The 136151-nt window shown below is 36.1% G+C and overlaps 2 protein-coding genes across 3 annotated transcripts; one reads left to right on the forward strand and one right to left on the reverse strand.

Annotated features, from left to right (window-relative positions):
* The first annotated feature begins 1730 nt into the window (after window positions 1-1730).
* LOC145694776 (uncharacterized) lies at window positions 1731-87024 on the forward strand. 2 transcript variants are annotated; one of them, XM_081771407.1, is made up of 16 exons: window positions 1731-1882; window positions 4389-4499; window positions 11284-11481; window positions 19393-19573; window positions 20427-20577; window positions 24974-25179; window positions 32632-32786; window positions 36027-36202; window positions 38234-38368; window positions 48937-49077; window positions 49177-49257; window positions 53582-53699; window positions 57508-57616; window positions 73328-73529; window positions 76077-76155; window positions 86265-87024. In XM_081771407.1, the coding sequence occupies exons 1-16, from the start codon at window positions 1871-1873 to the stop codon at window positions 86283-86285; spliced, it is 2076 nt and encodes a 691-aa protein (XP_081627533.1). In that variant the 5' UTR covers window positions 1731-1870; the 3' UTR covers window positions 86286-87024. The 2 variants fall into 2 exon arrangements, with proteins under 2 accessions (XP_081627533.1, XP_081627532.1); XM_081771406.1 differs by having other exon boundaries at window positions 48937-49257.
* A 31671-nt stretch (window positions 87025-118695) lies between these two features.
* On the reverse strand, window positions 118696-121312 carry LOC145694777 (IQ motif and ubiquitin-like domain-containing protein). The gene has a single exon (XM_081771409.1). It carries the CDS (start codon window positions 120970-120972, stop codon window positions 118825-118827), a length of 2148 nt encoding a protein of 715 aa, XP_081627535.1. The 5' UTR covers window positions 120973-121312; the 3' UTR covers window positions 118696-118824.
* Window positions 121313-136151: the final 14839 nt, after the last annotated feature.

Below are 136151 nucleotides of genomic sequence, written 5' to 3' on the forward strand. Positions count from 1 at the left end.
AAATGAGTTGGAGTAAGGATGCTCTTTGCCCACATACTTCTTTGTGGTTTTCGTTTTTTAATATAACCGGCGAGTACTGTTGTTACAAAACCACTATAGCTTTAGCTACCTTACGCTTTAGTTTCGGAGCCATAAGTGCACTCTTCTCCAGTGATTTGCTTGCTACGTCAGACAAGATGCTTATCAAAATGCTACCATGTAAAAGCGCCATATACTTTTGATGCCTTAGAATATTATACGAGATTTTTGGCAGCACATCTGCTACGATAAATGCTTCCGTCTAAAACTAGCCTAACACAATGTAAACACACAGTGCCATATCTACGGGGGGGGGGATATTTGGGGCAGTTGTCCCGGAGCGAAGCTGGTTGAGAGCACGTAGGGGGCGTCATTTTGAGGCAAGATTAGGTCGTGAATTTTAGATCGTGAATCGCAGCCATACTTCAGTCCCGTCTGAGACAGGCTTAACACTGACAAGTTTGGAAGGCCGTATGGACGATGATGAAATGGTTCGTGGAATGAAGAATTGGCAGACTTAATATTCGGAAGGGCACATATTATTTTCACACGGTACTATTCTATTTTTATTATATTATAGACGTATTATTTTGTTCTTCCCGCCCTAGAAACATGTCTGGAGAAACCTGAGAATAAAATCCAAATAAGGTCAACAGAAAATTTCAACCTGAACTAAGGGCAAATTACTTCTCATACGATCGTTAAGTAAGGTTGTGAGTTTTAGAACGTGAAATGCAGACTTATTTCAGTCTCGTCTGAGACAGGCTTAAACCTTCTTCTTCTTTTTTTTAAATACCTTTTTTTTATTTGAAACAATTACTTCTTATTTTAGAGATACTAGCCTGTACTCTTTAGATTCCAGGGGAGTCGGTCGACCCGTTCGACCCCCCTGCGGACGCCCATGTTTATATACCATTATGGGGCGTTTACACTTAGTCGATTTGCGTTCGATTCAGTTGAATTGACGTCACTTTCAACTTTATCGACCGTGTAAACGGGACTTCAACTTAATCGCTTGTTGATCGAATGCGACTAATCGACTGGCAACTGAATTGAAAGGCGTTCTATTTTCTGTGGTTGAAATAATTGAACACATCTATCGATTTGATTCGGCCTAGTTGCTTCGATTTAGTGGCAAATGCAGCGAGTCGTTTTAGTCGTGCGACTAAATCGACCAAGTGTAAACGCCCCATTAGAGTATTTTGTGCTTTCATTGTTTATGTGTATACCCATCGTTGCGGATGCGCCTGCTCCCTACGGACACATCCCCGCAGGGGCTCCCTGTTGTATTTCTGCTCTCGTGTTTTTTAGTGATTACCTTGTCGAAGTTGGTTATTGCTTTTTGCACAATTGTTTTTACGGTATACGTACACTGAAGCCCTTCTAATGAGAATGGGTAACAAGGAATGAAAGTCCACGCCCCAAAAATTATTATTTAAGTTCCAGAGAGTAAATTTACCTAAAAAGGATCATCTATAAGATAAATTTATGGCGGGATCCATGTAATAAAACTGCACCGTTATAAGTACTACTATTCCGACTACTGTAAGCTAAGATGCATATTGTGAGTTGCTTTGGCGCACAGGGCTACCAATGAGGCTCTCGTTTCAATAATTATGTATAAATTTGAATAAACGACTTATGATTCAATAAAACTCTTTTTAAAACCTTACTTGAGGATTGGAAAGATAGAACAAAGGAAATACGAGAAGTATCGTGTGAAAAACTAATCGACAAATTTGATTGGTTGCGTTGGGTGTGATTATTATTTTGAAACGTGTTTGTGCTTGTCAATTTAGCCGGAAAAGAATTGATACGAATACATTTTAATTTTTATGACCTGTAAATAGATATGGAAACGAAGGTAAGAATTTGAAATATATTTATGTTTCAGATCGAAAACAATCATACTTCCCCTGTGACGTGAGGACTATAAAGAGAGCTTGATACGGTTAGGAATAGTGCGTTATAAAAATAATGATTTTACGATTAAAATAGTTAGTGCATATGAAAGATGATTGTAAATGATATTAAATTCCACTGTCGGAAAAATTTTTCGCGATGTAGCCCTAGGAAACTAGTATTTTATGTTCACAAGTGTAAACTCATTACAAGGGCTATTTTTTTCTTTCGTTTCAGTGATTTTATTTTTCGGTTCCGGTTTTGAGAACTTAACTATTAGACTGTAGCCTATATATAGGTTAGTAGCTAGTTTGGTTTCTTTCTGTACGAAAGTTAATATTTAGTTCACATAGTACTGCCAAGCGAGATTAACGAGTGAAAGCGGGATAGAGCCCCGGGCTTGTGTATAGCCCGCTCCCCCCAGTTCTTTGTCACCGGAACTGGAAGAGACTACTACTACTAATACTACTATAGGTACTACTACTAATACTTCTACTACTGCTACTACTATTACTACTACTACTACTACTTATATCGAGAACAGAACCCAGCTAACCCCAGCGGGGCTTCTAACCCGTTCCTACAACTACTACTACTACTTATACTAAAGCTTCCTTACCGCAAGATTTACATCTTAAAACTTTATAACATGCGATTCCGATTCATTATGAACTAATATGAATCGTTAGAATCACTATGATTCGTTAAAAATCACTGGGGGAGCGGGCTATACTCAATCCGAGCCCCGGAAGGCACGTTGTTTTCTGTCTTCGTTATTAATAGATTCATTGAATGAAATGACCGAAGTAAAAACTTGCCATAATTTCCACCAGCGAAGTATTTCTGCACGAAGTAGCAAACCTTTTATGTAGCCTATATAGCCTAAATACAGAGTTACAGGTGTGAAACAATGACAAGCGTTCTAAATTATGTGGTCTTTTGCGATGTGTGTGTGTTTTTTTTTTTTTTTTTGGACTATCCTTGTTTGTGTACCGTACATATACTTTGTCGCTGAAGCTCCTGCCCTGCTCGGTTAGATAAAATTATCTTTTAATGGCCAGCTGGCACAAGTTAGTTTCTAATTTCGGGTTAAGCGCCGGAGAGTAGATTCAGAAGTTTGAAAAATACGTAAAATTTACAGGACAAATGGCGAATTTCATGGTAACAAAACTGCAATATCGTATTTAGTAGTACCAGAAGCTGCGAATTGTAGGTACTATATTGAGTGGAGGCATGCTGACATCATACATTACTATGCAATGAGGAAATAAATTCCGAGTATTCAAAGATAGTAGTTGCATGTAATGGATGTGACATTTGAATTATGAGTTTTATAACAACCTATTTTTGGTGAAGACAAAGAGCTATTACGTTATGTAGATCGGTACGGATTATTGAAATTGGCAATACGTACTCGAGCAGAGGGTTCTACCAAATTTTGACACATTTCTTACATGTGCAGGTTAGGTTTGAGCTTTGTATTTCTTTTAGGGCTGTTCGTTCTCCCCTTCTGCGTTCCTGCCCTGACTCTGTTACATAGCATTCGTGCTTTTTAGTGGTGTTGCTTGTTTAATTGTTGCTAGTTGTTCACCCCGAACCTAAGCTTGTCTATTAAATATCTAGATAGTTCGCATGGATGTTTATGGAACCTGTAACTATTAAGTGTTTTGCAGTGTGTATACATTTTAGGAATTGGTGTGACAGACCGACGGAATAAAATGCTGCAAAAGTGTCATAATATGTTTAAAAAGTGCAAAAATGTTATGACATTGAGAAAAGATGCAACGGAAATACACTTTAACAGTTTATTTATTTATATATTTTTGTAAGACAAGCTAATTTGGGTATATTAATTTAAAAAAGGTGCAGCACCTAAAATTCCTAGCACTAGTGACTTAACATTTCTTCAAAAAGTGTTTTAATCTTTCTCTTTCCCTGCCTCTCTATCAGTAACCTGTAAATAGATTGCACAAGAAAAAAATGCACAGTTTATTTATTGGAATTGTTAGAAATGAAATCTTTCAGTTTAACGTCTAACAGTTATGACTGTTAGGCTAATGGGGCCGGATGATTAAGGCAAGTGAATGATGGTGGAATGAGAATGTGAGAGGGAACAGGAGTACCCTGAGACAATCCCACGGACATGTTGGTCACCACAAACTTCATTGGCCGGGATAGAGGTGTTTAAATAATTCTATAGTTGACACTTAGTATTGTAAAAATAGAAAGCCTGATCTAAACCTGTTTAAATAGAGCTCGGGCTATGTGCAATAAGATTGAAGAAAAAAATATGTACAATATAAGTTGTTGAATAAGCGTTGACTCTAAAGTCGACAAGTTATAACATGTTTCCATTACAAGATGCATTTTCTTAAGAAGTGTGTGTAATTTTAATGGAAGTTTATTAGTTAGTTCATGTACATACAATTTTAAAAAGTTTGCTTTATTTTTGTTTTTTTTTTTTTAAGGTGCCTTCGGAGAGCTATGATCCTCAGCCTTTGCGGGTTGTTGTCAGAGCTCGACCTCTCGAAGAAAATGATGGTTTAAGTATTTTCGATTATACACCTAATGAGCCACAGGTAAGAAAAATCCTTATTTAACCTCAATCCGTCCAAGATTGTTGTCAGATTTAGATTCTTCAGAAGTTACAGCAGGGTGTCTACTACACGGAAAAAGTCACGAAAGTTTCCAAAAAGACTCGAATTGGAAAATTGTTCACAAAAATCTCCAAAATGTCTCGAAATTGAGTTGCTGGTCACGGAAAAATACTACTGAATAGTGCTTAACAACTTATTTCTAAAGTTTTGTTGATTAATGTGAGTGCTCTTTTACCCAGTGCTTTGAAGGCTCTCACTTTGTTGAATTTTAGTGAATAACAAAGACGATGAAGAGTATCAAGAATGTTGAGTGAGGTATCTAGTGTTTACGAAAGACTATTAAATTAACAAATAATTGTTTCCAAACCTTTTCTTATAGAGCAGAAATTTGGGTGCGCGGTTTATGACGTCATAATTGTGGACACCCATATTCGCACACTTATATAGTATACGATTAGGTCTTTAAAACAATGGAGAACAATGTCGTGTGCATGCTTTGTGTAAATTTTATAAAAACTCAAGATGTTTTTTTTTTGATATATTAATTTTTGAATATTTGATTTTTTTTATGCTAAATTATCACTAGTAGTATACAGATATTTAGGAAATAATATTTTTACTATAATGTCACGTTTCTATAGTATTTATTCCTAGCATAAAACAAATCTTATCTATTTTCGTTTAGGCACAGGAAATATCCGAAATATGTGCACAACGAAGTTTTTTCGAAGTTCAACAATTTTATTACAGTTAGTGTTACACCTCTTATGTCTCTGTATCTTAGGTTTGGAAGAGTTGAAAACATAGTATAAAATAAACAACAAGAAAGGTTTCTAGCATGTTTTGTTCTTTCTTAATACCTTCAAAACGCCAATTCCTCACTGCTGCAAAAGTAACTATCTGTGGTGATTTTTCAAAGAGGTTGCAACACTGTTGCAAATCATCAGAGACCAAGACTATTTTGTTTCTGTATTCTGGTCATGTCCATCTTTAATATATATATTTTTTTTCATAAGAATTCAAAATGGTCGATGGGCACCCGTTGTGTGATTTGAAATAAAAATGCCCAATGTTTTGACATTCGGAATAAGAGTGGTATATGGTTCGGATCTTGAAACCTTAGGTGAACGAATAGTTTAGTATAATGCTTGCAATAATCAGTTTGATGTTTTATAGCGGTTTGTATTAGGCATTCTTATTATGTAAGATCTATTTGTCATCTCGTCGATTTGAAGGGACGCATCTCATTCTCAGTTTCGGGACATTTCTCTCTCTCTTTCTCTTTGTATATATATATATATATATATATACAAACTTTCGAACTGAGAGTGGTTTTCGTCTCAGAGGGTGATGATCGGCAAAGTGCACAGAAATTTTGCGGCATTTCTGACGTCATGGTCTCTAGAATAGGCACATTTATCAAGAAATTTGCGTATTGTAGAGACACATGTGCGAAATTCGGGAAAATTTCATTTTTTCGATCACCACCCTTTGATACATATCCCTGATTAGATACATCTGCTTCCTTGTTTTCATTGTTTCATTTCTCTAGTATATGTCACTGGAATTTTCACTTAACTTATTAAACGGGTAATACGTTCTCTTTTGCAACCTCTCATGTTCTGTTTGCATTATTAACAAATATTAAAATATACTCCTAGGAGTGGATTCGAATTGACGTCCTTTGGATTTATGGTCTAACGTCTTAACCACTACCAAGATCGCTGTTTGGTATGTGCTTAGTTGTTGGAATATTTGTTCGCATTTGTATTTTATGTTCTCACTTCGACAATTTTTACTCTTTTTTTCTTCGTTTACCTGTTGTTTCTGGATTTCTCTTTCGGTGTCGTCCTTTATTTACACCATGCACTATTCGTGTTCACAGTTTGTTCCCCTCTTCAATGTCTTATTCAGATTAGACTTTTCTCCTTACCCTTCACTACACTTTTGATTGATTTAATTCTCATATTCTCCACGGTTAGAGCGCAGGAATGCCAGACTCAAAAAAGAGATGTACAGAGCGCGAGAAATAGGATGAGCTATGAGAAGCGGGAGGTAGGAAGAACGTTAATCGCTGCGAGGGTGATAGTGGAGAGAGAGGGAAGATATTTTGGTAGTGTTTCTAATCCATGCCGATACAAACCTACAACAATAGATAATAACTACTTAACGTAACTTACATATATTATGATAGGCTTACCTGTAGCTTCAGGTATTTATAAAGGCTCAATACCGTCCATAAAATCCATCTTATCGTCTTCCGTCTCGTCGTCACTTTCTTCTGAGGAGTTACTATTATTACTTTCACTGTCCTTGGCCAAGTTTATTGTAATGTTTTCAGTAAGAACGTCTAATAGCTTCCATTTGCAAATATGCTTGTTCACATCTTCGTACTTTATCATACCTAGCCTTCGACTCTTCCGCTGTTATCATTGTAAATTTCTCTTCGGCGAGTTTCATCGCATCGTTAATGGAAAAAGTTTTATTTCTTGCTGGTACATATTCTTTGACTGCAGCCAAATCAACTCTATCGAGTGTAGATCAGGATGATAAGGGAACAAACGAAGAACTGTATGTTCATATTCAGCAAGGAGAGAATCTACTTTAAATGTCCGAAAACGAGCTTTATTGGCTTTGATTAAATTATAAAGTTCTGGTTTGTACATATTTTGTTTGAAACAGAGTGGAAAAAATCATGATTTTTTAAAAAAAAAAAATCATTTTTGTTGATTTTTTTTATTTAAATCGATTTTTTTGATTTAAATCAAATCTTTCTCCTCGTATAATGCAAGTCGCGAACTGAAGAAAAAGCATTAGGAATTAGTATTAAATGCTAATTATGCCATTTAAGTGAAAGTATTGGGGTTGAATTTTGAATTATCCCCAATCGTTAACCTATATCAATCCCAAACAGTTTCTTAACCCTTTTAAATTATGGCTCTTTTTAAAGGTAAATTATAGACTTTCAGTCAAGCAGCTACAGCATCATCCCTATTTATCCTAGAATAATGGTAAATACATCACTCTCTTTAGAATAGAACAGCTTTTGAAACGGTAACATTCACATTTCCCTATCATGTCCCTGAAGCGGGAAATTTTGAGAGTAATCGGCTTCTCCTCCTCCTTCTTCTTCTTTTTAAACTTTTTTTTAAACATTTTGATCCCCTCTGGATTTCTGGATTCCCCTGTGTTAATGCACAGATCTCAAAATCAACTGGGAAATACTAAGGGGTGTACTAAATTTCAAGCTTCTATCTTGAGTAGTAAGGGAACAATGAGCTAAGAACATTCCCACGATGACCCGGATGTAATATAAAAATTTCCTCACATATCCCTATTTATCCTAGGATCATGATTTGTACGTTATTCTCTTCAGAATAAAACAAATTTTCAAACGGGTCCCTTTAAATGTCTCCATCATGTATCTGGGGCGGGTAAATCACGAAAAAAAGGATTTTTCTGTTAAAAATATCTTTTTTTTAAAATTACCTCTGTGGACCCCTCCCCCTGTTTTAAGGCAGAGATCTGAAACCAATCTGAAAAATACTGAGGGGTGCACTGAGTAAATGTGCAAAATTTCAATCTTGTAGGTGCAAAAGTAAGCCCGCGAAAAATAATATTCCCCAAGTACCCCAGATTCCCGTATAAAACAGGATCTCAGATAACAGTTTCCTGAGACATTCCTATTTGTCCTAGGAGCATAGTACGTACATCATTTTCTTCAGAATAGCCTTTGAAACGGTAACATTAATGTGTCTCCATCTGAGGCGGGAAAACCACGAAAAAAACTATGTTTTTGTTAGAAATATTCTTTTTTAAAACATTTTTGTCCCTCTGGACCTCGCTGTTTCCACATAGAGATCTGAAAACATCTGAAAATTATGCACTGAACGAGTGTGCAAAATTTCAGTCTTCTGAATGCAAAATATAACCCGCCAAATAATAATAATAATACGCATAACAAAAAATATCGTCTCCTTAAATTTATGACGTCATCACACACTATGCCTCAACGCAGAAAGGAGTGAAAGCATATGTAACGTGTTCTAGAATGCCTCCAGTCTTGAAGAAAACGAAGTAAAAAGCCTTATTGGTACTTTTTTAATCGAATAATGAAGATTCTACCCTATCACCTAAAAATATAATTTAAATATAATAATTTAATTATATAATTTAAAAGGTTAAGCATTAAGGAAAAAGTACAGCAACGTTTATCAAAATGACACTTTTTTTTCACAAAAGGTACTTATATTTGGCAAGGGCCTATTTTTAAAAATTTAAAACAAAAAACAAAAATGGAGAGGGGATAGGACCCCTCTAAATACACCCTATTATCTAGGAACAAACAGACACGCACAAAAAAGAATTTTCGTCTTAAATGTCGATAGTGATTTCCCCGTTGGAATAGTTAACGACCTTAAAACCCAAACCCAAAGTTACGAAAAGAATAAAGCAGGATTGCTCCGTTACCTGTTCAAAACGGGATTTTCCCTAATCATCCTCTGCATGACATTTGTTTTCATACTATACTGTACATTTGAGTCTCATTGTATTATGATTATTAATTTCCATAATCGAAATAACAAAACAGAAACGGGATTTTACTTATTTTCACTTTAAATTAATTTATTTCGGAATTCGATTTAAATCAACGATTTTTATTTAAAAAATCAAGTGATTTAAATCGTGATTTAAATCAATCCACCCTGGTTTGAAAGGAATATTGTGCCTTACAAGCCAATCGATCATTACAGCTTTACATGATGATGATGTCAGTGAAGGATCTAAACAGACATTGTGATATGGTGCATAAACTGAATTACTTGGCAAGTTAGGAATTAGCCGCGACTTCAACCACTTTTCATAGTTTTCATAATTCATGTCGTCGTGATAATCGTCAGATTTTATTCCAGATTTGAACATGACTAACGCGTCTGGAATGAAACTGTTTTCTCCGTCAGCATGCATGATTATTACGCGTTGTCCTTGAGAAATTGGTGTGAATATACTTGTATTCTTCTTATCGCTCCACCTGTATTGTTTTGTGTGTGATGAATGCAAGTACGTCTCATCCATGTAAATTATGGGGCGGTTCTGCCTTCTGTAATGATCTATAACTCGCAAATAAGCCAATCTCTTTGACCGAAATTCATCTTTTTCTATATGTAGTCGTCTATTGTTTTCAGCCTTAATCCATCTAAATCCTAAGGAACGGATTATTTTCCGTAAAGACCAAGTGCTTTCATTAAAATTAATCTTTTCTCGAAGTACTCGCAACAGTGATTTTACAGAAGGTCGTTGACCTTGAACAATATAAAATTAATTAATTGTTCGACGAATAACGCATTTGTGAAAATCATCCACTGAGATTTTTGTTTTATGTTGTGCTCGTTTCTTATTCGGAGTAGAAAATTCGTTCCCATGATTTTGTGTTTTTCCTGCTCACTCAAAACAGTTTTAGTGTACTTACAGAAACACTGGTTTCTTCAGATACTCGATTTTACACTTGTTTTACATTAATTGGATTTCCACTGTCAGCCTCTCTCTTTATAAAATCATAAACATTAACCAAAATCTCTCTGCTTTGGCTGTGAATCACTTTCGATCTTCCAAGTTTTCCGCTCTTCTTACTCTCCATTATGATAAAAAAAAAAAAAAAGGAACAAACCAGCACACAACGCAGACTAAAACAGCATAGAACTTTACACAAAGAACCACACTTCACTGAACACAAGAACACAGGTCCAGTTCGGCTCCTTCATGTGTCTTTCAAGACGCCCCCATCTGTGTCATAAATAAACCACCCCGAGAGGGAGGGTACCAATAGGACCACTTTGTTTTACCAGCGAAAATGACAAACTTTCCTGTATGAGAGGGGAAGGAGTTGACAGGTCTGTAGCCACGATTTCCCTAAGTCTAGGACATGAGTCGTGGTCCCCAGAATGAATGGATTACAAATATAGGTGGTGTTATGTGATGTAATTTTTACTTACTTTAGCTTACTTTACAATCATCATTTATTAAAAAAATGAATAAACGAGTAAGGAAACCTTTAACGCACCGAGTGCACTTTTACATCTTATTAAATAAATAGGCTACTTTATTGTTCAGATTTTTTTCTAAATGAAGATGAGAAATGAAGGCTGCAGATTGATTCAAAGTGTCTTTGTCATCCCTTCCCAGAAATGCTTCAAATTGCCAAATTCTAGTTCATCGTTGTGGCAATTAGCAACACTATTAGGTTTGCCTGTTCCTTTCAAGTGTGTTAGTTGCGGATTTCAAGGTCATAGCTCATGCTGTCCCTCGCGCCCTGTACATTTACTTATCTGACAGAGTACATGTGAGTACTTTTGTTAAACTATTGTTGAAAGTTTGAATAAGGTTATTCCCAACAGTGACAAGATCGATGGAGGAGTGTATTCAAGGATAATTTGCAGGCAGTAAGGTTTTGTAAAGTTTGACTGTGTCTCGTATGACATGATGTGACAAGTTTTTGAAGTCACTCACTGCTGAACATGTTTTAACTATTAACCGATTATGTACAATGGCAAATAGGTTCTCAGCAAAATGTAATGCCACTAGGACTACATCGAACTACTAGGAATGAGAACTAAACATTTAATAAGAACTATTCTATTAGTTTAGAGATAAGCTTTTTTAAATATAAAATTTTTATCTTAACAAACGTATGAAGAATAAGTAGAAGATTATTTAGTGTAAATATTTTTTGTCGTACTCTGAAAATATCTGCATTACTTCGTTTTAGGTTATCGTCGCATTAACCAGAGCATTCAAATTCGACCACATATTTAATGAATTGACAACGCAGGATGCTGTTTATGAAGAGACTGTAAGACCTTTACTGTCGAAAGTCATCAATGGTTATAACGCCGTGGTTATGGCTTACGGCCCTACAGGCACAGGAAAATCGTACACTATGGGAACTGGCATAGAAGGGTTCAAGGTAAGATATTGTTAAAAGTGTAAGGGTATGTTGATTTTCTTTCGTGATCAAAAGATAAAGTAGGACTAACATATAAATAAGGATTTACAATAATCATCGTGAAGTGCGAATATTTAGTAAATAACAAATGCTTCTACATGTTACTGTGGGCAATATTTTGCGTTCTTTATCTTGCATCTTACGTATAGAATTAGTCTGAACTAGGGATGGCCAAAAATATCCGGATATCCCGGATCCAATGAGATCTGGATCTGAAATCCGAATCTCAGATCTTGATTCGTATCCAAACCTACATCTGAAATTGTGGTGATAACAAGTTTGAATATCTAAAATTCATCAAAACTATTTTCGGATTATGTAATATAGTAGGATGCTGTGCTTCTAAATGCTTCCGTAACACATCTGTGCTACCTTTGTTCTTTATTTTATTTTAGCCTTCAATATTTACATGTTGCACATTCTATGGAAGTTTCTTTAGTAAAATGCTTCCAGGTTTGACTTCTTCCCATTTCAGGGTAGTGAACTTTATCGTCTGAAAGAACTGATGTAAATGGTAACAAATTCTTCTATTCAGCTCCTCTTCAAATCTCAATATGTCAATAAAGAAGTTTGAAAATTATTATTTTATTCTTAGAAATAAACTTCACTATTTTCTCATATAAATGAAAATCTTTTAGATAAGGCCGTTCCAATCGCAGGAATATAAGACAAAACAAACTCTTTATTTTTTGTAGTTTCTGACTTACTAGAGTCCAACCATCAACAAATTTAATAATGGATATCTTTCACTTCGAAGGTACAACAAAAAGTATAGGAGCATGTACCATCACCATCTCAGATATTGTTGAAAATTTTTTTTATAGCAACTAGACATGTTTTTAAAAGACCCATATTTTTTTGTTTTGTCGAAAAAAATTTTCCCGCCAAGTAATGGGCCATCAAAGACGGGGAGTACAATTTATGAATTGTAGAAGACATGGAAAATGATCAACTTCGGAGGAGACAGGTAGAGTTATAATTCTTGTTGTAGGCTAGTATGTACATAAGGATATAAATAAATTATATTTTATTATAGTTTGGTTTGCGCATGCGTATCTTTTTGTACATAAATTAACAAATGAACGTGAGTTTATCTGAAAAGTCGAAGTTTGCGAATTTTTTTCGAGCACTTCCGGTTCGAATTTTAAAATTCTGTTTTCACGGTTAGTATGACCTAGTTACCCGCTTTCCGAAGAAAAAAAAAAGTGTATCGCTTCTGTGTGCAACCGTTTCGTCGCAAAAAATTAGAGAAATTGTAAAATTTTCAAAAATCGACATTTTGGGGCGTCATTTTCTCGAAAACACCATAATTTAATGTAATTCAATGTAATTGTAATTCATGACTACATCAAGAAAATCCAAAGAGAAATAATCGCTAACGAAAGGCATCGTATAAAATTTCAAGATACAAATTATATTTTAGTTCATGTGGACTTCGCTGAAATTCAGTTATATCACCGGGAAAACGAGCAAATTTCCATCTTTACGGCAGTGGTATATTATTATGAAACAACTGACGTTTTGTTGCAATAAACGTCGACAAAACACATGATTCGACTCATGTACTCATAGCCATAGGCAAGATTGTAAAAATACTCGAAGAAAAGCGAAAATATTAGTTATAGAAAAAGGTTCGAATATGTTAAAATAAGTGTCTACAATTTCCCAAACCGTGTTCGTGATTTCTGATGGTGCTGTATCCCACTTTAAAAATCGTTTTCAGATGTTCGAGATACAGACAGGTCCGATAAAGCTGTCCTTTTTCAGTGAAACCGCCCATACAAGAGTCTCTGCGACGGTATTCGAGGGGTTGTAAAGAATGTGGCAACGCGGCATAATCTTAGGTAAAAACAGATACACATTATTAAAACTGCAGAAGAATTCGTGAGTATAGTGTAAGTACAAACTCTGGGTATTACTCCCGTTTTGTTGCCTGGAACTAAATTCGACAATTTCCGAAAAAAAAAAAAATGCATGAATGAGAAAGTGTGCGAGCGGTAAGTGGTATTCAACGAAGTCACCTTTGGCTTTCGGAAAATGGCGAAGTTTTTGTGGCAGTAATGGCTCGCCATGAGCTAACTTCATGCTTCCCCCAAAATTGAGCTTCTGCAATTCAAAGAGTAGATTTAATAAGTCTATTAAAAGGAACTTTTGTTATATGCATATTTGATAACCAGTGGTGGGTAGCAGAAATATCATGAATAAATCGTGAATTACGTGAAGTTGAAGTGCTGTTTATGCTTCCACATGGACCTTCAGCAGAGTACAGGTTTCCAGAAGAGCATAAGAGAAGTGAAAATAAGTGTTTTGTGACTATCGGCAATGTGCTACGAGTTGTGAGTGCACCAATACCTATTGGAGCATCTGCACGGTTACATGCTTTTAGCGAAGAAGACACCAAGCAAGTAAATGATTGGTTCATGTAAAATGAAAAAAAAAAAAGTCAAATTTTGTTTCCGAAGACTATTTTAAGTAAGTGAACTTAAAATTTGTGTTTTGTAATCGTAATTTCCACCTCAGATTACATCGGTCCAATTAATGTAAAACAAGTGCAAAAGCGAGTATCTGAAGCACCGGTGTTTCTGTAAGTACACTAAAACTGTTTTGAGTGAGCGAGAATGGGAACCTAGAGTGAATTACGTACCTGGAGAATGCAACGTCAAATACGCTCCTTTGGTAGATCCTAATAAGATATTACTACCACCACTTCATATCAAGTTAGGACTTATGAAAAACTTTGTCAAAGCCATGGACACATCTGGTGAAGGTTTCAAGTATTTGCGAGATAAGTTCCCTAACCTGAGTGATGCTAAGATTTCAGCGGGAGTGTTTATTGGTCCCCAAATTAGGAAATTAATGCTTGATGATAGCTTTGACAGCAAGTTAAACAGTGCTGAGCTAGCTGCCTGGACAGCATTTAAGTGTGTTGTGCGCAACTTTCTGGGCAATAACAAAGCTGAGAGTTACACAGAAATCGTACAGGACATGATACAGAAATACAAAGAGTTGGGTTGTAGGATGTCTTTAAAAATCCACTTTTTGCACTCCCACCTCAGTTTCTTTCCTGCTAACCTAGGTGCTCTCAGCGACGTACAGGGGGAAAGATTCCACCAAGATATAATGGCAATGGAGAAAAGGTACCAGGGACGATGGGATCCTTCAATGATGGGGGACTATTGTTGGGGTCTTGTTAGAGAATGCAACATTTCTTACAAAAGAAGGAAGTAGTGTACGTTTTTGTAACCCAATGGAAGTTTTATATATTGTGATAGTTTTGATTGTCTTTTCATGACCTTTTGGTACATTTGTATTATTGTTTATTGTAAATTGTCACACTTGTAAATTATATTGTATTATATTTTATATATGTGTTTGTGGTAATAAAGCAAAACGTTTTACCTCAACTTAAGAGATCTGAAAGCATTACTATAAGCTGCAATAAACAGTACACACAGTATACATACAAACATATTTATTTCTCTAGAAAGAATAAAGCGATTATTACGAAACTTGGAGGGTTTGTTAAATATGAATCAAAGTATACTTAGGTATAATTTCTATGTTAGTATATGCAAGGGGACAAGATCTTGGGGTGTAAAATAAACGAAAAGGGAAATTTTTTAGGGATTTTCCCGAAAATCCCTCTGTTAGGGAAAATCGTACGTGATGGAGAAAAACCGAGTGCATATTCGAATTCAGCGCAAAAAGTTCCTTTAAGAACAGGTATTTCCTTTTATGTAACAAAACCTTTGTTAACTAGTGTTATTTGTATAAAATGGTATTGAAGGTTGCATCCGGAAGATTATTGCTACATCATTACACAGCTACAGTATAACAAATGTGGAAGTATGCTCTGTCGGGTAGCTATGTTGAAAAACATAAGTTTAACTATGTGCTAGAAACTAGAGTAAGCTCTAAGAAATGAAACACGAATAACTAAAAATGATATGATCTATAGAAGAAAAAACTGTCGATAACTCAGAAGTTAAAATAAAGTTATATTTAACTTTATTTTAACTTCTGAGTTATCGACATTTTTAAATCGGCCATTAATATTTGAGCCTTCCTAGAATTAAAATCCTTAGTAAACATTTTTATTATTTCTTGGGGCCCTAGTGGCATTTCACTGATATGGGGCTTGACATCATTTCATAACGGTTTTCGCAAACTTTGCGCTTCATTCCGATCAAATTCATAACGGTTGCGCAAATGAATAATCCAATAAGTAGTTATAACTGCAGTGCCGACTGTCGCAAACAACAATGACAATGTTGCGTTTCTTTGACACAAACTGTTACAGAATGAAGCCACAGATTACATTACTTTTTTGTTAAAGAAATGTATTTTGTTCAGATGATGGGGCAACAGCAGCACCTTAAATTATTTTCAGTTCTTTTGAAAAGTATATTGTGGGCTCATTCCATGCTTTACGAATTAATACGGGGAAACTATATTCGACACAACTTACAGCCTTTTGAAAGGTATATTATTTCTGAAGGTTCTAATAGTAGATATTTTACTGAAATGGTACCAGATTACATTTTCATTTTTTAAAAATTTTATTTATTTATTTTTTACGGTGAACCTATTTGATTCTTCACTCATGTTCAAATAGTATCATACGAAATAAGAAAGTTTTATTTTGAAGTGGGCACCCTCAAACGTCGAGAGGACAATTACCCCTCTTCCCTTTATATGTTATTTCCCTGGTCCCAGCGCCTTAGATAATTCCGCTTCTAAGGGGTGAAAGGGAAAGTTTCTATACTTTTTTCTTCCACATTTAAATATTGTTAATTATTAATTATTGATTCAGTTCAATGAGTTCAGTGTCTGATTGAAGCCAATATATTCAGTTAGTTGGCGAAACTGTTACATAGTTGTTATTTTTAAAATAAACGTTGTTTTGTTCAATGATACGATTTCTATTTTAATGGATTACCAGTATATTTGCAGTACTACTTTAACTTTGTGCATTGAAATTCCGCGTGCAGAAAATCTTGAAATCATCAGTGGTGGTGATGCAATCTATGTTTTGTGCTACTTACTCTTTTCGAAAAATAGAAAGAAAAAATACCATTGATAGTTTTGGGTTATCATTCTCATAACATTAGAAAAAAAATAGTAATGAACTATCTAGTTTTTTGCTGGCAACCTGCGAAAGAAGAGTAGCAACACTGCTGTCATTTTTTCTATCGTCACATTCATAATTGTACCTTCAAAATAGTGCAACGTTTCACGAATGTAACACAGCTACAATAAACGTATGCATAAAATAACTGTTATGTTGGCATCAAACAGACAGCACAGCTAACGACACCTATTAGCGTGTCTGTTTATTATTAGAAGTTAGCGGTAAGCACAAACTGAGATGTTTTGCTATTATAAATAGGATATAATTATACGAATGCCAACGAACATAACTATTTTATTATGTTTTCAGCTACATACACAATAAACACTGTTTTGTTTCACATTTTCATTTTACATACTTTGAAATTATTAATTTATTTCGAAATAACTTTTTTGATCCCACTTTTAGCACTTGAAAATTTAAAAGAAATACCCGACGAAGTCACCAGATTCATATTTTTTAATCATGTCCTACTTCCACTCTCCTATATTGTCAAGTTCGCTATTGAGTTGGATTTTAGAGTCCCTTCTAACTTTTTATTTTCATATACTCTTGGACGTTTAAGGCTGTCGCACATCTAGTATCGTTCCACAGTTCACTGAGAATTTGTTCTCTTTAAATTTATTCATTTTTACAATGTTCTTATTAGGTTATATTTCTGTTTGTTTGTTAGGTAAAGATCGTGCAACTTGAATTTCACGCATGAAACTAAAGCTACGAAATTTTTCACAGATACGGAAACTTTATTACAATATAATAATTTCAAATCATTTCGCTGTAATTTATCGTTTGATTACTCAGAATTGGGTATCGGGCTCTCGCTACTTATACAACCCAAATTTTCACAGAAATGTGATTGGTTCCAGACGACTAGGCATACTGTTAATTTCATATCATCAAGTTAAAATAACATTCATTCACACTTTCTGTATCCTTTTGCAGAAGTTTTGACTGAACAGTTATAAGTCTTGTAAAATATTCTTAGAAAATAAAGCATGTACAGTCACACATTAAAATCGTGTATTTTCAAGTTAAAGAAGTTTAGGAGTAAAAATTGATTACATATATTGAATATACGAGGTGTGGCAATTAAATAACGAGACTGGTGTCATAAATGTGATGTATTGCAAAGAAAGTTACAATTGACTGTTATCCCCTTCAATATACTCCCCTCCCCTATCTATACACCGCTGCACACGTGCCTTCCATTATTCAAAGCAATGCTGTAGGTCATCAGATGTCACCCTGTTCAACAACTCTGCCGTTTTTCGTTTCAACTCTTCCACAGACTGAAAATGTGTTCCCTTCAATGCACTTTTCACTTTTGGGAATAGATAAGTCACAGGGAGCCAGATCTGGGGAATACGAAGGATGGCCGAGCACAGGAATGCGCTCGGCTGCTAAAAACTGCTTCACAGAAAGGACATTATGGGCAGGCGCATTGTCTTGGTGGAGGATCCATGCATCGTTCTTCCACAAATCCTGTCTTTACTTCCTTATTCTTTCCCTCAGCTTGATTAGGATTTCTTTGTAGTAGGTCTGATTCACCGTTTGACCCTGAGGCACCCATTCAGTCATGATGATACACCTGATATAAAAAAACGATGAGCATTGCCTTCAGTCTCAACTTGCTCATTCGTGCTTTTTTCATTCTTGGCAATGTGGGAGTCTTCCAGTACATGGATTGACGCTTAGTCTCGGGGTCATACTGCAAAATCCATGTTTCATCACATGTGATGACACGTGTTAGCAAGTCTGGCTCTGCTTTGAGTCGTTCTATGACGTCACAGCAAGTGGTCTTTCGAATGTCTTTTTGTTCCTGAGAGAGGTTTTTCGGGACAGTTTTTGCACAAACTTTTGTCATGTTTAAATTGTCATGCAAAATTTGTCTTATTGTCTCTTTGTTAATGTTCGTCATGTTTGCGATCATCCAAATACTCAGACGTCTGTCTTTCCGCACAAGTTCATTAATTTTTTGAACATTTTCGTCCGTTCTTGAACTCAAAGGGCGGCCGGGTCGTTCATCATGTTCAACCTGAAAATCGTTTGTGCCATTCGAAAACTCGCGCACGTGACATAAGATTTTCACCATTCACCTCTTTTAACATTGCACAACATTCCGTCGGTGTTTTGTTTAATTTCACCAGAAATTTGATGTTAATGCGCTGTTCAACTTCACTGTTCACCATGATTCCGGCACTACGACAGAACACTGTCCTCTTCATGCAGGCCTGCAAAGAAAAGAAAAGCTTTCAGAGTCATGAAACAAACAGTGGCTGCTCATGAAGGTTCAAGATCAACAACACATCATTAGCTACCTCCCCCTTCCTCCCCGACAATCTTGCGCGACAGGAGGTGGGCAGTCTCGTTATTTAATTGCCACACCTCGTAGACATAAAATCAAATAATAATAACAGTAAAAACAACTTTTAAAAAATAATGTTTTTATAAAGTGCACTAGTAAAAAGTTTTTTTTTATGGAGGAAAATGAAGATACTAAAACTAGAAACATTTGAACTGTCTTCCTAAAGTTGAGGACTCGCGCTAATGCTTTTAGTCGTAGTCTCTTCATTTTACCCGATAACAACTACAAAATCTTGTAATGCGTTTTATTAGTAGTTTTTTTTCTTTTCTAGTGCACTTTTTGATAATTATAAAAATTTAATTAGAAAAATTCAAATTTTTTTCAGATAAAAATTTGTCCTTTGTTTTTACAATTAGTATTTTCTGTTTCGTTTAAGGATTACGAGGACAAAGGAATAATTCCACGTGCTATTGAAGAACTCTTCCGCTACGCAGAGAATGAACAAATGAATTTAGGATTGTCTTTTTCACTTCTGGAAATATATGGGGAAGAAGCATATGACTTGCTTCATCCCACAAGTCGTAAAGTGAATTATTGTTTCACTGACTCCACTAAAGGTAACATATGTTATAACTGAGAAAATATTTTTATTTGTTCAATATTAAATATGCGTTTACAAAAATAAACCACAAAACTTTTATTTAAAAAATTACATTAAAAAATCCTAATTCCGTAAGTTTGTTCTGTCATGTGTTGCTCCCACTATTGAGTACTGTTCTCTGATCTGGTCTATGGCGTGCCCTACTCATTTTTAAAAAAAAAAATCCATAACTAGTTTCTTTTTAGCCATTGTATCTACCGAGTACCTCACCTCCGTACACTTCCAAAAGATGACGTTTGAAAATCCCTCAATATCAAACCTCCCCTAATGAGAAACAAAATTTCTGATTTAATATTTTTGCATAAAATTGTAAATGGCCATGTATCATGTGGACAGGTATTAAGTCAGATCAATTTTCGTGTACCCACTAGAACAACACAGTCAAGTAATCTCTTTTACACTTCGAGCGGCGAGGGTAAATATTGTCCAAATGTCCTTTTAAACCGAATTGTCAGTGCTTATAATCAGTTACCAGAAACTGTAGATGTTTCTTCAAATGAGTACCATCCTTTATAAATAAGCTATTTTTGTAATGTCGCTGTTTTTAGGTGTAAGTAATAATTGTAGTAAGTTAGTAAGATCTATATAGTAGTAAGATCTTGTATTTATATAAAACATTGTAAATGTTCTGGGGTTCTCTCGTTTTAATCCAATATTTTCATTCCAATTCTTTCATTTTTTTCATTTCCTTTATCTTAAAGGGAATAACTGTGGGTTAAAGATATAATGACTTCATTGAATTCTTCGTTCAGAAAGAAAACTAATTTCTTATTTTATTTATTTATTTATTTATTTATTGTGGCTTTCAGGCATAACGAAGATAGACATGGAATGTCCAGAAGACACCTTGACTATATTATTGACAGCATTATCAAAGCGGCGAGTGGGAGACAATGCGATAAATACCCACAGCTCACGATCGCATGCTATTATTAGAATATATGTTGAGATAGAAGAAGAGTAAGTTTTGCTTTTTTTTTAAAAAAAATTTAAAACAAAACCTAAGAATGAATATATATATATATATATATATATATATATATATATATATATATATATATATATATATATATATATATATATATATATATATGTGTGTGTATATGTAAGTATGTATGTGTAATATAATATACAGGGTGTTTTAAAACAACACCGACAACGTTTGGGAAGTGATTCCTGATGCCAAGATAAGACAAAAAGTACAGACCTACTGGCGAAAACATGAAAAAATGAACTTTAAAAGTCCATAGCTCCAATACTATGGGATCTACCGTAGTCGGGTCAAGACTTCATTTAGGAACTAGTATGTGCCCTATATAAATATCCATGTTTCAGAATCCTGCGGTACTTCCGCAATAATATTTATAGAGGTAATTGGCGAGTATCTCAAATCATATGCGCGTAGCCAAGCTTCCTCTATAAAATTTGTTGCATGAGTACCTTAGGATTCTGAAACATGGATATTTGGATAGAGCGCATACTGTCATTCTTAATATAATGTTAATGAACTATACCGACAAACTGTAAGAGGTGATTCCTCACATCAAAATAAGAGAAAAAGTTCATATGGACCTACGGTGAAAAGTGCATAGTTTCAGAGCTAGGGCTGTCCAAAATCGCGCTAAAGTCAAATTTCAACAGGTCCTATTTCGAATTCCAGAAACTGTGGATGGCGGTTCGTAGCAGCGTAAAGGAAGCCACGCATACACAATCCAAAAGTGCAAATTTCGTCAATTTTCAATAAGTGTACAGGGCATTCCCTACAAGGTGTAATTCTCACATATGCTCTCAATAGAGTTTTCAGATATACCCTGATTTCAAGGAGGGGCCCAAAGTAGGTTGGAGGTAAGCCTTCACAACTACGGACATCCAATGCTTTGGAGGGAAGTCAGAAGTGTTAGGAACCGGCAGCTTCATGTCTTTTTGTGTTCGGAATAACGTGTGCGGCGATGTATTTCGTCACGGTATATTTCACCTTTTCTTCACTTATAAGCGTGAAAGAAAACATTGCAGAATGCGTTCTTCTGATTACGAGAAAGCATGCTGCTGACGACCCTTAGCACTTCCAACATCGTGTCAAAGGATTCCATGTTCACTGCTGTCAAGGCTTATCGTTTGCCTACTTCGGACCAATCATAAAGTCAGAGCATATCTCAAAATTTGGTTAATGGCATGTGTGGGAATTTCACCCTGTATGGAATACTCTGTACACCCATTGAACATTAATGAAATATGCATTTTTGAATTGCGTATACGTGACTTCCTTTACACTGTTTGGGGTCCCTGGTTCGATCCCAGCTCGCGCCGTGTGGACTTTGTGGTGGACAAACACCGTGCTCGTGGGTTTTCTCGGGGTTCTCCCGTTTCCTCTCACTTTCTTCATTTCACTCATCTCTCATCATCACCGTCTCCTTTAGCCTAACCGGCATAAACGTGGGACGTAAAACTTAAAGATTTCATTTATTTTTTTTTCCTTTACACATAAGGACCACCATCCACAGTTTCTCGAATTCGAAATAGGACCTCTTGAAATTTGGCTTTGTTGCGATATTGGACAGCCCTAGCTCTGAAATTATGCACTTTTCGCGATAGGCCCATATGTACTTTTTCTCTTATTTTGATGTAAGAAATCACCTCTTACAGTTTGTCGGTATAGTTCATTAACACCCTGTATATATATTCATCATCGTATTAGCAAAGGCTGAATTTTAGTAGTAGTCAATACAACCAACATTCCTAGATGTATTTACTGAAGAATCTGTAAAAAGACTTGCTGAATTTTGATCTTTCAGAAACTTTTTATATATGAAGAATACTACAAAGAATTCCAGAATGTTGTATCAATCGAAAATGTGTTAAGAATAGCATTCAAGTTGAAAGAGTAGCACTTTTGATTTTTCTCTTTGCATATTGTCAATTGAAGTTGTTTCACAGTACATGTTCTTGTTCGAATAACTTTGGAACCACTAGATAAATATCAGTGCATTTTATTCGGCTTGAAGAACACGTAATTCTAGGTAACTTAATGTAACGTTTCTCATGGGTTCACGCCTTTCGAAATTACTCGGTGGTGTGTGACTAGGACAATAAACTTTTCGTGGAATGTACACTTAAATGTTTGTTAATATCCTTCCTATTATTATTATTATTATTATTATTATTATTATTATTATTCTAGGGAATAACATAAAGACAATAATGCTAAATTTCTGATAAGTAAACCCTGTATTTAGTACTTATTTTAAATTATTATCTTATTAATGCTGAAAAACTATCACGATGCTTCAGCATTCAAATATTTTTCTGTATTTGTATTGAAAGGTACCACTCTCTCCCTAATAAGCACTCTCAACTACAGCGGCATACAAATTGCATATTTATCTATAAGGGTAAATTTATCAAATACCACATTTTGTGTGCATTTTATAAATATTTTGAAACACTGTCTCTCATTTGCTTTGTGGTGTAGTAATTTACTCTTCCGCAAGGAATCCTGTGCATTGATTATTTCAAAATCAGGTTTTAAGCCTTTCCCGAGAAAATTTTGATATATAAATCAAAAATGCTCATTCAATTTTGATCTAATTCCCAGGATCAGCATTTAAGATCCCTCAGTTCTTATGAAAAACTCCTTTTAATTTTTTTTTTTTTTTTGATCGTATCTGAAAGCTATCTTTGAATCGTAGATGTCTTTTGATCGTCTATAGACTTCCGTGGTGTTCAATAAACTGGAAAAGGAGACATTAAAACAAAGAGAGAAAAATCATCTTATAAATGTTCCACAAAATCAGAGAAAGAAGTAGGGAGCATGGTAAAGAGCGTTAAATTGCCAAATTAGAAAACTCATAATACTACTTGCTTCCTTCATTGTACAGTGAAACTTGTCTATGTTGGCCACTATCAGTTCCACTGAAAAGTGGCCAACTTACAGAAAATAAGTGTGATTCCTGCATTTCTAGAATAGTATTTCTAGTATTATTTTTTGTAAAAATAAAGCAATGGCACGACAGCTACTTTTAAATAATGTATATAGAGTAATCATAACAATATACAGTACTAGAAAAAATTACGTATTTTATGGTGGTTCATTCTAGATGTATTTCTTTTATTCTTTTTAGCACATATGCACATTCTAGCTCTTGTATAGTATCGTCTACCTGCTGTTAATGAGCTGCAAGTGCTTCCCTCGTAGCAAAAGATGTTTTGAAAAATTCTTAAGAGAATTCACATCTCAAAACCTCCGCTACCTTTCGACAAGCCGTCAGATGCCAGTAGTTGATAATTGAGATGGTTAGCTTTAACCTTGAGAACTTCCCGGAATTACTTAAGCTTTCCACTAATGAACGGAGGCGATATGGCTAATAGTTTTACCAAAACAGACAGGGTAAAGAAATACGTACAACCATTTCCTGAATTCCTGTAACTTACGTGCTTTTTCTTCACGTCCTCCTTAACCACCCCTTTATCAGGGTAGTGTTCTGGCCATTAACCTCCAAAAACAAATTGTTGGAATCCATGTTTTTTTTTTTTTTTTTTTTTTTTCTAGCCACAAATTCAGAACATCTGTCTCTCATATGGGAATACGAAAGAGTTAAGAAAAATAACAAAACGGTATTTTGCGTGGCCAAGATACGCAGGTAAATTTATCATTATCATCATTAAATTTATCATAGGGTAAACATTGCTTCAATGTGGCCAACTTCTAATATAGACAGATAGCCAACTTACAGAGTAATAAGTAACGAATGTTTTATGGGAAAATGCAGGTTCAAGATGAGCAGGTGGCCAGATTGACTGATTTTACTGTATATCTTCTATTTATTTGCATTCTGTATGGAGATAATATTCAGTAATAACATTAACATGGAAATTCAACTTGAGTGACTTTTAACAGTTGAAAGGTATTGTTCGATAGGAATAATTGCCAAATTTGTTTTTAAAATACACAAATTATGAAGCGAAAATGTGTTTGTCTTTGGTTTAATAAACGGAGATTTTTAAATAACAATTTTGATTGAATTTCTGAGTATTGCTTCGATTTGAACATAGGAACAACAATCTTGAAACATTTCCTTGAATTTTCTTCTAATTTTAACTTTTTTTATGAATTCAAATAAGCATGAAGAATTCTTTAGAACAGAAATAGTTAATATTCATGTAGAATTAAAGGTTACTTGGGTCAGTTGCTTCCAGAATTTATCTTAAATATGTTGACCGGGTCGGTTATAAGTTTGATTAATATGAGCACTTTTTAGTTTTGTTGTGTGTAACGTAATATTTCAAGTAAAATATACTATCACTTAATACGTAGTTTTGATTTTTATTATTTATTTATTTATTTATTTATTTTTTATAGCTTTAAGGTCCGAAAATCTATCCTTGATTTAGTTGACTTGGCAGGTGCCGAAGCAACCAACTATTGCAGTTCCCAAACTGCTACTTTCAAGGAGGCAACCAAAATCAACAGGGGTCTCCTTTCACTTCGCCAAGTATTAACTGGTTTGAATAGCCAACAAGACTACATTCCTTATAGATCATCTACCCTCACTAGTATTTTGAAAGGTTAGTTTATCATATAATAAAAATACTGTCTGCATAATTTGATAATATCTTGAGGACAATTTCCTCATCTAAACTGTCATAATATACGTTTCTATTGGGAAAATAAGTTGAAAGATAATGTGTAAAAATTCATCAATTAATGTTACTAAAATGCTTTCAGATTATTTTATTTATTTATTTATTTTTATTTTTTAAACTACCATCTATACATTTTTCTACAGTGTTTTATATTGAAATCTCAGTGAACTAGTTTCAAAAAATAAAAGTAAGATTGTAGATAACAATAGAAGACAGTTGTACTGCAACAGTGTGACATAAAAATCAGAATATCGAAGTTTTTTTTTTTTTTTTTTTTTTTTTTTTTTTTTTTTTTTTTTTTTGTCAATTGAAGATACCAATATACACTATTTATAAAACATAAAGATTGCTCAAAATTTAACTCACGATCACCATTCATATTGTTTTTACCGAGTTATATAGTCTTCTGGCTATTGCACTCTGTGAATCTTCGAGTCTGTTCTTTTCTGACTTTATTGTTAGTTTATTCTGACCATTGGTTGCCTACATCGTTGATCTCCAGTGAAGCAGTCTAGAACAAACGAAGTTCATTTGTGAGGAAGAAATAATCTGTTGCGAAAATTCCTAGTCACCCAGTACGCACTGCATCATTTCGCAAAGTAGCTTTTACAAGCGACAGTAGGAGAGACATACCTCCAAGATGGCAAGCTCGCAAAACAAAAACAAATTTAACATAAATATTTGGAAATCTTGTATAAATGAAAGTGGATGTGTAACTCAAATGTTTTATTCGTCTCCTAGTGCTTGCTGAATCAGTTGTAGAGCACTCATCGCTGGTGCGAGGGATCCCTGGTTCGATTCCAGGTCATGTAAGTTTATGGTGGGTAACCGTCTCTTTGCGTTTTCTAGAGTTCATTTTTCTCCAACATTCTCATTAGTTATTCATGTACCGTGCGTCTTCTTTAGCCTACAGGCCATAATTGTGGTATGTGTTAAACTAGAAGTTACATTGCATTGCATCGAATGGTGCTGTTTAATCTAATATGAGTTCTTGGTGCTTTATTTGGCATTTATTGTGCATGTTTTGAAGTTGAAATGTGCAGACAGGTGAAGTACTATGTGCTTATCTTTGTTGACGCTAAGGTGTCATTTGAGTGTATTTCGTGTTACGTGTATGTTCGTTCGAACTCTCAGAGATTTGATAAAATCTGACGTAAAAGAAAATATTTGAGAAGGAACTAATCCAAAATCTAAATATCTCATTATGTTTAATGTCAAGAAATACTTTTTTAGCATCTCCCAGTTTTCGTAGCAATTCGTTTGGCGTTCACATAGTAAAGTTCATATTCCATTTTTATTGTTTGTTTATTTGGTTGCTATATATAGTTAAAATGTTACAGATTGAATCAATGGTTAAATAAACAGGGTGTCTACTGACCTGGAAAACCTTGAAAACCTGGAATTAGCCTGGAATTTACTTTTGAACCTGGAAAACCTGGAAATAGCCTGGAATTGGACGAGGAACCTGGAAGTTTTAAAATTGTTTTTAAAATATTGTTTTTGGGATTGGTATGGAATAAGTATATTTTTGTAAAATGCAAGAAAGTTATATACTACAGCATAAGTTAAAAGCCAATAATAACTTATTCATTGGAGACGTAGTTGAGAAAGACAGACAGACGTAAGCAGAATGCAGGCGGTGAATGTTTTTGGAAAGTACGTTGAGGGTACAAGAAGAGACTGAATAAGATTTTATTTGTTTGGCATGGTCGTTGTGAATAACAGTGACTACAAAAACAGCTAAATTAGTCCCCGATGGTGAGAGTAAGGTAATTGAAAAAGTTAAATTTCATGATCTATTAAGTTTGTGTCTTACACTGAGGGGATACTGGCATACAAGCCAGAAGCTTTCTCTGTAGTTGCTGCTTATTTGCATAGTATGAATCAAGCTTATTTGCTGCTTTGTGAAGACATTGGTTTACATGTTTCTGTAGCAAGAGTAGTAGACAGGTCTGGAACAGCATTCCGCTTATACTCCTGTGCCGAAGCTTTTTAACAGGAGTCCAAGCCCGCAGATGTCACAGTCAACACCATTCCCGGTGGCCGAAAGGTGTATCACCGGAAAAAAGTAAAATTGCCCCTCATCTTAACGGAATCACTTTTTGTATTTAGGTTAACATTTTACTAGTCTTGCAATAAATCCTGTTACACTAACAATTAACATTTTATTTTTCAACCATTAAAATGGGGAAAAGTAAAACTAAATTCCAGGACTCGTGGAAAGGCCAGTGAAAATGGGTTATTAGGTCCAACGATCTATTTAAAGCAGGTTGTAAACTCTGCAGAACTGATTTTGACATTTCAAATATGGAAGCTGGATCATTGAAATCTCATGAAAAAGGAAAGAAACATCAAATAGTTGTTAAAGCTCTTAATGCACAATGTTCGATCGTAAAGTTCTCAAGCAATGTTAACAAGGAGCCTTCCTGTACAAAAAATTTTACATTGTCTTCCAGTTCAGTAACTGGCACATCATCTACTCCAATTGTTCAGGAGAAAAAGGTTACACAAAGTTACAAGTCATGCATCGGCCAGAAGCCAAGCGAGTGCAACGGATTTGTTTCCTTTAATGTTTCCTGAGTGTGAAGTCGCTAAAAATATGCAGTTACACAAAGACAAAATAGGTTATGTCATCACTTTTGGATTGGGTCCATATTTCCAACAGACGTTATTTCGTGAACTACAAAATTGTGAATTTTTTGCAGTATCGTTTGACGAAAGCCTAAACACTATCTCACAGAAAAATCAAATGGACTTAGTAGTTCGTTTCTGGCACAGTGACAAAAATAAAGTTTTAACACGTTATTTAACATCAGTATTCCTCGGACATGCTACTGCCCAGGATTTGTTAAGTGCATTTATAAATACCTTCAAGGACAAGGGTCTCGATTTTTGTAAGTTACTTCAGATTTCTCTTGATGGCCCCAACGTTAATTTGAAATTTCTGAGTGATTTGAAGGCCTATCTGAGTGAAGAGAATGGTGAAGGTCCACAGCTTTTGGAGACAGGAACATGCTCTTTACATATTGTTAATGGAGCTTTTAAGATTGCGCATACCAAAGCTGGTTGGAATGTGACAGAGTGTTTGAGAGCGTTGTACTATTTATTCAAGGACTTCCCTTCAAGAAGAGCAGATTTCATGGCAGCATCTGGAACAGCAGTTTTCCCTCTTAAATTTTGTTCTGTTAGGTGGGTGGAGAATTCTAAAGTTATCAACCGTGCCATAACTATGATTCCTGCCTTAAAAGTTTATGTTGATGCAGTGAAAACAAAACCTGAAACATCAAACTTCTCTAAAGTAGAAGTCCACATCTCTGATGTTCTGTTGCCTGCTAGATTAGGGTTCCTTCAGTCCTTATCTGTAAAACTAGAAGAATTCCTCATTAAGTACCAGAGACATTCCATTACTACCGTTTCTATGGAATGACCTAAACACGTTGATTCGTAGTTTGTTAAGCCGCTTCGTGAAAGATGATGTCTTAAGGTAGCTAAAACTTCATCATCATCATAGGTATTCTGCCTTTATTGGCAGGTCACTTGCCGCAGCTGAGAAGCTTCCATGCTCCACGGTCCTCCGCTAACTTCTTCGTCTTCGCGTATGATCTTTCTGTTTTTATATCATCCATTAATTGTAGTCTTCTTCGCCCCTTCCCTCTCTTTCCCGACACCATACCCTCTAAGACGTCCCTCATGATATAATCTCTTCTTAGGCAATGTCCCAACCAGTTTCTCTTCCTCTTCCTAATAATATCTAAAAGTGTTCTTTTCTCACCCACTCATTCGTTTTGCGCTCGACCCAACTAATTTTTTCCATTCTTGTCCACACCCACATTTCGAAGGCTTCCAGTCGATTTTCATCACCTTTACGTAATGTCCACGTTTCCGCCCCATACAGTACAACACTCCACACGAAGCATTTTATGAGTCTTTTTCTCAACTCTTTATTCAAGGTCCCACAAAACAGACTTTTCTTCCTCCTAAAGGCTTCTTTCGCCATTTCTATCCTTGCTTTTATTTCACGTTCGCACTTCATGTTATTACTAAAAATACTACCCAGATATCGAAAACTATTCACTTGTTCTATTTTCTCCCCTCCTTCTTTTATATTTGACACAGACCCCTTCGTTCCAATCACCATGGCTTTTGTCTTTCTAACATTTATTTTCATCCCATATTCTTCAAAGCCCTTTCTCATTTTTTCTAACATTTTATTGATTTTCTTTTCAGATTCTGCAACAAGCGCCATATCGTCTGCAAATCTTACTCATCTAATCATTCTACTTCCTACCGAAATACCATCATCATCATGTAAACTCTTTTTCACTATCTCTTCTAGATAGACATTAAATAGTGTTGGCGAGAGGCAGCATCCTTGTCGAACTCTCCTTCCAATTGCACTCTCTTCCGTCAGTTATTCCCCAATCCTAACACTTACTTATTGGTTCATGTATAAGTTTCTTATAAGTCTTCTATCTTTCCAATTCAACCCTATCTTCGTTAGAACTCCCAACAACAATTCCCAATTCACGCGGTCAAAAGCCTTTTCTAGATCAATAAATATAACATACACCTGTTTCCCTTTTTCTATAAATCTTTCACCGATCGCCCTTAATAATCCAATTGCATCTCTTGTGCCCCCCCCCCCAAAAAAAAAGGATCTCAATAGATGTTTTTGATAAGGACATCTTAAAACCACAATCTAGTTGATGTTGGATTTTCTGCGATAACATCGCTTAAAGGAGTAACGTATGTTGATATATTGAACTTTAAGAAAGAATGCAGAAGATTCTTGCAAGAACTGTGTAAAAAACTTATCCTAAAATGTCCTTTAAAATACAGTGTAACAAGAGCCGCAAATTGCTTGTCTTCAGAAACTATGACCAACGAAACCCTTCGTAAATCACGTATCACACTCGCCCTGGAGACATTTGTCGAGAAGGAGCAAATGAGACCTGTAAATGCTGATATGATGAAACGGGAATATTTAAAATTTTGTTCAGACCAAGACACAGCACGAAAACTGTCAAATTTCAGTCACAAAAATGACAGATTAGAAGTTTTTCTCTATAATCTGTTAAATAAAGAAGGTGTTTCCAATGCGTTTAAAACATTCATGCATAAGATATATGTACTTTTCCATAGCAACGCAGCAATGGAAAGGAGTTTCTCCATTAACAAAGAGTGCATTGTTGAAAATCTCCAAGAGGAGTGCTTGATTGGCTAGAGAAGTGTGTTGGATGCTGTGCGTGTTGCTGGCGACATACTTAATATGAATATCACAAAGAGTATGATTTAGTATGTGAGGAATGCATCAAGCAAAAGAAATGAATATCTAAAATACCGCGGTGAAAAAGAAGACAGAGCAGCTTGAGAAAGAAAGATACTAAGAAGAAAATAAGAGTTGGAATTAAAGAAAAAAAGAATATTAACTGACGCCGAAGCAGAAGTAGATGCATTGGAAGAACAGGCGGAAAAGTTAAAAGGGATGTTGAACTCTAGAAGTTAAATGTCAAAAACTGTTCACTGTGAAAGGTGTTTCTATATTTGTTCATATAATGTGCGTGGTTCGATAAGATTTTCCGTTTCTTAAACTTTCATGTTACAATACATTTTTAAATAAAATATAACTGATGGCCAGTTCCCATCCAAGAATAATGTGCAGTAACGTTTAACAATATGGACTACTTCGCGTTATGAATTTGTATTATATATGATCATTTTCTTTTTACTTCTAAACTAATACTAGTTTGACAAAAATGGCGGGAAAATAGCTTACTCACCGCTAAGTCCTACCAGTACTTAGCATAAAATGCCACAAGAGTACTTTAAAGGGGAGTGCTTGTAGTAAAATACTCTTGTGGTATTTTATCCCATAACTTAGCGGTAAGTAAGCTATTTTCCCACCATTTTTGTCATTGTTCATCAACACTCATGTGCTACTACTATAATATTAGTTTATTTGAAGCAATGTTCTTGACAAATTTACTATTATACAGGGTAAATCTTAACTAAACCGATAAACTTCGGGAGGTGATTCCCGAGCCCAAAACAAGAAAAAAATTCCTCTAACTTTTCTCCACGGTACAGTTTTGGAGCTACAAGGTGCCGAAAGTGTGGAAAAATGAACTTCCAAGGCCTATATTTCCAAACCTATCCGACGTAGAGAGTACAGCTTAATATCTCTTTAAGGAACATATGATTTCCTTTGTGAGATTTTAAGCAGCACTCTCTACTTTGGATAATTTTGGAAATATAGGCGTCGGAAGTTCATTTTTCCACACTTTCGGCACCTTTTAGCTCGGAAACTATGCGCCCTGGAGAAGAGTTAAAGAGGATTTTTTTTCTTGTTTGGGTGCCGAGAATCATTTCCCGAAGTTTGTCGGTTTAATTAAGGTTCACCCCTGTATAATATTCCTATATTAGGACATTTAAAACTACCGCACATTTTTCTCAACCGGTCTTCTGGTAGGGGATATTTTAATTAAACATTTTCTTGTGTAAAATGTTTTGAGAACCTACATTTCAGTCAGTTTCATCTTATCACTTAAAGAAACTTTCACTTGCCATATGCATTCTCTAATTATTACCAGTTTTTGTTAAGAACTATATAAAATTGCATTAACTTATACATGTTACAATAAATATCACTCTACTGAATAGACCTGGAAAAAAAGGAAAAATAAACCTTGAAAACCTTGATAAAACCTGGAATTTGAAAATGAACATTTAGTTGACACCCTGATAAAGTATGTACTTTTTATGTTACGTGGTAATTTATTCTCATATTTCACTCACCTATCGTTTTGCGAAAATTTTTCAGTTTCTTTTCCCACGTACTATTTATTTTATTTTATTTTATTTTATTTTTTTAACCTTCTATGAATGTTCTGGTAAGTATGATTATTATTTGTTTTGGTTTTAAATTTTGTGCAGAATAGTATTTATTTATTAAATACTTGGAAAAGCATTACTGATGCATCATTAAGAACTGCCATTTTCAATGTGCTAGTGTTTAAGTTATTCCAGTGTTGCGAACTACTATATTTTCTGGATATTTTTTTTTAAACATGTCAAGAAATACTATTCTTCATGAATTTAGAATTAAAACAAGGAATTTTCACACTTGTACCAGAGATGATCAGATAAGCTAATACGCAGGAGGAGTGTAAGCTCAACATTTAACACAAATTTTGTTTTTCGCAGGAAGATAGGTGAGTGAAATATATAAGGAAGAAAAAAAAGATACGCTACAAAAAAGGTAAATACTTTTATTTAATCATAGTGTACAATTAGTTGATACGAAAATATATTAGTATTTACAAGGATGTTCGTGAATATCATATCGTGAAACCTGTATTTATTATTATTTTATAGATTCTCTGAACCTGAATAGTTACTGCGTCTTTATTGTATGTGTAAATCCTTCAGAGCTTCACATTAACAGCACTATTGATACGTTGAGATTTGCTGATACTATCAAACACATGAAGACAAACCCGAAGGTCAATGAATTCATCCGAGAAAAAATGGTATAGTATTAATTTTTATTTATTTTTAATAATTATTATTTATGTACAGCGAGCTCTTTTTAACTCTAAGTCCAAAGAGATACGAGGAAATCTAACTATTCAAAATATCCAAAAACGTGAATTTTTAAATATCTAAAATCAAAGAAACAAAAATGTTATATATGAAAAGAAAAGTGTAGTATACTTTATCTTTAAGGCAGCCTGTTATTTGCAAGATCAACGATATTTTCTTGGACAAATTATGTCACCTGTACGATAGAAAACATATTTAAATACAGTACCATACTGAATTAACACACAAAGCCACATACGCGAGTAACAATCTATATTATATTTCCTTACTTAGAGAAGTTAGTTTGCTTTGTTTTGTTGTGTTTGTTTTTACACGGTCAGAAGACTCTTCAGTTTTGTTTATTACGTGAAATACGTCAGTAGCATTTGGTTGACATTCGGTAAATCTTAAGTTTTCAACCGTTTCGGAAGCTTAAAATTAAGTCGGCATACGCTCTTTCTGTACTTTATCGCCTGTCGGCATCATTGTCTTTATCATCATAAGATGTGTTGTGTTTTTACTTTTCACTAAGGGTGCCTCCTGAACCTGACAACTAAAAACCAATTGAAACTGGTTTCTTCTGTTTCCAATTTGTCCATCACTAAAAATTCTTGTACTTTAATTTGAATTATTCTTAGAAGAGGTTCAAAAATTCGATTTACGCCTAATTTTACCATTGCTTTCAATAAAACTTTAAAGGAAAATAAACATTTTTTGAATTAAAAAGAATCCACTGTATTTTTATGCGAAACTAACTTCCTTTGATATGCACGTTTTTTTTTTTTTTTTTTGTTTGTTTTTTTCGTTTTTTTTTTTTCGGACCAATCTACTTGTATTCTCTTTGAAAGCAAATTTATCATCCTTTCAAAATACTTCCAGCATATTCTAATATATTTTCAAAATTATTTTTATATTAAGCGTAGAAAAATATACAAAAATACCTTCAAAAAAATTAAATCTATCAAGAATATTTTATCATAATGCATCTATATAGTTTAACGAGATGTAAAATTCCCTTTAATTAGGATTTGGACTTGCTACTACTGAAGTCGAAGTGATGTCTTTAGAGAAGTGAAAGATGGTAGACTGTGATAAGGAAAATAATTGAAGAAAATGAAACTAACACTTCCAAAAAGAGAAAGGATTGAAATAAGGTTTCGAGTAAAGAATAGCTTTTAGAAAAGTATGTGTGTGCCTTGGCCATGATATCCTGCTTGCGACGAATAAAGGCGGAATCTCTGAACTAGTCTGGATTGTCAGAGTTAGTCGTCTCAGGCTAGTTCTCTAGTAGAAAGAGACTACAGCAGAATCACGGAGAAATTGCCTGTGCAAACACTAGCGAACGCTCCGTGCTCCGCTCGTGAACTGCCAAGAGCCTCTAAAAATCAGAAATCATAAAGAAAATGATCGTCTTTAATGGATACATTTGTTTCCCTTGACGATACAAGAAAATGCTGATGGTGAGACTAGCCAACGGACGTGTTGGGTAAATAAGGGAATTGGGTCAATAAAAAGTTCTCTCTTTTTCTGTTTATTGATTAATCTTCGCTTTATTATATAAAATTAACAACAGATATGGTTCATTTTATACCCCAGCTGTATTCTACAAATTTTACAAAAACTAGCTTTAGTAGAGAAAATTTCACCATTGTTAACTGGTGTATTTAAAAAATGAAATAATAATGATGAAAATTATGTGGTTCAGTTTCAATTGCCTTTGCACGTCAAATATTGGATGGACAGTTTTTTCAAGTGATTTTTCTAAGTCCATTGTAGGTACAATTGACAAACAAACTCAGTTTAATAGTCAGATAACCTAGGACACATGTTGCAATACCATTTCTTCGTTCCAACTCCACTTGATGTAGTGGCGACTGAAACATTCTCTGGTATGTGGATACCGAGCATTTCCATGTATTACCGAGCTGACTTCCTTATTGTGATAAATGGTATCTTTGTATAACGGAGGGACGTACCATCTAATCTAGCTTTAGCAGAAATAGGCGTTGGGATGTTTCTGCTTCATTTTCCAGTCAGAATTTTTAAGAATCCAGAGTAGCAGAACATTGAAACAATAATACGTATTTTCATTTGTAGTCACACTTACTACAAAATGAGATCTACTGGACTCGATCCAGTTTTCTTATGTCATATCTAGAAATTAAATAAATTACGTATTACCCTTTTCTTTTCCATGGACATCTTGTCCGTGGGTTTTCTCGGAGTACTCCCATCTTCCCACATTATCATTCCACCAATTCTTCCATCATCCTCCCCCTTAACCTAAAGGGAATAATCATGGGACGTTAAACTGAATTATTATTATTATTTCATGTTTTCTTTTCCATAGAATTAAGGCATACGTAAAACTACAACACATTTGGAATCCATATGTGGAAGTAATCGCGAAAGAAATCACGATAAAGTAAAAAATAGACTCAAATTATAATACGAGGGTTAAGAAAAGAATTTTACATAATGAGTCGTTTCAGATGACGTAGATATTCGACAAAGCAGAACAACAGAAAAGCAGAAATATGGCAGAATGTGCTTCCGTACTGTCAGTTAACACATGCGGAATTATGTCGGAATATTAATATAGGCTGGCTGTCACTTGGATATCTTGTCTTTGGTTTGGGTGCCCTTAGAAAAAATCAGAATTTAAACTTTTACATCAGTTGTTAGTTAGTTTTCTATCAGTATAAATAATTATCGATTGGTATCATCATTTACAATAAGCTATTCGAGTTCGTATAATGTTTACTTATTAAATTATATAATTTATACAGTATATATTTGAGATTCTACACTAGTCTGTGATATCCAATTTCCTGATTTTTTTTTCTGTATTTAGACTACCGTTTAATCGAAGAAGACCACAGGGGCATAAGTCACGTACAACTTGTAGTTCGGGAACAAAGTTTGAGAAACACTGGTGTAAGGGATTGGGTTGGCGATCGCAAGACTTGTCTGTCGTGCATTCGCATCTCTCTAAGGACTTTGATGTCATATTTTGTTCTTTCACTATTTATTTCATTATCAATATTTTTCGTTGACAAAAACGTGAAAGGTATAACTCAAATAATGATAATAAATATTGTTTTGCTATATTTAGTTATATTTTGAGCTTAGTACGTATTATTATTTTCGTGTTAAGGCTAAAGTGTGTGTTTGATTTCATTTTGTAGATACAAGCGCCTTCTCATTACCAACAATACAAATCACTCTCAAAGAAGATACCACCAACTCCTCAGGCATGGAAAAATCCATATGGCATGAGTACTTCTTTCACTTCGCCCTCTATTACGCCAAGTTTGAAAAGAAAGCCGCTTCAGAGCTTAAACAATACGATAGGAACATCTGGGTGAGTTTTGTTATTTTCGAAGTAGAATTAGGATGTTTTATGCGGTCTAGTTAGGAACTGTTTGTTATAAAAATGGGATAACGACACGAATATCTGGTTTTGGGCGGACAGTTACGTATTGCAATAAGTTATAGAAATTAGTCGTCGCACATATAGATTCGGTGGTGGTTTTGTTACGTTAGCAACCCTCCGACAGTATTCAATGAAATGGTATATAAGCATGTCCCCTCGTAATACGCTCTTGAGATTTGATAACTTTGTTTATAGGCAGGCATTCCAGCGTCCGCTTGCTCATTAAAGTATTGTGACACAGTTCTTTGCTTTAGCGCAGTGAGATCAATGGAAATTCGCACGTGAACATATATATCTTTCGTCGACTTAATTCTGCAGTTATATCTTAACGATAATGCTGATGAAGTTTGAGTATATTATTAAAAGCGCAGCCACACATTGTCACCGTTGTTCGACATATGAGAATTCTGGTAAAACGGTCAGTTCAACTACAGAATCAATAAATAAAATAAAATAAATAAATAAACTGACACATTTCTATTCATATTTTGGCGTATGCTAGAGCCCTCCAGAATCAGAGCAGAGTGCATTAATAAATGAATGAAACAGACTAGAAAAATATCAATTTTAGAGTGAAATTTAAAAGTAGGTCAACCAGAAGACAAAATAAGTAAGATCAGGTTTAATCTGGCCTCAATTACGTCAAAATTAGATTCAATAATGTCTGAAAAAGTATACGGTAATTCAAAACGTTTCACATGCGAAGATATTTAATACATAACTTTATGATAACCCACTTCTTTTCTAATTTTATGCATTCAAGATCTATAGCTATGATTATTTGCGAAAAGGATAGCAGAACGATGATAATAAGTAAGGAAATAATTATAATCTTTAGGAAAATAACTTTGCTCAGAAGGTACTAATGTGCATGCACATTGTATCTTCCCTAGCGTCAGTTCAACATGGATAGTCTTGCTTAGTACATAAGACATAAACAAGTTAAGTACATAATCTGGCAAGGAACAACAGTATTACAATTGGTAATGTTTATATAAGATACAAACATTGTATATGGGTGGATATATTTATTTATTTATTTATTTATTTATTCGTTTGAATATATCGTCGTCGCCAATTCAAACCTGCTATGTGCATTTTTATAAATTTTTCAGGAGAAACGAAAAACAGTATCCTGGTTAGATTTTTCGCTTTATAAAAGTGATGTTATAAGTAATATTTGATGCTCCACGTAACTTGATACCTTCTCAAATAATAATAAATTAGAGAGTCTAAAAGAGTCTAAAAGCTGCACCAGATAGTACTGTTATCTCGAAACGGCCGAAAATGTCACATAGCAGGTTTTGAATTGCCGACGACGATATATATATAGTATCTAAAAATCTAATGCGCCAAAGAAAATCTCTCTTCAACATCGTAAGTACAAATGATGGGTGGTAGATGTTCAACTCAAATGGTAATTACTGTGCTATTACGCTACCGCAAAGATTTATCAAAAAATTAATATCCTTGTGGGCCTCTTTTGGCTGTCAATGTATAGGCGGAACGCGCATCAATAATTTGTTCTTAGTTATACGTCGAAGGAATTTACGTGTTTCCTGACTAATTTGTCTTGTGTAACTTCATTGTACACCACTTTGAAGACTTCATAAATTTAAAATTAACAATTCGTCGTTAATATTTTCTTGATCATATCATTCCATTCGTCATATGGTTATATTGACGTGTTATCGTAGATTAAAAATAAATAAAAATGCGCTTAACAAGTGGGTTAAAGTTTTACAGTATATCTTGGATCTTCTGATACAAGTATTTTGGAAATCGTTATGAAATGAAGATTAACCCTACTTTTGAGAAAACATACCGTATCTACTACCCAGCTGATAAAAACAAATATGATTAAAAGCTGTTGTAGGTAACTCGATTCTGTCGATTTTTTCTACATGTTAAAATTCTTCGGTGTTACTATTTGTAAATTATTTTAATCTTTTATTATAGGGACTTAGCGCGAGAACTCTTTCCAGAGAAGAAGGCTCGTTTAAGTCCATTGCAGGAAGATTTGAGTCCATCCGGCTTCTCCGATATTTCATGTTCAACAGCTATTGATACTCCATGTGTATCTTCTGCAATCAGGTACGTTTCTGTCCTAATGTATATATACGTACACTAAAGGTAGTACTAAGTATAAAATGGAAATTGTATTTATATTAATTATACAGTTTTATTTTTATCCTTTCCTATATTTCGACATCATTTTCTGCTGACATCATCATTTGGGTATCTAGCTTAGAGCAAAATTCTCGAGCTGCTTCGCGGATCACATGGCTACTTTCTTCAAAAACTTTATCCTCTGTCTGTTGCTTTTATAAATAGACGCATGAGCACAGTCAATTTTTGTTATAACCTTTGTCTGTAAGATTCAACAAACATCATGAGTAACAATAAATATTATCGTTATTCATTACGAGGCGCATCCAGAAAGTACGTTCCAAAAGTGCTCCAAGATGGTATGAATGGTCACAGCAAGACGCGTTTGCCCAGAAGTGGAGGGGAATACCTAGCTATAACATGGCACAAGTGCAGTTGTGTGAAGTGAGTGATATGGGAATTATTGTACGGTAAACATGTGAGGCATACATTTTCATACAGCATGTGAGGTACGTGCTGTAATCAAGTATTTCCACATTAAGAAGTTGTCAGTGTCGAAGATCCACCATCTTGTGAAGTATATAGATCTGATGTTAAGAGTATGGTCAGAAGATTGTGTAGATAATTCACAGCAGTTCACACCAATGTGAGCGACGAACATCGTGCTAACCCGACTGTCTTTGGTTAGCCTGAATTGGTGGAAAGTGTGCAGCAAGCAATTCTGCAAAACTGGCAGTTCACAATATTCAAACTCTCACGTCAGTTTCCACGGATCTCCTGTTCCTTGCAGTATGAGTTCGTCACTCAGCAATTGCAATTTCCAACTTGTATGCACGATGGGTTCCAAAACAACTGTCAGCAGAGCACAAGAAGAATCGCCTAGTTCCTGCTTTGCTCTTCCTTGTTGCAACATTAACACCATAAAGAGGTCAGTTCCTCAATTGCACGTCACCGGGCATAAAACATGAGTGTCCTACGTGACTAGTCGTACAACCCTGATCCCGCGCACAGCGACTTCCACCGATTCCTTCACCTGAAACGATTTCTAGCCAGATAGTTCCGGCAGCTCAGCTGAGTTGTAGACGGTTGTGACATTCTGGTTGTAGTTGCAATCCTTGGCGGCAGAATTCTTTGACACAGACATTCTAAAGCTGCTGCCGCGGCATAACAAATGCCTCAACAAGGATACTGCATGTGTTGAAAAATAGATTATGTATCACTAACTCCACAGTAATAAAATAATTTTCTTCTTATCTTCATCTTTCATTTTACAGTTAATCGGAACTTACTTTCTGGATGCACCTCGTATCTGTTGAATTTTAATTCATGGGTCTACTTATAAAAGTTACACACATTAAACGTACACCCTATTTCAAAAAGAATATAGTATTACGAAGAATTATTTTGTCCAAACTATCGATCGCTGCTCCTCGGCTCGGCTATTGGAGAAACGAAATCATAGTCTAGTTTATATTAATAGCCGCTAGATGTCAGTTGTCTTCTGTTTTGCTTGGTAACCGTTTAAAATTGCTACTCCGCAGCAGAAATCATTTTGTGTTCTCGAGTTTGCGAAGTGCAATTCCGTGAATACAGTGCAAAGACGTTTCAGGTTGAGGTACCAAATTGATCCTCCGAATGGGTGAAACATTCGCAGATGGTATCGACAGTTTGTAGATACAGGATGTGTATGTAAAGGAAAGAGTCCTGGCCGCCCTTGTGTTCTTGAAGAAAATGTTGCACGAATTCAAACTGCTTTCCTACGTAGTCCTTCATAACCAACTCGTCGTGCTAATCGGGAGTTACAAGTGCCGACAACAACAATTTGGTGTGTTTTGAGACGTCGGTTGGTTATGAAACCTTACAAGTTACAGCTGTTACAAGATCTGCGTCCTGATAAACGCAAACGTGTGGCATTTTGTAACGAGATTCTGGATGCTATTGACAATGATAACACTTTTGCACAACGCATCGTGTTCAGTGATGAAGCGACTTTCCGTGTTAGTGGTCAAGTAAACAAACAAAATGTTCGAATTTGAGGCCTACAGAACCCACATTTAGTCATTGAACATGTACGAGATTCGCCCAAAGACAATGTGTTTTGTGCGATATCCCGATCATCTGTTTACGGGCCATTCTTCTTTAATGGAAACACGGTTAACAGTCAGTAGTATCCCGCTGTGTTACAAAACTGGTTGTTTTCGAGGCTGCACGAAGACAACTTCATTTTTCAACAATACGGGGCACCCCCTCACTGGAGTCGCCAAGTGTGTGAATATCTGAATGAAACTCTGCCGAACCGTTAGATTGGTCGCCAAGGAGCTGGTGACTTAGTATGTCTCAGCTGGCCTTCACGGTCATCGGATTTGACACCCTGTGACTTCTTCCTGTGGGGTTTCGTTAAAGATAACGATTATGTACCACCACTCCCACAGAACCTGGAAGAGTTGAAGAACCGGATCCGTACTGCCATAACATTAGTGACGCAGGACATGCTTGCCAGAGTATGGGAGGAATTTGAGTATAGATGTTATATTGTTCGTGTCGCTGATGGAGGACATATTGCACATCTGTAATTTGAACTTAGAGGTTCGCAAATATGTGTGTAAAATTTCATATTCGTATGTCTTAAGTTTAATAAATATATGCATTCGAAGTACGTATATATATATTTTTTTAAAACAGGGTGTACTTTTAAGAAAAAATTAGGCATGTGATCCAAAAAGCAGCTCGAGATTTGGTTCTAGTTTAGTTGCCCAGATGATGGCCTCAGCAGAATTTTAGGCCGAAATACAATAACGGATAAAAATTATAACGCATAACTAAGGTGAATACAATTTCCATTGTATTATACATTAATAAAATTTAAGTGGTAGATGTGTAGGATTTGTAGTTTTGAGTATGTCTGTCAGTTACGACTATAGTAATAATAAAATATTAAATTGAAAGTAAGGAGTAAATCTATATAATTACTCCATTTCAAATTAGCCGTTTCAGAAATTGGCTGTCGACGAGACAACCCATATGTCTGACCATCCAGAGAACCATATACCACCTCATTGTTTTACGATAGAAATTTCGAACAATAGTTTTCTGTTTCTTTTACTAAAATGCCTTTGTTATGAATTTTGCATGCTTTGTATTTGTAAATGTTTACGCTAAATAAAATAGCTTTCATGTTAGAGAGCTGGGTAACACTGCATAAAAACTTTTTAGACTATTTCATATTATTGTATTGACATTATTTAAGCTTTCATTCTTGTAAAATGTAAGCCTGAATACTTGTGTCTATATGATTAACACACATGCCTTCTGCGGGGAAGACCTAGGTTCGATTCATGGTGGAAACTTATGTGATTTCGATCCCACCTTAAGTTGTAGGCTCATGTCTCATATAGCCTCAGTGTTAAAAGGTACGTTAAGCTTCAAATCAATCTATGAAGTCTGAATAGGCTTCCAAAATGTTAAATTAACTTTCGTAGCCATGCTACGTTAGACTTCATATGGAAAAGTAATGATTCATTTTGCCTTCTTTTCTCTTAGACAGTGACCGTGTGCGTGGGTTTTCTCGGGGTTCTCCCGTTTCCTCCCACTTTCTTCATTCCACCATTTCATTAATCTCTCATCATCACCGTCTCCTTTAGCCTAACCGGCATAACCGTGGGACGTAAAACTCAAAAATTTCATTTCATTTTTTTTTTCTCTTAGACAGTGAAGACAATATCAAGTTTTTTATTCTTACTTTGGATAATTGCAGGAGAAAGATAGGAAAGAAGCGATCCCAGGTTCGATTCCCAGTGGGGGCACTCGGTCGAAAAAGTGTAAAAAGTTTTTCCAGGCCAGCCATCCTGAAAGACGTTTTCCTGGATTTTCTTCATTCACACCAGGCAAATCCCGGGGTGGTACCTAACTTAAAGGTCCCAGGCCACTTCTTTTCTTCCCTTTCTCCAGATAGTGTGCTCGCCGAGGGACGTCATCCCTCATACGTGACGGGCTAAATGGCCACAGATGCCGAAAGCCCAGAAATCTAAATCCTAAATCCCTAGATAGGAAAGAAGTAAGATTTTCAAATTTATCCAGCTTGAAGCTCTGTAGTAGTGAAAGGGCTCATAGGCTTGTAATAAAAGGGCTAAAATACTTTGCATTGGGGTATACTTTTCTGTGTGATTTTATTGTGCTAGAAATAAAATAGTGAATATGTTAGTTGTCAGGGTTGGGCAAATTGAAATATGGCTCTCTGGTATTAGCTGCCTTAGTGAACTCGAGCTTCTTCACTGGTTTGATCATTTCGTTCTAAATCTAAGTCTATTTTACCTATCAAACTTTGTATGTATGTGAAAATTGGTAGCCATATTGAAAAAAAATGCATATATAAATATTACCAAGTTGTTTTTTAAGTAGAACGTCATTTAGTTGTCTAATGAGAACAGCATTTAAATAAAGTGATAAAGACCAACGGACATTTCATGTGGCTCGGACTTCATAAGAACGAAAGACCTCCACAGGCGCAATTTTGAATCGATATTCTTGATTTAAACATAGTGCATTGTTGGATTCTTGAGAATCACTATTGAAATAGTAGATTAGGATGTAAACAAACGTTCAGAGGATTTCTTAGTTAAGTAGTGATAAACAAATCTTTCAAAGTTCGGGGAATTGAGAGGAAGAGTATACAAGCACTCGCGGGAAAAATTACCCATGTATTTCAACCTGAATGCTTGAAGTGCATGAAAGTTACAATCGAATGATACCTATCTATTTTCGGTTCTGTAACACAGATAATGTTTGGCATATTTTTGATAAGATTAAAGTCACTATCTTCAAGCCATACACAATCTAAAGCTGTTTACTAGGGATGGCCAAAATTATCCGAATTCCGGAAATATTGTTTTCCGGAATCGAAAATTTTACTTTCCGGAAATCGGAAAAATTCTGGAATTCCCTAGTTAGTACCTGTTTAAAAAGAACACCATAATGAATATAGACTGTAACTTGTATTAGTTTCTTGTACTTGGACATGTCTTATCATTTAGGTAGAGAATTGCTACTGCAGTTATTTACTGCTTATGAGAAAGGTGTTATTTTTACACACAAAAAAGTCGCTGGTATGTCTCAAACATTATCGTGTTCCCACCTACAGCTGCTCCCAAGCACTGCAAACTACTTTTTAACCAGACGAAAGGCAGTGAAGGAAAAGAAATCTCGACAGCCATTCTAATAACATTCGCTTATTGTCAACATACCTATGTACAGTAAATACAAATTTATAATTTTTGACTTAACGAAGTATACAATGTAGTTGTTCAATAATTAACATAAGCAGGCATTCATTAATTTATATTAATATAATAATTAATAAAACTCATAAGCGGGTGATTGATGACTCAGTGGTAGAGTTTTCACCTATGGTATTCTAACCCAGGCCATGTTGGTTTTCGATGGCTAATTTTGTGTTTGAAAATTTTCCCGGTGGTTCTCTTGGTTCCCTTTCTTGTATTTCTTCCGTCATCACTCATTAACGAATTTAGTTCACCAAAACTCTATAGTCCTATATTCATTCTGTCCGTCAGGGAAACAAACAGTTTCAAGAACTATCTGATAGATTACCATCAATTTTGGCCACCATATTAACAAATATTTATAAATTACTTGTCTGTACTAAATAGTCATGTAATATTAATGAGACGGAATGTAATGTAAAAAGTGTGTTTTAATGGTATGTGTGGAGCAACAATCATAGTACTCCAATGTACCCGGCATTTTTGTTATCCGGCTTGTCCTTCTGCAACATTAGACCGAATAGTCGGTAGTCTATTGTGTATATACATTTACGACACACGAGATGAGAAATTTTCGAAGGGAGACGAAAATGGCTTGCCTAGAATCGATTTAAGACGAGAGAGAACCGTTTGGGAATCGAGGCGAGACTTTTACAAAAAATGAAACGAGACAATAAAACTTTTTCTCGTCTCGTTTCATGGGCAACACTAATATGACATTTTAAGAAAGTAATTGCCATTCCTCTTCTGCTACTGCCCCGTCGGATCTCCAAAAATCATTTCCTAGTGGTACCTACTGTATATCTTGTCCAAATTTCAAGTTTCTAGCTTAAGCAGTTTGGTCTGAACGTTGATCAGTCAGTCAGACACCCACTCAGTCAGGACTTTTATAAGATATAAGGTCAGGACTAAAGATATATATATATATATGGTCTAGGAATTAATTCGTGCGGGTGGACAAGAGATGGCGCAACGAACGGAGCGTCCCACAGTTCCGTGTATCCACACATGTGTTGCAAACCCCTGTCATCGCGTATCGTTCGTAGTATAGGGCAGTGGATTAAAGCGTCAACAACACCAGTTTGTAGTTAAGTGAACATGGCGCAATTTGTGCCTGATAAAGTGTTTTTGCGGGGTGTCCTGCTGCATTACTTTAACATGCAGAAAAGTGCGACTGAAAGTCATCGTATTTTGGTGGAAGTGTATGGTGACCATGCTCTAGCTGAGCGAACGTGTCAGAAGTGGTTTGCACGGTTTAGAAGTGATGATTTCGGCTTGGCAGACCAAGAGCGAGCTGGACAGCCAAAAAAATTTCAAGACGAAGAATTGACAGCATTGCTCGAGCAGGATTCGTGTCAAACGCAGGAACAACTTGCAGCAGCATTAGGCGTTGATCAAACAACAGTCTCCAAACGCTTGAAAGCCATGGGAATGATTCAAAAGATGTCACATTGGGTTCCACATGAATTGAAAGACAGAGACGTTGAAAGACGAAAAACCATTTGCGAATTGCTGCTTCAACGACAGAGCAGAAAGGGGTTTCTGCATCGAATTATTACGGGTGATGAGAAGTGGATCCATTACGAGAACCCTAAACGAAAAAAGGCCTGGGTGAAACCAGGTGAACCAGGTCCATCACAACCAAAACGAGATATTCACTGTGCAAAGGTTATGCTGTGCATATGGTGGGATATGAAAGGTGTGGTGTACTATGAGCTGCTGCAACCGGGTGAAACTATGAATGGAGAACGTTATCGACGACAATTAATGCGTTTGAAGCAAGCTCTGGCCAGAACACGACCAGAATGGGAGAACAGACATGATAAACTTATTGTTCAACATGATAACGCTCGCCCACATGTCGCAAAACCGGTCAAAACCTATTTAGAAAATGTCGGATGGGAAGTTTTACCCCACCCGCCGTATTCACCAGACGTTGCTCCTTCGGACTACTACTTGTTCGATTGCATGAACAACGATTTGATTGGACAGCGGTTTACTTCTTCAGAAGATATCGAAACATGGGTCTCTGACTGGATCGCTTCCAAGGATGAGGACTTCTTTCGCCACGGAATCCGTACATTGCCTGACAGATGGGCGAAAGTGGTGGCTAGCGATGGACAATATTTTTCTTAAGGTATTTATGTATTTTGTGTTTGTACTACAGCTTCAATGTGTGCGTACCAACCGCACGAATTAATTCCTAGACCAAATATATGAATACAGGCCGCTACTAAGGGGAAGTAACGTGCCCTGGGCGTGTGGTTGAAGGGGCGCTTAAAAGGACAATAAATAGATGTACATATAAATTCGGGGGCGCCGAATTTAATGTTTACCACGGGTGACATGAACCCTATATGAATAACGAAAATATAATGTCCGTGAAGTTGACAAGCCACTTACGTCAGACCCCAATTTCGACTTTACACGTCGCTAGTCCTACGTTAGTGTTCGATAGTGACGCAAATCGTTAGTACTCCACAGATAACTTGTGCTTTTTAAATAATGGGTATAGGTCTTCTAACTGCATGCCAACAGGTCCACGTCTAAGAATCATCTCAAAAATGAGGTTAATCGTTAGAGCAAGTAAGTGTTCATTAGTGCCATTAATATTAACGTTAATGCCTCCATCGTACAGCTCTTGTAGTAATAATATGACTTTTAACAACTTTATACATCAGGCTCACCTTATTAAAATTAGCCAAATGAACATGATAACACCACGCTCTTTTCTAGAGTCTCAATGCGTCCTATATTCTCGCTAACATAATGCGCAATATGGATGTGCTACCTGACGTGAACAAGTTAGTTACTTTTTTGCAACTATTGTTTATGTTATTTATTGCTAGTCTGCCGAGTATTCCTTATATTAATATGCCGTTGTCCTTGATAGTCCTTGCGTATGTACGAGCAGTATGTTATTACTGTTAAAAGATATCAAAAAATACAGATAAAATCTGCTACTTACCGGGTCATATTTTCATATTTTTCTTTTACAGTACATAAACTAATAATAATAATAATAATAATAATAATAATAATAATACTCCAGCATAAAAGTTATCAATTGCATCACATTGGCAACAAACGACGCATATTTTAACTTCATAAAAATTAGTTTCTCACGATTTCCTCGAAAACTACGCATGATAACTTATGTAATTTTGTTTATTTCGGTGTGATATATGTTTTATCTCTGGACAATATCACAGTAAAACAAAAATTAAATATTAGGAGTACATCATACTTTTGAGCTACATCTCATTAACCATGGAAAGATTGAGTAGTGTATACTTCAGGATGTAAGTTTCAGCTTAACTTGCGTCATACATTCTTAGGATTACAAAAAGGAAACTTATTCGTTTGCATTTTAACAAAATTCTTAGGATTGCAAAAAGAATTTTTTTTTTTCCTAATTCCGGAATTTTTCCGATTTCCAGAATTTTTCCGATTTTATTTTCAGGATTCCGGAAAGTAAAAATTCCGGAATTGGCCGTCCCTACTGTTTACTATTGTCTTTCCTATTTTCAGGTCATTTTAAAGACTTACCAATTCTAGCCCTTGTTCGTAACAACATCTAAGGATATCATTAGTGATCTTCGTGCAAATCTTTTGTCCAAATGTGTCAAACGTACCTGAGAAATAAATGTTCAAGTTGCTTTTTTTTCATTTGATAACTTAATTTAACTGGCCATCTTCGTACCGATTTTGTTCGAAGTTGGTTAAACGTTCCTGAGAAATAAAAAGTTAACTCATATAATCTCGACTAAGTTTAGCTTTCTTTGACCTTACTTCGTCTCTGAGCCTTACAGAATCTCTCAGACTAGTTACTAGAACATTTCCACTTTCAAGTCATTTTTGAGACTTATAACAGTTTTATCTTTGTCTTGACCGAAGATGGTCTTTGGTCTTGACCGATTTCAGACTACTTCTATATTAGTTTTGCTGCACATTGCTTAAAGGTTAAAAATTCACTCACAAATAAACAATGATAGTGGAAGACTAGCGGTTCGTCACGTGAATCACGCTACATGTCGCGAAAATAGGACAGATATTTCACCCAATAGTTCTTTCCTCTAGGTTGGTCTCAGTAATGAATAATCATTAGAAATTACAGAACATTAGAGGACTAGGAATTAGATTTCTTGGCTTTCGGCATCTATGGCCATGTTAGCCCGTCACGTATGAGGGATGACGTTCCTCTGCGATCAAGCTACCTGGAGAATTGAGGAAGAAAGAAAGAAATGGGGAAGAAAGAAAACAGCGTGGGGCCATTTTTAGGTATCATCCAGGCATTTGCGTGGTATGAATGAGATCAGAATGGTTGACCTGAAAAAGCTTTTACACCGTTTGTCCACCGGGAATCGAACCCGGGATCGCTCGCACAAAAGACGAGAGAGTTAATGACTACGTTGCTCGGGGTCACCAGAACATTAGGGCAAAGAGAGCTTTCAATATACACGAATTTTCTACTTTCACGAATAGTGTCGCTGTATGCTCCTGTAAATCTCGATTTACATGCAAATTCGAGGTAAAAATGTTATATAAATGCCATTGTGTGGAACAGAAGTTATGGCTGGAGTGATGATATGTGAATACAGCTTGTTTGGATTATAACGCCGCAGTTCGAATTATTAGATCGCGTAGTCGTATCTATATAATGACGAATTATTATTCACTACTAAGACTATTTTCAATCAATACACACTTATTTCACTTAGATGAGACACTATATTTCCCATTAGTATCAATTATTTTTAAAGTTGCACAACATACATCTGTACTATGTAATGGCTGACTTAGTTATGTATTTTATAATTAGCTGTAAACATTTACATGGCAACCAACTTAACAACTACCTATTGCCATAACAACCGATCAATAAACAAGTGCACGTAGTAACCCAAAGATAGACATCACCAAATCAACATTATTCATGACATTAAATATTGCATTTCGTCTTCTTCTAATATGAAGCTTGTGCGTGATATTGCACTTTTGCTTTAAATGGTAAATAAATTATTATTACCTTTCATGTGGTACTACTTAGCTATTACCGGTATTTAATATCATTTATCTTTCTTTCCTACATTTTAACATTTTGCACAATATAATTTTTGTATATTTAACATAAATAACATTTTTTAAAAAAATAAATAAAAATATGAAGGTCAGGAAACTGAATTACCACTGTAAAATACAGGGTTTAATAAAATTACGGACTCTCATCTTTTTCTATGTATATATTTTTTAAGGTACTTTTTATTATATTTTTAGCCCCCTTTTAAAGAAACAACTTCAGAAATTCGAAGATACGTTGAAGATTCAGTTGGAAAATACAATACTACGAAGACTGTCGACCCTGGAGAAATCTATTTTGGGTAAAGTCAATACCAGTAAGAAGAGTATATCGCCTGAGATCACTCCGAAGATTCAGTTGGAAAACACAATTCTACGAAGACTGTCGACCCTGGAGAAATCTATTTTATGCAAAGTCAATACCAGTAAGAAGAGTATGTCGCCTGAGACTACTCCATCTCCAAATGGAAATGTAACTGTCATAGAAAGATACGAGACACCTGGAACAAGTGTAAGACGGTAAGAGACTAAGAGAATTATCCAACTCTAGAAGAATATGAAAATGGTTCTTCGTTTGCATAATAATGTAACGGGTTTTGACAACATCTCTAAGAAATATGCAAGCTAAACTTTCTAAATAGAAATTTATATGGATGGTGTAATATTCTGAGATACTGTGTGGTTTAAGTGACAGTTTTAGATGTTTCTGGCATTGCATTGTACTTTTAGTATCTTCGATACAAAACTATCCGTAATAATAATAAAGTTTTTACTCAATGAAGCACCTGAAATGTAAAAATTGTAATCTTAACCGTAGACGTTTCAGTGACGTATCGCTTTCTTCAGTATGAATCCTATAAGTAGTCAAGCTGCTTGAAGAATTATATTGTCGATAACATTCTGTATTGTAGAAACCATAGTTATTTTTATTAAATGTGGATCAGTGTTTTGTGCTGTATAAATAACACATCATGGGTTAGTGAAAGATTGTTCTGGGTTTTCTTCTTTTTACATTTTGCTGCCTATTTCTTAGTTGTATTCAAACTTGGAGATATGAAACCAACATATTCTGTATCTATTCGTGTTTTAAAAAGTATCAGAATAGTGATTATTTGATCTCTCTCTTTTTCTGTATTCCTTCTGATCTAAGCGATCGCTTTATTTCCAGCGGCAAAGACTATTCTATTGACTGACTTTAAAAACATAAACTCACTACTTGTTTTACATTCATTTGATCACCAAATTAGACTTGTTTCCTTTAATGAAAATACTTACTGCAAGGTTAATACCAGTGGTAGAGCGTTCACCTCTGGTGCTTGAGGTCCCTGGTTCGATCCCAGCTCGCGCCAAGTGAACTTTGTGGTGGACAAACCGTGTGCGTGGATTTTCTCGGGGTTCTCCCATTTCCTCCCTCTTTCTTCATTGCACCATTTCATTCATTATTTCATCACCGTCTCCTTAGCCTAGCTGACATAACCGTGGGACGTAAAACACAAAAGATTTCATTTCATTTTTGCATGGTTAATACGAACGTGGTCAATAGGCTATAATAAATATCTTTTGAAGGATGTTTTCTTGGAAAGTCCTTCTCTCCTAAATACATCTTTCTTAAAACTTCATTTCTTAAGAGAGTTATTTGTAATAAAATTTATTATATAAATTTAATAATTGATCTTTGCGAGAGGTTTTAATCATTAAGGAAGAAAAAGTATACCTGACCAACTTACGAGTGTCACTTTTGACTGAAGATGTCAGTGTTGCGTTTATTAAAATGAGCAAGCGTGGCAAACTAGGAGAGCAGTGAGTCACTTCCGCAATGTATTGAATATTTTTTTCAAAATAGCAATTCAGATGTAAGGAACTTAATTTCTTGATGCTTATAATGACATGATAAGATGAGGTGGATGTTTAAAACTCGATAAACTTCATAATTGTAGGATGCCATGTTATAAGTTCATGTTCATTGGTTAGCACTATTTTCTCATTCTCAAATTCCAGCCAGTGATGAATTCAGGCATTTCCATTCGGGACGGAGATATTAATTTCTCAAGAGAAAGAAAAAAAAACTTTCCGCTATGATTGTTGCTCACCATATAATACATCTAGATATCTTCTTTGCTAGGGGGAAATTTTCCTTTAATTCATCCCTGGTTTCTCATTCATGTAAGAATAATCATTGACATAGATAATATATTCAGTTGCATCTTAGATTGATTTCAGATCGCAGCCGAAATAGTAATATGCGCTATTTACACTATAAAATAATGGTTAAGTAAATAAATTTATTTCCATACCTTGCGTATAATTTTTCAATTAATGGCTAATCATTTCATTGTCTTCATAATACCTGATCTTCTTCATAGGAATGTTGTCCTTGAGCGTTTAAATCGAATATATTACTTCACATAATGCTTTTCACCCTTACACGGAATAACACTTCTCAAATACTCTGCAGAATTTTAAAAATCTCAAAATAACATACGCTTGGTGACTTACAAAAATTACCGTTTTTCTTGGACATATAAAACATAACCACTACTACTAAAATTCAGCGTTGCCAGTCACAGTATTGGGAACATGTTTTCACTATATTGGGAACGCCAAATTTAAATAGTAGTGATTCTGTGGTTATATGTGCAAGAGAAACGGCAATTTTTGCGAGAGTCATCAAGCGTATGTTATTTTGTTCGCAGTGTTATTCTGTCCAGAGGAGCAAGCCATTATGTGAAGTCATGTATTCGATTTTAGACGCTCAAGGACAACATCCCTATGAAGATTATGTCAGATATTATGGGAGAATGAAAATAATTAGGGATTAACTTAAAATTATACACAAGATATGTAAATTAATTTATTTACTTATACATAGGTTATACGGTTAAAATGAAAACTTTTAACAGTTTATATAACAATGTATTTAAGACCATCAGATATGTACTCAGGTAATACACATTTAGAGAAATAAGACATTTTTAATTTTATCCGGGGAGAAAAGATATTAATTTTAAATATTCTTCCTTCCATTCTTCAAAATTTACGTGGCTGAACTTCGTTGTCTGTGAGAACAAATTTTCCTGAGCTCCGTCTTTAATTCTTGAACATTTTATAGACTTAAAGATATTATGTACAATTAACATGTTGTAAAAGACCTTTTGAAGCTTTTGAAATGTTGTTTGTCTTTACTTAAATGTGTATATACGTATGATTGTTTATTAACAAACAAGACAAGAAAACACCGTTTGCGATTTCAGTGATTATAATAAATTAACTACGGTTTAATAAGGTATAACACTTTTGTTTACATTGTAGTTTCCAAAGTAGGCCGCCAGCCCTCCTTGAATGGTGGCATAATAACTTACTATTTCTAATGACACAACGGTTTTCTTCGTATTTTAAGACATTATAGTGAGTTGCTTCATAAGATCTTTACTCGAATAACAAGGTAATAGTGAAAAGATGTTACGTATATTCATATTCTTTCAACACGTTTAATACAGGGTGAACCAAAAGATAGACAGTAGAAAATAACATTATTTTGGATGGCGTGGGACACCCGGGTTCGATTCCCGACGGAAGCGCGTGTGGTTCGGATTCCACGTTAATCAATAGATCCCGTCTCATATAGCCTCGCTGCTGAAAGAGACGTTAAACTCAAAATCAAATCAACTCAACGTTATTTTGGATCCACCTATTTTTCGTTTACCCTGTATATGAGAAATGTATGAAACAATCTATTTTCTGCAATGCTGTGTCATTAATTGGTGCGAATTTAATGAAATTCAGAGTGAAAAAGTGCAAGTAAGCTTGATATCGAAGTCGGGGCTTCGGTTTAATGTGACACTATGCTATCCAGACCATGCAAACATTTCTCCCTCTTGAGGTCGGGTCTCAGCTATTTAGACTACAAGTACTGTACCACAATCTCTGATGTTCTTGGGCAATCCTGGGTGTGTTAATAAACACAAGTAGATATACGAAAAATGAAGACACATCCTGCTTTTTTTTTCTTATTTACATTCTGTATGAGTTCAAATGCAGTAAAGCTTAACTGTCATAGGGGTTCATTAATATATATACCTCGGATTAACCAAGCACAGCAAGAATAGTAATTTGAATGCCAGAGCACCAATCTCAAAAGTGAAAATATATGGTTGATCTGAGTAGCTTACCTGCTTAGTAAACCCAAGACCCAAGTTCGATCTCCGGTCCAGTCGTACTGGTCTGGTCCGATGTATTTTGGTGTAAAAGCGTAATGTATTTTCAACATTTTAGTTTCAATAGCGTTTTGAAGACCAACTTGTAAGGTAAGGTATATTTTTAATCGTATGGATTACGTTACTCATAATTCAGGCGAGAGGAGGTAAATGATCAGTTTTGGCTTCACAGACGAGAAGTCCCGAGCTCGAAGTTAGCTATGCTGACAAGTGAGTCACACCGGGAGAATGCTGGGATGAGAGTGGTACTTTTTATATGTCCTAACCAACTTCCTTCGTATTGTATTAGAGGACACGGTGGCTCAGTGGTAGAGGGCTTACCTCTGGTGCATGGTGTCCCTTGTTCGATCCACGGCCAAGTAAGTTTGTGGTAAATAACATCGTGTCTGTAAGTTTTCTCGGGGTACTCCCGTTTCCTCCCAATTCTCATTCCACCAATTCTGTCACCATTCATTTGCCTTAACCATCCGTCTTCCTTAGCCTTCGTAAAGGGTAAAGTCCTTAGACTTTAAATTGAAAGATTTCATTTTCTTCCTGCTATGTTTCATTGTTGTATATAATCTGAAATATCATCTCAGCCATGTCTGAACACTGTAATACATATGAAATACTTACATTTAATGTTTCAGGTTTAACGCTTATGTTCAGGATACTATGGTGCAGCTGGATACCGTGCGAAGAAATATCACATCTGCTTGGGAAAAACACTTTTCTCATGACCGGACTCTTACTCCAAGCGCGTTAGAGGTGGGTTGAAAAGTTTTTAAAGTAGAAGAGAACGTATAAGGCCATATGCTCTAAAGATGGGAGTATAATTAAATTAACATATTTATTTGCCCATTTATCCAATTCATGTGGTTCAACCTCACTTTTAAGACTTTGGTATCATGCTGCTGTTATATTTTCTGAAAATTTCTAAGGATTTTTACTGCACTTCTCACCATCTGTTTAAAGTTTAGTCAGTAGTAGATATAAAGAACTCTAAAAATTTAAAAAGTAGCCCATGTGGTACAGACCGCAGCAAAAAACCTGCAACATTAGCATGTAAGTTTATCGTAAAACTACGCCTGACAGCGCAGGGAATCAACATAACGTCTAAGTGGCACGAATCATGCCAGGAGAAACCTCTGCGTCCTCCCCTGCACACTTATTTTGGAGCAAAAGACTTTGTCGTTTCACAATAAACTTACATGCTCGTGTTGCAGGTTTTTTGCTGCAGACTGTACCTATAAAATGCTGTTAATAGCTGTTTCCAAGTCTTATTCAAGGAAATGATTTCACGCATATTTATATAATTTGTAAAAATAATAATAATAATAACTTACAATATCCAGATGCACATCTCTATTGTAATATTGTAAGTTTATGATCACAGCAGTAACTCTACAAGTGCTTTTCAATGATGAATACAATTGTAGAAAATTAGTTCTATATAATATATGTCACTACGAAAGAAGTTTCGGTGCTAAGTATTTGCAGTAGAGGCAAAAGAAGAGTTGTTCGAGTGCAACAAATGTAAATTGTGCAAAATGAAATTCTAAGAAGTGAAAATCGTATTATTTTAGTTTCCCAGAGCTGCTGATAAAAACAGCAGAGATTGTTCTAACGGTTTAGTGTAATTATAGTGCATACTCAGGAAGTTGTTACATTTTGTACAAATTGTTTCCAAATCTGTTCTAAGCCAGAAATCTACTGTAAGGACTCGGTTTATGACGTAATAATTATTAACCACAGCAATTTCTGCACAATACGAAAAGTGTAGTAAGCCATTAATTACTTCATTTAACAGCATTTTGTATGTTAGGTGGCTTACTTTCTAAAGTCTTATTGTTTGTTATTGAGTTACTTACAGCAAAGAAGAGAAGAATAGTATGTGATATTACATGGTACTGAAATAACACAGTGCAGTTTCAAAGTAAACTTTGTTCAAATATTTTTAGATTGCATCAAATGATCTTTGTGAAAAGCTCAGGGTGATTTAAACCAACCCAGTGGGTTTTATTGGGAAAAAATTGGGTTTTATTATATTTTGTACACACATTTAAAGCTGTATTCTACTTAAAATACCATTTAAGCATATAAGTTACAATTGTACACATGAAACTATTGAAATCCCTTGTCGCACAAAGGGACTTTATAAAATCCCATCTGTTTCGAGGGATACACTTTGCATCATTGACACTCGATTATATTTCGATTTCTAGAAAGAAGAAAATAAACAATTTTGTAGAGAACAAATAAATGGGTAATTCTATGTAGTATAAAATAGGATTAAAATTCATTATTACACTCAGGATTCAAATACCTGGTCAAGACCCTGGCTGCCACCCAGACTGATGATTGCCTTAGTTTTCCCCAAAACACGCCAGGAATAGTGGGATAGTACCTCAAGGTCAAAAACCGGAAATGAAAAAAAGAGCTGTATTATTTTTTATTTTTTAATGAATCTTTTCGGAAGAATTGAAATGGAAATCCTTTAAAAAACCTTAGATAGATTTTTAATAATTTCATTTAAGTGAAACACGTTTGTAGTTTTTTGATTCAAATTATAATATAACAAAAAAATCTTACTTGTGCATTTGTAATTATCATAAAGGAAGATTTTATTTCTTCTTTAACATAACTCTTTTTTCGTTTGTACGTTTGTAATTATCCCAATGTAGTGTTGAGAAAGTAGAGGTAAGTCTTTGGTAATTTCTTTTCTTTTTTAAGTGAAACGTTTTCAATTTGTACCTAACTGACATATAGAGAAGGCTATTGTATTATTCGTTTGTACTAATAAACGATTAAATACTAAATAATAATAATAATAATAATAATAATAATAATAATAATAATAATAATCGCTTTTTTGTTTGTTTGTTCTAGATTACAATTGAACATCATTACAGCGAATTTGATCGAGCGCAAATAAAATTCATTATGCATGATTCTCAAGCATATGTATTTTTTCAATGGTATTCTGTTCTGGAGATTTCCCCTTAACAAATACATGTTTTAAGCCAATTCTGAAATTAGACTTGTACTGACGAACACGATTGAAAAAGAAAAGTAATTATAATCATAGCAAGGATATCGTTTTAATTCAAGATTTGAAGTATACTGTATTTTTTGAGGTTATATATACAGATGGTGATCAGAAAAATGGAAACACCTGTAGTTGGCAACACGTCAGATGTATGGGTTGGCAGTGGTGTCGTAGCGCCCGCAGCGCCGGACCGCTGGTGGTGGTGTGTTAGGTCGGTCTCCATACTACGTCAGGCGCAGTGGAACAGCAGTGTCCAGTGGCTGCAGCAGACGGAAGTAGTGTAAAATGGGAGAGCTCTCAGATTTTCAAAGGGGGCAAATTGTTGGTGCGCGGTTATGTGGAGTGAGTTTGACGGCAGTGGCTACTGTGTTAGGTGTGTCGCGTGGGACAGTGTCGAAGGTAATGACGGCCTACACAACACACGGGGAAACCACATCGGGGAAGCGGAACAGTGGGCGGAAGAAAATCATGAGTGACAGGTCACGCCGGGTATTAAAGCGCATTGTCATGCAGAACCGTCGTGCCACTGCGGAGCAAGTGACGGAGGAACTCAATCAGCACCTCCCCCACCCTGTTTCGACAATCACAGTCCGTCGCGAATTACATGACATAAACTTATGGGGTCGTGTTGCACGGGCCAAACCGCTCATCAGGGACCATAACGCTTTCGCACGCCGCAAATGGTGCCGCGACCATGCAACTTGGACCGTTGAGGACGGGAAACGTGTGATATGGTCGGATGAGTCATCCTTCTCCCTATTCCCAAACACGGATCGTGTTTATGTGTGGAGAACGCCCAAAGAAGCTTATGATCTGCAGTGTCTCCGCTCAACTGTGAAACATGGCGGCGGCTCGGTGATGCTGTGAGCCGCCATATCATGGTTTTCATTGGGTCCTGTGGTCACACTTAGCGGACGAATCACTGCCAACGATTATGTCGCAATTTTAGGAGACCACTTGCATCCTATGGTCCGGATGTTGTTCCCGGACAATGACGCCATCTTCCAGGATGGTAATGCATCCATTCACACAGCTGGCGTTGTTGCAGCGTGGTTTGAGGAACATCGGGATGAAGTTCAACACCTCCCCTGGCCCACCCAATCCCCAGATCTCAACGTAATTGAACATCTGTGGTCCGTCTTGGAAACACGACTCCGGTGACAATTTCCACCTCCATCATCTCTCACAGAATTGGCCGATGCCCTGCACGAGGAATGGTGTAAAATTCCACTTGCTAACATTCACGACCTCTATGCCTCCATCCCACGTCGCATCAAGGCTGTTCTGAAGGCGAAAGGTGGCCCGACACCATATTAATCTGGTAAGTTGCAATTTCGTTCAGGTGTTTCCATTTTTCTGATCACCATCTGTGTATATATATAGCTATAAGTTTTATCCAGTAAAACCCACTGGGTATTTTTGCATTGGGGAAAATTCCAACAACCTTGCCTTCGTAGAGTTTGTAAAGCTTTTGTAACTTCCGAGAACGTTAATGGTTAAAACTTATTATTGCTTGTTTTATTTCAGCATGTTCCTAAAACAAAGATAGACAAGGCAAACAAGAAAGAGCTACCAGCGAAACCAGTACGACGAAGTATGCGTATCAGTATGATGCCAAAAGTGTGTTATACCGAATGTAAGTGGGGTTACATTGGTTTAGTGATGCAATAGAATATTTTCTCTCTCCAAGCTTTTCCGTAAGAGCAAAAGTAGTTACAAACTCGTTTGCTCAGTCATATTCGTCCCTAAACTAAATTTTAAAAAAATGAGGAGAATTTGGAGTGAACTGTACTGATATTGAATTAAGTTCTTACAAGTATCTTTTGTGTTCACTACATTATGCTACAACTGCGCTACGTTTTCTCAGTCAATTGTAATCTTGTTTTTATTCATTACATAGTACTTATTCTCGATTTATTTTTTCCCTGCCGAATGAGTACATTGTAGGATCATTAATGATATATATTGATTTGTGGAAATTAAAGAAAGGGCCTAGCGGAATAAGCATGTGAAAATTGCTACCAAGCATATCTGCACCAAATTTACAGTATCGATTAACATTTATGAGAAACTCAGTTTCCAAAAGTTTCAGCCCCCCAAACGCTTTTGGAGGAGTGTTAGGAGAGGGGGTGGGAAATTGAAATTATTTTTTTCCTCCTGAACGGCTCAACCGATTTGCATGAAAAAAAGATGATAGATGTTCTCAACAGGAGAAAAGTCGGAAAATATTTTTTTGAAATTTTTTTGGAGTTGAAAATTGGTCAAAAAATTTTTTGAAATTTTCAAAAAAAAAAAATATAGTGGAAGACTAACTAGGACACCCACAATTTTTTGCCAATTTTGTCTTGGGAGGGTCCCTAACAACATATATTGTTTTCATTTTGTTTACAAGTGTACCTCAGTGAAAAAAGGCAAATGTACATAGGTCAGCATCTATGTGGTATACGTATGATACACACTGTACACCACTCGGATAACCAATACCTTTGAATGGGGGGGATGAAGTTGTTGTAACATTGGAATCTTATGATAACAAGTATTTTTTGTCTTAATAATAATTGGTCTCTGAGGATGAAGGGGGTTCTTGACCCTGTTTGCACCTACCTTGGCTACGCCACTGCTGTACATCAACTAAAATTATACATTCCCGCATTTTGTGTTAATTTTGCACATAATCAATGTTCTGTGATATATATATATAGATTTTTGTTTACTAATTGTTCTTGTTTTGTAACAGTTGGTTAATAATATGCCTGTTCTTAAAAGGTATTTATGTGTTTAGTTTGTTTCGATGGTATTACTGTATATGTGTGTTTAATATGATCAAATAAAGAATGAATTAAAAGAAATTAATCGTCATCACTGTTTTCATCCACTACTGGAACAATTTCGATTTTCGTGATCATTTTACTGAGTATTTCATCTGGTCGAATGATTTTCGATAAATATCTCGCATATGATAAATAATACATAAGTTGGAAACTGAGTTTCTCATAAATGTTAATCTATACTGTAAATTTGGTGCAGATATGCTTGGGGGCAGTTTTCACGTGCTTATTCCGCTAGGCCCTTTGTTAGTAGTTGCTGAGCAAATAGTTATTTTCATTGCCCAATCAATAACCTTGTTTGAAGTTGGGAAAGCATAAAAACCCACTCTGAGGAGTTCTTAAAACTCCATGAACTTATAATTCATTTCGGAATTAATGAAAATTAATGATTGTGAAATTAAATATTGGTTCTCTCCCGCCGAAAATCGAATCCAGGACCGGAAAAGTTCTGGCAAAAGCCTTCAACTGTTTATATATATTTCCTTAACCATTTTATTATTTAGTGTAACATGTAATCTATTTCCTAGGACAAGTGAGTTTTGTTTCAAATTGTAAAACTACAGTAACTCTTTTCTTTCATTATGAAAATCTAGTATTAAAACCGGAAATGACATGGTTCTACAACTTCCAATTTCAATAGAGAGTCAATCTACTTTTAGAACAGTCAATTAGTATTAAGGAAAACCATTCACACTATTTAGTACCTTATCGCTCTATGGAGACCAATATTGTAAACGGCAGTTGTAAATTCTACCTTTTCCGATTTCAGTAAAGGGATTAAAGATTGATATGAGGTACGCTTTTGGAATGCTAAATCCATATTAAAGAAAAAAAAATTCTCGCCATTTTTTTACTGTTCTTCCTAATAACAATCAGTATTGAAACCGGAAGTAGTAGTCTATTTTATATTCCTGTTACAATAGGGAGATTGGAACTGTGATTAAACCTAATTTTGGAACACTAAATTCATATTTTAAAGAATAGTTTCTTGTGTTTTTTTATTTTATCGCTTTTGCTCTATTAGTATCAATATTGAAAGTAGAAGTTCCAATGGATTTTCAACCGCCTGCATTTTAGCAGATTGATAAGAGTAGAAAAGATAATTCTTTAGATGATAAATCCATATCAGAAAACAGTTTCTCTCTTTCTTACCGTTTTTCCACTATTATGATTAACGTTGAACCCAGATTTATATATATAGTAGGGGAGCTTAAGGCAAAAAAATGGCCAAACCCTGCACTTTGTGTTAAAAAGGTGCCACTTGGATATATTGTTCCCCTGATCCAACTAAGCAGGAATCGAAGTGGCCCCATTCCGACAGGTGGCCAGAATCCAATATGGCGGCTATCAAAGATGGCCGCCTCTGCGAATTCTTAGTGTTAGTTTTAGAGGCTTATATCTCCTTAACTAACAGTCCAATCTTCACGATTCAAAACCTAAACGACGTAGAAGATAACAGGGTCTAACAAATTAGCAAAAGGTTTTACCTAACACTGAAATTAATACATACAGAAATTATTTAATTTGGAATTTTACATTTCTTATGATGAAGTTTACTCATATTTTTTAAAAATAACAAGTAAACGGCTGGGATTATCGAAAAAGATGTCGTATAAGTTTTTAAAGAGTGTTAAATTATCTTTCGTTTGGTGTATAGTTCATTCAGATTGGTTAATAAACAACGAAGTTGTGACAATTTAAAGATTCACGTAGAGTCGATTGATTTTCCCAAATTCCGAACGAGAGTTCATTTACCGTAATAAAACATCACTGATGGATGCTGCATTGTACGAAACAAATCATTCTCTTGTGATGTGTTCTTCATAAGTCCCATTTTCACCAGAGCACAAGACAGCCTGACCGAGCCCGATTATATGAATCCAATATGGCGGCCATTAATTATCATCCATAAAGATGTCTTTTTTGAAATATTTATTGCAGTATCTAGATTTATAAACAAGTACGACAAAGTAATAACAAACATTTTTCTCTCCCCCGTCCTTCTGCCCCACAGAGTAAGTATGGGAAGGAATGAATTCCAAATCATGTTTCGAAATACGTCAAAAGAATCGGATAGAACTGAGTGGTTAAAAGACTTGGAGTAATAACAACTGCACTATTCTCGAAGTATTTCCATTGAAAGTAACAGTTGCGTAAATCCCGTGTAATGTTTCGGCGGGAATAGTTCGGAATCGCACAAAAAGGCAAAGTTTGACGGCCACGCATTTCTTGTGTTACAAAGAAGTCGTCGATTCAAAATGATCGATCTTCTTAAATTGTACAAAACACGGTTAAGGACGATTATGAAGAAGTCTGAATTAGAAGAAATAGAAGTTCATAGTACAAGATTTCGTGAAAGGATTTTTCGTCACAGGCCTGACCTAACAGCTAATCTGTCTGACAGAGAATATGTTTTATTTGCAGAATGATCTGACAGAATAAGTGAGCTGGAGAAAGACATTGATGAAGATGCTATGTCACTAAGTTGTGTTGTTAAGATGCTTCGAAAGGATATGGCAAACCACAACAGTCATTTTGCAGGAAAATTTGAGAATTACTGCCACGAAGATTCTGTTCCTCCTTGACTAATAGCTGCTGTTAATATGTTACTTTATGGTTCATTTGTCACTCCTGATAGCAACGCAAGTTAAGCAACTTCAACTATTAGTTAACTTATATTTTATAACTTCCATCAGAAAGCAGGCGATATTGAAACAGAAGCAGCAAGGCATAAACGCAATCGCATGCCACCTCTTCCTCTCTATGTTGGGCTGAGCGTGTACGCTAAAACTCGTAAAAAAATCTCTCATAAATGAATTGCATTCACTAGGCAATTCGTCTACACGTGTGCAGGAAATATCTTCAAGTCTTTCTCAGTGCTTGATAAATCAAAGTGACGAAATGGGCGTGTCCTTCCACTCTTCGTCGAGGTATTTTAACCATTGCAGCATTAGATAATATTGACTACAATTCTTCTAGCACAACATCAAAGGATTCTTTTCATGGTACGAGCATTTCTATTTTCCAGCATCCTTCTAAGGATAACCCTAGCATTCGACGTGACCATGTCTCACTGGATAAGTAAATATAAAAATAAGAACTGCTCCTGCACTCCCCGAAAATTATGCTCTAATACCTCCTGCTTATATTACTAATAAGGAACCAGTTTTACTTCAACGGAACCCGCAGTTTGTAGAGAAAGTTCTTCCACGAAGTGGATTTTTCACAGAAAAAAAACTAGGAGTGTTGGCTTGAAGCATGCTTAAAAAATGACACTACTTGCACTTGGTCTGTACACTATGCCTCGAAAACTGAAACTCTGCAAATATCAAGTATATGCTGCCTGCTTTCGTTGTTTAAGGAAGACTAAATTTGTTGCTATGATACGGCACGAAATGAATGTTGTACGAGAACTTACAAACTCAACAAAGGACAAGTTCCGGTTCTTGTAATGGATCAACATGCACTATTCGCCTTGGGGAAACCAATTCAATGGAATTGGCCAGAGTTATATGACGAAGATCATCAAATTCTGATGCTGGGAGGATTACACATCGAACAAGCCTTCCTGCATCTTATAGGCAAATGGTTAGATGGAAGTGGTTGGGTAGAAATTTTATACAAGTCAGATGTAGCAACACCAGGAACCGCTGACAGTATATTGAAATTAACTCACATTACAAAAGCTCGCTTTGCTCATCAGATTACTTTGACAGTTTTACATCATTTGCCGTGTGATGCATGTCAAAATTCTTCATCAGGGCAATTTTTCAATGACTGGTGCACTGAAAAGAAATCTTCGTGTCCAGTGTTTAAGTTTTGGATAATATATTACCGTCTCGTGATTTTACTCTTAATTTACATCAGAGCCATACGTCAAGGAAATTTTAAGCTCTACGCTGAAACACCAAAACTAATGGCAGAATTGTTTTTCGCAATGGACCACCTTAGTTATGCTCGTTGGCTTCCCGTTCGGATTTTAGATTTGAAGAAGTTGGAAGAAACATATCCTGAGATTATGAATGCTTTCGAAATGGGTTACTTTGTGATAAGAAAGACATTAAAACCTTTCTTTGCAATAGTTATAGATCAAACTCACGAACAGAATAACAAAATTATAAAAGGGGATGGTGGGGCGATTGGTCTCTTACGCGACGACAATGCTCTTGTCAAATGGATGACAGCGGGACCAGAAATTAGTAGACTAATTAATGAATTCAAAATGTCATATAATGAATATGATCCTGATAATAAGCACCATGAAGATTATTCGTCGATGCAAGAAAGATTTAAATCGTCTGTTGAAAAGATGAAAGAAGTTTTCGTCGACTTGGGGAAAATGAAATGAAATCTTTAAGTTTTACGTCCCACGGTTATGCCGGTTAGGCTAAAGGAGACGGTGATGATGAGAGATGAGTGAAATGGTGGAATGAAGAAAGTGGGAGGAAACGGGAGAACCCCGAGAAAACCCACGAGCACGGTGTTTGTCCACCACAAAGTTCACTTGGCGGGGGCTGGGATCGAACCCGGGACCCCAAGCACCAGAGGTGAACGCTCTACCACTGAGCCACCGCGCCCGCTCGTCGACTTGGGGAATCCGTTTGAAGAAAATAATGGAGTTGTAATGTTGCTTCCAGAATCGTCTATAGCGGTGATATAATTGAATCCCTATATTTAGCAGAAGAAAAAGGTTCTAATATGTACAAGGAATTTGTGCAAGAAAGATTAGTAGAATGTACCAAGCCATTCTTTTCGCCCATGAAAAAGTCTTCTCTAGTGCTTCATTTTTCCCTTCAAAAGAATAAAACAAACAGAAATGAAATAAAATTGCTTAAGATGGACGTTGAGCTATTTTCTCGCTTACTACGCGTCAGTCAAACAAGACGGCTTGACTTGGATGAATTCTTTCAGCACGAGAGTCAACCAATTTTACCGTCTCTCTGAAATAATTCACAATCCTCAAAATAGTCCGACTTAGTTATGCTTCTTGAGAGTGAAGCCAACATCAAAGAAGAACACTTTCCTAATTCTTGTGATGTTTTATTATTTGATGGAGCAATTTTGGTTCACATTTTGCAACCAGCATTAGTAGAAATATTTTGTGATTATTTTCAGTGTAATTTCTTCGAATATGTTCAAAGAGAAGCAGACACATTCCATGCAAAGCGAGTGGATCTGATATGGGATAGATACTCTTCAAAGAGCATAAAATCTTCCACAAGAAAAAGTAGGGATGTAGGAATAAGGACGAAAGTAACACCAACTACATCAATTCCTAGGAAGTGGAACGATTTCCTTTGTAACGACGAAAATAAAGAAGAACTGTTCCTTTTTCTTGGAAAGTCTATGTGTGAAAAGGAAGGAATTAACTTTGAGGTGGCAACGTGCAATGGATATCACATAGAAACTTCAAGAAATCTTCCAACATTTTCAAACAAATCATCAGGAAATCATTTAGAAAAAGCTGATAGTAGGATCATGTTACATTGCTTTGATGCAGTTAAATTGACACAAGAAGATAGTTATCCGCACAGTAGACACAAATGTAATACTTGCTGTATCGTTTTTCTACGACTTTGAGCGACTTAGTTTAGAAGAATTATGGATATCTTTCGGCACCAAGAAACATCATTGATTTCTCCCAGTTCATCATATTTCAATAGCATTAGGAAAAGAAAAATCAACTGCGTTACGAGGCTTCCACGCTTTACAGGATGTCATGCAGTGTAATACTTTCTCGGACATGGAAAATTATAAGCATGGAAAACATGGCTTTTGTATCCAGAGGTGACCACAGCTTTTCTAACAATTTCATACTCTGTAATCAACATAGGCGAAGATTGTTTTAATTCACTGCAACGATATGTTGTCCTATTATCTTGAAAAACAAATGAAAAATTTAAAGTTAATGAAGCCCGGCGAGAATTCTTTTTGTAAAGGGTAGACCTCTTACTGCGCTTCGTCCAACTTGTGATGCCTTGCTTCTTCACACCAAGTATGCAGCATACCAAGCTGGACAAATGTGGGGCCAGACAATAAAGAAGACAGCACATATTTCTTCATCAGTAAACTGGGGATGGACTGACAATGGAAGTAAACTTTCTCTAACATGGACTTCCATTCCAGTTGTATACGAAGCATGTAGGGAACTCTTTTTGAAATGTGCCTGCAAGACATGTACCACAAGATATCATTGTAGAAGTGCAGGCGTTCCGTGCTGCTTTTTTGTTCTATGTGTTGGGGAACATGTGTAAAGGTGATGGAAACTGAAAACGAAGATCTATAAACGAATAAAACTTTCATGTAAGTAGCACTCATTATTTTTGAAAATTCAGTTGATCCACAGTAAATTTACACCACGTTGGAAACGTACCAGTAAATAGATAAACTTAAATGTATGATTCTATATAGAATAGCTTGTACACAAAGTAATATTAACTGTTCGTCGAAATCATAAAACTGTTTGTACACGTAGAAAATCCAAAAGATATATTATGAATTTCAAATTATCGAACCAAGTGTTTGCGTTGTGTTTCTGTTCTTACAATACGAAAGAAATTATTTACGTTCTAATTTATAACAATATATTGCTTTATGTAATTTCCTTATAATATTGTAAAGGATATAAAGCCAATGTCTATGGTTTAAAGACAGAACTTACTTCTTAGTCTTCCTGTGCAGTTCCTCTTTCAATTCAGAAGAAACCATAAAACTTTTCTATCGTGACACTACGCACGTAATTTCTTAAGATATTCTTAAACTTGATTCATGTGTAAAAGTGAATAGTAATAGAATAGGTGATATTACTTTGTCCGTATTCGTTTAAAAATCTAGATACTCGGGTCAATATTTCGAAAGAAACTAATTTTTATGAATCATAATTAATGGTCGCCATATTGGATTAATAACCGGCCTTGGTCAGCAGGCCCGTAGCCAGCCCAAAAATGTAGGGGGGGCAGGCTGAAGTTAGGGGGGCCCGATCCAACCATATTATAGTTCATCACCATATCATAGTTCATTTGCAAGCCTACCGTGAAAATGTTACGGGGTCAGCAAAAATTTAGGGGGAGCCGGCCCCCCTAGACCCTCCTGGATACGGGCCTGTTGGTCAGGCTACTTTGTGCTTCTGGTGAAAATGGGACTTATGAAGATTACATCACAAAAGAATGATTTGTTTCGTACAATGCAGCATCCATCAGTGATGTTTTATTACGGTAAATGAACTCTCGTTCGAAATTTGGGAAAATCAATCGACTCAACGCGAATCTTTAAATTGTCATAACTTCATTGTTTATTAACCAATCTGAGTGAACTATACACCAAACGAAAGATAATTTAACACTCTTTAAAAACTTATACGACATCTTTTTCGATAATCCCAGCCGTTTACTTGTTATTTTAAAAAATATGAGTAAACTTCATCATAAGAAATGTAAAATTCCAAATTAAATAATTTCTGTATGTGTTAATTTCAGTGTTAGGTAAAACCTTTTGCTAATTTGTTAGACCCTGTTATCTTCTACGTCGTTTAGTTTTTGAATCGTGAAGATTGGACTGTTAGTTAAGGAGATATAGGCCTCTAAAACTAACACTATGAATTCGCAGAGGCGGCCATCTTTGATAGCCGCCATATTGGATTCTGGCCACCTGTCGGAGTGGGGCCACTTCGATTCCTGCTTAGTTTTATCAGGGGAACAATATATGCAAGTGGCATCTTTTTAACACAAAGTGCAGGATACTTCCCGTAAGCCCCCCTACTAATATATTTTAATCAGAAAACTATTTCTCACTCTTTCCGGTTTTGTTCCGATACCTGTTGACAGATATAGCATTCTATTAGAGTTTCCATACTTATGCATAGCTTGGTTTCAATGCGTAAAGAATTCAGAAAATTTGTAATTAACGGTAGGATTTATATATATATATACAGTATGACAATTAATTAACGACCACATTTATATTTAGTATAATTTAATTCGTGTGAAACTTTCAGCTATAAAATTGAAGTAGTAAGTACTATGATACATGAAAATACAGGACATTGACAAACATTACCTATTTTTTGAAAATTACACATTTTAGGTATCCTCTCTTCAATCGTATGCATATCTAACAGCGAACTAACACGTCATCCGTAACTTTTGCAAATGTTTCATTTGTTATCAAGCGAATTTTATTTCTTATGGCAACTTTTAAATCCTCTACATTGTTTGGTTTATTGACATAGATTTTAGACTTTAAATTGCCCCATAAAAATAATCCGGAGCGGTTAAGTCTAGGGAACGGGGAGGCCATTCAATATCACCAAAGCGAGAAATCACATGATTGGGAAATACCTGTTGCACTAATTCATGGTGGCCAGCGACCGGGAAAACCTAGAAAAATAAGGGAATTATGAAGTTTGGGAATAGTCAGGGAATTCTGCTAAGAGTCAGGGAAATTTAGTCTAAAATCTAATGTTTTTGCAATGTAAATTTCTTTTGCTGGAAAAAGAAAAGCCTAAAAAGAGCCCTTCCTCTGTGTATCGCTAACGTGTATTTAATAACGCTTCTACCAGGTAATCTACTTGATAGAACTAGAGATATGCTTATAATGCAAAGGGAGAAGGAGAGCTAGAGGATTTTTCGATTTCTATCGAACTGTCCACCTGATAGATCCGGTTCTATCAAAGTGATTTCGAATTCCACCGAGGTCCATGCTAATGGGCGCTTCCGAAAACACCCTCCGTCACGTCGCGTAGCACCCTTCCGCTATTCTCACTCGATTATGCCGTTACTCTACGTATCCGAATTGCAACTGATATTCTTTTGTTTTTATTGCTATTTCTGACAGCAGGGGACAGGTATGTCGCGGCCCGCGCCTGAAAGAGGCCTCCATTTTACATATTTGCTGAAATCGTTACTTTTGAAGTACTTTTAAAATATTTTTGAAGGTACCGATAAAAATTCTCTCTCTATGGGCCAGTCCTACCACCTCTTGTTATCTTCACAATCTGATACAATTACGCGATGCGCCCATTGATCACAATACTAGTGTGTAGCTTGTGTGTAAAGTGAGAGTTACTGCCGCGAAATTTTTCTTATTAGGCGGATAAAGTTATCCACACATTGTAGAAATAGCCCATTCCTTAAGGATATTGGAATCAAACCAGTAATTATAACTGTTAACTAATCATCTTACTCCCACCGTTTACTAATTACATTCGTTTTACATTGCTTCTCATCTTAAATAAAAACAATGAATATATCAAACCGTTCCTGCTGAATTAGGTCACCCCAAAACGTTGGATACCGACTGAGTGATGGTTGATTCAGTTGAACAGAGGACCAATTCGGAGGCGCCAATTGTGGCTGGTAGATCTTCTGTTAAATCGGACTATATCCTGTAGACTGTTCGGTAGAAATCGAAAAATTCCCTTTGCGAAATCTCCGTGATGAGCAATCGAATAACTTCGAACGTACCCTCTTGCTCGCTACGTGGCTTTCACTTGTTATCCAGCGGGACTGTTCGTTTGTTGTTTCGAGCTGAGGTTGGTTAGTGTTCATTAGTTAAGTTTTCATCGAGTAGCATAATTCCTGTTCGCATTTACTGATAAAATTAACTTTCAGTGAGTGCAGTTATAAAACATTCGTGTGATAATGTCTGAACATACTGTATTTCAGTCTGATTGGTTAAATAATCCTTTATTTCGTTGTTGGATCCAAAAATTGCCTGATAACACCAAAGCTTACTGCAAAGTGTGTGGAAAAAAAAAATTAATTTGAGCAACATGGCCCGTATAGCTCTTACAAGCCACATGAGTGGTGACAAACACAGAAAAAATTTTGATGCTGTACTGTACGTAATTCAGCAGCGTTACATTGCTTTTTCGAACAAGGAAAGAAAGTTCAAGAAAATGAACAAACTGTGAAAACGGATCCCAAAAGTGTCAGTGTTACAAGTGAAGCTTCAACAGTTTCGGAATTTCAGAAGGAAGAAAGGAAGGAAGCTTCTTCAACAGCTAATCCTGGACAGAGTAAGCCTACTGAAGGTACTTCTCCCCGTGGATTAGACTTATTTCTTCTTAACGATAGCGTGACTAAAGCAGAAATTTTGTGGTGTCTGCAGAATGTAATGAGCCATTCTTCGTTACGTACAAGTGGTAGTGACGTATCTATGTTTCCAGTTATATTTCCTGACAGTGCACTTGCCGCCAAAATGCAACTGCAGCAAGATAAAATAGGATATGTAATAACGTATGGTATTGCACCTTTTTTCAAACATGAACTTTTGCAAAAAAAATTAACCAAAGTGATTTTATTGTTGTAGAATTTGACGAGTCATTAAATAAAGTCTCCCAGAAACAACAGATGGACATACATGTGCGATAATGGGATAGCGTTGAAGAGAAAGTTAATACACGCTACCTAACTTCAGTGTTTTTAGGCCGGTTCACCGCTCTTGACTTACTTCAAGGATTTAAAGAAGGGATAATGGAATTGGACAAAACTAAGATAATTCAAATATCAATGGATGGGCCGAATGTGAACCATAAATTTTTGAATTTAAAAGAAGACCTCGAAAGTAAGTTACCAAATGGATGCTCTATCTTGGACATGGGAAGTTGTGGATTACACACAGTGTAAGTATATGTAATGTAGCCCAAGTCTGTGCACATTTTGGGGGTTAAGTGCATGAGATGTCCCCCATTGTAAACTAAAATTATAAAAAAAAAAAAAAAAAAAAAAATGTGTAGAAAGAAGAAATAAGGCTGTTGCTGTGTCGGATAATACATATAAGGGCAGTTCCTAATTATTTTAGCAGAAGTGTATTGACACTACTCTGATTCATGGTTTCACCGATTTTGTTCAGTTCTTACTTTTTTCTTTTCTTTCTTTCTTTTTTTTTTTCGATATAATTTTGGACATTTTTAATTACGTTAGGTTGGACCATCTTAAGTTAGTTTTGATATTGAAGAAAACGGGCTGTGAGTAAACACTGACTGACACATTGGTTAGCCTGTAACCGCCACTTCGAAACTAGTTGGCCATGAAATCGCTAAGAAACTTGTGTTTTAGCCTATTCTACCTGCAAGTTTTATATTTGGTAGAACCGTGTTTCAGAGTTAATCCAGTGTATCCATTCAAGAATAAGAGACATTACTTTCTGTTGGAAGTAAGCCACCTAAACTAACCGAATTTATCTTGATCTAACCTAAAACAATGTAAAAAGAGAAAATTAAGAAGCAAACAAAAAATCTAATGATCTGTGTTTTCACTTCCTAAACAATCGAGGCATCTTCTGCACTTTGGCCTATTTTGCATAATCGGGATAGTAAGTTTCTGTGTGTTTGTTTACGTGTATTTACGCGTATGCGCTAAATAACTTACATGAGAAAGGAAATTAAATAGAATATACACAAAATACATGGGCAAATTATGTGGCAGGGAGTACTCTTGCTTGAAAATAAAATGAATGACTTTTTTTTTTCTTTTTTTTTCCAATGAATATTACTAACAAACCATTAAGAAATTCATAACTTGTCGAAATTCATGCAGATGACTAAACTTAAGAATGACCGTGAAATGCAGTTAGCGAACCTAAGTTAATCTAATCTACAACGATATACCGAAGTACGAGAACCATATTATTGCAATAGTCCATCCATGACATTTATTTTGTATTAGTAGGAATAAATATATTAGTATATATGTGATCGGCTTGGAAGAAATCAGTTTTGTACCTAAAATGACATAGCCTACGCGAGAAAACGCGTTTAACATCACACTTTCAAGACTGTTCCTACATAAAGGGGTAGCAAAAGTAGCCGTCTAGTTGGATCAGCTGCAGATCTTAGAATGCAACAAACGGCATATGAGAAGATGATTTGAAGGCATAGAAAACGTCAAAACCGGTAAATCGATTTTTTGGGCAAAAGTTTGGTTTCTTTTAACTGGATCGTGTATTCGTAAAATGAATTTGGTACAAGTTTAGTATAATCACTCCAGTTCTGAAGAGAACCGAATCTAAACTAAACTAACCTAACCTAACATTACCTAACTTTAAGGTAGAGCAAAAATTTTCCCGCGTTTTTTGTTTTCTTCAGCGGTGATGATACTAAATATTTTCCGTGACTTTCATATTTGCGAATAAGGTTTGGTGCAACATTTCTGATGTTTTAATTAATTTTTTTCATAGGTATGGTTCGTTCGAGACTGCAATGACTGAGACCGGTTGGGACATTATGCCATTTCTGAGGGCACTCTATAATTTATTCAAAGATAGTCCTGCAAGAAGGGCTCTGTATACAAGCATTACTAAGTCTACTATTTTTCCGAAGAAGTTTTGTGCTATTCGTTGGGTGAAGAATGTGAAAGTTGCTCAGCGTGCATTGGATATGTTGCCGAACTTAATTATGTTCGTCAATGAAGTAAAACAAAGTAAAAGCATTGACACACCCAGTTTTCAAGCGGTAGCTTCCCACATAAGTGATCCCCTACTTGCTGCGAAGTTAGAATTTTTTAAAGGAGTAGATTGTGATGTTGAACCTTTCTTATGTCAGTTTCAGAGTGATGTGCCGTTAGCCCCATTCCTCTATGATGATCTTCGCATCATCATAAGAACACAAATGGAGAAAATTATTCAGCCACAAGTATTGACAAGAAGTGAACAATCTCTCACGGCTATAGAGTTGGCGGGTAAAAATCTTCTGTCACCAACAGAAGTAAAGATAGAATGCAATTAGGAAAGTGCATGACACTGTCAAAGACATAGATGTATTAAGGTTTAGAGAAAATTGGAGATCGGCCCTGATAAAGTTTATTTCAAAAATCCTGGAAAGGTCCCCATTGAAGTATAAATTAACAAGAGCGATTTCCTGTTTCGACCCCACAACTGCACTTAACATGAACATTGCTAAGAAAAGGACTGAGCTGTTATTAACTATTCTGTTGCAGTGCAACTGGATATCAAGTTCCACGGCAGACAGAAGTTTAAGGGAGTATGAGAAACTTTGTCGTAGTGATAATGTGTTGAGAGAACTGAGAGAATATTCCAAGAATGAACGTTTGGATCAATTTTGGAGTAGATTTGTGACTATAAATGAAAACTCTAATCTGCTCAAGGTATTGAAACTGGTTTTGACTTTATCGCATGGCAATGCCAATGTAGAGCGTGGCTTTTCTGTCAATACGGAATGCATTGTTGAGAACATTAGAGATAAACTTCTAGTTGCCAGGAGGTGTGTCTACGACACTATATCCTCTATTGGTGGTCTCAAGAACTTGCGTGTTGAAAAGCGATTTATTCATTCTGGTAGAAATGCATATGGTAGATATAAGGAGGCTCAGAAGAAGAAGAAAAAGAACTTAGATGAATCAGCTTTGCGGACCCAGAAGAAAAGGCAAGCTGCTTTGGAAGTAAAGCAGTTATAGGAGAAGAGGACGAAAATTTTGCAGCAAGCCCAAAGAGAAGCAGATCTTCTTAATGAGGAAATTGAGAAGTTGAAAAAGCAGTAAGCCAAAAGCAGAAAAACACGGGTACTTGTTATGTATGTGCAGAAACTTAAATTGCAAATAGTGTCTTTGAAAGTACTTAATAGTGGGTGCGTGTGTATCGTTCTGTGAACATGTGAACAATTTTTTTTAAGAATTTCTAGTTGCCATTTAAGGAATTTTAGTTCCCGTCAATTATGAATAGGTAGGTATGAGCTTTGAAAACCTTACTTATTTAGGTCGATATTTCAGTTACATATATTCTTTAATTTTAGTTACTAATAGTTTTATGAAAATAATGTTTAGTTATAGTTCCGTCGGTCAGGGAAATATTGACAAAGTCAAGGAATTTCAGAAATGCATATCGCTCGTCACCCTATAATTACTTGGAGATTTGTTGTACCGTCTTTCCGAAAGAACGTGTCCCTAACATTGGGGTTCCGACGCTATAACTCAGGAATAAAAACATCTCTAAGCATTTGTCTGTAACAATCGCCATTAACAGTTACAATAACACCATTTTCTCTCACTACAGTTTCTTAAGTACAGATCTACGCCTACCTGTACGTGTAGCATCCATTACACTGCGTGTGTTTCTATGGGATTCAGTATATCATAGGATTGGTTTCCGAGAAGGAGCTGCACGCACACCAAACCTAGTGCAATCCCTTCTTTGAGTAGTGATAACTGAGTAATTGGTAGCGAAGAACAAATCCACTACTGCTGCTCGCTCTTCTGTACTCTATCTTTCCACGTTACACCACTAAATTTTGCAAATGTTGGTTTTTATCTTAATAACCCAAAAAGAAACAGAAAAAAGTTAGTATCACAAAACTTGCAATGTAAATGTGGTAATTAGTTAATTGTCACCCTATATATATATATATATATATATATCTGCAACGTTTTTGTTCTCACTTCAGTAACAAATACTTTAATAACAATTACAATATGGTATATTTCATGATTTTCATTCAAAATAAGACACATTTTATTTGTTTCTATAATTGCGTTTCCTAAATGATTTTTCTCGTTTCTTCCTTTCAGTTGACAAAAGTCCAGAGAAGTCTGAAGAAAAAGATGGTTTGGCAGAAGTCTCTCAGATGAATGTAAGTCTGCTTTCAAATCCTGTTGCTAAAGAAAACCGCAACAAGTTAATATTGCGATTATTGAATAATGGCAGTATAAAGCAATTAAAGAAGCTGCCTACAGTTGGGGAAAAGACTGCACAAATTCTCATAAACTACAGGTAAGTTATATCTTTCATATTAACAGCGGTACATTGCTATGCGTAGTATTACATTAAAGCAAAATCAGTTAAACATAGTATAATGTTTATTATTATTATTATTATTTCAAAACTTACTTCTAAACTTCGCTTGAGTTTGTGTAGATGTTAAACTTAGAAATATACTTGATTAAATGACAAGTGTAGTACTTATCAAATGTACGTTTTCCATTTATCTTGAGTTCTTAATAACAGAATTTCCATAGTTCAGTGTTAGTGAACCCCAGTTCTTTTGCTTCCTTAGTCGATTTTTTTTAAACGAAAGTATTTTCTGTTATTAATAAAAATTGTAATATAAATGTTGTTAAAAATGCTTAGCCCATGAAAAATAATTTCGCTTCTACTTCACATTCAATTTTATATAAAATAATTATGTAATATGAAACGTACACGAAAATTCCATTTAAGTGAGAACAACTCGGCTCGGTTCGCGGGTTTAGGACCGGATTAAAAAATACATTTAGGTTTTAAAAATAAATAGTAAAGAAAAATCAGGCGATGTAGTAAATTGACTCATTAATAATAACTAAATACATATGTTTGTTGTTTGACGAAATTCTGGTCATCAAATTACTTGTAGTAAGTAGATGACAATGTGCTGGCCTACATAAGTTTCCTTGTCCGTCAGATTTTGGCGAAAAGAAAGGACACAGTCCTTCAATACCAGTCATATTCGCTTGATTTGACCCCAGTGGATTTCATGCTCTTCCCTAATCTTAAATCTGCCCTCAACGGAGCGTGTTGCATTGATTTAAGCGAATGTGACGGCGGTGCTATATAGTATTGCAGTGGATGACTTTTTAAGGACGTTCCAGAGCTACGACTAGTCCCGCGAGTGTGTAGCTTGTGATGGGATGTATATAGAAAGCTAACTTGGTAATTTTTTTTCTGGGATCGTTAAGTATATTGTTTCAAGGCAATTCTGAACATATTGAACACACTGTGTATTTTGTCAGTTTTCTGTCTGGTTATATTTTGTACATATTACTCAGGCCATAAAACTGCAATTATTATTATTAACTAACTCTATGGCCTATGGAACCCCGAGGTTCAATGCCGCGTTCAGAAAAGCTCTCTACTGACTTCTATCCGTAGCCAACTGGATCCAGTTTCTACTTTGTATTCCTATTTCTGCGAGATCCATCTTAATATTGTCCTCCCATCTGCGCCTAGGTCTTCCTGATGGCTGTTTTCCGATTGGCCTTCCAGTCAAGACTTTGAAAGCGTTTCTACTTTCTTCCATCCTAGCTACATGACCTACCCACCTCAGCTTCATAGACTTGATTATCCTAACAATGTTTGGTAAACCGTATAAATTATGTAGTTCCACGTTATGAAGTTTCCGCCATTCCCCATTCCCGTTCCTCTTGTGTCCGAATATTCGCCTCAGGATCTTGTTTTCAAATACTTTCAGTCTATGTTCTTCCCTCAAAGTCAGCAACCATGTTTCGCAACCATAGAGAACAACAGGTGATTATCGTTTTATATATTTTAAGCTTCAAATTCCTCGACAGAATTCGTGATGACAAGAACTTTTGAACTGAATAATAAAACGAATTCCCTGCTTTTAATCGACATATAATTTCTTCGTGAATATGATTTTTGTCTGTTAATATTGATCCTAAATATTTGAAACTATCACTTTATCAAAAGTATTATTTAATATTTTAACGCAACTATTATTATTATTATTATTATTATTATTATTATTATTATTATTATTATTATTATTATTATTATTATCCATTAAATTATGTTATAAAACCTGAAAGGGATGAGTTTTTTGACGCATTAAATTTACTAATGTTACTGTTCAGGAGATGATGCCCAAAGCTCGTGATTTCAAAATTTAATAAAGCTATTTAAAAAAATGCAGAAATGCTTTGAATTTAGTAAGATCTTGAAAACATGTGAAAGTGGATGGTGGGATTAAAAAACATCCTTAACCTAGTTTTATCTTGTAGGATAATGTTGACAGTGAGAGGGTGGTCAAATAGTTGGTTTAATGAACAACTAGAAATGGAAATACATCGAAGAAATTCATTATTTGATATTTGTCCAGTTGTCCCAACAGCACTCTTATCACTGAGCAAGTATAACCCACATGATATGTACAGTATATTTTGTGTAACAAGAAATGTTAAGCGATATTCCTTAATAACTGCATTCCTAATACTGGAAATTCAGAATTAAATTAGGTTCGTGGTTAAAATTGATTAAACTGTGGTAGCTCCAAATAAACTAGACTGGGAGATTGTAAAACAGATTTGTTATTAGAATCAGAAGATAAGCTGATCAGTTAAGTTAGTATTTTAACAGTGCACAGTATATATATATATATATATATATATATATATATATATATATATATATATATATATAGATAGATAGATAGATAGATAGATAGATAGATAGATAGATAGATAGATATAGATATACTTTATAAGTATCATAGCATACGCATTACTTTGGCTTGATATCACGTGCAAATTATTTTCAATTTTTCAGAGCTCTAAATGGTCCTTTTAAGTCACTAGACGATATTAAGCAAGTGCTTGGGGAGAAGAATGCACAGAGCTTTTACCGGGTAAGTCATAATTTAAATAGTAATATTCTGATTTTTATAAAAAATATCTTTTGTGTTTGTATAGCTTTATATTATTGTTTAGCTATTGTTTATTAAGTACGAAGTTTCCACTGCATTCATTGCTGGGTATCAAGTTAACTATACTCATCAGTTTACTTACATTCTCTTCTAGACTTGTTTTACTTACGTGATCGCAATTTTACTTGAAGTTCTATTAAATTTAGAACTAATTCAGTTAGGAGTCAATCTCTCATAACGGCCTTGGTTTTCAAGGTACTGACAAATATCTGCGGACAGATCGAAACGAACTGTAATCAAGAATTTAAATCAAAATATATTCCCTTAAAAAGTTCTCCACAAACACCCTCTGTCAATGCCCTGTACTGTCTACAGGATTTAACGCAATTATTTTCTATGGTGTCAACAGAATCTAATGCAGTTCGATGAACATATAGGGTATTCTCACCACTTCATTAAACACAAGAAATGTATTGACACTATTTTGGTTTGATTTACTATCATTTTCTGGGTAATATTCAGAGAAAGATTTAAAATGGCGGCTTAAAAATTTATGTTGAAGATTTATTGGTCGATATGGGAAAAGTACATAAAAATTCGAGACATGTGTAAACTAAAAGTTTTAGGAATAATATTGGCAATAAATTACCGAAAACTCTTTTATCTGTGTTGATAAAATTTCCAGATACAGTAAACTAGCGAAATTCGTGGCCTGACGCGCAAAAGAAAAAGTTATGGGTAGAATGTGGTGTTTGTGTGTGTGTATATATAGTTTGCAAGCAAGTGCGAAAGCGCAGAAAATAAATTGTTATGGGACTTCAGTGGAAAGCGTTAAAGAATATTGAAGAACTAGACAATGCAGTCGCGTGTAAAATTGTCCTTTTCACAAGCATTCTAGTGAAAAGCATTTCGTTTTCGATAGGTGAAAAGCATTTCGTTTTCATACTATATCACCAGTAATCCTGAGAGCAAGAAAGTGCGCATAGACACGATGTTGGCTGGAAATGAAAACAGGACTCGCTTCATGGCTTTTTGAGTAATACACTGACTGAGCAAAACTCATGGGATATCCACTTAATATCTGATCGGGCCCCCTCTGGCCCTGTGGGGGGCAGCGATACGACGTGGAACGGAGTCTGCAAATCCCTGGTACACGTTCGGAGGTAGTTGACACCACACAATCTGCAGAGCGGCAGTCAATTGTGGCCTGTTCGTTGGTTGAGGATCCAATGCCCGGAGCCTGAGTTCAAGAGCATCCCAGATATGCTCAGTGGGGTCATATCAGGGCTTCTGAGTGGCCAGTTCAATCGTTGGATCTCACCTGCATGCTCGTCGAATCAGTCACGAACGATATTGGCGCGATGTGCCCCGCATTGTCCTGTTGAAAGACCGCAATGTCGTCAGAATGTTGAAACATCACAAACGGGTGGAGATGGTCTCCGAGCACCTGACGATACCACGGACAAGTCAATGTGTCTTCCAAAACAACCAGACAGCCCATTCCATGCCAGGAAAATGCACCCCACACCATGACTGATACCACACCATGACTGATACCCTACCGGCCTGGACCACGCCCTCTTGGCATGCGGGATCCATCACTCCATGCGGTCTGCGCCACACGGTGCCTCCCATCGGCATGGTATAGTTGATAACGTGACTCGTCGGACCATATGACGTTACGCACTGTTGCAGTGTCCATCCGTGGTGATTGGTGGCAAATGCATGCCGGAGTGTCCGGTGACGCTGGGTTAGCAGTGGCACACGTGTAGGCCGACGGCTCCCATACCCGAGGACACGCATGTTGCGACGGATTGTCCACTGGGAGACGTTTCTAGCACAGTCAGTGTTGAATTGGGCCGTGATTTGTTGCACAGTTGTTCTCCTGTCTCTGTTGACTACTCGCTCTAGGTGTCGCCGGTCTTGGTCATTGAGGGCCTCTGGACGCCCGGTATGGTGTCTGTTGTGGACTGTGACACCTTCATTCATCCATTCTCGGTACACCCTCGACACGGTTGAAAGTGGGAAGCCGAATTCCTGCACTACCTCCAAAATCGAATGTCCCATGCGTCGGGCATCCATTACCATGCCACTTTCGAATGCCGTCAACTCACGACCACGTTGCATTTTTCTGGATCACTCACAGAGCCAGTTCACACAACTGAAGCCGTCACTGAGCCCTGCAGGTGGTGCTGAGCATACGTGGTGTCCATCCACGAATCAATGACCTGCTATCCCATGAGTTTTGCTCAGTCAGTGTATAAAGTTATGTTTATATATAAAATCAATTCAGATTTTCTTTTCAGTGTACATATAAAATTAGTTCAAGATTTTTTCGGTATATATATGGCTTAGCATCTCCGAGGCATTTTGCAACCAAGTTTTCCGCATATTTGCGTGGAAGAGATCTTCAAATGCGTCGAATTTGCATTGACAGCTGGGTTAAAGTGAAGACCCATTTGCCTTGAAGCTTCAGCTTGATGTATGACCACCCAGACAGAAAATGCAGGTGGTTTACAGGCATCTGTACATGCGCCTGAAAATGGAACACTTTTAAACGCATGAGACAGGTATCGATTTTTTCAAGATCATTGCATGTTCATTTCACGGAAACCTGTAGTTTCCATGTTGATAGGGTTGCAACCTTGCAACGTGAAAAATGCGTGTAAACAACATGTAGAGAGTGGAAAGAAATGTACGTAACCTGCATATTCCATGTAGTTGACATATACGTTACCTTATGAGGATCTGACGACAGCTAGTTTTCATTTGATAAAAATGTAATTGACATGTGAAATACAGATGTTAGCGAATTAGTGGACGTGTTAGCGGAATATACATGTAAAGTACATCGCATTAAGTGTACATAAAATTTGCGTGTCACAGGTCTTGGACACATAAGACATGTACATTCCATGTGTATATATACGGCAGAAGAGACATGTAGGTAACATGTACATGGGAGCCACACGTTACATGCAATTTGCCTGTTCATGAATTGGATATGTATTGTATAGATCACATGTATGCAGATAGATAGCTAAAAGTCTACATTTATTATGAATACAAAAAGTTCTCAAATTAAATAAAATTTAAATAAGTTATCTTGAATTTGTCAGTGCCAAATTAAGTATTCTCTGCTATTTTTGACGAGGGAATATTGGTATATTTGGGGGGAGAAAGGCAAATTTTAGGGGGATTGCGTCCAAATAATTGGGGGAGATCGGCACTCCCAAATCCGCACTTTTTTGTAAATTTAGTCTGATTTTAGGGGCAGTTTTACAATTTTTAATATAATTTAGCCTGAAATTGTGTTTGGACCCCTCCCGAAAGAAATTCCTGCGTACGTCCCTGATGTACCCAATTCCCATCGAGTACTTATCAGTGACAAAAAGTGGGTCATGCGTAATACTGTACTTCAAATAAAAGTATAGAAATAAAATGTGTAAAATTCAAATCCGATTACTAGAATGTAGGCTGCATACTTTAAGGAGTAATCCTACTATTTGATCCATCTAATCCAAGGGTGTGCGCACGCCTCTGTATATATGTGTCAGCACCTTGCATAGGTGCATGTCAAAGTGGAGACCTGATATCTGGATATTGCATGTTCCCTATGCCTGTAACGTGCATATTTCACTCTAATCATCCTTGTCCATCGCATTTACTTATTTAAGCTATTTACACACTACACGTGTCTGTTTAATCCATTTATTGGCAGTCATGATCATTGCATTTTCCGTTTACCTGCACATTGCATATAGGTGGGTTCACACTTCGCATGTACACGGAGATAATACAGGCAATGTATTCAGTTGTAATCCCATGTATTATACACATGTCAATACCTTGCAAAGCGAATGTCGAATTGGAGACTTGTGCCTTAATATTGCATGTCTCCTATTCCTTTAACACTTTCAATCCTAGGGTTATTTAAATTGACAAAGTCCTGTGTCCTGGAGAAAATAAGGGTTATTTTTAAAAATCATATCTTCTTTAGTTTTTACTCTAAATGGTTGAAACTTGCAGAAATAAAAGAAAAAAGTACCAATCTACTAGAAGATACCAGTTTCCGAACAAGAGCTATTTGAAAAATCATTGGAAACAATAACTTTGTTTATTGCAAAGTAATAATACTAAAGTTTATGAATGATAATGATATACCTTCTTTAGTTCTCTTTCTACGATGACTGAAAGGCATTCTTGGATCAGATTCGCCAATAGATAATTTACAAAGCACTCAAAATTACTTTCTCAAATAAAAGAGCATACAAAATTCATTTCTGGTTAGTATTTTAAATTTTAAATGGACGTGTCGTTCCCGAACGACACTCGGATTTAACGTAAGTTTACAACCTGTCGTTCCGGAACTACAGTAGGACTGAAAGTGTTAACGTGAATGTTTAGCTCCAATCCACCTTGTTCACCACACGTATCTGTTTAATCCATTTATTAGGAATCTTGATCATTGCATGTTCCCGTTTACCTGTGCATTGCCTGTACACTGCACTTACGGGAGTTACATACTTCGCATGTACACGAAAATGATAAATGTAAAACAACATATTCTATATCATGCGTTTTCCATGCTGTACGCTAATACATGGCATTTACATGTAAGGCGAATGTCACACATGTATATTACATGTTGATAAACAGGCACCTTCCTTGTACTTTTCATTCTTACTGTATTGCGAATGTTATCAATAATCCATTCAAGGTACTTTACATGCACATATTTACTCCATTTACTTGCATGTGAGTGACTATTGGAGGTTTCAAATGAGAAACGACATGGCCTTGAGTTGGCTTCACATGGCGTTCAATTAGCATTGAGCGATGTTGACAGTTCGCGACAAGCAGTTCTGCACGCTGACTTCTCGCGCTACTGCGAATCTTGACATTATCAGAGGCGCTACTTAGAAGTATTGTATTAGCACATTAACTGCTCACTTTAGGAAGTAGAGAAAAGAATTACGAACACACATGGGAAAACTACATCTTTCTATGTTAACTGGTTGTCATGATTCACGCTTTAAAACAATTAGTAAAACGAGCGTTGAGTCCCGCGTCTAATTTCCAGTGGATTTTGTTTCAATTTGCAAATAGAACTCACAACTTTTATTACAGGATAATCAGGGGTGTAGTCAGCAGGTTGTTCTAGGGGAACATTACTTTCAGGGATAGGCAAGCTTTTCACATATTAGAAGCAGAACAAATTACCTCTTTCACAACATGAAAGCATTTTAACTCACCATACATACATACATACATACTATACGCATATTATATTTTCACAACGCTACCTTATCAAAAGACGGATCTTGACAGTACTGAAGTTAAAAACCGGATTGTAAAAGATGAATCAATAAGCTATTCGTAAGAAAAAAAAAAAAAAATGCTGTTTATGGCAGTCTGTTTATTTGACTTTGTGTTTATGTGGGTTAAAATAGTAAAGGAAAAAAACTTGAAAAAAATATTAACTCAGGTATTATTATGCAATAATAATATAGAGAGTTCACACGGTGTGTGCCCAGAAAGGAAAATGAGAATGTAAAGCACATGATTAATTTTAGCTGTTTTAATTACATACAGAAACTGTACTGATGATATTTTCCTTTTTAATTTTCATGTTTTATTATAAACGTCCCTCATTTACATTAACTATTAAATAAGTTTATTAAACATATACCAGACGAACCTCATTTCGAGGTTGGAAATAGTTTGGAAAGACAGGGCTCCCTTTTCCCCTGTGGCTACACCCTGAAAATAGTAAGCGAGCGAATTAAATAATATCAAGTCTCTGATTGATATATATATATGCCTAGCATCGTAAGAACAAAGCATGGGAAGTTCGTAGTATTGATTTGAAGTTCACTTCCAGATAGACTCTTCCTTATTCGACAGAAAAAAAGCAGTATGTTTTATTTTTTTTTTTTCCCTTCACGTTTCACTACTTTACATATATTCGACCACTTTCCCTCTTTTCCCCTCAAGCAGGGGTTCAAAAGCACTAGGCGTCTGAATGGTGTCGTAAATTATCGCAACCCAAAACAAACTCGATCATATGGGCTTGCTTAAGAATCAGACGGATTATTTTCGTGAGACCTAGACCAAGCCCAAGAGTGTTAATTGTTATGAAAACTGATAAGGAACAAAGGGGCTAGTTGTGTAAGAACGCAACTTCTCTTCTAGCATAAACAGAATTCATCAGTATCTGGGTTGCTTTCTTTCGTGGTAGTTCGTTTGTTCTCCGAAAACTAGAATTGGCAATGTCCTTAAGCAAACCGAGTGCAAATACAGGGTCTTCTAAAAAAGAAGTGCTTCGAAGACAAGCTCGGAGAATTATTTTTTGTGTTTACTATTTTTTTAAGAAGTAGTCATCACAAGAAGAAAGAAAGAAAGAAACTTAACTTCAAAAAGTGTCAAAGCCTAACAGCACAAGCTTGCGGGATAAATCGAGCCACAGTGTCACGAATCTGCGTGGAGGCAAGAAAGCTGCCTCCCAGTAATATTCCAGTTTTTCTGTCTCCTAGAAAACACAAAGGACCTCCCAAAAGGCTCACAAATCTTAATGACTTTGACAAGGACCTAGTACGCAGGACTGTTTTTGACTGTTATGACCAAGGCGAATTTCAGACTTTGCAAAAAATCACAAATGCTTTGAAAAGTAAGATTTCCTTTACAGATTCCAAGTCATCCACTTACAGAATACTCCGGGCTTTAGGTTTCAGGTATAAGAAAACAACTGATGGACGTAAGTTTTTAATAAAGAGGAGTGATATTGTGACGGCAAGGCTAAAGTTTCTTCGGAAAATGCACGAAATTCGGACTTCTGGCGACACAAGACAAATATTTTACTTGGACGAGACTTGGGTAAATCAAAATCATTCACATAAGTCAGTTTGGCAAGATTCCACAAAAAACGGTGGATTAAAGGTGCCTCCGGGAAAAGGAAGCAGACGCATGGGGGATCTGCAAAAACTGATTTATACCTGAAAGTAAGTGGATATTTCGGTCTAAATCAATTTCCGACTATCACGAAGAAATGACAAGTGTTACATTTAAGGATTGGTTTTTTGAACAGATTTCTAAATTATTTAAAGGAGGGTAGCATTATAATAATGGATAATGCCCCATATCATTCAGTCGTCACAAATAAAATTCCAAATTCATCAACTAGAAAAGATGCCATTATTGAATGGTTACACCAAAAAGGTGTTGAATTTTCGGCAACAAAAACTAAGGTTGAGCTATTGCAGCGCGTAATGCCGTTCAAAAACCATTCTAAAATGTACGAACTAGACCAACTGGCAAATGAAAATGGACACGAGATAGTAAGGTTACCACCCTATCATTGTCAATACAACCCAATCAAGCTTATATGAGCTCAAGTAAACAGACGAGTTGCAACAAGAAATAAGACATTCAAGTTGACAGACGTTGAAAGACTGATAAACGAAGAAATTGATAGCATAACGCAAAACGACTGGCAATCTTGTGTACAACACACGGACAAATTACAAGAAGATGACTTTATGAAAGAAATAGGACGTGACGAAATTTTGGAACCCATAATAGTAAATTTACAAGACTCAGATTCAGACAATGACCAAATATTAACTGACTAGACGATAGTGAAAGTAGTGGGGAAGACGAGCCTTTAGCAGCTCCACTGGAGTAGTTAACAGGTAAGTAATTTAGTTGCTGTATATACTTTTTAGGATACACAGTCAAAATTCTAGATTTTGCTGGAATAATACATTGTGAATAATGTTGCAAATTTATGTATCATAGTCTCAGCTGGAGGAAGAGCGAGAAGGGAAAGGGTAGTCCGCAATCCGGCAACACCGCGCAGCATTGGCTACTGCCCATGATGCTTTACTTTTGAAACACACAATACGTGTACATTGCATGTTCTTATTTTAATGTACAGGCTCTGTACAACGCGTGTTTTCGTGCAAAATTTCCAACAGAAGTTTAATACTTTTTCGATATGCATATCACCTGAAGACAATGTACCTGTAATATTTTCTTTACTGTGTTTTCGCCGAAACAGGTGCCTGTATAATGCCTGTCAAAATGTGACAGGCTTATACAGGCAGTTCCATATACAACACATTGCATATTTCCTCAAAAATTTTCAGAATAGCAGGCATTTTCAATGGGATTAGCGTCAGGCGACTGTGAGGGTCAATCCAATACCTGCACACCTTTCTCCCTTTTCCAGTCGCTCAAGAGTTTGTTATGGTGCTTAGGATCATTGTCTTCCTGCAGTATCCAATCTTCATTTTTGTCGATGATCCAGCGTTTGGTAGTCGGTAACAAAAATCTTTGATAAATTTGTAACATCTTCCGTGCATTTAAAGTTCCGGTAAACATGTGCAACGTGCCGATATCCAATTTTGAGAAACACCTCCAAATATGCACCTTTTATGGAATGTTTCACTGTCCGTTGGACCAACCTGTTGGCGGCAGTTGAACAGGCCCATTATCTGCTTATATAACTCCACACAGAATATTCGTCGGTTAAAATTACGTTGTCTCACTAGCGGTCCAAGTTGTCCTTTGCCCACGCCTGTTGTTTAGTGGCCTGCTATTCACTTAATAAAGGTTTCTTCACTGTAGCTCGATATTTAACGTTGTGAGCCCGGGGATGCATTCTAATAGTTACACACGACACATCGTATCCCTTTTGCTTTAATTTTGCTTTCGCTTGACGCAATCTTAAGGCTGGAGTTCGCGAAAACAGCTTAATAATCATTATTTTTGCCACTTGTGGTTATTTTCCCTTTTGACCCACGTTCTTGAAAGTCATCTACGTTCACTACCACCTTATAGCGATTTACCCACTTTCGTACAAACGACTTGAACTTCCTCATATATTTCGCCGCCGTGGCGTGACTCATTTTCGGGCCTCTGGGGTTGCTACAGAAAAACACAGCCTCAAAACGCAACGCGTAACCTGTACTCATTGCTGCTGTTGTCTTTCTCAGTCACATTCACACTTAACTAGTGCTTTCTGGACACTGTATGGAGGACACAGGTTCCTTCTATTGGGTTGTGAAAGAAGTACGGCGATATCTATTAACAGTTGTGCGTAATGCCGCCCACGCTCTTACTTAACAAGTATTTATATGTGTGTTTGTGACTACAGAAATCATCAGATGGATGATGATGACATTAAAGCAAAAGAAGATTGAATTAAGTTTTCTGTTTTTCTTCACGGTGACTACAAAGGTTGTGAAATCACAAAGGAAGTATTGCTTTGTGATTTAGGGTCTCCGGTATAATTCTGGGATTTTTTTTTTTTTTTTTTTTCAAGTAGCGACACTTTTCAGTATGATTAATAAACAAAGAGTTGCCTAAAGTTAGTTTTGGTTTGACCATATGCATTTGACATTTACGTCTTGAAAATGGACTTTGGTTCTTCGCCAAGTTACTCTGTTCTAAAATGTATTTCTTGATAAACGTATTCAATATTCTTGGATGTTTTTAACCTACTTTTAAAGGAAAAATCCCAATCCCAAACTCACACACACACACACACACATATATATATATATATATATATATATATATATATATATATAATATACAGGCGGATCCAGGATATGTTCAAGGGAGGGGCTAAACCATAGTTTGCTGCTTTATCCAGTGTAAAGAAAGTAGGATTGAAGCCCATTTTATTCAGTGTATACCTGAGCGTCAAGGGAAAAGGGAGAGCTATATAGCCCTCCCCTTGGATCCGCGCCTGTATAAATAGATATAGATAAACTATTGTCGAAAATGGGGATTCCCATTAAGAATTTCAGCATTAATGAGTCTAATTTTATAGTTATAACTATGCACTAGTTTAGTTCCTTCAGTAGTTGTTATAAATATGTTTATAAAGAAGCCCTAGTATAGCTAACATTTCTCAATATAATTTGTGGAAGGAGCTTTATAAATTTGTATTCTTGTGTAAGCTGTAAGGTGAAATTTGTCTTCTTAATTAAAGCTGCTCAAAACATATTTAACTATATCCCTTTATCATTATAAATAAAATTTAAAAAACTATATTGATGTGTCATTTTTTCTTTATTTTGCAGAAAAATGCTGTCAACTTGTAAAGGAAAGGGACAATATTGAATGTACACACTAATAGCTTTATTTTCGTGAATGTATCGGATTATGGTATAGTTTCTCGTTTGGATGATTTGATTGTTTTAGAGCTTAGACCCATGATGGCTATGTAATAGCAGTACAAGTTATTATAGTATTTTTAGCATGTGTTCACTTATTATAATATATTATTGTACACAGTAATTGTCTTTTTTATTACTGTACAATTAGAATGTGAAGTGAAAACATGCTGCTTAATGTATAATTAATGTTATTTTGAAGTTTGCATATAAAAGTGATTAAAACAGAATATGTGTTACGGAAGTGTTAATTCGTAAGATTTTCAAAAGAAAGAAGCAATCGGCATTAGTTTATTAATGAATTTTGTACTACTAAATGCTAAGTATCTGTTTATTTTTATTATTGTTATTTTTCGGAAGTATTTTAACATTTGTACATTATTTTCCCCATTCGTATAAAAATTCAAAAAGCTTTACCAAACTAAATTTTTATTTGTTCTTTAAATAGAATGTACGAAAAATTGATAGCTTAATTGATTATTGGTGCTGTATGTATGTATATATATGAATATTTTTTATAGATTTAATTTTTTTTTGTAATACATCTTCAATATCTTTAAATTTTCAGAGAAAGAATGTTTTGTGTGTGTGTGCATTTTATGTTTATACGTAGCAATTAGTATTTGATCATCTGATGAAAAACAATAATAAAACTTTTCTAGTCTTATATTTTCTTCAGTTAATTGTTAAATTACAGTCAGCTGTATTTCGTATTCTTAAGCTATTTCAAGATTGTTTAGAGATTGTCTTAGTTAAGCATTTAGAAACAAGTACATGTATGAGAGATGTTCAAGTCAAACCGGGACTTTTGAGTTCACAACAAAAGAACAAATTTCAATAATTTATGAGAGTTTAATTTTTTATATATACTCGTGTTGCATTTACAGCTTTGGCATACAAAAATTTGCCAATATGCCTGAGCTATCTCATGATAATTTGCTTCATTACGTTATCAGGACATGTTACGATGCGATGAGGAAAATCCTTGCTGCTTCAACTCAGAGCAGATTTCAGGTCTTCTGCGCCGGTCAAAAGTGAGAAGCTGTATTGGTACCCAGCGTGCAAGTTTCCGCGAATCTAGATGTTCGGTAATAGTTTTGTTCACTGTGCCTACAGGATTTGTCTCTTGTGCGATTTTATGGCAGTTATGCATCGATTATACACGCGCTAAATGTTGACAGAAATGACTGCTGTGGTTTGGAAACCACCACGACTGAGATCATCACGAGACGTACGGCCATCTTTAAAATGTTCGCATCACTCAAATGTTTCTCTGCAGCTGAGCGTCTCGTCATTGTATACTGTGCTTGAAATCTTCTGTATATATTCGGCGGTTTTACGTCTTTGTTCACAGAAAAAAAAATCCATCACTGTTGTCTGCTATCTTGATCCAGGGGCGGACTGGCCCACCCTGCTACCCTGCAAATTCAGGGTGGGTCCCCCAAACAGGTGGGCCCCTCCACTAATTTTAAAAAGATGTGCTCAATTAAACCTACCAGCATCAAAAATATGTCAGGGTAACTCCCGCAAACTTGTGTTTTGCATAAAAAAGACGTAAAGTTAAACTTTCATGAACAGACCTTATTCTTCTTCACGTTTATCGACTTGAAAAGGTTCCATCTATGAGACAATCAGGCCCTAAAACATTGCGGGGTTTGTGATACAGCAGCTGTTATAAACGAGCATGTTAACTACTACTTTTTTAAATATAAGAAACACAGTAGATTTCAGGCTGTTATTGGATTTGAATACCATTGCCTACTCCGGTTCTTTTACAAGCCGGCGAGTGGCGATGTTTCAATGAAACAATAGTTTCGTAGATATTGTTATTGTGGAAAGTGGAGTTGGAGCCGGAACGCTTTTGAACTACATTGTCCTCAGACCAATCCAACCATCGAAGTAAGAAATCGGATCAGGCTTCGTTGTTTTTTTTTCAGTGCGGTAAAGCGAAAAGAAATTAGTCGCTGCCAATATCAACGATTGTTTTATACAAACCTCAAACAATTACTATGAAGTTGCTGCCCTCTGCTCGTGTTTTATTTGTATATTACATCGAAGAGCAAATCCGATAGCAGCAATTCAATTATTGGAACACCAGTTACGTATCATTTGTCGTGGAAGACAGATATGGTTGTGTCAGTATGGACGGTAGGAGTGATTGTAAGATTACTGTAAAGAAAAAATATAAAAGTGGTGCTAAAAAGCGAGAACACAAACGAAGATGTGATTTACAAAAAGCTGCATCTGACCCAAAACAACGTAGGCTATTTGAATCTGTGAAGCCCCAAGAAACAAATGAGCGTGATGTGACTCATTCGACAGTTGCCAGGTATTTTTTGTTTTCTGTCTAAGGTGTTTATAAATTATAATGTATACACCACGTCTTTGGATGATTTCAGGCAATTGTAGCTTATCTTTTATGGCTATTTTTACTTGAAATTACACAACTTTAACAGGCGAACACGAAATTAACTGAACTTTTTGCTGCCGCGTAGTGCTTTCAAACGGGTCAGATTAAGCTTTCATGGGCCAGGGGTCGAGTCAAGCCTGCTTGAGACACGGGTCAGGTCAGGTCACCTACGCTAGGGTCAGGGCTGCTCTATCCACGGGTCGGCTTGGGTCAACTTTCTTATGCGCCGTTTCGACTAAATCCTTCTCGGGTCGAGTTGAACGTCTACCCGACCCGACTTATGACCCGAATAGGTTTTAGCCGAAACGACGCATAAGAAAGTTGGCCCGAGCCGACCCGTGGCTACAGCAGCCCTGACCCAACCTGTGACCCAAGGAGGTTCGACTCGAGCCCTGACCCGATGAAGCCTGACCTGACCCATTTGAGAGCACTAGCTGCCGGCACTAGGCTCAGTAAGCGTTGGTGTAACTTCTAAAAGTACTGAACACTTATTCTGTCAGTCAAATCAGTGTGTATAACGTGTAAATGTTAACTTCCCTTTAGTTATTTAAAGTTAATTTAAAATAAAAGTGTAGTAAAATGTAAAAATTATTTGTGATGTGCAAAGTAGGTATTCATATGAAAAGAGAAGTTGGGGCCAGCCGAGGAATGGGCGGACTACACAAGACGACAGTCTATATCTAATCTTTCTGCGACATGAAGATATGATATGACTTACTTATGTCAAGGAAAATCTTGCGTTTCGAAATCTATCGCAAATTTACCGCCAATCGCATTCTTTGTGTTGCATTGAGGCCAGAAAGTTACATTTTTATACAGTGGGCCCTCATTTCAGTTTAGCAGGGTGGGCCCCATGGTTGCCAGTCCGCCCCTGTCTTGATCTACTGTCTCTGGACTAATCCAAGACATGTGTGCTACATAGTAATAAGGCACACTTTCCATTTACTACTACATGTAGTACCGTCACACGAGCATCTTTTTTTATACCTGTAATATTAAAAGTATCATTTACTTGCATGCCCCTCGTATTTAATTTCTTTTGGAACTGTTCCTTTTTATACTAAGAGTTTACTACATTTACTTTCTAGAAATGCTTCGTCACGTCAGATATATTGGAACGAAAGGTACAGTCAAGAGTAGAAGTAGTAGTAGTAGTGGTAAACATCTTTCTATAAAACTCTTATAACGGTATGCATTTGATTTAAGTACGATCTCATAAAGTATGTATCACTTCTGAAGAAAATGACAAAATATATTTTCAACAAGTTTTAATTAATTATAATAGTTTATTTGTTTGAAACATATTATGAATATGCATAAGATGCTCATTAATAATTTGCATCCTGTTATATCATTACATAATAATTTAAAATCATAAGATATTACTTCGACTAATCAGTGTTTTCCAAATAAATGAAATTTATGTTACACTAGAAAGCACTTTCTTTGAAGTTATTTGTGCTGTTTTGCAAATTATGCCTTAATGGCAGAAACGTAACCCCATTCTATTAATTTTACAAGAGAAATGCGGAGGGGAAAATACATATTTGTATATCCTTAAATACTTATACATTTATCGGAAATTAGTTTTACTGCACTCATAATGAAATATGACGGTGTGCACGGAGAATTGTAAATTCATCTTCATTTTCTTTTCATGAAATCGTCTACATACAAACTGTAATGGGTTCATCTTTGTCATTGATTTTATTACGCTAATTATTACAATGAATACGACTCAAAGAGTAATGAAAAATGTAGTTCATTTAGACTACAATATATGTTAAATCAGTTTAAGCAGGGTTGGAATCAAAAGAGGAATTTCCTTTCTTGTCAAAGAATTTTTTCCTTGTCAGAGAAATATTTCTCCCATTTCATATACATTAGTGTGGAAAAAAAATCTTGGATACACACACACACACTCACACACACATATATATATATAATCGAACTTCCTAAAGATAATGATATTGCTGTTTGTGAAAGTTATTCAGATTTTTCTCCTTCAAAATAATTCCCTCCATTATTGAGTTTTCCAAGGCTGAAACGCACCTTTTGGAATAGCCTGCAGTCTCGTAACGATTTTTTTTTTTTTTTTTCCTTCTGTAGATTGGAGACGGCGATCTTTCAGAATGCATTTCAACTTGAGGATTTCAGAGTGTGAATAGAAAGAAGTATATGTGCCAAATCAGCGAGTAGGGTGGTTTAAGTACAAAAATCATATTGTTATTCTCAAAATCCCCCTAATGAAGAGCGCCTAATGGATAAGAGCATTATTATGGTGCAACGTCCATGTTTCATTTTTTTAAGCTTCCACACACTCTCTCTCTCTCTCTCTCTCTCTCTCTCTCTCTCTCTCTCTCTCTCTCTCTCTCTCTCTCTCTCTCAAACGCCTCGTCACTTCTAAATAGTACTCTTTGTTTGATTTGATCTCGTGGAACGTATTCATAATAAATAACACAAAAATCAAAGAATAAGCTTCACTTTGACGTTCTCCCCTTGGGATGACTGCATTTTTTCATCATAAACAGATCCAAGTCTTGTAACCTATGATGTTTTCCAAGAAGCTATCATCTTTGTTTCGCACGATTTAGAATATCTCCACAGATTTCCACTCGTGTTTCTTTTTGTTCATTTGTTAGCAACCGTGAAACAAATCCTGCAGTAAACCTGATACATATTCAGTTTTTCATCTAAGATTACATGACTGGGCAATTTACTGATTTCTACTTCCTCAGCTATTTCATGGACGATCTTTTTGTACAGTGAAACCTGTCAACTTGGCCACCTCTCTAAGTTGGCCACCTGCTGATCTTGGCCTAGTTCGTCTTGAACCTGCATTTTCCCATAAGACATTCCTTACTTACTACTCTATAAGTTGGCCACCTGTCTATCTTGGAAGTTGGCCACACTGAAGCAATGTTTACCCTATGATGATAATGATAAATTTACCTGCGTATCTTGGCCACGAAAAATACAGTTTTGTTATTTTTTTTTAATTCTTTCGAATTCCCATATGAGAGGCAGATGTTCTGTATTTGTGACTGGACACAAATAAGCATAGATTCGCACGATTTGTTCTTGGAGGTCAATGGCCAGAACACAGCCCTCATAAAGGGGTGGTGAAGGAAGATGTGAATAAGAAAAAGCACGTACAGGAATTCAGGAAATGGTTGTACGTATTGTTTACCCTGTCTGTTTTGGTAAAACCATTAGCTATATCAACTCCTCTCATCAGTGGGGAGGTTTAGTAATTCCGGAAAATTCTCAAGGTTAAAACTAACCATCTCAATTGTCAACTATTGGCACCTGTCGGCTTGTCAAAAGATAGCGGAGTTTTTTAGATATGAATTCCCTCAAGATTTTTTCAAAACATCTTTTGCTCCGAGGGAAACACTTCTAGCTCATTAACATGAGGTAGTTAACTACAATATTAGAGTGTGCATATCTGGCAAAAAGAATCAAGCAAATATGTCTAGAATGAACCACCATTCAGTAACAACTGAAAAGAAGTCATATAAATTGCATATGAATTTTTCAGTTTATAACTCAGCTTTTCTTGTTTTCAATCTAAATAACTCAGTGTGCTATAATATCAATTTGAATAAACTGCGTACATACACTTATATTTCATGGTTGTTTGTGTTATTGTGTTTTCAAACCGAATAATCCAATATACCAGACTAGTTTCAGGAAGAGAAAGGTATGCACATATATTAAACATACTATCAAGGGCGCCGATCCTGGGGGGAACGAGGGGGCCCGGGCCCCAAAGCTCATATGGCCTTTTATTTATGAGTATACCATATTTGGTATAATTTGAGTGCAATTTGTCTTAAAATCTTCATATATATACCTTCTGCATCTGAATGTCCCCCCCCCCCCAAATTTACAGAGAAATCGGTGCCCTTGCATACTATAGTAATATTTTCTAGTACTGTATATTTTTATGATTATTCTATATACATTTATAATTAGCTGTCGTGCCACTGCTTATTAAAATTTTACAATCAAGTAATACTAGAAATCCTATTCTAAAAATACACAAATCACACTTATTTTCTGTAAGTTGGCCACCTGTCTAACTTGGCCACTTTTCGATGGAACCGATGGTGGCCAACATAGACAGGTTTCACTGTACTACATCGCTCACCTTCTGAACGTGGATGTCGTCACATGATGATGGATGTCCAGGGCTTGCTTCGTCTTCGATGGGTGTTCTTTCTTTGAAAGCTGAAACTATTAACTCTGGGTTCAGCTCATGCATTCATTCCTATACACTTCGTGCAACACTTTCAAAGATTCTATAAATGTCTTGCCGAATTTCAAACAATATTTGATGCAAACACGCTGCTCTCCTTAGATGTTCATTTTCAAATATTAAGTACGGGACAACCTCATCAAACGCTTGCAGTCGTCTCACAATGACACAAAGGAGGATAATGCAATTACCATTAAAATGCGTAGGAAGAAAGCCACTACGCGGCGCTAGCAAACAGAAACTCAAGGACAGTTTCATTGATCGTATTTTTTTGAAAGATTGGTTTCTTTCTGGGCAGACATCGTATTTTTTAAGTAACTTACCCGTTTACGTTGAGTGTGAAAGTGAAAATTCGTTTTCGTTCTATTTTATTTACATAATACAAAAAATAAAGATTTCCATTTTTTTAAAATAATGTCATATACAATATGATGTATTGAAGGAGTGCTTTTGTATGAGCTTAAGCTTGAAAATAATGAGTTGTATTCTTACGGAAGTCCATTTACTTTTTAAAAATATTTCGCACTTTTGTTCGTATTTACAATGTGATTTGTTGGATGAAAGTATTTTTTTTTTCAAAAGTAAATATGGCAGTGTAATATTTCTAATAATTTAAAAAAAAAATTAATTTCATGATGTGGTTTTTAATTGCAAACGGGTCAATCCATCTGAAGTGGTCCAAAGATTGTGAAAATGGTTGCTCGACCATCTCCGAAAATTACAAAAATTTGAGTGTGACGAACCTTGTGTATGAGATGGTCAATAACATTATGCACGTTGTCGTTAGGGGTGTTCGAGTATTCGAAATTATTGAAGTTTCGGATATTATCGAAGTTTCGGGTATTATCGAAAGTTCTAATATTATCGAAGACTTGTGGGAAGAAAAATTTTTTTTCATTTCATTTTGAGAGAGGCAACTTTTAAAATGAACACCCTGCATATATGTAGTGCATATTATGTATATCTATGATAACCTCGATTACATTGTTTCTTCGAAACACTCTGATAATCCCGAACTTTTCAAAATATTCAAACAACTCGATAAATTGCGATCATACTGAAATATTTCAGTATTTGCTACTTTCAAACAATTCGAGACTCACGAACATTTCGAGATGTCGAACACTTCGAGTCTCGAAAGTTCGATAAAATTAAAATTCTTTATCAACGAAACGGTTTTGAAATTTTATCGAATTGCTATCGATTACTCGATTATCGGAATAGCCCTAGTTGTATGTACAAGTGTTCCTGAATGTCAGCCATCTTTGTTGTCGGTGGAGTGCCAATTTTTGCATTTGCAAGCGTTTATAAAAACTACGGTTGCTCAGGACGTACGAATCACACGAACACCAAACAAAAACAGGTGTTTACAGTACCAAATTATTTAATAGATGCTACGCATTTGTTCTATGTGGCCATAATCAATGAAAATTAATTACTCAGTGTACGAAGACTTCTTTCGTCCAACATAAGCATAATGTTTTACTGCAGTGTATTGTAAGTATTCTATTTGTAAGTAAGCATCTCTTATTTTAGTATGACTTTCAACATCGAAGCGAATGACAATGCCGATTTTGCTTTTTTTTCTGGTTCTTTGTCGAAAACAAAGAAGATAACCAGATAAGGGACAGAGGTTAAAAGGAACGTTTAGATGATGTCAATGCATGCACCTTACAGATTTCGATGAATTGGATCTTGCTGTACTACAAACAAAAACGAGCCTAGAGCTTTTTTAGTATTCGGATCGCAGACTGTTGCAACATACGGTATTCTGCAATTGCTAACTCAGTTGTCGAGAGATGTTTCAGTAGTAGTTTCACTTATGGCCACTATCCAATCACAGTTTGTCGACGTTTAGCAGTATCACTCTGTGTGGGGTGCCACTAGGGGGCCAAGAATTTGAGCAAGGGGGCCTGGCCCTTCCTTGGTTCCGCCACTGGATCGATATGAAAAATCTTTAGCCACAACGCTTTTTAGTTTGTAAAGATCTATCGAATGAGGTATCACTCGCCCATGTTTCAATCTAAATTTTAAATTTGGGCCCTGGGTCCCCATGAAGGGCGACCCTGGGGGCACTGTAACACCACCATTTAGTTATGCCCCATGACATTTCCTATTTGAGTTTTTGTTTGGTTTATTTATGTTCAACCGTTTTCGAGATATTTTTGTAGAAAGATTAAAATAGGCCACCCTATATACACAGTGAAAACTGTGTTGGCCAATATCATTTCTATTGAAACGTGGCCAACTTACGAAACACATATTTACAACAAACATACATACAGGTATATTTACAAACTTACAGGAAATAATCATATTTTGGAGCAAAACTTGTTATAAACCGTGATGATTTCAGGAGTGGCCCGGGGAAATTTCCCCCCGGAGCTACAAAATTCCCCTCCCCCGGGTTCTTCAGGCCTCTCCTTATAATTATTTGGTGAGAACCTGTTGTCTACTTGGGCTTAGTAGATAAGTATTTTTTAATTTTAAAAAAACTATGATTACTAAAGAATTATTTCACTTAGTCCATTCCATATTCTCATTATATTGTACAAAGGTGAAGGCGTAAGTGTGTTGAAAATAAGACTTTGATCTATCGAGTAGCAACCTAAGCTTGGGATAAGCCAACGACCAACTTGTCATTGTCTACTGATTGTAGCGGAAGAAAAGATGTATCGCAAATCTACACATATTATTGCATGATTCGAATTTGTTACTGAATTGGGAAGTGGCGTAATTGTTTGATTAGTCGTACCTGTGTGCGTGTGGTGGTGTGGTGCATGTTTTGAAGAATCTATACGCGTGTGAAACAGTTGACATTTCACCTTGCTAAAATGTTATAACAACCGACATTATTATCTTTTCTAAACAAACGACGACGTGTTGAATGTGACCCAGGGCCGGCGCTAGCAGATTTGCCGCCCTGGGCTGTACTTTCACATGCCGCCCCTTTAATCCGCAAACCTTATTTTGACAGAAGACGTTCAAGTGTCACGAAAAAGTAGGATGCCCATTTAAAAACATGTATGAAATGGAAAAGTAAAAAACTTGAACTACCTCTCTCGAATGCTAAGGAATCCATATATGACACAATATTCAGTATGCTCCATTTCGCTGTATATCTGTGATATACAGCAGCACATACAGAAAATAAAATTAAAAAATATGCTTTAGTCACGACTAAGAATTTTCATTTTTAAGCTTATTTTGTAGCAAAAGGAGTTTCCCTAGAGTATGGAGCATGAAGATAATATAGTGAATCAGATATTACGGCAAAACTAAGTGATTATCCTAAGCCTTATAATGTACTAAAACACAGAGATTCATAAATTTAACATACCTTAATTGAAAGAAACTTTTCTTGATTTGATATGAGCAAATTCTTTTATCATATGCTCGTAGTCCAATGTTTCAGCCAATTCGTGTTCTATTGATATCATCACTAGTTCACACAAGCGTGTTTCAAACAGGAAGAACATAGATAGTTTTTAGTAAGTCTAAATTTCGAAAAACTTGTTTCTCCACTTGCCACTGTTACTGGTAAGGTTAACAAAATCCTAAGTGCAACACACATTGGGAGCAAAGTTATGTTCCTTAATTTTAAAGTCTCTTTTGTTGAACTTTTAGGCTTAATTATAGCGGATAACACTTATAGTTTGTCATTCAGATCACTGGGGTTAATATATTTCCATTCTTTGTGTGGTATAATGCTGGCAAGTTTAGTACACTTTTCAGACAAAAGTTCAGGTGGCATATCTTTAAGATTACTTATATCGTAAAGAAAATCGAAATACTCGCAGTGATGTTTAAGTTGCTCAAACCTTTCTCTTAGAGCTAACACAATCACGTCTAGAAATTTGTAATAAAAATCTATCTTGTATCTTGTTTGTGGATTTTCAATTGCTTCATCCTCTGTCTCGTACTGAAACTGTCTCTTCTTTCGACTTCCGAGCTTTCACTGAATTATCTATCCGTGGATCATCCATATCTAATGCTGATGATAACCCCGTTAAATCAACTAAGTAAGATTGAAATTTTGCATCATTTCTGCTCCTCAGATATATTTTCAAGAAACCCGACTGCATCCAACACATGAGAATCAATGCTTTGGAGACTTTTGCTTACTATGTTTATGTGGAATAAAAAGTTATACCAGATAACGAGTGAGCAAAGGAAAGTAAAGTCACGCAGTTGGTTTGCTATACGCAGAGCATGGTGGGAGACCATTCTGTTTTATTGTCGTTACTTATTTGAAGTAAGGCATCATAAACCTTCCCTATTTGATATTTAAGTGGAATCTGAGCATCAATTCGGCTCTCCCACCTTGTGGTGCTTAATGGCTCTAAAGTGAGATTGCTAATATGTTCCTTTAGAATGACTCAACATTGAACTGATGCAGAGAAAATGTCAAACTTTTTTTTTTTTAACTATACAAACAATGAAACGGTGCACTGAGATGCTGTGTCTGCATCGTTAACGACAAGGTTTAGTGGATGGCTACTGCAAGGAATATAGAAGGCTCGCGAAAACGGGAAAACCCGTAATGCACGCGCAATTGCGCAAATGATTCTAGCAGATATTTCTCAAGAAAAAATATGCTGTACAATTTCTTATATTTGGAATGAACAATTTGTAAATTGGTTAAAAACCTGCTGCTAGAACCTAAATGTCTCTAGATGCGTAGGCTAGAACGGCCTGTCTCAAGTGCATACTTGGAGTAGAGCGTTAGAACATTGCTGAATAGAAAAAAATATAAAAGACGCCTTGATAATCTTATCCGCCCTAGTTGAAAATCTTATCTACGCCGCTGCAAGGAAATATTGAACGAGATACCTGAGACTAGTAGTAGTTTACAATTGAAAATGAGAGGGAATGCTCTGAATTTCCTGAGTGAATATTTTCCTGAATGTGAGTAAAGTTGTTACATTCTCGGGTGAACACAATTTTATTTTTCCATGTGGGCCTATTACGAATCATTATATTTTGATAGTATTATTTTCTTTCCAAATTTTGCCGCCCTGGGCGGTGGCACGGCTCGACCCCCCTCGCGCCGGCCCTGATGTGACCCATGTTCTACAAGCGACAACATTCACAGTAAAGTTGACAGTGCAGAATCAATTCCAGTTGTTTCTTCTAACATATCAGTGAACGGTGATATTGAGTCGGAGCCATCTTCAAGTAAGTATGACGTTGAACGGGAATTCAAATATCAAAGTGGGAAAGTAAGTAGGCCTATAGTCGGCTATGTTTTGATCGTGTACGAGGAGGTGCTTTCTGTAAACTTCGTGAAGAGCACTCAAGGAATGATTTAGAAGCTCTACAAAAAACAGGTGGAGTATTTTTCACTAACTTTCGAAAAGCAACAGGAAACACTGGAAAATTAGAAAAACATTCCCACTCAAAAGAGCATTCAAAAGCCGTTTCAGTGGAGAATGATAGACTTTAAGGACTTAAAACTCCTATCCACTCACAAATGAAAAAAAAAAAAAGAATCGACATGCTTTACGTACGTTCGTTTAAAGTGTGTGCTTTTTGGCTAAGGAAGAAATACACAAGTAAGTATGAACCCTTAGTTCAGAGGATTTTATTTAAAAATAACTGATCTTGAGAAATGGGTTCAATCTCAAAGTGAACGCTCTACATATTCAAGTAGAAATAAGCTTCACAACTTTTAAGTTGCATTGGGGAAGTGTTGGACAATCAGAATGAATTAATTCTTCGCAATAGACGTTATTCTCTAATGGCGGACGAATCAACAAATATTAAATCAGAGTGAGTTGTCTTTGTGTGTGCATTATGTTGACCCAGTGTCTTCTGAAGTTCGAGAGAGATTTTTGTGCATTGATCTATGAGGTACAGACACTGAGTCAATATTTTTGACGATTAATAATGAATTAAAAAAGAGTAAACTTTATGAAAACTTAATATCTTGTTCATTTGATGGGACAGCTAACTTCAGTGGTGGTGTTAATGGTGTTCGTGCTCGACTTTCGAAGGAAAAGGGACAAGAAATACCATATATACACTGTAGAGCACACGTTTTGTCAATCGCTGTCACAAATTGTAGAAACAAGCAGCCGATTATCAGGCGTACGCTGCATGTCGTGAAAGACACATAAACTCTTTCATGCTTCCCCGAAAAGAGAGAGAATTCTACATGAAATTCAGAAAGTTTTGGAAGAGCCTGTGATAATGATTCCCAAAGCTGTTGGTGTGTGTTGCTTAGTCATTGTCGTACGGTTCACGCGGTGTTCGTCTGCTACAAATCCATATTAATAGCATGTGAGCAGATTTATAAGGATGGAGCTGATCTATCTACTTTCGCAAGGGGAATTTTGTTAGAAATGATGTACTTCAGTTTTATTGTTGGTTTAGTTATTCTGGATGAGACATTAAATGCAGTTAGTAACCTCAGGAAATTTTTACAAAAGGAAACTATAAAACTTTCGTTTCTTCCTGCTCTTGTATCTGGAACTGTAGAGCATTTAAAGAGCATTACCTCTCTTTGTGCTATAAGGGATGAATAAATTGAGGTGAATAACAAAATCAAGAAACTTGAGGAAGATGCATCAGAAGTCAAAAGTGTACGTTTTAACGAGGATAAAGTGAAACGTTTAAGGAGCGCAGAACAATTTGTGGAAAGTGTCGTTAATGAAATGCAGGAAAGATTCAATGATAAGGCCATGAAATTGATTCAACTAAGTGCGTATTTTCAAAACTTTGATACATTTTTACAGTTCAGTGAGAAAGAATGTAAAGAACTCTGTGCTATATTTGGAATTAATGATGATGCTGTCGTTGCGGATATACGTTCTTTTAAATATGTTGCACGCAGCAAACTTGAAGATTCTAGAACAGATGTTACTTCTTTTATTTTAAAAGCTGATATTGGTTATGAGGTTCTTAAACCTCTGGCTGAGTGTGTGTTGTGTATCCCTGTTTCTACTGCTACTGTAGAAAGGCTTTAACAACGCTATGAACATTATCATGACAAAATTGCGAAATCGTATCGATCAAGATACTCTTCAGTCATGCTTAAAACTATCGATCGAAGGAGACATTGAGCTTATAGAAGATTTTATTCACGAGGTTATCAACATGTATGCTGTGAAGAAACCCAGACGCATTCGACTGATATAAAAATGGGACTGCTCTAATTTGTTACATTTAATAATAATTTGAAATAGTTTGTGATTGGAATACTCAACAAAGCTTTTTTTTTTTAACATGCAATATATATTATTTTCATATACAGAATTTGTGCGCACGTTTTATCAGTTAGGGGAAACCGGGGTATTCGCGAACACTGAGGTAATGTCGAACACCCAAGTTTACGCCCAATTGGCTGCACTATTTGGTGACAGTCAATTGAGTGGATTACCACGAAGAAAACGTTTTGTTGTTTTTGTCGATTCACTTATAGCATTGATTTAACAATCTGGACAAGGTACGTTGGCTGTTATTCTATCTATATTGTTACATATAAGGCTATATATTCCCCTAGATTTGAATATTAGTTCTTTGTAATCTTACTAGTCTGTATGCGGTCAACAATTAGTTTTAACTTTAACAATAAAATGGCGCCTCATGGGGAAATGCCAGACAGAATGTTCACCATTACCTCGGAGTGTTCGGGATTGTCCAATGGTGTGAAATAAATTATCAAATTTTTTTTAGTTTTTCCTTATTGAAATGAAGTAATGAAATTGGTTTGGGAAATAGATCATGTCTTGGTAATGAGCGTTATTAGCTTTATTAATTAGAGTAGTTTGCTATATTTACTTTATTATCTTATAGTTAGTAACCCTATTTTAGATATCTGATCTTTCATCATAGGCTGCATTTTTTTTCTGTTTGTGTGATTCACAGAATGTTTTACAAATTTATTTAGCCTAGTAGCATTCATTAGCAGTTAGCCAATTTTGTTCAGCCTATTAACCGCATTTGAACACTGGACTAATAAAGAATACTGTCTTTGGGAGAAAACATAAATGCGTATATCTCTGATTTCTACAGTTCAAAATAATGTTTTCATTTTAATGAATATTTTCCTTAATGCACCGTTATTTCTGAATTTATTTCATAAGATTACATTTGTTTACGTATTAACTTTCATGTGTAATAGTGTCAAAGATGATTAGGTCTGCTCACGTTTCTCATTAATTTGAGTTATGTTAGTAATTATAATTCTTATTAAGGATTTAAATACTAAACTACGGTATAATTTTAAAGTATTTGAATGCATTTCTCTTCTTTCGTAAAGGAAAGTTTAAAGTAAACAGTATGTTCGGGGTTACCCCGACCACTGGGGCAATCCCGAACAGAGATACATTTTTAAAACATCTCACTAATTTGTTGAAAATGTTACTTTTGACTTTCCTCTGCACTTTAGTAAACAGGAAAAACTCCAAGCTTTCTATACCCAAGAAATTTTATCTCTAAAAACAAAGGAGTTATTTATAAGCAAAGCTTAAGTGTTCGTGAATACCCCGGTCTCCCCTAAATAAGTCTAGCTCAACACTTTTTTTCAGTGTAATTAAACATTTTCAGTGTTGTAAATTTTTCAGTTAATATTACTTTTTTTCTATTGATAGCCATTTATTACCTCTAATTGCGTTATTATCAGTTAGAAAGAAAGTGGTAATACTGAAATTTGAAGTTTAAGAATACTGTATTATCTATTATTAATATATTATGGTATTTATAATATACGTATTTTCTATGCAAGTTTGTAACTATTGTGCAGATTTGTCTACTTGTATGAGACATAATTATAAGCTATACGAGTGATCAGAATAACGTATAAGTTCTTTATATTATCAAAATTTCCTTACGTCATTTCCTCGTTTATGCTCAATGTAGGTTACTAGTATTTGTGTGTGTGTGCCTTTAATTATCAGTTCAAATATATAGGAATATCGACAACTCAACTTTCTAAAATTTAAAACTTGGCTCTCTATTAATAAAATTTAAATGTAAAATATCTTAATAGTTTCTCACAACTTTTGTCGGCTTTTCCAGAGTCGATAAATATTTATGCCCCTTCTTCAAGTAAGAATTATAGCGGGAACTGCTGTAGAAGATTTATGGTTTGTACTTTTATGCCCCCCACCTGTGTATTAAAATCCCCCCGGGGGAAATGTTCTGAAATTATCACTAGTTATAAATACTCCTTACTCATGCAATGCAGTACTCATTTTTATGTTAGAATGCAGTAACCAATCTACTCACTGGTTTGTACATTCTTAATAAAATGTAGCAAAAATTATTTTTACAATATAAAACATGGTATGTAATTTGATAGCGTACTGTCTTTCATCCCCGATGAGAGCTTAATGGGGTTCGGATTTTACGTTAAGTTGTAGGTCCACGTAGCTTCCGTGCTGGAAAGGAACGATAAATTCCATTGCTACTGAATGACTGTCTTCGTTTGCTATTCTCACTTTGGTTTAAATGTAATTTTAAGGTATTAATTACCTACAAATTGCTAGACAATAGGAACATGTAAGACATAGTCCTGTCAGTTCCAGGAAAGTCAAAGTATCCATGGTATCTCACTCCTCTAATCTAGCGAAAAAACAACAGTGGTCCTTAGTTCTGGATTTACAAAGACACATATACACTCTATTAATGGGTTTCTACTACTAAGTTGTAGGATTCAGTTATTTATTATTATTATACTTTGCACCATGAATCCGATCTTCATTTGTTCTAAATTTCCTGATGGTGGTCTGTAAGAAATTTTCCAAACAGAAGGACGCCATCTCAATAACTCCGTTTGGATTAGATTCCCAAATGCCTTGCAATATATATTATGAATGGCTTCGATCTATTCATAAATTCGGTGACAAAAGACATAAAAATAACAATCAGTATCATCGCCTCCTATATTTTTGGGGATTTTATTTTCAATGGACAAGTTTTTCCCCTTTGATTTATTGACCTTTCAAAACATAAGAACAGTAAAAGATATCCTGAAAGAATCTGGAAGATACAAAAAAAGAAGAAAGAAAGAGAGAAAAAGAACAGAAAGAAAGAAAGAGAAAATAAGTTTTAAGTTGAATGTGTAGATGGTGTTCAACATAAATTACGTGGTGTGATTGGTAAGTTTTAAGACAGAAGAAACTAGGTTTGCCCGTGGGTACGTAAGGGAAAGCTTGTTCTGTCCTTAAAAGGTCCTGGAAAGCTCGCCGCAATGTATTTGTTCAGTGGGGAGTCGAAATCTGGTGAATCAAAACTTGTGTTCGATGCTCGGTGGATTAGTGATTTCATAAAATGGATGAAAAGTTGGAACAACCTGTGTGTGTAAAATTTTATTAAAACAGGAAAATCAGCTTCGGAGATTTATGAACTCTTAAAAGCAGTTTAAAAGGGGATAAATATCTGAGCTGATCAAATATTTTTGTGTGGCACAACTGATTCAAAGATGGACTTCAATCAGTCAATAAACCTTCGTGTGGCCGGCCGCATTTTTGCCGATCCCAAACGTTTCAGCATTCTTGCCAATTTGATGTCGAGAACATAATCCAAACAACCCCTGCGGGGCTTCTAACCCGTTCCTACTACTACTACTACATTAGCTGTGGATCTATATAGTACAAGGGCAAACGTACTACTACTACTACTACATTTGCTGTGGATCTATATAGCACAAGGGCAAACTTATTTTAATGAAAGAAGTTTAATGAAAATTTTAAAACAATGCTCGTTAAATCACTTTTTGAATATTATTTTTAATCTTATTTTAACGAAAGAAATGTTATAAACATTTTTAAAAGTAGTAAAAAAAACTGTCCGTAGGCAGGATTCGAACCCTCGCCAAAAACATTTTCGTTACTAGCATGTTACGCTAGACCACTCGGCTACCAGAGCCAACAACAATTTTCGTTTACTTTGTGCTATATGTAGATCATGTCTTGTGATATCGCATCTGTATCGACCAATCAGATCAGAGGATATGCTGAAACGTTTGGGATCCGCAAATATGCTGGCCGGCCTTCCGCTTCAAAAACCTCGTGATTCAATCTGACCGTAGACTTACAACTAGTAAGGTGGTGGCTTAGGTGGTAAGTTTCTAAGTGATTCGTCAAAATTTGAACATGTGTCGAATGACCGCGAAATTTATTCCGTAATTGTTAGAGCAGCAGAAACAATACAGACTTGAAGTGTCACAAGAACTGCTTAACACTAGAAGGGCCAAGCCATCATTTTGACGGCATCACGTAAAACAATTTTCTATCTCTCATATATTTCTTTGAGTTATGCAACCAAACTTAGGACTTTTATTATTTTATAGAGAGGTTTGATATATCATATAAACATTGTGTGTTTATTTTAAATAAATACGTATTTTTTGTGTACTCCTAGAAGGACCAGACCGTCGATTTGACTGCCTCATTTAAAATTTATATTTTGTTGTTGATGTGGACTGTTCTATAAGTTGTACGCTATATGGTAATAATAAATGTAATATCTCTGTTGGAAATAATAAATTTTGAAATATATTACATTATTTTTTCCAACGAGTTTGCAATTTGATATATTTTTCTTTCTGCTTTTCATTGCTGTAAAGGTAAAATATATGGTACTTCTTTCAATGATTTTCTTCTGCAATTGTGTTCATGTCTCGTTGGTAACATTGTTCTCTGTCGAAATAACGGTTTTCTTGAAGATACATATGAATAATTACAAAAGCAGCATGAGACCTGATAAAATGTTACGTGCTTTCTAAGATTTGAGTGAAAATGAATTTCGCTTGGGAGAACAACAAGGAGAATGCTTCGATGAAGACAGCAGTAGTAGCGAGAATGCAGTGTCTGAAGCTACTTCTTCGGATAAGACGAAGGAGAGAGGTACAGTAGTTTCCAGAAGTAAACGATCAAATATTTTTGTAGCAGCTCACGAGACACGTTGGAGTAAAGTGGACAAAAAGAAGAGTGCTGGGCATACTGCCTCATACGACATCCTTCATGAGAAACCTGTTTGTTATATTATGCGTTACATCATATTGAAGATGATGATTTTGGTAGTGCTTTTCTCTTGTCCATAGACGAGACAATGTTGAGAAACATTCTGAAATGCACCGTTATTGAAGCTCAGACAGCGTCAAGATTCTCTTTGGCCACTGACAATTGCAGAATCCGTTTCATTTCTAGCAATATTGATATTTCGTGTAGTTTCAGATATACAAGTAAAGGAACTATTGAACGTAAGCTGTGCACCAGTGTTTCACAGAAAGATTATGGAAAGAAAGATATTTCTTGAAATAATGAAGTATCTTCGATTTGATGAAAAGTGTCCTAGTTCTTCAACGTTGAAAGCAAACAAGCTTGCTTTGACATCATCTGTGAACTTATTCATTGAGAATTGTATCAGGTACTACAAAACCCACGACCGTGTTTGGGTGGATGAACAGTTATTCTCTACTAAGATGAGATGCAAATACATATAATATATGCCAAACAAGCCTGACACATTTGGATTCAAATGCGACTGCTTGCAGTTGTAAAGTTTACGGTATGAACTAAAGAGCATTCCCTACCTGGGAAATGACTAAAAACGACGTCGGGACTTACAGTTAGGCGGATATATTGTTCTGAAGACGATGGATCCTTTTCTCAACAGAGGACTGAATGTTACTTGCGATAACTTTTCTTACAAGTTAAAAATTAGCCGAATCTTTGAAAAACAGATAACCTTGATTGCTAGTATGCGTCCAAATAGAAGAGAACTTCCCAAAATGTGCTTGAATCAGACAAAAGGATATGTTCACTACAAATGTTTATGCATATCAGTCAGAAAATCCACTCACAGTACACAAGTATAAGCGCGAGAAGTATTGCTCTTTTAAGCTCAGTGCTTACACGTTGAAATAAAAATGTATTGAAAATGTAAATTCACTTTCATGCAATAAAAACTTTGTAATAAAAATAATTATTTTATGTATTATACACAGGGTCTGCGCTAAAGAAAAATAACCCAGCCAATGTCTACAGGGCAGGTAGGGTGATCACGTGACTAGTAAAAAAGGACTTCATACGTAGGAATGTACGTATTCTTCCTTTATTTTAATTTTTCATGTCACTGTCCTGTGGGCGAACTTCCGATAGCTACTAATATTATATTTAATATATTGATGTGATTTAGTGGATCACCCTGTTTTATATCACGAGAAAAACTTACATAAAACATAAGCTAGTCGATTAAACAGATTAAATTAAACCTAAAATAAAAGAAATATAAAGAAAAATGATATACATCCCTTACAATTAAATAGCCGTCAAAATGACGGCGCGGTACTTCTAGGGAGGTAAAAATTTTGGTCCTTCTAGTGTTAATCAGGCACAGACTTGAAGTGTCACAAAAACTGCTTAATCAGACCGAAATTGGCACAGATTTGTTACGATAATTTTAGCGAAAATTATGTTTGTGGTATGACTCAGAAACAGACAATCTTACAGGTTTCTCAAGTTGCCCACGACCAAGAAAAATGCAAGAAAGTTAATCGAATCTGTTTTTTTTTTTTTTTTTTTTAATTCTACAGGTATCAACATCACTAGTGTGCTCCTAAGGATCAGGTGCAGCCAGGGACGGATCCAGGACGGACTTCTAGGGGGGCGGTGGGTTGTAATACTGCTACTTAGAGCTACATTTAAGAGCTCCAAACTCTGGGAAGGGGTTTTATTTATATATAAAATAAGAAAGTGCTCTCTTCTGTGGGGGCGATCGCCCCTGGGTGCAGCAATGCTACAAAAGCCAACGTTTTCGCGAAAATGTTCGGAAAGTCGAAAATCACACCTGCACTTTGGTGAGACAAGAATTCACCATAACAGGAGCAGGAAAATTCGATGTAAGAAAACTCGGTGTGGGGAATGTTAGGTGTAAAGAAAGATTCGTTGGAGGACGTCTCCTACAATTTTCTACTTACAAAAAAATGTAGGTTACTAGACGGGTAAAGTTGAAAATTGTAGATTTTTCAAAAATGTTCTGACGATTTTATGTCTATTTTATAAATAAATATTTAAATCTTAATTCTTCAAAAATGACAGTTTATTTATGTTACTCAAAGGTGTAAAAATAAATGCCTCAACTAAAGTATCTACGCCTGATTGGAGGAGAAGTCAACAAGGAGTCAATAGGGTTGCAGTACTTGTTTACCTTAACTTAAGGCAAACAAACGAAAGTGTCTGATTGGAGGAGAAGTCAACTATTTGTACAACTATTACCTGATGAAACCATCCTGCTTTATATTGCCCTTTCCACTAAGACTTTTTTGATCAATATATTTTTGCATCTTACATATGTATATACAGAGTGATTATTTCAAAACTCACGGATTTCATTTGGCTCTAGAATTTCTAACTGAAGTCCGATTTTCATGCGGTTTGTTGCAAATCATCAAGGAAGGATGGGAGATTTATGGGACTATGATTACTGGTTTAAATTCATCCGGGGTAATATCGAGCAGGCCGCAAGAAAAACAGCAAATATTCGCCATTGTACGTTACAGTTCGAATGAGATATTGGATATTTGAAGCGAAATTGAAGAATACAAATTTTGTGTTAATGAGAACACAAATTAAGTGTCAGTGGTAACACACATAAATCACATGTTGAATAAAGATTTCTTGGGTGACTTAGAGTCGGTAACTGACATCTTCCACAACATCCGCCAGCGGAGTCGTCCGATGCTTCCCTGTCTTACTCAGAAGCGATCCTGTTTCCTGCAATTTATTCACTAACGACCATATTATGTTCCTGTCTGGGGCAGAAGGTGAGGCAAAGCTGCGTGTAAATGCCCTTTGCGTAGCAACAACAGATCCAGTTCTCCAAAAACTTTTTAACGATAAAATCAAGTTGCTCCAAAGAGTACATAATTGTAACTGTGTCCTTATCATATTTATACAGGAGCACAGCACAATTCTCGATACAACGGCCCAGTTTCCTGTTTCTTATTGACCGTCGCGAGGTTGCCATCTAACGAAAAAACTCAAATCTCCACACCGCACCTTACCTAATTACAATTCGGTACAGTGGCGAATATTTGCTGGCCGATTTTACCCCAAATGAATTTAAACCAGTAAACATAGTTCCATAAATCTCCCAACTTTCCTTGATCATTTGCCACAAACCGCATGAAAATCGGACTTCAGTTAGAAATTCTAGACCCAAATAAAATCCGTGAGTTTTAAAAGAATGGCCTTGTATATGTTCTATGATGTACTATAGGAAAGGTGTTTTTAGTTGTTCCTATAACTATTCTCTGAACTTATAGTTGTAATTGTTTTATTTGTGACAAAAAGTGTCAGCTTCATTGTGTGATGAAAAGTAGTTTATAGTAATACCCGGCAAAAGATATGAAAGAACTATTGGACTCAAGGCATAATAATAATAATAATAATAATAATAATAATAATAATAATAATAATAATAATAATAATAATAATAATAATAATAATAATAATAATAATAATAATAATAATAATAATAATAAATTTGCTTTTCTTGAAATAGGTAATAACATTTTATTCGTTACATTTTATGGTTTTCGTTTTCACAATATGAAGTGTCGTAAATTATCGTAAGTGGTAATATTCAATATGTATTACACCGAATCTACATTACACCGAAATTTCCTACACTTACCCCACCATGACAACGCACCGACCATCTGTGCTTGTTCACAGAATTTCTAACTGAATTCCAAGTTCCTAAGCTTCCACAGCCCCCTATATCTCTGGCATAGACCTGTCAGCTTCTGTTTGTTAATTGAAATGTTCCCTGAAAGAGAAACAGTTTGACTTCATTGAAGACATCCAGGTAAATATGCAGGATGTTCTTCAGACGCCCAAGAAAGAAAAATTTCAGAAATATTTCCAAAGGTGAAACATTGTCGGAGTCAGTGTATGTCTCAAAACTTCGCAATCACACTACGTATATCGGTAAATTTAATATTAAAAACAGAAATAAGAGCTGCAATACGGCTAAGTTCCATGATAGATAGGTGACTTTTTTTTTTTTTTTTTAAGAGTGATACATTTTAAGAAAATATTCCAAGTTCAGGTTTTACTGAATATAAATTTTCTTATTTCTGTGTTACTGTATATTGTAATGACTTTGGTAGAGACAATAATGAACCGAGATTTCTCCCCTTCAATTTATTATAAAATTTGTTAAACACAAAACGTCTTCGATTACAAAGAGTAAAATAGTGTCTATCTTGTTATATCCAGATGAGAGGAAATAGGTGTTTTGCACGGTGCCCCTTCTCTCAAGGCACCTGCTGGTTCTGGTGAGACTTGAAGGATAGCCCCCTCAGCTCAAGGCAACTTCGCGAGGCTTGGTTGTAGTAAGGACCCCTAGTCCAGTGCGACCTCAGGGTGGTGTAGGTTATTTGATCAGTTGGACGACTGATGCTGGGTGCCTTGGTGGTTCGGCTTTTATTTGTCGTCTTCGGGTCCTTCCGTGAGGTCCGTCTTCTTTCGGCGTTCTTCGGTGTCTTTCGTGTCGGCTTCTTGTCTGCTAAGCTGTTTACAATCAATAGCACGTGTTGCGTTGACATGTGCTTTTGTCGTGCTGTAGGGATCCTTACAATATATTTTATGTATATATACACGGTGGTCCAAAAGTGTGGAAACTATAAGTGGTAAACGTTGCAAAATATAAGTAAAGTAAAAATATAAGTAGGGAATAGCGATGAGGAAATAATGTTTGGGGTCATATCGCAATGACGTCCGCCATCTTGAATTTCATGCAGTTGTTTAAAAAAAAAACATAGCATGTGAAATATTTTAATTGGTACTGCTATTTTTGCTCTAGTGCCATCCACTACGAAGTTATGACTTTCTTCGTTGTCAATGAGACCAATAAGAGAGGTTAGTCATACGGCAAGGACCACGAACTGTTAAGGGCATATTCAATGTTTTCTCCATTCTGGTTGATTCTCAGATGCATTCCAAGTTCTCAGTCATACGAAACCTTGCGTAAACTGCCGGCTTTAATTGGAACATGCTTCCATAATTAGTTCCTTGAGATGCTGAAAAGGTTCCTAATTTTCATCGCATACAAAACAGACTCACATGGCCCCACAGGTAGTAATCCAGTGGCGTCATGTCAGGGAAATGAGAGACCATTCCACATCACCTCGCGGACCAATCCACGCATTAGAAGATTGCTGATCGAGGTACTCACGGGCACAGATATTGTAATGGGGTGGGGCGTCATCGTGCTGAAAAATCTTAGGGATTACTGTACCCATCCTTCGACAGCAGTGATAGCAAAATGTCATTTAAAATGTGCCTATAACTTATCGCTGTTAGGGTCCCGTCGATGAAGAATAGGCCCACAACGCGAGTTCTTCACATTCCACACCTCACCATTACCTTGCCGGGAAAGGAAATTTTATTCAGAATGCAAATCAAATTACGAAAGTTACATATACTCAACAATAGATGATACCTTACAAAATGTGACAGCCACTGTTAACGGAAGTTAAATTTAGGTTTGTATAAAAATGACATTGGCTTGAGCTAATATTTAATTAGATATCCACCCGATTTAATAATTAGTTTGCACCATTTTGGTATGGAATTCACTAAGTTTTGTAGTGTCTCCAGTGAAAGGCAATGCTCCCAGACATAGTTTATTGCTTCAATTAACTGATATCTTGTAGATGTCCTTGAACGAACCACGACATAAATTTTCAATATTGTTGAAATCCGGCGAATTACCGGGCCAAGGAAGTGAATGTAACATGCCGTAAGGATAGAGTATAGTTTTTTACAACTCTGGTACGGTGCCAAGAAGCAGAATTGTCTTGAAAAATAAAGGCTTCACCGTTGAATAAATCTCTTCCCGAAGGTATAATTTTAGTCTGAAGAATCATTTTGTATGTTTGTGCATTAACAACACCATCACTAATATGGTTTCTACCGACCCGACTGGAAGAAAAACATTTCCAAGTAATGACACTTTGAGGGTACTTCAAACAGTACACACAGAACTAACAAGGGAACCTTCCGAAAATGATAGTTGCAGTGAAAGATGTGGCCTATGCCAGTTGAAACAGCTGTAACAGAGATGAGCATTCCCAAAAACTTAGCTGCCCATAGCAATAGGTTCAAGAAATATAAGGGGCGGAAGTTCGGGAAACAGCAAGGTTGGACAAGGGGGAAATTGCAAATTCCGCAAAAAAAAAAGGGGGGGTCACGGCAAAATACAATGGTGATAAGTGATGTATAGAAAGAGACTTGCCACAATAGGGAACAAATGAAGGCCACCAGTAGGGTTAACAGTGTTGTCAACTGCAATAAAAAGTACATGCTTTGCAAAGATTGCCATATCGAGTGAGTGCAGTATTCAGTGTCATGTAGAACATAAGATATGACGTGTATAATCAGTGGTACAATCTAACAAAATAGAATAGAAAAAACAGAAGTACGAAAAACACGGAAAAGACGAAGTTGGCCATAATGCGCCACATTTGATCACGAGCTGTGCATATTAGAATTAACAAAACAAGAAAGCACCAACTATGCAGGAAACCGACGTACCTAGAGTCGAAAAGAAAAACTAGTTCCAAAGTTGGCAACACTGGCCATGAAAATCCAGACAATTCCAATATAGTTAGGCCACTCGCTTCACAAAAAGAAAATTCCGGCAAGAGGCATTAGCCTTCGCATCATTTTTACATGCTCGTCCACATTGTACGTGCAATTGTTCGATGAGACAATGGTCCAAACAGAAGATACATTTGCAGTGAGGACAGCGGAATACTGCCAATCCGTCACACATGGTACAATGATCGCCTGTGAATGTCTCGAAACAGTACTCTAGAGGTGTCGGAACCTTTGGTGGTCTTTCTATCACATATCCACACCTGTAGAAAGCAAACATAATCAAAGGCTTTATCTGCTGTGTGTTGTGTCTGCAGTACTATCACCGAATATATGATATATCCAGTGTGTCCCACCTAACTCTGTGACTGAAATATTTCAAAGCGAAAAAATGTGACACATCCAGTTGTGCAGGAATGTACCCATATCAGCGGGCGACAAACTTCTGTGAGACGCAAGTGCCCCCAAGTCCACCAACATAGGGTCCCAGGGGCCAACTTCAAAATTTCAAATAGCGCCATCGGTCGAGTTATATTTATATTTCTTTCGATAAATCATGGAATATGCAACAACGCCTATCAGAAATATATATGGGATTTCAAAATGGCCGCCAAAAATATCTGCTCGGTGACAAGAACAACGTTCATTTTTGGCGGCCATTTTGAAACCCGTGCTTCATATGGCAAATGTTTCTTATAGGCGGTGTTGTATCTATCCAGAGAAATATCGTCCGCCCCTTGTTCCCATTTAAAATGTTACGGTTGACCCCTCGAGCCTTATGATGGGGACCCTGGGGGACTTGCTTCTTATAAAGTTTTCTGGGCCCTCGACACGAGTACATTCCTGTGCAATTGGATTTGCAACATCTCTTTTCGCTTCGCAGCAATTTGAGATCACAATGTTCGATGCCATGTTAAGACACAACATATATTTGTGGCTGTCATTTTAAAAACATGCTTCATATAGCAAATGCTTCCTATATGTGTTGATGCATATTCCATGATCTATCGAGAGAGATACCACTCGGTCCCTGTTGCCATTTGAAAGTTTGAAGTTGGCTCCTGGGGCCCTATGATGGGGATCCTGGGGGCACTTACTTCTCACAGACTTTTATCAGCCCCTGACATTGGTATATTCCTGCACAACTGGATCCGTTACATTTTTGTTCGTTTCTCAAATCTTTCAGGTCACAAAGTTTCGTGGGACACTCTCTATATTCCCACATACGACGCAACCATGACATAATGTTTACTTCTATTATCGGTTGTTGGCTCAACCCAACCATTTCATGTTCCCCGACTTGACATTGCCTCAATCACTCTAGCATTGAAGCATTACGAGTGATGCCTGTTGCCGGAATTTTCTTTTTGTTAAGCGAGTGTCCTAACTATATTAGACTTGTCTGGATGTTCATGGCCAGTGTTGCCAAGTTTGGAACTCGTTTTTCTTTTCGACTCTAGGTACGTCGGTTTCCTGCATAGTCGGTGCTTCTTGTTTTGTTCATTCTAATATGCACAGCTCGTGATCAAATGTGGCGCATTATGTCCAACCCCATCTTTTCCGTATTTTTCGTACTTCTGTTTTTCTATTCTATTTTGTTAGATTGTACCACTGATTATACACGCCATATCTTATGTTCTACATGACACTGAATATTGCACTCAGTTCATACAGTGTTCTTTGCAAAACATGTACTTTTTATTGCAGTTGGCAACACTGTTAACCCTACTGGTGGCCTTCATTTGTTCCCTATTGTGGCAAGTCTCTTTCTATACATCACTTATCACCATTGTATTTTGCCGTGCCCCCCCCTTTTTTGCGGAATTTGCACTTTTCCCCCTTGTCCAACCTTGCTGTTTCCCGAACTTCCGCCCCTTATATTTCTTGAACCTATTGCTATGGGCAGCTAAGTTTTTGGGAATGCTCATCTCTGTTACAGCTCTTTCAATTGGCATAGGCCACATCTTTCACTGCAACTATCATTTTCGGAAGGTTCCCTTGTAAGTACTTCATGATACATGCGATACCCCTGACATGTGAATCATTTCCATAATTGTTGATTTTTGTCTCATCACTGAACAGTACTTTCCGCCATCGTTCACTAGTCCAATTCTTGTGAATCCTGGGCCACTGCACACACATTTTACGTTATTTTTGTGTATGCGTAGCTTCTTGACAGCCCTGTGTGAATGCAAACCCACGGATTTCTCAACTTGATTCTCACTGTACGTGGACAAACATTAATACCAGATACTTTCCACCAACTCGTTGCAAGATCTTGTGATGACTAAAATATGTCTGCGAGACAGAACCGCCACAATGCACTGTTCTGTCTAGGAGAGGATTTCACTTTTCGACTACATCTGCCAACTATTCCTCTTTTTATTCATCCCGCGTCCCCAATCTTAGTCAATGGCCTACCTACTGTGCTTTTATTCACTTTCATAATCCACACAATTTCAGCGTTGGTTTTGCCACTGTCGAATAATGTCATGAAAATGATTATATGATGTACGAGGTCTGGCTAAAAAATAAAGGAACTGGTGCCACAAGTACGATTTATTGTCACAAACTTACAGATTAAAGATCCCCTTCAACATACTCCCCTTCCCCCTCTATACACGTTTGCATACAAAGTTTCCATTGTTGGAAACAGTTGTGGAAGTCTTCAATGCCACCGTCTTGAGTACCGCTACCGTTTTCTGCTTCAACTCTTCCAGAGTCTGAAAATGAGTTCCTTGAGAGTGGATTTCACTTTCGGAAAAAGAAAGAAACTTGTACGGTGCCAAGTCTGGCGAATAAAGTGGGTGTTCCAACACTGGATCCGCATTAGCTGCCAGAAACAACTAAACGGTCAAAGCAGTATGCAAAGGAGCATTGTCATGATACACAATCCATTCATTATTATTGCATTCTTAAGAGGGATCTTTTCTTTCTCATATGTTCTCGCAAAGTTTCACTAAAATCTGCTGATAATATTGCTTATTCACTGTCTGATCTGATGGTACCCATTCAATCAGGAGTAGACCATAGATATCAAAGAATACAATGAGCAAGACTTTCACTTTCGATTTGTTCTTGCGTGCAGTGGCGGATCCAAAGGGGGCTACAGGGGCTATATTTCCCCTTGACGCTCAGGTATACATTGGATAAAATGGGCTTCAATCCTGCTTTACACTGGATAAAACGGCAAACTATGGTTTAGACCCTCCCTTGATCATATCCTGGATCCGCCGCTGCTTGCGTGCCTTTTTTTCATTGGCGGTGATGAGGCACTTTTCCACTGCATGAATTGCCTTGTCGTTTCAGGATCGTACTGAAAGATCCACGTCTCGTCACCAGTGACGATTTTCGTTAATAAGTCCAACTCTACTTCCAGGCGTACCATTGTGGCTCTGCACACGTGCTTTCCTAAACCTACTTCTGCGTTGTTTTTTTTTTTTTTTTTTTTTTTTTTTGTGTGTGCCACTTTAGCACAAACTTTGCGCATGTTTAAATGGTCGTGAAGAATTGGGTGCACAGAATTTATCTATGCCCATTATGTCTGCTATCATTCGAATGCTAATCCTGTGAACTTTGCAGACAATGCCAGTCAGTTTTAACGTATTTTACTCTATTACTATGGCAGGACAACCCAATCTTTCATCATCAACGTTCTCGCGTCCATCGCTGAAGGGTCCGTCGTGAAGGGTTTGAGCCATTCAAAATGCTCGCATACATGACATCGCAATCACCATACATATTCTGCAACAGTTTCACACACACATTTCGTAATTTCTTTCACAGGAAATTTCAAGTTAATGCGCTGCTCAATTTTCACATTTGCCATGCTTCCGGCAACAAGATTGCACACCTCTCTTTAACGACTGCTCACAGACTGAACCCAGCTGAGAGCGGCAACTTATGTATATCATTCTTTTCTCGAAGGTTTTGGTAATTAGGTACATTATCACCAACAACTCCAGTTGACAAACGAACCAACCCGTTGTGGGAAGCAAATGATGGATGAGTTTAAAACTAGTTGACACATTTGTAACTGTCTGATTCATCCTCCATACTCGCTTTCTGCAATTACATCAAAGTTTTCTTCTACCTCGTGTAAAACTGCAGCTCCTCTAATCCACTTGAAATAGCATTCTCCGTGATTCTTCGTTGCTGAGTGAGACTATCTTCAGTCTTCATGCTCCACAATAATGATTATTTCATATATGAACTAATGTGGTAATATTTTTTCTGGCATCGTTAAGTATATTATTTCGAAGTAGTCCTGAAACTTATTGAACGGACTATGTATATAGGTATGTGCATTGTGTTACTGAGCATTCTTCTGCGTGATGACCAGAACAACGAGCAGTTATCCGATTTTTGTGATCGGAAGGTGTATCAGGGCCCGCAATTCATCAGACTTCAGACACAATCCGGGAATAATGTCTTTGCCGCAACGGAGTGTCTACGAATGGATTGAAAAATTCAAAAAAAGTCGCACGAGGAAAGAGCCGGACGAGTGACTTTATGAAGCCCAAGTCTGTTGTGAATGATTTCATACGCAGAACCATGACTACTTTCCAGACGATGTGCCACTTCATCAATAATCACTCGTCTGTCTAACAGAACCATATCACGTTCACTGCTCGTTGTTCCTCTTTGGTGCAAACTTCTAATGGAGCGACCATGATCTATCTGCAACAAAACGAAGACAAATGGATGAATCAGGATCAAACTTTCATAGCATGACAAGAACAGCGTAACAATAAAATAAACGAGGACAGGTCAGTATGAACACTGTCAGAAAAGTTATAGTTACATTGCGAATAACAATTTGACTTACCCTCATAGTATGCTTCTAAACATAGGCCCCTGCAATGCAGAGTAAGAGGTACCACTTCTCCTGGATTTTTGAAAGGGATTCGGTTCTTCGAAAGGCCCAAAAATTTTAACTTGCTTACTCATTCACTGCAGTATTTACGCCTAATATATTTACTGTAGTTAAAAGTTATGCAATATGAGTCAATATGTTTTACATGAAGAATATTGTTCGCATCAAAGTGTATACATATATTCGCGACTTCGATTATTTATCAGTCTTTTCCCTCCTCCCCCTTCCTTGCGGGTGGGATAGAATCCTGCTGGCCTTTCTGGTCCTAAATATTCATTATGGGTAAAACACAGGAATTATCAAAATATTAAATGATTTCTTTTTATTTTAATTTTGTGCTTACGTCGGTGCAATTTTTAAGAAGGGTCACTGCCTCAAAAACTTAGCAAGATGATTTCCTTTCTTTGGTATTGTCATGAAATTAGAACATTCCAACATGGAATACTACGAGGTATGTATAATGAAAAACTGATGTATAAATCCAGCCAACTATTCACAAAATTGTAATAGACTTGATATTTATTTTTTTCCCATTCCACCTAGTAAAGTAGTTTCAAATTGATGAGTAATCTCTCATCAATATTTTTCATTGTCGTATAAGTTACTTTTATGAAATTAAATCTTTTGGTTTTACGTCTTAAACGTAGCTATACCGTGTAGGCTAAAGGAAATGGTGAGGATAAATGAAATGCTCGAATGAAGAAAGTGTTCAGAAACAGGGGAACCCCGAAAAACCTACGTACACGGTATTTGTCCGCCACAAAGCTCAATTGACGCGAGCTGGGATCGAACCAGGGACCCCAAGTAACTTATAATCTAGGAAATAATTTGTGACAGTGAAAGAAAACTTATCTTACTATGTACAGAAGTCTACATATTCTTTTAGTGCTTAAGAGGCCCTATCACGGCGAAATTAAAATACCGCTAATTTTACACTAATTATGTGATATCTTCAAATAGATAAAAGATAATCAAAAAGCGGAACAAGAACTCGCTAGACAAAATTATTGTACATGAGATGCCGTTATCACTTATCTGCTTTCGATTTGCAGCCATTTACAAAATCGGCATTTATTTTTGCGTTTCTAAATTACTGCAAACGGAGAGCTACTCGGTGACTCGTGATAACGGTACCGCACGCAAAATAATATTGTATAGCGCGCTCTTGTTATCTATTTGAAGATATCACATAATTACTGTAAAATTAGCGGTATATTAATTTCGCAGTGATTAGGACTCTTAATCGGTTCCTTAATTTTGTTTTCACCAAATTCTCCCATTTAAAACATCGTTACAGTTAACAACTGAAACAAGAAAGACTCAATAGTCCAACATACATGTAATACGATTACAGAGTGAATAATAAATTAACTTAAATCAAATTAACATTGATAATAGCAGAAATATCTACTGCTTACAATCGCGCTTCGTTCTTTTTTCTTACCTCGAAATATACTCCTACCATTCACAAAAAAAGATTTCTACATTCAGGGTATTTTCAGTATAAAATTCAATAGTTTCCGTTTCACCATAATTCCCATTGATTGAAAAGAAACAAATTATTCCAAATATTAATATTATTAACTGATGTGTGGGATGAGAAAAAGCCCTACCACTGGTCTAGTGGCTAGCGCGTGCGTTTTTGGTGTATATGGTTCCATGTTTGATTTCGGGTGGGAGAGTACAAAAGATTAATCTTACAATCATTGACCTACAATAATTATCTGTCTCCTTTAGCCTAAAGTGCACAACGTGGTATATTAAACTAATGTTTTCTTTCTTTTCATTTTCGAATGAATAAAGTCTTCATGCTTCTTTACAGTAAAGCAACAGACTGAAAATTGGATTTCTGTCCCTTATATTCACATAAAAAAAATGTTAACAAAATGCCGTTTGTCGGAGGAGAGAGAGGTGTTTCTCTATCTGAAAGAAAATAAAGCGGGAAATATTTGCAGTAGGAATGCTTTCTATTCAAGAGAGACTTGGTGAGCAGCATTCCAGATTTCAATCAGAAGGTAACAGAGAAATTTGCGACTCGAAGAGAATGAAGAATGAGCTTCCATTTAAATAACATATAGTTTATTTAATTTAAATAATTTTGTTTAACTGCGTGCATGAGTAACTTGTGTACAAAACTTCCTTTTTAAAATCTTTTTTTTAAAATCAAACGACGTAAATGAGTTTCATAATACAATATATTCATAAAATTGTTACTAGAGCTACTATATACAAAATGATCAGATAAGTTAATTTCCTTCCCCTTCTCATTCGATTATAGACTGCATTAAAACCATGGTTGTGGAAAGTTAATCATTGTCAGTTGTTTCCTCACACTCTGTCCATATTCGAACGGGTTTTGTCTTTGGTGGAACAACGGGTTCTTCTTGTATAGCTTTGTTTTCAATGAAGGAAATATCTGGCGGTGGGTGATAAATTTTAAGCAATTGTTTTCCTTCCCATTCCCCGCTGTCCACAACAATTTTATCTACGTGTGCTAAGTTCCAGAAATGCAACTGTGCTAAAAGATGTTTATGTTTAACATTTTGAATAAATCTTTCTCCATATATTTCTTCAGGAATTTTTAACAAGACATGAGCTCTTAGTTCATCTTCAGTGACGAGAAAACAATTCCAAGGCGACCAATCTATGCGAACATCCCATCGGCAAAAGCGTAGACGTTTAAGATCAGTTTCAGCACTCAACGCTGATTGACGATGCCAAACTTTCTCCACCAGGTAATAGATGTCTGTTTCTCTTAAACTAAAGGCAATAGAAGCCCTACATCTTCTCTTATGCTCATCTCTTCTGATCGCTGTTAAGATATTTCTATATGTATTGTAATCTAAGCGTTTGTGCGCTATGTTGTACATATATTTACATTCGAAACATTTGCGATTTGGACTTTCGCCTTCATCAACAAAGAAACGCATAGGTTTAAATTTTCTGCAATAGTAACACATTCTTATGTTGCCCAACATTTGCTTATAATTATAGACAAGCATATATTTGGGAGCTTCTGGATTGAATTGTGGATTATGCATGTGCTCCATAAATATACCATTGATACGAATGCGCAAACCTTCCAGTTCTGAATGGCGGATTCCGCGTCTCCGTAAGTCAATTTCTTGTCCTATTAGGTCTTCCAATTCGTAAGTAAATTCACAATTTTGCTTATGTACTATGTTTTTAAAATGAATCAAAGCATCTATACTCTGGTCTTTGGTCAGGCCTGGCTTATTTACCGCTTCATATGCTTCTTTTATTTCTCGTACTCTTTGCGTTTCTAATGTGTCCATTGAAATTAGTTTCCCTCGTCTGCCATGCCAAACTACTGGGTGAGCTGACTTTTCAAGGAACTCGTCTTCCTTTGCCTTTATATCTTGTATCTGTAGCCTTTTCTTATGTTCTTCGATGGCACTCATAATCTCCATTTCTCGTAGAAAAACGAAATAATACTCTGCCCTTTTTACACATCCTGATTTCAATCTTGCAATACGTTGCTTTTCAGCACGTTTCCACCGCTCAATTAAGTTGTATAAGTGTTCAAAATCTTCCTTGGTACGAGGAAAGACTTTTCGTCTTATGTCATATTTAAGAGCTCTGATACGAGCTTCCTCTGTTAATATGTTTTGCATGCGTAACCATTGTTTACGATCTTCTATTTTCTTCCGCATTTTCGCGAGATACTGGTTCAAAACATGGCGTCTCCAATTGCGTTGAATGATGAAAATATAACGCATTCTTTCATACTCAACCTGCTCGGCAGTAGTGTATGTCTTTGGTGTTATTATTTTATCCGTTTCATCAAATATATGAATTTTGTCTCGTGAAATTTGAGTAGCCATATCATGTGTTGTTTCTTGAGTTTTCTCTTTCAGGTAAAGTGTTTGTGTTTCACGGCAATTTAATCCATTGGGCGGATATTGAAAAGGGCGTGGTAGTGTTTGGGCTACTGCATTATGGTACTCAGTTCCTTGCTTCTTGTGGCGATATCCTCCTAAAAACGGTTTCTTTATACTTTCATTCTCTATGGTAACAGCCACGTTCTTTGGAGTTCCTCCCATATCGTCAGTTACATTTACTGTGATGACTTTGGGTTCCGGAATTGGACGGTAACCATATTCACCTAATGTATACTTTTCTTTATCAACTATATAAAGCTTAAAATTTAAAACATTTGCTGTGAGACTTATTGCCAATAGCGGGTAACTGTTTTGTAACTCTTTGTCGTCCATCGTGAATTGAATTTTTTCTACAGGTATGTCAAAGCTTTCTCCAATGTCCACTTTGATCTCATAAATAGTCATATATAAAGGACACCGACGAGTAATTATTTGGTTATCTTCTGTTAACAGATTTACAGTTACCATTCGAGACGTCGATTCCTTATTTAGTATTTGTGATCCCGGAAAGAACGAAACACCTTTACTTATACTCGATTCCCGTCGAGACATTGTAACTTTTTGGGTATAATTTACCTTATTCCAGGTAGAAAATTCTAAACACAACTTTATATAAAAGTGAACTAAGTTTGGCTCTTATTTGCATTAAATTATCTGGGGATCTGATGGTAGTAATACTAATTGTTCAATTTCTTGAATTCACTTCAAATTGTCTTCACAAAAAAATCAATGTATTACAGATTTGAGAAAATAACATTGATTTTTGCTTTTAAAACATATCAACATACACCTTAATTATACAATTTCTTACAAATCATGCTTTTTTATCGAATGAAATATTCTGCTAAATAATATTTGTGGGACATATATATCATTTAGTTGTTACTTCTTCTATATATTTAAAAATAAAAATAATTAATTGTTCACAGTACACTAATTGTTTCAAATCTTCGTTTTCCTTCCTTATTTTAAAGTATGTATATTTCTTTATGAGGCATATTCTTCCAGCTCATTTAGTGAAGTAGTATTAGGTATTAGTTGCAAAATCCACGCTGTTATAGCAAAATCCACGCATACACAACGAAACTTATGTGTTCAACGTTAACACTAGACAGATATACAAAAAAAGTGCAAGTACCTACTTGGAACTCAGTGGCAGACTTTACATAGGGCGTACCTGGCAACTCCGCAGAACCCCACACATGGAAAGGCCCCATGCATCAGAGAAATACTCCTAAATCTTAAAACAGTTATGGACAATAGGTTGCGTTTCATTCAATAAATTTCTGAAGCTTAGAAAATCCCGAATAGTCAAACCGACTACAGTTCTATAAGTAGCCCGTTTGCAAGACACCAATACATGCCCCATGAATACTAGCGCAAATCCCGGGAATGACGGGGGACATGTCTCCCCAATCTTGGAACTGGGGGACTGTCCCCCAAATAATCCAATTTGAAATGTGTTTTTTTGCCTAAGAAGAAACATACCAATTATAAATATGCATGTATTCAGATTTCAGAATTTGTTCACGGCACTAATTTGTAATCCTGATATATAGTCTCTCAGAAAAGTAAATGTACATCTCCTTTGTGAGTCTGACATTCCGGCGCTCTAACCATGGGGAATATGAGAATTAAATCAATCAAATGTGTAGTGAAGGGACAAGAAGAAAAGCCTAATCTGAATAGACATTGAAGAGGGACACAAGCTATGAATAAGAATAGTGCATAGTGTAAATAAAGGACGACACCGACAGAGAAATCCAGAAACAGCTGCTAAACGGAGAGAAAAGAGTAGAAATTGTCGAAATGGGAACGTAACATACAAACGCTACAAATATGCAAATGACTAAACTTTTACCAAGCGACGATTTTGGTGTAGTGGTTAAGACGTTAGGTTACAAATCCAAAGGACGTCAGTTCGAATCCACTCCAAGGAGATTTTTTAAATAATGCATACAGCACATGAGAGGTGGTAAAAGAGAGCGTATTACCCGTTTAATACGTTAAGTGAAAACGAGGTAAAACTTCCAGTGACATTTATTAGGTAAGTGAAAGAATGAAAACGAGGAAGCATGTATGTCTAATCAGGGGTATATATGAGAGGGCGGTGATCCGAAAAACTGGAAATTTTCCCGAATGTCGCACATGTGAGTCTCTACAATATTTCTTCACAAATGTGTCTATTGCAGAGACCATCATGTCAGAAAATTTTTTATGCACTTTTGTCGATCATCACCTTGTGAGACTAAAACTACCCTCATTTCGAAAGTTTCTCTCTCTCTCTCTCTCTATATATATATATATATATATATATATATATATATATATATATATATATATATCACTGGTGTCCAAAAAGATAGCACAATTAAGAAAAAATGGTAAAACGTGGAAACACAATGGGAACAGCGGCATACAGCCGTCATAAAACAGTGCGTTCAGAACTGACCTTGCCACACAGAAGAAAGCGTGCTGAAGGCCATACAAGGGCTGCTGGAGGGAGGGAAGAGAAATGCCCGAAGAAGATCTGATAACAGTCTATCAAATATATAAAAGAGCCAATAAATGACAATTCTTTTTTCCTAAGCTCAGTCACAGCCTACGAAATTCAGAAGATAATCGGAATGTTGAAACCGAAATATAGTGCTGCTAAACCCAAATTAACAGTAAATTTATGATTAATTACAAGGATCAATTAAGCACATACATTGCTCATCTTATAATTCACTCATTCACCTCTTGAACAATGCCCACTAAGTGTAAAATAGCTAAAGTACTTCTAGCTCATTAAAATGGAAACGTTGAAGAACTAAATAACTATAGACCTATATCAATGTTGCCTGTGCTCTCAAAAATAATTTTAAAAAAGTGTAAAATTTAGATTAAAAGATTACTTAAAATCTGTCAATTTCTTTTACGAACACCAATATGGGTTTAGGGAAGCTTCCTCAACAGAATCAGCAGTCTTAGACAATAGTGTTAAGATAGAAGAGGCTTTAGATAAAGGACAGGCATCAGCAGAATTATTTATTGATCTTCGCAAAGCCTTTGATACAGTTAACCACGATATTCTCCCTAACAAACTTAGTAATTTAGGAACTAAAGGACATGCATTGCAATCGTTTAAAAGTTATTTAAACGGACGAAAGTCATATGTTGAGGTAAACAGTTTCACAAGTACATAACAGACTAGTGATGGGCAGTGGGAATATTCCCGGAGGGAAGGAAAATTTAAAATGGGAATATTCCCGGGTATTTTCCCTGGCATATAAATTCCTGGTAAGGAATTTATTTCCATTTCTTTACTTTATTTTCCAAATTATAAGAACCATATGACTAATTACTTTATTTTCATTTATTGTCATTTACTTCTAGGTTTTAAATAATTTGGAGATTAAAAAATTGAAATTCGTTGACTGTACTTTATATAACTAATTAATAATATGGTTTTTCCATTTCCATTTGCACTAGAAAATAGCAAAGTACTACTTTATAAATGATGAAAAGGAACCAGTTTGTAAGTAATCTAGTAATTCTGTAGAGATAGAGGTGAAGTACTATCAATACATCCCGAACCACTGTCAGTAATAGATGTCGGTCTGTCTGCTGTCTCTGATTCGAATTTCGCTCTCTGAAAATGAATCAGATATTGTATAAAGAAATCTCTGTAGTTGTAAATACATTTACTTTTAAAATGTAATGTTTACATATGAAATTTAGGGTTGCTTCTCAGGATGTTTCATTAGTACCGGTGTTTCCTGACCTGTGTTAATTAGGATTTGTTTGCTTCTTTTTACGTGTGTATTCGTGTCCCAAGCTTTATTGGCAATTTTTTGTAACACCGTGTATATTGTTCGAAATAGCCTTCTTAAATATTGTTCGTGTATATTGTATATTATTCGTAGTGTTGCCACGAGACGAGACGAGACTTCAGGCTGTCTCGTCTCGTCTCGTGCAAAGCATGTCTCGTCTCGTGTCTCGTTTCGAAAAAATGTGCTCGTCCCGTCTCGTGTCTCGTCTCGAGAGGTTCTGTCCCGTCTCGTCTCGTCTCGTTTTGTCTCGTCTTGTTTCGTAAAAATATTGCAGCATACCATGGGAACGAAAGTAAAATGTAGCAGGCTGCACCATGCTAATCAAGATACAACTAACAAGGGAAGAGAGGGAGCTTATATATCGAAATGGAAGATGGTTTATATACCAATTGAAAGCACTAATGACGCCTATTACAAAACTGTAATAAAAATTTTCCGAATGCATATACTGTGCGAGTTATATGAATATACAGGGTGTCCAGAAAATCCATTTCCACCCCTTGAAATCGCAAACGATGAGACAGATGCTAAGACTGGAAAACACGTTTTTGATCATTATAAAAGTACAATGTATCAAAGCAAACATTGTTGTCCCAGGGCCACCCGCAGAGTCCCAGGCGGGATCCAACTCAAAAATGACAAAAGATAACGGGGTCAAGTAGTATATCGTTCGAAACTTCTTAGGAAATGAAAGAAGACGAACAAGTCCCAACTCTCTAAAATTACCCTGTGCAAAATGGCGGCCGGTCAAAATGTACATCTTCATTTCGATTTTCTGAGCACGTTCACTTTCCATTTTGCAAAAACGCCATTGTAGAGTCTATGGCCGCCCTCCAAAGAAAGAAAAAAAAAGCTGAAACGGTAAGACAGATGTCAAAAAAGAAAAAGATGTGTGTCATCTTTTCAAAAGTACAATGATTGAAAGTAAAAATGTTTGTCCCAGGGTCCTCCACAAGGTTCCAGACGGGGTCCTACTCAAAATTTTCAAATGGCAAATATGGTCAAATAAAGCTGTTGAGAAATAAAAGAACACGGAACAAGTCTCGATCCTCTAAAATTACCCTGTGTAAAATGGCGGCCGGTCAAAATGTACATCTTCATTTCGATTTTCTGAGCACGTTCACTTTCCATTTTGCAATCGGCACTTGTTTTCATTCTGAGACATTTGTACGTATTTACTCTTCCTGGTGCAAGGAATTCTTTCGTTTGAATCATTTTATAATTGATAAACCAGATAACGAGCATAAGTACCACTGTTGTGCAGTCATAAACATAAATAAGTAGAGGTAAGAGTCTTTACTTCTGATGGCTCCAACCTCTACTTATTTATGTTCGTGGAAGTACATTATATGTTAACTAATCAGTTCTATACTCAAAGATGTCAAATGTTGTCGTTTCTTTTCTTTATGTCTTAATTTGCTTTTATTTTATTATTTTTTTTCTTTATTTAGATATTATTGGGCTCAAAGAGCAGAATCTCACAGTAGGGGCATTTCCTTTCTTTCCGTTGAGTACAAGAATTAAAGTGAAAATAAACTAAAACCCGGTTACGGAAAGAACAACTAAAATGCAAGATGTTTGCACAGTATTATCATAGAGCGTCCATACTTGTTCTTTCTGCTTTCATTTAATAACAGCTTTAAACGATGTGCTACTTGACCTCCCTTGCCATTTGAACAATTTGAACATGACCCCGCTTGGGACATTGTGGAGGACCCTGAGACTAATATTTTTACTTCCAATCATTGTACTTTTGAAATGATGACACACATGTTTTCCTGTTTTGACATCTGCCTCACCGTTTCAGCATTTTTTGGGGGTGGCCATCGACTTTACAATGACGTTTTTGCTGACAGTTTGACCGGCCGCCATTTTGCACAAGGTAATTTTAGAGTATTGAGACTTGTTCCGTCTTCTTTCATTTCCCAAGAAGTTTCGAACGATATGCTACTTGACCCCCTTACCTTTTGTAATTTTTGAGTTGGACCCCGCCCAATACACTGCGGGTGGCCTTGTGACAAAAATTTTTGCTTTGATACGTTGTACTTTTAAAATGATCAAACACATGTTTTCGAGTTTTGGCATCTGTCTTATCGTTTGCGATTTCAAGGGGGTGGTAACGGATTATCTGGACACTCTGTATATCCATATAACTCGCATAGTATATGCATTCGGAAAATTTTTATTACAGTTTTGTAATAGGCTTCATTAGTGCTTTCGATTGGTATATAAACCATCTTCCACTTCGATATATAATCTCCCTCTCTTCCCTTGTAAGTTACAAGTATTACCCAGAACACACAAGACAAGAAATGTCACGGTAGCTACACCGTGAAGCCTTCACCTCTGGTGTATGTGGTAGTCGGTTTGATCTCGGTTAGTGCCATGTGAGCTTTGTGGTGGACAAACATTGAATGTGTGTGGGGACCGCGGTGGCTCAGTGGTAGAGCGTTCACCTCTGGTGCTTGGGGTCTCGGGTTCGATCCCAGCCCCGCCAAGTGAACTTTGTGGTGGACAAACACCGTGTGCGTGGGTTTTCTCGAGGTTTTCCCGTTTCCTCCCACTTTCTTCATTCCACCATTTCATTCATTACTCATCATCACTGTCTCCTTTAGCCAACCGGCATAACCGTGGGACGTAAAACTCAAAGATTTCATTTCATTTCATTTCATTTTTCGAATGTGTGTGTTTTCTCGAAGTTGTCTAGTATCCTACCACTTTCTTCATTCGGCCAAAGTTGCCTAAAGGTCTTAAAAATAAATTCAAATAAGCTCACAAGGCAAGGACAAATAGTTTACAAGATAATATATCTCTGCTGTTAGTTGTCTGAGGCTTCTCGACCCTGGCTTTTTTTTTTTTTTTTCATCATTCTAAAACATTGAAATTTGTTTCACCAGTTTCAATACACGAATATACGTACAGTAAATTGCTCATAGGTACGTCGAAGATGAAGACACTAATGTTAAATAATGTTTACACGACAAGCAAAGTTCGATGTAAAGGTGTCATCATCCCCGACACTATCGTATACTATCAGCTCACTTGCTTTATAGTGTCTGTATATATATATATATATATATATATATATATATATATATATATATATATATATATATATATATATATATATATATATATATATATATATATATATATATATATATATATATATATATATATATATATATATATATATATATATATATATATATATACAGAGAGAGAGAGAGATGGAAAGATATATAGATAAATAGAGAGATAGATATGTGTGTACACTTTGATTTCATATATTCCAGGCTTTAGGTTTCATAGTGATAACCCATAACAATCCAAAAACTACTTTCCATTTTAGCTTATATAGATTTGTTGCAATTATTATTTTTTTTTAAAAAAAAAAAGCTCGGAACCAAATAATTTTATTGAGTAATGGAAAGTACTTGATTGAAATTTTATATGTTACTGCACACTAAGCTCTACTTAAAGTGCCATAGTAATGGAGCTGAACGACACATCGGACGAAAGAATGCTTGGGGCCAGTCTTCATCTCCATGGTTCAAATCTGTTCCCATAACCGCGGGGTGTGTGCTACTATGTGGTGCTTGCCCCGTTTGTGTAACAAACTCATGACAGTACACCCAGATTAGCTAATGGCTAAAAAAAAAAAAAAAAAAAAAAAAAAAAAAAAAAAAAAAAGTTGATTTTTGGGTGGCCATTTTGGATTAAAGTTCCTTATATTGTCGGGATCTATTCGCAATCATACAACGTACATCTTGATACAAAGCCGAGCGGTCTGCGGCGATAGACCAACGGCTTGAAGGCCCCGGGTTGAGTCCCGGAAGGGTCATGTGTATGGATTTTAACGACATTTGTTTTTTCGTACTGCGTCAGGGGGGGGGGAATCGTACGGGATAAAAGGATTTCAGTCTGAAAAAAATGGAGAGAATATCCTCCCCAGGATACTTTCATGGGAGTAAGGAATTAGTAAAAATATAGGATATCGGCCATTCCACGTAAATATGAGCCTAAGGACAGAAAATTGTTTTAAATATATTTTGCTCGTTATTTATATAAAAATGACCAGAAAGGTTCAAAATTTACTACGCAGATCGATTTCTTGTTAAAACGTTTTAGTTTTTGTATTTTTGAGCGATTGAAATTCTATGCTGTACGAAGCCAGTCGAAGGGAGAATTTACCAACAATATTGTACACCCCTAAACAACACATGATAAGCATTTGATTCAGTTGCACTGCGATGTAGACAAGCACGTACACCTTAGGAACTGAAGATCAGAAGTTTTAAAGCTGTTAGTATATTAAGTAGTCTACTATTTGACTACTTTTGGTACCAAAGTAATTATGTAACACCCGTTACAAAAAAAGATATTTTTTTTTCTATACAACTTGTACTAAAAGTCAGAAGTAGTCTATCTTTTACAAAAGTAAAAATGAGCACATGGGCAATACAACAAGAAAATGAATATCATTATATTTATAAATTAATAGGCAAAAACTGCGTAACGGGTGTTACATTGCCAATGTAACGGGTGTTACACGTGAATTGTTAGCTTGGTTTAAAAGTGATATTATGTGCACTTAGACTAGCTCTAAGGCTCTAAATAGGGAATTTGAAGTTAGTAAAGTTATAGAGGGTCCTCTTCTGAAGACATAATTAAATTATGGTAAGGATGAGCAGTGGGCGAAATTAAGGGACATTATACTGGAGGTGATGAAATGCACTCCAGAGAATATAATATCTATGAGATATCGTACGATGGGGGACTCCCTTTCATTCCCCTGTTAAGTCGCATACTCAAGGTAGTGATTAAATAGCATAAAAGTGTCATATTTTAATTGGGTACATACCAGAAGTCTACCAATCAGAAGCCCAATACGCTGCTTTGGAAGTCTTCGTTTAGCAAATCATTAGAGGCTGCAGCACGACAGATTTTCATTAAGAAACCAGAAAAACCCTACACTACAATGATGTGTACGCAGACTCCGAATGAAGTTGTGATCAGCCCTTTGCGAAAAATGTTTGTGTTGGAATGTTGTCTTGCTGGCAATAAAAGATGAAATAAGCAACAAAGATTATCGTCAAGTTGAAATCCGTCAAGGATTTTCGGACGAAAATTGTGATATTAGAGTTATATTCTTGAAATCTTGAAGCGAAAAGGAATTCGAACTACGCCGAAGTTTAGAAAGTATACTAGTGACGTGCCGTAAGGGGGGTTTAGCGGGGCGACGGCCCCAGGCGCCGAAGTAAGGGGGAAAAATTCGGTAGGAAAAGAAAAGGAAAGAAAAAGAGAGAAAAAATACTTCACATATAAGTACAAATTAGTATGCACTTAAATCCTCTTCCTGTTTTAGAATTGGTCCTATAATGTTACTCATGTTAGGAAATTGCATGTGCACATATATAAAATTGAAGGAAAAAAGTAATAAAAAATCCTCGTAATCAAGGAAAAGGAGGGGTTATTTTGGAAAAGTTTCTTATGGTTTTCCCAACCATAGTGTCGCTTCGCGGCTGGTCTGTCGACCTGACTAATATGTACGGGGGCGCCGTCGTATACTCTCGCCCCGGGCGCTGATTTTCCCAACACGGCACAATGTAATTCATTTTCATGACGTGATTGGTAAACTGCCAAATCCGATTATGAAAATTAAATAATAACAAAGTTGTGTAGCAGTTTAGTTCCAGAGTTAATGTCGCTGAGGCATAAGAAAAATAGACTTTTGTTGATGATCAGTGTATCAACAGACCTACATATTTAATACTGAAATTTCCTACATTCTTCTGATTTATATGTTTATTATTTTGTGTTTTTATTTTCTACATTGTACTACATGTGTATTTTTTGTTTATTAACATTGTAATATTTTGTTCTTTACATAATATGTTCATTAAAAGTGAAGTTGGTTTAGGTTCATTCGCACTGTGTAACACCCGCTACAATTTGTGTAACACCCGTTACGGTATTAAACATTTTTTAAAAATAAAAGCCATTACACATATGGAATTTCTGATTCTAATATTCACAACATCATACTTTCAGAAAAGTGCACACATAATTGGAAACAAATTCTGATCTGGACATTCGCAGAGTTTGGCTTAACTTTGCATGCATCTGAAAGTGCATGTCCAATTGCTGTAACGCCCGTTACGCCACATTTTTCACTATCACTGAGCTCTGGTATTATGTATATGTAACGAATTAAGTGTTTACTAAAATACACAGACAAACGGTGATGTTTCGAGTCAGTTTGATATATCTTGACCCAGTAAGGACATTTCTACAACAATTTCTATTCGTCCAAATGTAACACCCGTTACGATGGAATGGCCGATATACATTTTATAGAAGGTTTAAAAATATGGTTTGGGTATCCTATTTCTTTTCTGTTAATTATATTCTTCAATGTTCGAATTTTGATCATTCTCATGATATTTTCTGCTTTCAACGGAGTTCCATGAATATTATACCAAATGTTCTTTACACTTATCAAGTTCGAGAGGTTTAGTGCGCCTGTAAGAAACAATTTCTGAAGATAATTCAGGTCCTAATGAATATTATTCACTAGGAAAGGGAAGTATTCCCCTCCTCTCGAAGCAGAGGGCAATTTCGCACTCTGGTCAAATCAAACATTTCCGCGTAACAAAACGAAGGTCCCCCTGTAAAACTTCTTTACCTAAAGTGTTATTATTAGTATCATAAATTTGCTGAAAGCAAACAATTTGAAGGGTTCGTCGATAATATCTTTGCTTCTTTTGTCGTTCGCCCGCCTTCCAAACGAAGAGGTGAATTTTACAACATGACTGGTGTATAATAAGCGAGCGATTGGTAAAATGGTAAAAGTGTGTTTTTATGTGTGTGTGTATGTGTGTGTGTGTGTGTGAGAGAGAGAGAGAGAGAGAAGACAAAATTTTAGTTGCAAGATCACATACTTCAATTGCCGTTTTCGGTTCATATAGCAAAAAGAATACCGCCACCAGAGAATAAAGACAAGTGTAGTTCTTACCCAGTTTTCAAATTGAATAGATGGTGGTGGTAGTTCGGTAGTTCGGCGGTTGTAAAAATCTTCCCTGTCTTTGATTTTGTTTGTCATCATTCCAGCCAGAAATAAAAAAAAAAATGAGAATTCCTCAGTTTACAGCAAGGGGAATTGGGGACAAGACATTAAGGATGATATTCCTGGAAGCTCATGTATCACGATTGTTTCATTCAATAGACAGAGGACACTTTTCTATGAAGGCTTTTCAACATGTTTTCTCACAAAGGGGATTTTCCTTTTGCAATCTATATGACCACTGGCAATTTCAATCTTGGTCATTCCCGCCAGCGTTTTCATTTTCGAGACACGAGACGAGACGAGACATTTCACGAGACGTCGCGTCTCGTCTCGTTTTCGAGACGGGACAAGTAGTCTGTCTCGTCTCGTGTCTCGACTAAGAAGGTTCTGTCCCGTCTCGTGGCAACACTAATTGTTCGAAATATATTGTATATTGTTCGAAATAGCCTTCTTCGAAATCTTCTTTAATTAGAGATTTAATAGCACACAGTAAAAACACAGTAACAAAGCACAGTATACCTAAACATTCTGGCAGTGGCGTATTTAAGGGCTGCTTCCAGGCTTAAGCCCCTCCCCGAAATCTTACTTACTATAGTAAATTAAATGAAATATCTTGCAGAATTTTCACATTTCCAGGCAAAGCCCCCCCGAAAGTTAGCAAAGCCCCCGAAACAAAATCGTAAATACGCCACTGTGTACTGGTATATATGCCATCCCATATACTGGCAACCTTACGAATTTTTCGAGAAACTATGTATGTTTTCTGGCAGTTACCAACCTAATTTGTTTATAATATTTAAAAAATTGTGTTTATATTTGGACAATATTTTAGTTCAACAAAAATTAAAATTTCAGATTTTATAGTAGTTCTAGACTATATCTTATTAACCATACTGTGCTGTTGGAGCACAACATTTCGAGCGTACTTCCTTTTTTCTTACAAGAGCTCGATATAAGTCCAATATGAGTTAATCAGCCGCTTTGAAACTAATTGAGATAACATTTCGCAAAAAGAGAAATTTTTCACTATCATTCTTTAATTGCACAAAAATTGACAGTTCGTAAAATATCTTTTTTTTTCTAATAGTAAGGAATATTTTGATTTTTTTTAGTTTAACATCCTGTTCAGCAGCAAAGCTATTGGAGATGTAGACCTACTGATTAAGGTGGAATCCGATGATCTTCTGCCGAGAATCGAACCCTGGTCTTCCACGCTAAAGGCGCGTACGCTAACCGCTTAGCCAAGAAGGAGCTCAGTATGAAATATTAATTAAAAAGAGAGTAAAAACAAACCACTTCTACCTTTTCCATTGTTTTGCAGTGTAATATACAAATCAAATTATGTGTTTAAGAGTGTACGAGAACTAATATGTTTCTAGATTTCTTTAAATGTCGTAGCATATGCTTGTGGTATTTACTGTCTTTCTGAGAGTAATAATATACATACAATAGCATGCGTGGAATTAACCCTTTATCGTTTTTTTTTTTTTTTTTCAATTGAGTGGAGAGAAAATTATGAAAACATGTCAGTGAGGTATCCAGGACAGAGGACACATAGCAGCAATAGCCACATATTAAACGACATGTTGCAGGAACGCAACAAATCACCATAGCGGTAAATTAGCCAGCGAAAACAGAATAACACCGCTATCTTTAAAGGGTTAAAAGTATAAGTTGTTCATTAACCCTTTTAAATTCCGATTTTTTAAAGGGTAAATTATAGGCTTTCAGTCAAGCGTCTACAGCATCTTCCCTATTTATCCTAGGATCATGGTTCATACCTCCACTTTCAATATAACTTTTGCAAAACAAGTCTCATTATTCATTACTGTGATTAATATTATACTTTCTATTTATTTGTATTGGAAATTTATTATTAAATAATCTGATCACACAGTTTTCCAGACAGATTTTAAAATGTTCATGAACAAGGAATCAAATCTTACATCTTCGTTTAAGAGTACAAACCGCTAGTACCTACTTGCGTTGCTCTTGTCAATTTATTTAATAAAATTTGAAATACGATATACGGTATTTTAACTGAAAAAGATAGTATCCTATTAGTTATACAACCTTTCGTCAAAGTGTTAGAAGCAACCAGGGAAATTTGTATATTAACATTGACATACAAATATTCAGATCATGTCTTGCCCCCCCCCCCACTTTTAACGTCAAATCGCCGCCACTGCATGTGACCCGATACCTACATTTTATTATTACATGGAGAAATTCAGGAAATAATTTATTTTTTGAAAATACCGAGATGGATTTTTGATATCGAGATGATTTTTCAAAACTTGCAGATTACAAAAATCTTTGTTTCTGTTGATTTTTTAAATAGTAAAATAATCCACCAATTATACCCAATACAACCATTTTCTCTGTCTTTGATTAGTACATAACTGTCATGCTATAATTATCGACAAACATATTTTTAAAAAACGATAAATTCCGCCAACTAAACAAATGTGGTGTCACTTGAAATAGATGCACTTCCAGTCGCTTCAAGCTATTTTTAGCGCTAACCTCCTCAACCTTAATCATTTGTTTAATGTCAAATTAAGGTTTTAAGTCTCTTCTCAGAGATCGGACAACATCATCCGTATAAATGAATGATTACATTATTTTGTAAAAATAACAATATCCGGTGTTGAACGTGAAATTGAGCGTGGTTTTACGCACAAACTCGCGTATATTGAGAGTAAAATTGAACTCATGCTCACATTTTTCAAGAAGAGTTAGCTCATAATAAAACTCACAAAACGAGCGCGCTCAAGTGAGTTAGCTCAAATGAGCGCGCTCATTTACAAGTGATTGGGATTGAAACCATCATATTTAGGGGGTCTTCATAAGCACACTTCCTTAACGTGGGGATTTACTTGATTGAAACATGGTACCCAGAGAAAATAACGGCATCATTTTCTCTGTAATGGTACAAACTTTGGACCAGAAGTCTTCGTTATGGGAGGTTTCACTGCGTCTTCTTTATTTTAAAATTCTTCTAGGTATAAACTTAGCTTGAATTATAGAAAGTTGTTATTTTTAGCCAGATTTTTGTGTCATTTAGTTACTTTCTCAAGGTACTTTGCGGAAACACTGATCAAACAGAAGACAACGAGAATCCGCTCTACTTGTCAGCAGGGATGCTAGTTTGAGGGAAATTTCCCGCGGCGTAGGGAGATTTAGCAACGAAATTTTTTATGGAGGGAAAAAGGGAGATTTTACGAATATGAGATAAAATGTAGGAAAATGTAGGCTTTTCAACAAAAGTTATGTTGCACTGCGGCTGTACAAAGAAAGACGGTGGCATGCTTTCCAAAATCCCACACACAAAGTGACAGACTTTTTTCACATGCCGTCCGCGGCCTGGCTTGAGGATGTCATTATACAAGATAACATTGAAACCTGGGCGGCGATTAGGGAACAAAGGGGGCAGTTGCCCCCGCACTTTTTTGAAGTAAAACATTAATATAAATAGTTTCATTTAGAAATTTAAAGTTTTTGTATGTACAGTAGGACGTCGATAATCCGAACGTCAAAAATCCGAACGCGATCCCTAAGAGCTTTTTACATTTTATCTTAGCGCTAGCGATACACAAACTTGTGTGAAATCAGTGTTTCTACAAAAGCTCATTCATATGTAATTGTTTGTCATACATGTTTTTATTTTCCCTTAGGTCTATACAAGTTAAGTTTTAAGTGTGAGTTACAAGAACAGTGTAATTCAGTGTACGAGCAAGTTCTTCAGCCTTACGTACGGTATTGTAATTACTGTAGGTACTGTATAACCACTATATCGATAAAAGAGCATACTTTACAGTATAGTTAAGCCTAAGTGGCATTTTATGGTCATTTTCGAAAATCCGAACTATCTGTGGTCCCAATTAGTTCGGATTATCGACGTCCTACTGTATTATTGGTTCATAGAAAAAAATGGTGCCATAATTTGCTGTTCCACGAGTACGTATTGGTTGTGTTCCCGTAAAGTAAAGAAAACTACAGGAATTGCGTTTTGATTGCCACAGAAAATAACCCAAAATTAACCTATTGGAGCACGACAATTTCAGCATCACTTCTTAGAAGGGCTGGATATGTTAGTCAGCCGCTTTGAAACTAATTGAGAGAACATCCCCCCCCCCAAAAAAAAAGTCTTTCACAAGTTATTCTTTACTTGCACAAAATTGACAGTTCCGAAAATGTAAGGGAAAACAGCGTAATAAGAAACAACTTCTACCTTTTCCGTTGTTTTGTAGTGTAATATACGAGTGAAGTGGTGTGTTAGAGGTGTACGAGTGTATATGCAGTTAAATTTAGTGAATTCAACGTAATTCTAGGTTTTAGGATTATTTTATATAACTGGAGTATGGAGTGATTCTAAGTATTGTTGTGTTTTAATGTGCTCCAAGAAAGTGAAAATTGCACCTAATGGCAACGAATATGTTTCGGGAAGTTGCAAAACCAAATATTTCTGTAAATGTCGTAGCATATGCTTGTAGTATTTACTGTCTTTCATTTTCTAAGAGTAATAACATACATTTAATAGCATGTGTGGAATTAAAAATTAAGTTGTTCATTAATCCCTGTTTCAATATTACTTCTGCAAAACAAGCATCATTATTCATTACTATGAATAATATTATCCTTTCTATTTATTTGGGATATAGTATACGTAAGACCGTCTGAGTTCCAGAAGAAGCTGGACGCTCATACTTTTAGGGATTATTCATTGAGTATCTACGAACTTAGAAAGGGGGTAACAAACCCACTTTCATTTACTTATCCACTGATACGAAAATAAAAAAGAACGTACCTATTTGCCCTTGTACTTTATATGCTATAGCGCATTA

Source organism: Thermobia domestica, chromosome 9 (genome assembly GCF_964235325.1).
Source record: "Thermobia domestica chromosome 9, izTheDome1.hap1.1, whole genome shotgun sequence".
In the NCBI taxonomy this organism is placed as follows: domain Eukaryota; kingdom Metazoa; phylum Arthropoda; class Insecta; order Zygentoma; family Lepismatidae; genus Thermobia; species Thermobia domestica.

Coding starts and splice junctions, on each gene's coding strand:
- LOC145694776 (XM_081771406.1), top strand. Junction 11,482..19,392: donor CTGGCATAGAAGGGTTCAAG/GTAAGATATTGT, acceptor GTTTCGTTTAAG/GATTACGAGGACAAAGGAAT. Junction 38,369..48,936: donor TGTGTATCTTCTGCAATCAG/GTACGTTTCTGT, acceptor TTATATTTTTAG/CCCCCTTTTAAAGAAACAAC.
- LOC145694777 (XM_081771409.1), bottom strand. CDS start 120,972: ATGTCTCGACGGGAATCGAGTATAAGTAAAGGTGTTTCGTTCTTTCCG.